General features: G+C 45.9%; 5 protein-coding genes, 1 long non-coding RNA gene and 1 pseudogene across 20 annotated transcripts in view; 4 read left to right on the top strand and 3 right to left on the bottom strand.

Moving 5' to 3' along the window:
* The first annotated feature begins 3189 nt into the window (after nt 1-3189).
* Nucleotides 3190-10551, top strand: ACOT6 (acyl-CoA thioesterase 6). 2 transcript variants are annotated; one of them, XM_005561723.4, is made up of 3 exons: nt 3190-3682; nt 7344-7546; nt 9897-10551. In XM_005561723.4, exons 1-3 carry the CDS (start codon nt 3226-3228, stop codon nt 10500-10502), a joined length of 1266 nt encoding a protein of 421 aa, XP_005561780.2. In that variant the 5' UTR covers nt 3190-3225; the 3' UTR covers nt 10503-10551. The 2 variants fall into 2 exon arrangements, with proteins under 2 accessions (XP_005561780.2, XP_073853850.1); XM_073997749.1 differs by lacking the exon at nt 7344-7546.
* A 17916-nt stretch (nt 10552-28467) lies between these two features.
* On the top strand, nt 28468-33259 carry LOC141407306 (uncharacterized). The gene is made up of 2 exons (XR_012415934.1): nt 28468-28581; nt 32085-33259. It is a non-coding gene; the product is annotated as an uncharacterized lncRNA (long non-coding RNA).
* Nucleotides 33260-38654: 5395 nt separating this feature from the next.
* On the top strand, nt 38655-89830 carry DNAL1 (dynein axonemal light chain 1). 4 transcript variants are annotated; one of them, XM_005561725.4, is made up of 8 exons: nt 38655-38711; nt 44624-44662; nt 48650-48759; nt 51850-51905; nt 61666-61721; nt 65799-65925; nt 67468-67608; nt 83760-89830. In XM_005561725.4, the coding sequence occupies exons 1-8, from the start codon at nt 38709-38711 to the stop codon at nt 83798-83800; spliced, it is 573 nt and encodes a 190-aa protein (XP_005561782.1). In that variant the 5' UTR covers nt 38655-38708; the 3' UTR covers nt 83801-89830. The 4 variants fall into 4 exon arrangements, with proteins under 4 accessions (XP_005561782.1, XP_073853856.1, XP_045252641.1 ...); XM_045396706.3 differs by lacking the exon at nt 38655-38711 and adding an exon at nt 39132-39204; XM_073997755.1 differs by lacking the exons at nt 48650-48759; nt 51850-51905 and having other exon boundaries at nt 83760-84336.
* Nucleotides 49390-49488, bottom strand: LOC123574774 (U6 spliceosomal RNA; annotated as a pseudogene).
* A 4509-nt stretch (nt 89831-94339) lies between the features above and the next one.
* Nucleotides 94340-96964, bottom strand: PNMA1 (PNMA family member 1). Its single transcript, XM_005561726.4, has one exon. It carries the CDS (start codon nt 96197-96199, stop codon nt 95138-95140), a length of 1062 nt encoding a protein of 353 aa, XP_005561783.1. The 5' UTR covers nt 96200-96964; the 3' UTR covers nt 94340-95137.
* A 723-nt stretch (nt 96965-97687) lies between these two features.
* MIDEAS (mitotic deacetylase associated SANT domain protein) overlaps nt 97688-142275 on the bottom strand; it is a 75086-nt gene continuing 30498 nt past the window's right edge. For 3 of the 11 annotated variants that reach the window (XM_065549046.1, XM_065549045.1, XM_065549044.1), the window contains exons 2-14: nt 126660-126769; nt 121568-123269; nt 119415-119714; nt 112118-112463; nt 109931-109997; nt 109302-109444; nt 109088-109191; nt 108515-108590; nt 107754-107842; nt 105188-105337; nt 103860-104072; nt 101890-102086; nt 97688-101598 (exon numbers count right to left, since the gene is read on the bottom strand). In XM_065549046.1, the coding sequence (XP_065405118.1) occupies nt 101430-101598; nt 101890-102086; nt 103860-104072; nt 105188-105337; nt 107754-107842; nt 108515-108590; nt 109088-109191; nt 109302-109444; nt 109931-109997; nt 112118-112463; nt 119415-119714; nt 121568-123022 (3309 nt within the window). In that variant the 5' untranslated portion in view covers nt 123023-123269; nt 126660-126769 and the 3' untranslated portion in view covers nt 97688-101429. The remainder of the gene's footprint in view (nt 101599-101889; nt 102087-103859; nt 104073-105187; nt 105338-107753; nt 107843-108514; nt 108591-109087; nt 109192-109301; nt 109445-109930; nt 109998-112117; nt 112464-119414; nt 119715-121567; nt 123270-126659; nt 126770-142275) is intronic. The other 8 variants (XM_005561729.4, XM_005561727.4, XM_065549043.1 and 5 more) reach the window with 3 other exon arrangements.
* LOC141407305 (uncharacterized) overlaps nt 139411-142275 on the top strand; it is a 4448-nt gene continuing 1583 nt past the window's right edge. Inside the window, exon 1 of the mRNA XM_073997754.1 lies at nt 139411-142275. This exon is cut by the window's right edge and continues 1583 nt beyond it. The gene's annotated coding sequence lies outside the window, so the exon portion shown is untranslated.

The following is a 142275-nucleotide window of genomic DNA, read 5'->3' on the forward strand; positions in this document are numbered from 1 at the left end:
GACACATTATTGGGCCAGTAGCCTAAAAGTTTGCGCCATGCTTATTAGGAACCTGTCAGGTCATGGCTGATTCTAGGTTTAGGTCCTCTATGACATTTTTGGTACCATACACAGGAGTCAGTGCTCATGAAGAAAATGATAGGAAAACTGTGCTTGATATTGCTGCTTCCAGTGCCACTGCCTTGGCAGCCCAGGGACATCCTTCAACTCCCTTCGGAAGGTTGTTTTATTATTTATTTTTATTTTTTATTATTTATTTATTTATTTTTGAGACGGAGTCACTCTGTTGCCCAGGCTGGAATACAGTGGTGCGGTCTCGGCTCACCACAACCTCTGCCTCCCGGGTTCAAGCGATTCTCCTGCCTCAGCCTCCTGAGTAGCTGGGACTACAGGCACGCATCACCACTCCAGGCTAATTTTTTTGTATTTTTAGTAGAGACGGGGTTTCACCATGTTGGCCAGACTGGTCTCGAACTCCTGACCTCGTGATCCACCCGCCTTAGCGTCCCAAAGTGCTGGAATTACAGGCATGAGCCACCGCACCCGGCTGTGTTGTTTTAAACAACAGAATTCCTCTAGCCTTTTTTTTTTTAGACTAACTGGGAGAAGTGTGTGCCACTGCCAACATCTCCTGGCATACCTGGATAAACACCTCAGGCATGGTGGAGACATAGGTAGAGGAGATCTGGAAGCAGGCCTACTGGTTGCAGTCAGAGTGGCTACCTAAAGAATCTTTCTTGGACCTCTTTAACAACTTCTTACCTGGATCACTAGGACTTGGGCGTAGGCCACAGCTCCAAACAAGCCTGATCATCCCGCTTATTATAGTAGTCTCCTGGGCCTAGTGCAATGTATTCTGGCCATGGCTTAATAATGTTGCACTGAGATTGTGTCAGTCAAGGTGTCGCTTTTTTTTTTTTTTTTTTTTTTTTTTTTTTTTTTTTTTTAGACAGAGTCTTGCTCTATCGCTCAGGCTGGAGAGCAGTGGCAAGATCTCGGCTCACTGTAATTGCCACCTCCTGGGTTCAAGCATTTCTCCTGCCTCGGCCTCCTGAATAGCTGGGATTACAGGTGCATGCCGGCACATTCAGCTAATGTTTGTATTTTTAGTAGAGACAGGGTTTCACCATGTTGGCCAGGCTGGTCTCAAACTCCTGACCCCCAGTCATCCGCCCCCCACGGCCTCCCAAAGTGCTGGGATTACAGGCATAAGCCACCATGCCCAACCAAGGTGCCATATTAATATGAGCAAACCTCTGCCTCCAGATCCTGGGGGTCTGGAGGGCATATGAAATGTACTAGGTTTGCTAAAGCAGGTATCTGGGTTGGGGATGGACTGCCGGGCAGTTCTCTGGTTGGCCTTGGACTGACTCAGTTCTCCCCTTTCTCACTAGTAGTTTTCAAGCATAGAATGTGCTGGGAATGTAACATCCTGAGATAGGGACGGACTGACTAGAATGGCCCTGGCTCTATTTCAGCCCCTCCCTACAAATAGGATGTCTTTCAATGCTTTAGCCCAGCAGTCACATGACCCCAGAGTACAAAACTCAGGGCAGCTGCAGTGCAAATGGGGCACACGCACATGAGACTCCATCACCTAGGCAGCATTCCTGAGTCTTGGGGGACTGCTTTCCAATGATTCTTAGGCTTCTGTCATTCTTTGCTGCCTATCTGTAAGTAAGAAATCCGGTTCATGTAAATTGTTGTATTAAATATATGAATGTGTTTTCTCACTGGACTCAGACAAGTTGGTAACCAGCATACAGTGAACTTGCTTCATATAGTCTAATACCTTTTTGCTCAGTGTATACATGTTTACTGAGCTGGCCATCACTATATGCTCTTCTTCCTTCTCCACCCTGCTATGTTCCCAGCTAGGCTGAGCTGTGTGGTTGGGTTTGGCCAAAGAGAGGCATTAGCAAGATAATGAAAAACAAGAGGAGAGTCAAGGGGTATTATAGTCTCCTCCTTCCTGCCACAAACCATAGGTTTCTTCTAGAAAAGCTACATCTCCTATCAGACTGCCCCCTTCCCTTGAACCTTCAGATTCAGGGTTCTACACCGAATCTTGTTTCATTGTTTTTGTTTCTGAATCTTGCCCATGCCTTTGTAGATAGTACCTTTATAAAACTCTCCTCAGTTACACAGGCTGAGAGTGCCACTTGCTTATTGCCAGAACTCTGTATGCACACAACCCAAAAGGGACTCTGCCAGTGATTAGATTTGTGAGATAAGAAACAAAACTTTCACTGGGTACTAACCCTACAGGTGTGTCAGTGTAGTGTTTTTACACATTAGCGCATTTAATGGTCACAATAAGCCTTTTCAGATAAGAAAACTGATATTTAGAGGGTTATGTTTCTTGCTAAAGATCACCAGGTATTAATACTAAGGATCAGGGTCAGACCGGAACTCGGCTAGGTCTGCCTCCCTAAACATCAGCTTTGCTCCAGGTACCATTAGCTCTGGAAAAAAGGCTTGGTAAGGGACTGAGGGGTAAAGGATGGATTACGAACATGTTTCTCCAAGGGGTCACCTGAGAACAATCACCTGGGATGCTTTTTCAAAATCTAGATTCTTAAACTGTATCTCTCTCAGTCCTTTAGTTCTCAGTGGTTTTTGTGCCTCTATTTCGACACTCACCACATTGGATTGCAGGAATAAGGAATAGCCACTAACTCGCTCTCTTTTTTTTTTTTTTTTTTTTTTTCCCCAGACGGAGTTTTGCCCTGGTTGCCCAGGCTGGAGTACAATGGTGCGATCTTGGCTCAGTGCAACCTTTGCCTCCTGGGTTCAAGCAATTCTCCTGCCTCAGCCTCCCAAGTAGCCGGGATTACAGGCATGCGCCACCACACCTGGCTATTCTGTATTTTTAGTAGAGATGGGGTTTCATTGTGTTGGTCAGGCTGGTCTCGAACTCCTAACCTCCAGTGTGATCCGCCCACCTGGGCCTCCCAAAATTCTAGGATTACAGGCATGAGCCACCGCGCCCGGCCGGATTGGTCATTAACTCTTATTTCAACAGATACTCCTTCATTTGGGACACTGGTGTATTTGCACAAATTCTAGCGCTCCACGCAGCGGCCTGGAGCCTGTCCCCAAGTCCAACCACTGGGAGTAGTGTTAAGGGTTCCGCCCTCGACTCCTTTCAAGCACTGGGCAAAGCCGCCAGGCCCGCCCACTGACGCCGGGGAGCTGAGTCGTCCCTCTTCTACCCAGGTCAGGATGGCAGCGACGCTGATCCTGGAGCCCGCGGGCCGCTGCTGCTGGGACGAGCCCGTGCTCATCACCGTGCGCGGCCTGGCCCCGGAGCAGCGGGTGACGCTGCGCGCGTCCCTGCACGACGAGAAGGGCGCGCTCTTCCGGGCCCACGCGCGCTACCGCGCCGACGCCCGCGGCGAGCTGGACCTGGAGCGCGCGCCCGCGCTGGGCGGCAGCTTCGCGGGGCTCGAGCCCATGGGGCTGCTCTGGGCGTTGGAGCCCGAGAAAGCCTTGGTGCGGCTGGTGAAGCGCGACGTGCGGACGCCCTTCGCCGTGGAGCTGGAAGTGCTGGACGGCCACGGCCCTGAGCCCGGGCGGCTGCTGTGCAGGGCGCAGAACAAGCGCGACTTTCACCAGCCGGGGGTGCGGCGCGAGCCGGTGCGCGCGGGCCGGGTGCGCGCCGCGCTCTTCCGGCCGCCGGGTGAGTAGTCTGCCCAAAACTTGGTCGAGCTCTGCGACCCCCACCTGCCCTTTTCCTGTCCTGGGAATCACGTGATTGTGGAACATCCCTGAACTTTTTCCTTCGCTCCAGAGTCTGTCATGGATTCTGAGTCTCTGGGCTCCCACTGTTGCCCAGGCTGGAGTGCCGTGGCTGGATCGTAGCTCACACTGCAGCCTCGAACTCCTGGGCTCAAGTCTTCTCGCCTCAGCCTCCTGAGTAGCTGCTCCAGTCTTTCTTTTTTAAGTTTCACGTCCCTCCCTGGAGGCACTGCCACTTTCGCTCTGTGCTGAATAGTGCATTCAACTTATTATATATTTATTGAGAGCCACTATGTGCCAGCCGTGTGGTTTTGTTTGAATACGATATGGGCAAAACCTTAAGCTGATGTGCAAGAATGATTTTTGCCTCAGTTCACATCAAACTTCCAAAGAAGCTAAAATCCACAATAGTGGCAATACCCTTTAATTGTTTAAAAACACACACAAAACTGCCTGACAGTCCTCTCCCTTCTATCATAAACATTGTTGTACTTGGTTCTCAACCTGCAGTGATTTTGCCGCCTTCCCTGGGGGAAATTTGGCAATATCTGGAGACATTTGTGGTTGTCATTCCTGAAGGGAGAGGTGCTATTGGCATCTAGCAGGCAGAGGCCAGGGATGCTGCTAAACATTCCACAATGCACGGGACAACCGCCAGAACAAAGAATTGTCTTGCTCAAAGTGTCTGTACTACTGAGGTTGAGGAACCCTAGTCTAAGTAAACACAAGATATTTGCTAGGTAAAGGTAACCCAGAAAGAAGGCTCCTGATTAATCCCTTCTAACTAAATTCCTGATTTAAACCTCTACCATATAAAAATGCTGAGCCGGGCACAGTGGCTCAGGCCTGTAATCCCAGCACTTTGGGAGGCTGAGGTGGGCAGATCACTTGAGCCCAGGAGTTCAAGACCAGCCTGGGTAACATGGTGAAATTCTGTCTCTACAAAAAAAAAAAAAAAAAAATTGAGGCAGGCATGATGGTGCACGCCTGTAGTCTCAGCTGCTTGGGAGGCTGAGGTGGGAGGATTGTTTGATATCAGGAAGTAGAGGTTGCAGTGAGCCGAGATCACGCCACTGCATTCCAGCCTGGACACCAGAGTGAAACCCTGCCTCAAACAGCAACAACAACAAAAAATTCTAGAGTTGCAACAGCACACAGAATCCTTAAACTGAATTCTGTGATGATTCTCCAAAAACAAGAAAACTTGCTTTATTTTTACGGCTCTTCAGCAATTCTTAGCCTTAACTCGTGGCTGCCCACTACACTGTGAATTCCTGGGGCTGGAATTGGGTCTTACAGGTTTCTAAATATTCATGTTCCTAGAGGCTTTTGCAAGGTTATAGTAAGAGTTCAATAAATCATAGTGTCTGGGCCAGGCACAGTGGCTTACACCTGTAATCCTAGCACTTTGGGAGGCTGAGGTGGGTGGATCACTTGAGGCCAGGAGTTCAAGACCAGCCTGGCCAACATGGCAAAACCCCACCTCTACTAATAATATAATACAAAAAAAATTAGCCAGGCATAGTGGCTCACACATGTAGTCCCAGCTACTAGGGAGGCTGAGGTGAGAGAATTGCTTGAACCTGAGAGGCCGAGGTTGCAGTGAGCCAAGATCACGCCACTAGACTTCAGCCTAGGCAACAGAGCGAGGCCCTGTCTCAAAAAAAACAAAAAAAAAAAAAAAAAAAGAAAAACAACACATACTAAGAATCAACTAAAACCTTTCATTAAAAACAAACAAGGCGGCCAGGCGTAGTGGCTAATGCCTCTAATCCCAGCACTTTGGGAGGCTGAGGTGGGTGGATCATGAGGTCAGGAGTTCAAGACCAGCCTGGAGAAGATGGTGAAACCTCGTCTCTACTAAAAATACAAAAAATTAGCCGGGCATGGTGGCGGGCGCCTGTAATCCCAGCTACTTGGGAGGCTGAGGCAGGAGAATTACTTGAACTCAGGAGGCAGAGGTTGCAGTGAGCCGAGATCATACCACATCACTCCAGCCTGGGCAACGGAGAGAGACTCTGTCTGATAGAAAACAAAAAACAAACGAAACAAAAAGAAACAAACAAGGCTGGGCACAGTGGCTCACGCCTGTAATCCCAACACTTCGGGAGGCTGAGGTAGGCGGATCACCTGAGGTCGGGAGTTTGAGACCAGCCTGACCAACACGGTGAAACCCCATCTCTACTAAAAATACAAAATTTGCCTGGTGTGGTGGCACATACCTGTAATCCCAACTACTTGGGAGGCTGAGGCAGGAGAATCGCTTGAACCTGGGGGGAGACAGAGGTTGCAGTGAGGTGAGATCGCACCATTGCACTGCAGCCTGGGCAGCAAGAGTGAAACCCTGTCTCAAGAAAAACAAAAACAAAAAAACAAACAAGCAAAAAAAAAACAGGCTGAGTGTAGTGGCTCACACTTAAAATCCCAGAACTTGAAGAGGCCAAGGTGGGAGCATTGCGATGGGAGGATTGCTTGAGGCCAGGAGTTCGAGACTAGCCCAGGCAGCATAGTGAGACCCTGTTTCTACAAAAAATTAAAAATGGGGCCTAGCTATTTGGGAGGGTAGCTACTTGAGGCTGGAGGGTCACTCGAGCCCAGGGATTCAAGGTTACAGTGATCTACAGGCTACAGTGCAGTGGTGTGATCATAGCTCACCACAAACTAGAACTCTTAGGCTCAGATGATCCTCCCGCCTCTGCCTCCTGAGTAGCTAAGACTATAGGCATGTGCCATCATGTCCAACTAGTTTTTTAAAATTTTTTGTAGAGACAGGGGTCTTGTTATGTTGCCCAGGCTGGTCTTGAATTCCCAGCCTCAAGTGATCCTCTTATCTTGACCTCCCAGAGCACTGAGATTATAGGCATGAACCACCACGCCTGGCCTCATTATGTTATTTCTAACTTGGTTTATCTTTGTTTGTGAAAATAATTTCTATTATTATCATTATTATTATTATTGAGACAGAGTCTTGCTCTGTCGCCCAGGCTGGAGTGCAGTGGTGTGATAATAATTTATATCATTAAAAATTTTTAGGCCAGTTGCGGTGGCTCATGCCTGTAATCCCAGCACTTTGGGAGGCCAAGGTGGGCAGATCACCTGAGGTCAGGAGTTCAAGACCAACCTGGCCAACATGGCAAAACCCATCTCTACTGAAAATACAAAAAAATTAGCTGGGTGTCTGGTGCATGCCTGTAATTCCAGCTACTTGGGAGGCTGAGGCAGGAGAATTGCTTGAACCCAGGAGGCAGAGGTTGCAGTGAGCCAAGATTGCGCCACTGCACTTCAGCCTGGGCGACAGAGTGAGACTGTCAAAAAAAAAATTAATTTCAATACCTTTTGGTGTACAAGTGGTTTGGGGTTACATGGACGAACTGTACAGTGATGAACACTGAGATTTTAGTGCACCTGTCACCTGAGTAGTGTACATTGTACCCAATATGCAGTTTTTTATCCCTCTATATTATTATTATTGTTTGAGAAAATAAGACATTTTGTTCTTTTTCTGCCAATCTGTCTACCCCCAATCTCCTTGGCTTCAAAAACTTGTTTGCTTGCTGTCTTTTGAGACTCTAAAGCTCCTTGTGATTTGTGATGTTCTCCAGGCAAGGGGCCCTTTCCTGGGGTCATTGATCTGTTTGGGAGTGGCGGTGGCCTTTGTGAATACAGGGCCAGCCTCCTGGCCGGACACGGTTTTGCTGTGCTTGCCCTGGCTTATTTCCGATTTGAAGACCTCCCTGCAGATCTGAATGATGTACGTCTGGAGTACTTTGAAGAAGCCGTGGACTTGATGCTGCAGCATCCAGAGGTGCGTTCTGGTGGCCACCTGAGTGTAGAAGAGAGGGGGCAGAGCTGACGCAGGGCGGAATCCCAACACTGGGAACTAGAAACATGCCAGGAGACACCAAGTCTCCTTCAAAAACTACTAGGATGGAAGCTGGGCATGGTGATGTGCACCTGTAGTCCCAGCTACCTGGGAGGCTGAGGCTGAGGGATTGCTTGACTCCAGGAGTTCAAGACCAGCCTGGGCAACATTTAGTGAGACCCCTGTCTCAAAAGAAGTTTTTATACTAGGATTATTATTTCCATTTTCTCCCATCTCTCTCTAATCCCTTAAGACTTGACTATTTAGTTGTCTTTGTAATTGTGTACCAAAATTCAAAGAGCACAGGACTAAAAAGAGTTCTGGCTCTGTGTCTACCACAGAGTGGCCTTATGATTCTGAATAAAGCAGTTACTCTCTCTGGAGTTCAATTTTCCTCCTTAATAAGATTAACATAAATGTATATAGAGAAAATGACCATAAAGAGATATTTTTTGAGACAACTGGAGACATTTGAATAAGAATGGTATATTTGATTATATGAAATAATCGTTATTAATTTTGTTGGGTATGATAATGGTATTATGGTTTTGTACAGAAAGTCCTTATCTGATAACAGAAATAATCAATTAATTAAAACATTTTGGGCCGGGTGCGGTGGCTCACGCCTGTAATCCCAGCACTTTGGGAGGCAGAGGCGAGCAGATCACTTGAGGTCAGGAGATCGAGACCAGCCTGGCCAACATGATGAAACCCCATCTCTACTAAAAATACAAAAATTAGCCTGGCATGGTGGCGGGCACCTGTAGTCCCAGCTACTTGGGAGGCTGAGGCAGGAGAATCGCTTGAACCCAGGAAGCGGAGCTTGCAGCGAGCCGAGATCACGCCACTGCACTCCAGCCTGGGCGACAGAGCAAGACTCTGTCTCAAAAAAAAAAAAAAACATTTTGGCCAGGTGTGGTGGCTCACGTCTGTAATCCCAGCACTTTGGGAGGCTAAGGCAGGCAGATCACTGAGGTCAGGAGTTTGAGACCAACCTGGCCAACATGGTGAAACCCCATCTCTACTAAAAATACAAAAATTAGTTGGGCATGGTGGTGCACACCTGTAATCCCAGCTACTCGGGAGGCTGAGGCAGGATAATTGCTTGAACCCAGGAGGCAGAGGTTGCAGTGAGTCGAGATTACACCATTGTACTCCAGACTGGGCAACAAGAGTTAAACCCCATCTCAAAAAAAAAAACAAAACAAAAACCACAGCAACAAAAAATTTTGGTATAACTAAAAATTGAATGATATATACTCTTTGTTATCATCCAAGTTTAAAGAGACCGAGACATTCTAATGTTAAGATATAAGATGTTCTTCAGGGTTCTTTCCCCTATAACCCCCAATGCTCTTGGGATCTGGCACCCCAGAATTCTCTGCCAAACAGCTCTGATCCTGCTTCCAGGCCCTAAGCCTCTTTTCTGGGTTCATCAGTGTGTATATACCTAGGCCTTAAACATGCAGGCTGGGGTGTCCACACACATGTGTGAGAGGCCCCTTAAGGTCCATGAAGGAGCCAGTGATGGAAGAGAAGGAGTGTGGTGCAGGGCCCAGGGGCAGGCCTCTCCTGTGTGTCACATTCCAGTACAGAACTCCAGTGGATTCCAGGATTTTAAATTTGAGCCTGACCTTATGAATTGTTATGGTGGTATATTTATCAAGGCAGAAGAAAATAATATACTGTATTTAACAGTTTGTTCATTTGATTTATAATTTTGAAATATTTAGGTATCGGGTGTCTGGGCCTCTGTGTATACTCCTGACCCAGTCCTCATAAATATTAGGGGATGATCCATTACTAGGAAATCAGTTGATTTGCTTATTAGAAGACATATTTGAACTTTGCAGATTGTTGGATAAGGAAGGAAAGCAAATAATAGTTAAGAAAGCTACTGTCAGGGCATGGTGGCTCATGCCTATAATCCCAGCACTTTGGGAGGCCCAGGCGGGTGGATCACTTGAGGTCAGAAGTTTGAGACCAGCCTGATCAACATGGTGAAACCCTGTCTCTACTAAAAATACAAAAATTAGCCAGGCGTGATGGCGGGCACCTGTAATCCCAGCTACTCGGGAGGCTAAGGCAGGAGAATCGCTTGAACCCGGGAGGCGGAAGTTGCAGTGAGCCAAGATTGCACCACTGCACTCCAGCCTGGGGGACAGAGCGAGACTCCATCTCAAAAAAGAAAAAAAAAAAAAAAGAAAGAAAGCTACTTGGAGAATGTAAAATCACTGTCTGTGTCCTCCATTTGTGAACTCTAAGCTTGTTTCCTTCTCTTTTTCCTCAACAGGTGAAAGGTCCTAGTATTGGGCTTCTTGGATTTTCCAAAGGAGGTGACCTGTGTCTCTCAATGGCTTCTTTCTTGAAGGGCATCACAGCCACTGTTCTTATCAATGCCTGTGTAGCCAACACAATAACTCCTCTACATTACAAGGATATGATTATTCCTAAACTTGTCGATGATCTAGGAAAAGTAAAAATCACTAAGTCAGGATTTCTCACTTTTATGGACACTTGGAGCAATCCCCTGGAGGAACGCAATCACCAAAGTCTTATTCCATTGGAAAAGGCCCAGGGGCCCTTCCTGTTTATTGTTGGCATGGATGATCAAAACTGGAAGAGTGAATTCTACGCTCAGATAGCCTCTGAAAGGCTACAAGCTCACGGGAAAGAAAGACCCCAGATAATCTGTTACCCAGAAACAGGTCACTGTATTGACCCACCTTATTTTCCTCCTTCTAGAGCCTCTGTGCATGCCGTTTTGGGTGAGGCAGTATTCTATGGAGGTGAGCCAAAGGCTCACTCAAAGGCACAGGTAGATGCCTGGCAGCAAATTCAAACTTTCTTCCATAAACATCTCAATGGTAAAAAATGTGTCAAGCACAGCAAAATATAACATTGTAGCCACAGACCAGATACCATTAATAAAAATCCTGTTCATACAACTAGTGTTGGGCGGGCTTCCTTCCTTCCTTCCTTCCTTCCTTCCTTCCTTCCTTCCTTCCTTCAAGTCTCACTGTGTCACATAGGCTGGAGTACAGTGGCGTCATCTCGGCTCACTGTAACCTCCACCTCCCAGGTCCAAGCTATTCTCTGACCTCAGCCTCCCGAGTAGCTGGGATTACAGGCGCATGCCACGGCACCCAGCTAATTTTTGCATTTTTAGTAGAGACAAGGTTTCGCCATGTTGGCCAGGCTGGTTTTGAACTCCTGGCTTCAGGTGATCTGCCCACCTCAGCCTCCCAAAGTGCTGGGGTTACAGGTGTAAGCCACCACACCCAGCCTGTGTTGGGTTTCCCAGAGCCCGTAGCAACCTTTTTTGTGACGAAGCAACCATCTCAGCTTCTTTGTCTGGTTCTCCCTGATTCTCAACCTTTGCAACCTGCCTTCCTTCACCGCTGGGTCCACATAGGCTTAACCTTGATCTTATTTGTAGGACCGGTCTTCACCTTAAGCAAGAGAAATGTAAGAAGTGCTTTCCCAATTCCCAGTTGCTGGCCCAGCTTTGGCCTCGTGTCCCCTTTCTGAGGACTGACCTTTGGTATTGCTCTGGAGTCTCATATCCCCTTTGGCCCTAACTGACCATGTCTGAGTCTTGGGAACCTGCCCACACGAGTGCCTTAAGGAATGGACTCTGCCTCATTCTCTCTCTCTTTTTTTTTTTTTTTTAAGATGGAGTCTCGCTTTTGTTGCCCAGGCTGGAGTGCAATGGTATGAGCTTGGCTCACTGCAACCTCTGCCTCCCAGGTTCAAGCGATTCTCCTGCCTCAGCCTCCCAAGTAGTTGGGACTACAGGCTCACGCCACCATGCCCAGCTAATTTTTGTATTTTCAGTAGAGATGGGATTTCACCATGTTGGCCAGGCTAGTCTCGAACTCCTGATGTCAGGTGATCCACCTACCTCAGCCTCCCAAAGTGCTGGGATTACGGGTCTGAACCACAACGCCCGGCTCTACCTCATTCTTGCCCATACACATGGCTGAATGTTTACTCAAGACTTCTCCCTGGGCTAGGCGTGGTGGCTCATGCCTGTAGTCCCAGCACTTTGGGAGGCCAAGGCATGTGGATCACCTGAGGTCAGGATTTCAAGACCAGCCTGGCCAACATGATGAAATGATGAAACCTAGTGTCTACTGAAAATACAAAAAATTAGCCGGGCAAGGTGGCGGGCGTCTGTAATCCCAGCTACTTGGGAGGCTGAGGCAGGAGAATCGCTTGAACTCAGGAGGTGGAGGTTGCAGTGAGCCGAGATCGCGCCACTGCACTCCAGCCTGGGCAACAAGAGCAAAACTCTGTCTCAAAAAACAAAAAACCCTTGTCTCTGAACCCTAATCTGAAGACCAGGAGCATTATACCTGTGGATATACTTCCTTTATGTTTGCCAGGGGATTCCCAGTCACTATATGGGCATTGCTTGCCTGGAGGAATGCCTTGCTGCCAAGATTTTCAGGACAATACTTTGCAGGCAATGGCCTTCATCTTTGATGTCATGTTATACCTACCAAATCGGACTTCATCCCACAACCATCTAGTCCAATTACCCTCCTCCTGAGAAGGACTGGGACCTGTCTGCCTCAACCCACTGCAATATACTGGGAACTATCTAGAGTCATAACAGACCAGAGCAGAGAGTCTTCTTTGAGCATAAGAAAGTTTTCCTGTGATTTCACGGCACATCCCATGATTTTCTGAGTACGTACAAAATCCTTCACCAATTTGAGTCTATCCAAGCAAATGCCCATTAGATCTTATCGATGAAAAGAAAAGTTCCTTAGAGGTAACTTAATTTTGATCAGTTGTTAAACTCTGTGTTGAGTATAGTCATTCACCATGTAGTATAATTTTCCTTTCCTTTTCCTTCCCTTTTCTTTTCTTTTCTTTTCTTTTCTTTTCTTTTCTTTTCTTTTCTTTCTTCAGTCTCACTCTGTCATCCAGGCTGGAGTATAGTGGCATGATCACGGCTCACTGCAGCCTCAACCTCCTGGGCTCAAATGATCCTCTCACCTCAACTTCCCAAGTGGCTGGGACTACATGCAAGCACCACCACACCTTTTTTTATTTTTTGTAGAGATGAGGTCTCCTTATGTTGCCCAGGCTGGTCTCCAACTCCTGGGCTCAAGCGAACTGCCCCCCTAGGCCTCCCAAAGTGCTGGGATTACAGGCATGAGCCACTGCCCCTGGACTGTGTAGTCTTAATTTTCTATGATGTGAATTCTGGGAGCCTGTGCTTTAACTCACTCCCAGGTGGATCTGCTACTGTAGAGATGCTCTTGGGGTGTGAGATCACAGGAGGAAGATAGGAGGAAAGTGGCAGGGAGGATAAGAAAGCAAAGGCCAAAAAGGTAGTCCCAGAAGTCATGCAGGAGGATGACTCTACATCTATATGTATTAAAGCACTAGGGCAGGACAGCCCTAGACCTCAATTTCTTCCTTACAGATAAAGCAGCCTAGAAATGGCATACACTGACTAAAGATATTTGCTTGCTTTTCCCTGAGAGGTGACTGTATGTGGCCACCTGTCTCCAAGATTTTTTTTTTTTTTTGAGATGGAGTTTCGCTGTTGTTGCCCAGCCTGGAGTGCAGTGGTGCAATCTCAGCTCACCGCAACTTCTGCCTCCCGGGTTCAAGTGATTCTCCTGCCTCAGCCTCCCTAGTAGCTGGGATTACAGGCATGCACCACCATACCTGTCTAATTTTGTATTTTTAGTAGAGACAGGGTTTCTCCATGTTGGTCAGGCTGGTCTCGAACTCCTGACCTCAGGTGATCTGCCCGCCTTGGCTGGGATTACAGCCATGAGCCACCGCGCCTGGTTTGAGATTTTTATTTCAAAAGAATCTCAGGTTGTTATCAAGCCATTCAAAATGGAGTAAAGCAATATGAAGTAGAAGGGAGAAAGAGAAAAGTTATCCATAAAGTTAAGCTGGAAATGAGGCTTAACAATAACAGTGCTTATTATGGAATCCTACGCCCTTGCCTGGATTGACAACTCATTCAGTCATGTATTTTATAGTGGGTTTTTTGTTTGTTTGTTTGTTTTTTGCTTTTTTTGAGACAGAGTTTCACTCTTGTTGCCCAGGCTGGAGTGCAGTGGTGCAACTTCGGCTCACTGCAACCTCTGCCTCCCAGGTTCAAGCAATTCTCCTGCCTCAGCCTCCCTGTAGCTGGGATTATAGGCATGCATCACCATGCCTGGCTAATTTTGTATTTTTTCAGTAGATACTGAGTTTCACCATGTTGGTCAGGCTGATCTCGAACTCCTGACCTCAGGTGATCCGCTCGCCTCAGCCTCCCAAAGTGCTGGGATTACAGGCATGAGCCACCATGCCCAGCCTTATAGTGGTTTATGCAAAGAAGGAAACCTAATTAGTTATGCAAAATTTACAACTTTCATAAAATAAAAGCCAAACTTAGAAATCAGTTTCTTCCAAAGATAGTTGTACTAAGAAACATTAAGTGATATAAAGGGTGGTGCTATAGTTTAGATGTTGTCCTCTCCAAATCCTATGTTGGAATTTGATCCACAGGTGGGCATGGTGGCTCATGCCTGTAATCCCAACACTTTGAGAGGCCCAGGTAGGAGGATTGCTCAAGGCCAGGAGTTTGAGACCAGCTTGAGCAAAGTAGCAAGACCCTGTTTCTACTAAAAATGTTTTTAAAATTAACCAGGCATGGTAGCAAACACTTGTAGTCCCAGCTACTTGGGAGGCTGAGGCAGGAGGATTGGTTGAGCCCAGGAATTCTAGCTATGATGATGCCACTGCATTCCAGCCTAGGTGACAGAGCAAGATCCTATCTCTAAACAATAAAGAGAAATTTGAATCCCAGTGTTGGAGGTGGGGCCTAATGGGTGGTGTTTGGGTCATGAGGGCCAACCCCGCAGGAATGTCTTGGTGCAGTCCTCTCTGTGAGTTCCCACAAGAGTTCCCCTGAGAGCTGATTGTGAAAAAGAGCCTGGCACTTCCTTCCCCTCTTTCCTGCTTCTCTCTCGCCATGTGATCTGCACACACTAGGGCTCTGTCCCTTCTGTGGTGAGTGGAAGCAGTCTCAGGCCCTTACCAGAAGCAGATGCGGGCACTGCGCTTCTTGTACAGCCTGCAGAACCGTGAGCCAAATAAACCTCTTTGTGACCAGGGCCAGTGGCTCGTGCCTGTAATCCCAACATTTTGGGAGGTTGAGGCGGGACGATTGCTTGGGACCAGGAGTTTAAGACCAGCCCAGACAACATAGTGAAACCCCATTTCTACAATTTTTTTTTTTTGATACTGCATCTTGCTCTGTTGCCCAGGCTGGAGTGCAGTGGCGCAATCTTGGCTCACTGCAACCTCTGTCTCCCAGATTCAAGCGATTCTCCTGCCTCAGCCTCCCGAGGAGCTGGGACTACAGGCGCCCGTCACCACGCCTGGCTAATTTTTGTATTTTTAGTAGAGATGGGGGTTTCACCATGTTGCCCAGGCTGGTCTCAAACTCCTGACTTCAGGTGATCCACCTGCCTCGGCCTCCCAAATTGCTGGGATTACAGGCGTGAGCCAACACGCCCTGCCCCCCCAAATTTTTTTTAACAAAAATTAGCCAGGTGCAGTGGTACCCACTTGTAGTCCCATGTACTCAGGATGCTGAGGTGGGAGAACAACTTTAGTGTAGGAGGACAAGGCTACAGTGAACCATGATCACACCACTGCACTCCATCCAGCCTAGGTGACAAGAGCAAGACTGCTCCCCGCCACCCCAACAAAAAACCTCTTTTTAAACTAACTCTTCTTTATAGCAACACAAATGCACTAAGACAGGTAATATCTTCGAGGATGCTTCTACAGTAGACGTAAATCCCAGCCGAATCCGGGCTCACACAGTTTAGAAAGGAGTGCAGCCTGGGGTTTCTGTCTATATGCCTCATCTATGAAATGGGCATAATAATAGTAGCTACTTCACGGGGCTGTTGTGATTAAATTAGACAATCCATGTAAGGTACTTAACATACTTTACTTTTCAAATACAGGTAGACTTTGTTTTATTGGGCTTTGCTTTATTACATTTTCCACAAGTTAAAGGTCTGTGACAACCCTGTGTCAAGAAAGTCTATCAGCACCATTTTCAACAACTTGTGCTCACTTTGTGTCTCTTTGTCACATTTGGTAATTCTCACAATACTTCGGTCTTTTCATTATTGTTTACTTATTTATTTATATTTGAGATGGAGTCTTGGTCTGTTGCCAGGCTGGAGTGCAGTGGTGTGATCTCGGCTCACTGCAACCTCCGTCTCCTGGATGCAACGATTCTCCTACCTTAGCATCCCAAGTAGCTGGGACTTACAGGCGCCCACCACCACACCCAGCTAATTTTTGTATTTTTAGTAGAGGTGGGGTTTCAACATGTTGGCCAGGATGGTCTCAATCTCTTGACCTTGTGATCTGCCCGCCTTGGCCTCTCAAAGTGCTGGGATTACAGGTGTGAGCCACTGCGCCAGGCCTATTTTATTTATTTTATTTTTTAGATGGACTCTTGTCACCCAGGCAGGAGTGCAGTGGCACGATCTCGGCTCACTGCAACCTCCGTCTCCTGGGTTCAAGGCTGAGGCTGCCTCAGCTTCCTGAGTAGCTGGGATTACAGGTTCATGCCACCATGCTCAGCTAATTTTTGTATTTTTAGTAGAGACAGAGTTTCACCATGTTGGCCAGTCTGGTCTCGAACTCCTGACCTCAGGTGATCTGCCAGCCTTGGCCTCCCAAAGTGCTGGGATTACAGGCATGAGCGACCATGTCCAGCCTTTTTCATTATTATTATATCTGTTACGGTGATCTTTGATGTTACTCCTGTAATTGTTTTGGGGCTCCAAAAACTGCACCCACATAAGATGGTGAACTTAATAAATGTTGTGTGTGTTCTGACTGTTCCACCAACTGGACTTTCCCATCTGTTTCCCTCTCCTCAGGCTTCCCTATTCCCTGAGACAAAACAATATTGGAATTAGGCCAATTAATAACCCTACAATGGCCTCTAAGTGTTCAACTGAAAGGAAGAGTCTCAGGTCTCTCACCTCAAATCAAAAGCTAGAAATGATGAAGCGTATGGAAAGCCAAGATAGGCTGAAAGCCAGGCCTCTTCCCCTAAGCAGTTAGCCAAGTTGTGAGTGCAAAGGAAAAGTTCTTGAAGGCAATTGAAAGTCCTACTTAAGTGAACACAGTAAAACATCCTTATGGCTGATTTGGAGACAGTTTTAGTGGTCTGGATAGAAGATCAAAGTAGCCACAACATTCCCCTCAGCTAAACAGCAGGGGTGTCCAATCTTTTGTCTTTCCTGGGCCACATTGGAAGAAGAATTGTCTCAGGTCACACATAATATACAACAACGCTAATAATAGCTGATGAGCTTTAAAAAACATCGCACAAAAATCTCATAATGTTTTAAGAAAGTTTACAAATTTGTGTTGGGCCACATTCAAAGCCATCCTGGGCTGCATGCAGCCCACAGGCTGTAGGTTGGGCAAGCTTAAGCTAAAGCCCAATCCAGAGCAAGGCCTTAACTCTCTCTTCAATTCTATGAAGGCTGGGAGAAGCTAGGAAGCTGCAGAAGAAAAGTTTGAAGCTAGCATATGTTGGCTTATGAAATTTAAGGAAAGAAGCCATCTCCATAACATTAAAGTGCAAGTTGGCCAGCTGTGATGGTGCATGCCTGCAGTCACAGCGGCTCTGGAGGCTGAGGAAGAAGGATCACTTGAGCCCAGAGGTTCAAAACCAGCCTGGGCAACGTAGTAAGACCCTGTCTTTAAAAAAAAGTTCAAGGTGAAGCAGCAAACGCTGATGTAGAAGCTGCAGCAAGTTATCCAGAAGATCTAGCTGAGATAACTGATGAAGGTGGCTACACTAAACCACTAAACAACAAATAGCCTTTTTTTTTTTTTTTGAGATGGAGTTTTGCTATTGTTGCGCAGGCTGGAGTGCAATGGTGCGATCTTGGTTCACAGCAACCTCTGCCTCCCAGATTCAAGTGATTCTCCTGCCTCAGCCTCCTGAGTAGCTGGGATTACAGACATGCGCCACCACACCTCGTTAATTTTTATATTTTTAGTAGAGACAGGGTTTAGCCATGTTGGTCAGGCTAGTCTTGAACTCCTGACCTCAGGTGATCCACCCGCCTCGGCCTCCCAAAGTGCTGGGATTACAAGTGTGAACCACCGCGCCTGGCCAAAACAGACTTTCATAGTTAGTGAGAAGTCTATCCCTGGTGCAATTCTCTCACTCAACACAACAATCAACACAGAATACTTCTGTGACCAAATGTAGGAGGTGTCTCCCCACACACCACGCAAGCAAACAGTTCTGCAGTAGACACCAGCTGGGTGTCCTCCAATTCAATTCTGACACAGTCTACCTGGAAATAACATCAGATCCCATAGGTTGAGGGGTAGGTCCCACAAGACCAGTCTCTTCCCACCGGTCTTAAGTCTAGGTTTTTGGAACTTCTGACCAACTGGCTTCACACTGGGGTTCCAATGACCCCCTCGTTGGGTTTGATTTGCTGGAGTGACTCACAGAACTTGGGAAACACTTCCACTTACTGGTTTACGATAAAGGATATTACAAGTGATACCTATAAAGAGATGTATGGGGAGAAGGGACACAGAGCTTCCATGTCTCCTCCCTGGGCATGTCACTCTCCAGGAACCTCCATGTGTTCAGCTATCCAGAAGATCTCTGAACCCATTTCTGGATTTTTATGGAAGCCTCATCATCTAGGCATGATTGATTATATCATTGGCCATTGGTGATCAGCTTAACTGTAACACTTTCCCTCCTCTCCAAGGTTTGGGAGGATTACAATGGGGCTGAAAGTCCCAACAATTTTTTTTCTTTTTTTTTTTGAGACGGAATCTTACTCTCCATTGCCTAGGCTGGAGGGCAGTGTTGTGATCTCAGCTCACTGCAACCTCCGTCTCCTGGGTTCAAGCGATTCTCCTGCCTCAGCCTCCCGAGTAGCTGGGATTACAGGTGGGTGCCACCAAGCCTGGTTAATTTCTGTATTTTTAGTAGAGACGGAGTCTCGCTATGTTAGCCAGGCTGGTCTCGAACTCCTGACCTCAAGTGATCTGCCCACCTTGGCCTCCCAAAGTGCTGGGATTATAGGCGTGAGCCACTGTGTCTGACCTTCAACTCTTTAATCCTGCCTTGGTGTTTCTGGTGACCAGCCCTCATCCTGAAGCTACCTAGGGGCTACCAGCCATCAATCAACTCATTAACACAGGAAAGATAATACGTTGGAGATTCTAAAGCTTTTAGGAGTCGTATGTCACAAAACAAGATTACGACCAAATATATATTTCGCAATATCACATAGTCTTTTTTAAAATTTAAACAAAATTGATAGAGATGGGATCTTGCTAGGTTGGCCAGGTTGGTCTTGAACTCAGCCTCAAGCAATCCTCCTATCTCAGCCTCCCAAAATACTAGGGTTACAGGCATGAGCCAGTGTGCCCAGCCCATAGTCTTATTTTTAAAAATAGCCACAGCCACTGGGTGTGGTGGCTCACACCTGTAATCCCAGCACTTTGGGAGGCCAAGGCAGGCGGATCACCTGAGGTCAGGAGTTCGAGACCAGCCTGACCAACATGGAGAAACCCTGTCTCTACTAAAAATACAAAATTAGCCAGGCATGGTGGCACATGCCTGTAATCCCACCTACTTGGGAGGCTGGGGCAGGAGAATCACTTGAACCCAGGAGGTGGAGGTTCAGTGAGCTGAGATCGGGCCATGGCACTCCCGTATGGGCAACAAGAGTGAAACTCTATCTCAAAAAAAAAAAAAATTCTACAGTGGTGGCTCATGCCTGTAATCCCAGCACTTTGGGAAGCCGAGGCTGGTGGATCACCTGAGGTCAGGAGTTTGAGACCAGCCTGGCCAACATGGTGAAACCCCGTCTCTACTAAAAATACAAAAATGTTACCCGGGCATGGTGGTGGGCGCCTGTAATCCCAGCTACTTGGGAGGCTGAGGCAGGAGAATTCCTTGTACCCGGGAAGCGGAGAGTGCAGTGAGCCGAGATCACGCCACTGCACTCCAGCCTGAGCAACAAGAGCGAGACTGTTTCCAAAAAAAAAAGAAAAAAAAATTGCCACAGCCACACCAGCCTTCTGCAACCACCACACCACCCTAGTGAGTCTGTGGCCTTCAACATGGAGGCAAAACTATCAGCAAAAAGATTACGACCCACTGAAGTCTCAGAGAATCATCAGCATTATTTAGCAGAGGTGTGTTTTTTCATTAAGGTACGTACTTTTTTTAGACATAATGCTATTGCAACTTAATAGACTACAGTATATTATAAACCTTTATATGCACTAGGAAACCAAAAATTCATGTGACTCACTTTATTGTGATATGTGCTTTATTGTAGTGGTCTGGAAGCAAATCTGCAATATCTCCCAGGTATGCCTGTATTAACAATTATTATTTCAGATGAGAAAATGGAGATCCAAGAGAATTAAGAAACATGCCTGCTTAGTGGGAGAGCTAAGTCAGTCCAAGGCCAAAGCCCATGCCTTCACTGACCATTTGGCTCTAGTGCCTTCCAACCTGAGGAGAGACTGGAAGAGTGCAGAGCTGCATGAAAGGGACTACAAGAAAGTTAATGGTATGTCAGGGTCACATGATGGAGGTTTCATAACCCAAGGTGGAAAGTTTAGATTTAAAGTGATAAGAAATAAGTAATCTGGGGCCAAGCACGGCGGCTCACACCTGTAATATCAGCACTTTGGGAGGCCGAGGTGGGGGGATCACAAGGTCAGGAGATCGAGACCAGCCTGGCTAACACAGTGAAACCCTGTCTCTACTAAAAATACAAAAAATTGGCCGGGCACGGTGGCTCACGCCTATAATCCCAGCTCTCAGGGAGGCAGAGGCGGGAGGATAGCTTGAGCCCAGGAGTTCAAGACCTGCCTGGGTAATATAGCGAGACCCCGTTCTCCACAAAGAGGAAAAAAAAAAAAAAGACAAAAATACAAAAAATTAGCCAGGTGTGGTTGCAGGCACCTGTAGTCCCAGCTACTGGGGAGGCTTAGGCAGGAGAATGGTGTGAATCCAGGAGGCGGAGGTTGCAGCGAGCCGAGATGGCGCCACTGCACTCCAGCCTGGGCAATAGAGCGAGATTCGGTCTCAAAAAAAAAAAAAAAGGAATAAGTAATCTGGCCAGGCACGGTCGCTCATGCCTGTAATCCCAGTCCTTTGGGAGGCTAAGGCCGGTGGATCACGTGAGGTCAGGAGTTTGACACCAGGCTGAGCAACATGGTGAAACCCCATCTCTACTAAAAGAATACAAAAAAAAAAAAAAAAAAATTAGCTGCGTATGGTGTCGCACGCCTGTAATGCCAGTTACTCAAGAGGCTGAGACAGGAGAATCACTTGAACCTGGGAGGCAGAGGTTGCAGTGAGCCGAGATCATGCCACTGAACTCCAGCCTGGGTGACAGAGCAAGACTCCATTTCAAAAAAAGAAATAAATAATCTTTGTTAACATGCAATACTGAATTTTTTTTATTGTACTTTAAGTTCTAGGGTACATGTGCACAATGTGCAGGTTTGTTACATATGTATACGTGTGCCATGTTGGTGTGCTGCACCCATTAACTCGACATTTATGTTAGGTATATCTCCTAATGCTATCCCTCCCCTCTCCCACCACCCCACAACAGGCCCCGGTGTGTGATGTTCCCCTTCCTGTGTCCAAGTGTTCTCATTGTTCAATTCCCACCTATGAGTGAGAACATGCGGTGTTTGGTTTTCTGTTCTTGCAATAGTTTGCTGAGAATGATGGTTTCCAGCTTCATCCATGTCCCTACAAAGGACACGAACTTATCCTTTTTTATGGCTGCATAGTATTCCATGGTGTATATGTGCCACATTTTCTTAATCCAGTCTATCATTGATAGACATTTGGGTTGGTTCCAAGTCTTTGCTATTGTGAATAGTGCTGCAATAAACATATGTGTGCATGTGTCTTTATAGCAGCATGATTTGTAATCCTTTGGGTATATAACCAGTAATGGAATGGCTGAGTCAAATGGTATTTCTAGTTCTAGCTCCTTGAGGAATTGCCACACTGTCTTCCACAATGGTTGAACTAGTTTACAGTCCCACCAACAGTGTAAAAGTGTTCATATTTCTCCGCATCCTCTCCAGCACCTGTTGTTTCCTGACTTTTAATGATCGCCATTCTAACGGTTGTGAAATGGTATCTCATTGTGGTTTTGATTTGCATTTCTCTGATGGCCAGTGATGATGAGCACTTTTTCACGTGTCTGTTGGCTGCATAAATATCTTCTTTTTAGAAGTGTCTGTTCATACCCTTTGCCCACTTTTTTTTTTTTTTTTTTTTTTGAGACGGAGTCTCGCTCTGTCACCCAGGCTGGAGTGCAGTGGCCGGACCTCAGCTCACTGCAAGCTCCGCCTCCCGGGTTCACGCCATTCTCCTGCCTCAGCCTCCCGAGTAGCTGGGACTACAAGCGCCCGCCACCTCTCCCGGCTAGTTTTTTGTATTTTTTAGTAGAGACGGGGTTTCACCGTGTTAGCCAGGATGGTCTCGATCTCCTGACCTCGTGATCCGCCCGTCTCGGCCTCCCAAAGTGCTGGGATTACAGGCTTGAGCCACCGCGCCCGGCCTTGCCCACTTTTTGATGTGGTTGTTTGTTATTTTTCTTGTAAATTTGTTTTGAGTTCTTTGTAGATTCTGGATATTAGCCTTTTGTCAGATGAGTAGATTGCAAAAATTTTCTCCCATTCTGTAGGTTGCCTGTTCACTCTGATAGTAGTTTCTTTTGCTGTGCAGAAGCTCTTTAGTTTAATTAGATCCCTTTGTCAATTTTGGCTTTTTTTGCCATTGCTTTTGGTGTTTTAGACATGAAGTCCTTGCCCATGCCTATGTCCTGAATGGTATTGCCTAGGTTTTCTTCTAGTGTTTTTATGGTTTTAGGTCTAACATTTAAGTCTTTAATCCATCTTGAATTAATTTTTGTATAAGGTGTAAGAAAGGGATCCAGTTTCAGCTTTCTGCATATGGTTAGCCAGTTTTCCCAGCACCATTTATTAAATAGGGAATCCTTTCCCCATTTCTTGTTTTTGTCAGGTTTGTCAAAGATCAGATGGTTGTAGATGTATGGTATTATTTCTGAGGGCTCTGTTCTGTTCCTTTGGTCTATATCTCTGTTTTGGTACCAGTACCATGCTGTTTTGGTTACTGTAGCCTTGTAGTATAGTTTGAAGTCAGGTAGCATGACGCCTCCAGCTTTGCTCTTTTGGGTTAGGATTGCCTTGGCAATGCGGGCTCTTTTTTGGTTCCATATGAACTTTAAAGTAGTTTTTTCCAATTCTGTGAAGAAAGTCATTGGTAGCTTGATGGGGATGGCATTGAATCTATAAATTACCTTGGGAAGTATGGCCATTTTCACAATACTGATTCTTCCTATCCATGGGCATGGAATGTTCTTCCATTTGTTTGTGTCCTCTTTTATTTCATTGAGCAGTGGTTTGTAGTTCTACTTGAAGAGGTCCTTCACATGGCTTGTAAGTCGGATTCCTAGGTATTTTATTCTCTTTGAAGCAATTGTGAATGGGAGTCCACTCATGATTTGGCTTTCTGTTTGTCTGTTATTTGTGTATAAGAATGCTTGTGATTTTTGCACATTGATTTTGTATCCTGAGACTTTGCTGAAGTTGCTTATCAGCTTAAGGAGATTTTGGGCTGAGACAATGGGGTTTTCTAAATATACAATCATGTCATCTGCAAACAGGGACAATTTGACTTCCTGTTTTCCTAATTGAATACCCTTTATTTCTTTCTCCTGCCTGATTGCCCTGGCCAGAACTTCCAACACTATGTTGAATAGGAGTGGTGAATAGGCATCCCTGTCTTGTGCCAGTTTTCAAAGGGAATGCTTCCAGTTTTTGCCCATTCAGTATGCTGTTGGCTGTGGGTTTGTCATAAATAGCTCTTATTATTTTGAAATACGTCCCATTAATACCTAATTTATTGAGAGATTTTAGCATGAAGGGCTGTTGAATTTTGTCGAAGGCCTTTTCTGCATTTATTGAGATAATCATGTGGTTTTTGTCTTTGGTTCTGTTGATATGCTGGATTACATTTATTGATTTGCGTATGTTGAACCAGCCTTGCATCCCAGGGATGAAGCCCACTTGGTCATGGTGGATACACTTTTTGATGTGCTGCTGGATTCGGTTTGCCAGTATTTTATTGAGGATTTTTGCATCAATGTTCATCAGGGATATTGGTCTAAAATTCTCTTTTCTTGCTGTGTCTCTGCCAGGCTTTGATATCAGGATGATGCTGGCCTCATAAAATGAGTTAGGGAGGACTCCCTCTTTTTCTACTGCTTGTAATAGTTTCAGAAGGAATGGTACCAGCTCCTCCTTGTACCTCTGGTAGAATTCGGCTGTGAATCCGTCTGGTCCTGGACTTTTTTTGGTTGGTAGGCTATTAATTGTTGCCTCAATTTCAGAGCCTGTTATTGGTCTATTCAGGGATTCAACTTGTTCCTGGTTTAGTCTTGGGAGGGTATATGTGTCCAGGAATTTATCCATTTCTTCTAGATTTTCTAGTTTATTTGCGTAGATGTGTTTATTGTATTCTCTGACGGTCGTTTGTATTTCTGTGGGATAGGTGGTGATATCCCCTTTATCATTTTTTATTATGCAATATTGAATTGTTTAAAGGGCTATCAATAATGGAGTCTCACTCTCCATTGCCCAGGCTGGAGTGCAGTGGCTTGATCTTGGCTCATTGCAACCTCTGCCTCCCGGGTTCAAGTGATTGTCCTGCCTCAGCCTCCCGAGTAGCTGGGATTACAGGCACGTACTACCACGCCTGGGTAATTTTTGTATTTTCAGTACAGACGGGGTTTCACCGTGTTGGCCAGACTGGTCTTGAACTCCTGACCTCAGGTGATCCGCCTGCCTCGGCCTCCCAAAGTGCTGGGATAGGCATGAGCCACTGTACCCGGCCAATAATTTTTTCTTGAAGCTTAGTGGCTCAAAGTAGTTGAAGCCTAAATGGAATTCATTTGGAGACAGTTATTAAAATGAGAACAAATAGCAAATTAGAAAATGTTACTAAATTCAACCCATTATTTTGTTTGTATACCTAATACCCTTGAATGTTCTATCATGATAAAAAAGGCTGACGGACAATTGTGAAAGCAAATGTAAGATTTTTCTAACCACTGATCGTTTAAAAAACATTTGTACAAACCGGTTACGTATTTCAGGCTATTGAAAACACAAAGACTTCTTAATTATTTCAAATTATCATGAGTATTTTATATTCATTTAAAGCTATTTTATATTCACTTAAAGTGGCCTTGGAACCCTGGGACAATAAAAGCTTGTGGAAGGCAGTGTATTTTTTCCATGTTAACATACAGATACGCACAAAATCTACCATTTATGGCCAGTATAATGATGGATTTGGAGGCAGACGTCAAAATTACTTGAGTTGTTTTTCTAATGTTGGGAGGTCAGTGATACAGTGGTGCGATCTCAGCTCACTGCAATCTCTGCCTTCTGGATTCGAATGATTCTCCTGCCTCTGCTTTCCAAGTAGCTGGGATTACAGGCGCCCATCACTAATCTTTGTACTTTTAGTAGAGAAGGGGTTTCACCGCATTGGCTAGACTGGTCTCGAACTCCTGACCTCAGGTGATCTGCCTGCCTCATCCTGCCAAAGTGCTGGGATTACAGACGTGAGCAACTGTGCCCAGCCAAGACTTGGCTTTCTGAAGGGTCATTACAAAAATCAACTTTCAAAAGGCAGATTAATTGGAGAAAAGGCATACAATTTATTTATCGTGTATTACGGGAGCCTTCAGAATGAAGATCCATCCAGATGTAGTGGCTCATGCCTGTAATCTCAGCTCTTTGGACTCAGCACTTTGGGAGGCTGAGGCTGGAGGATTGCTTGAGGCCAGGAGCTCAAGATCAGCCTGGGCAACATATTGAGACCCCGTCTCTATAGAAGAAAAAATTAGCCAGGCATGGTGGCACATTTCTGTAGTCCCAGCTATTGGGGGAGTGGGAGAGTGCTGAGGTGGGAAGATAGCTTGAACCCAGGAGATGGAGGCTACAGTGAGCCATGATTGCAACACTGCACTCCAGCCTGGGTAACAGAAGGCCAGACACAGTGGCTCATGCCTGTAATCCCAGCACTTTGGGAGGCCGAGGCTGGCAGATCACCTAAGGTCAGGAGTTCAAGACCAGCTTAGCCAACATGGCTAAACCCTGTCTCTACAAAATACAAAATACAAAATACAAAAATTAGCTGGGCATGGTGGCATATGCCTGTAATCCCAGCTACTCAGGATACTGAGGCAGGAGAATCACTTGAATCCAGGAGGTGGAGGTTGCAGTGAGCCGAGATTGCACCACTACACTCCAGCCTGGGTGATAGAATAAAACTCTGTCAAAAAAAAAAAAAAAAAAAAGAAGAAGAAGAAGAAGACGCAAAGCACAAAGACACAGGGGAAATTGTCCATTTTTATGCTTAGGCTCAACAAAGTATGGGCAGCCATGTAGAAATATGATTGGACTGGCCGGGCACGGTGGCTCACGCCTGTAATTCCAGCACTTTGGGAGGCTGAGGCGGGCGGATCATGAGGTCAGGAGATCAAGACCATCCTGGCTAACATGGTGAAACCCTGTCTCTACTAAAAATATAAAAAATTAGCCAGGCGCCGTGGCCGGCGCCTGTAGTCCCAGCTACTCAGGAGGCTGAGGCAGGAGAATGGCGTGAACTCAGGAGGCGGAGCGTGCAGTGAGCCGAGATGGCGCTACTGCACTCCAGCCTGGGCGACAGAGCGAGACTCTGTCTCAAAAAAAAAAAAAAAAGAAAAGAAAAGAAAAAGAAATGTAATATACTTGTTAAGTTTTTTTTCTGCATACAAAAAATATACATTATTAATACTTGTGCCAGGCCACAGGACAATAGAACTTATTTCCTCAGGGTATATATCTGTAGTTCAGCTTTCTCTCTCTCTTTTTTTTTTTCGAGACAGGGTCTCATTCTGTCCCCCAAACTGGAGTGCAGTGGCACAATCTCGGCTCACTGCAGCCTCCGCCTCCCGGTTTCATGCAATTCTCTCGCCTCAGCCTCTCAAGTAGCTGGGATTACAGGTGCCTGCCACCACGCCTGGCTAATTTTTGTATTTTTAGTAGAGACTGGGTTTACCATGTTGGCCAGGCTGGTCTCGAACTGCTGACCTCACGTGATCCACCCACTTCGGCCTCCCGAAGTGCTGGGATTACAGGCCTGAGCCACTGCGGGCTGCCCTGTAGTTCCGTTTTCTGAATGAAAAAGCAAAATACATGCTCCCTCCTGCGCTCATCCCCTATGTCCCGCTGGGCTCGTTTTAGGTCTTTGCTGGCATTCAAGTTTGGGAAGTGTCTCTCCACCAGTTTCTATTATCAATCTCTACTATTTTATAGTTCAATTCAGTATCTCATCGGAAACGTTTAAACTTTAACCTTGACAGGCTTTCTTAATCCAGGACAAAGGTTACTTAAAAGGGAGGAAAGGAATTTGTTCGGAGCCTAGCACACTTGGCCTCCTTCAATCAAGTTTAGAGAATAGTGACCCCTGGTGGCCAGTGAGGGAATTCAGAGGAGGCCAGAGGCCGGCACTTTCTGTTAAAAATGTTTTTTATTCGCCACACGTCCAGGGTAAACTCGCGAGGGGATCCTGCCTCTTCCAGACGGTTCCACACGGGACCTCTAGGAGCTCAAAGGACCCTGGGCCCTCCGGAGTCGCCTCTTCTTGCAGCCCGTTGCTAAGTGGCGCCGCAGGGAACAGCCCAGGTCCCATCACGTGGCCCTGCAGGGTTTTGCCCCACGGGGCCACGCCCTGCCAGGCCGGGCCCCACTCCTCCCTTCTCCTCAGCGCGGAACCTCGGCCGCCAGCGCCCGGCCGCCTAGACGTTGGCGGAGGTCAAAGCCGCAACGGTCCCGGCACGATGTGGAGGGCGGCCCGGGCAGCGCTCCGAGCCTCTGGGGTCCCCCTCCAGACCTGGAGGCCGATATTCACATCGTCCCTTTTCTCCCAAAAGGCCGCGACCCTGACAGTCACGCCCAAGACTGGGATGGCCGACAAGCGCCCGGATGTGAAAGCAGAAGGCTTGGGCTCCGGGGAGCGGGTGACCCTGAGGGTGTCGGGCGTCCGCCACCGAGGCTGCCTCTTCCACTCCCTCGTCCACTACGAGGTGGACAGCGGCGAGGGGCTGGCCCTGGCCAGGGACCTGGCTCCGGGCGGCGACTTCACGGGCGTGGGGCCCATGGGGCTTCTGTGGAGCCTCATGCCGGCCGCTTCGAAGGATCCCTGCCTCAGTCGAATGCCGAGGGCAGCCTTGAAAAACCCCCTCAAAGTGGAGGTGACCGTCCACCTAACGCCGCTGCAGTAGGCGGCGCCGCTGGATCCAGCGCTTGCCTCGGCCCAGGTGCAGCGCTGGTTCTCCACCCCCCAGCTGCGCCGCGCGCCTGCGGGGGGTCTTCCTGCTGCCATCAGGTTCGGGGCCCTTTTCCGCGGAGTGCCTGGCAGCACAGTGAGGGAATCGACTGGCTGGTATAGGAAAGCTGGCTTGCTTTGCTAGCTGGTTTGTCATCTGAAAACAAAGCGAGCTCCTTAATCCCTTATTTTGTCTCCTAGACATCAAGTGGAACATTAAATGGTGGCTAGGATCTAAATTTCATCTGCTCATGCACCTTTCTTCTGCCAGCTGCTCACCCGCCAGAGTCCTAGTGCTGCATACGCTATTCCTTAGGAGCATACACCCTGCGTGTTTGCTATATTAAGCATAAGATTGCTGCAAAATTTCTAGCATTAAATGCTTTTGTTTGCTTACAGCAGTCTCAACCTCCTGAGCCCAAGCGATCCTCTCACCTCAGCCTTCAGAGTAGAGTATCTGGGACAGCAGGCATGTGCCACCCAGGTAAATTATTTATTTATTTATTTATTTTTGAGACGGAATTTCACTCTGTCGCCCAGGCTGGAGCGCAGTGGCGTGATCTCGGCTTACTGCAAGCTCTGCCTTACGGCTTCACGCCATTCTCCTGCCTCAGCCTCCCGAGTAGCTGGGACTACAGGCGCCCGCCACCACACCCAGCTAATTTTTTGTATTTTTAGTAGAGACGGGGTTTCCCTACGTTGCCCAGGCTGGTCTTGAACTCATGGGCTCCAGCGATCCTCCCACCTTAGCCTCCCCAAGTGTTGGGGAGCCACCACACCCAGCCATCTTTCTTTTTAAAATTCTTATTTTTTTAGAGACTAGGTCTTGCTCTGTCACACAGGCTGGAGTGCAATGGCACCATGGTAGCTTATTACAGCCTCGAACTTCTGGGCTCAAGTGATCCTTCCACCTCATCTTCTCAAAATGCTGGGATTACAGGCATACATGGCCTCATTTTAACCTTTTAGTTTTTTTAGAGATGAGGTCTTGCTATGCTGCCCAGACTGGTCTTGAATTCCTGGCTTGAAGCAGTCCTCCCACCTCAGCTTCTCAAAGTACTGGGATTACAGACACACACAACTGAGCCTGGCTTTTTAAAAATTATTATTATTATTTTAGACAGGGTCTCAGTCTGTCACCCTGGCTAGAGTGCAGTGGCGCTGTCATGGCTCACTGCAACCTCCCCTCCGGGGCTGAAGTGATTCTCCCACCTCAGCCTCCCAAGTAGCTGGGACTACAGGATCTCACCACCCAGCCCAACCACTTTTACTTTAATTGGAATAACAAAGGAATATATCTGAAAAATACCAGGAAACAACTGGCCGATAAATTCTTCTCTTGGAATAGTGAAGGAATAACACATCCCCAATACGAATATTGAAAGAGAAATAATAGACCAACATTAGGAGGATATTAGATTGATAGTTTAGTATCTCTTCACACATGTAGTTCACTTTATAGTACACCTTCATTAGGCCTTTAAAATAGTTTAATCCCTGTTGAATTATGGATTTTGGTGACTCTGACTGTATCTTAAATTTATTGAGAAATCAAAAGGCCCTTTAAATTTGGATGTCTGGGTTTCTTTTTGTTTTTTGATTCTTTGTTTTTTGGTTTTTTTTTTTTTTTTTTTTTTTTGAGACGGAGTCTGGCTCTGTTGCCCAGGCTGGAGTGCAGTGGCTGGATCTCAGCTCACTGCAAGCCCCGCCTCCCGGGTTCACGCCATTCTCCTGCCTCAGCCTCCCGAGTAGCTGGGAGTACAGGCGCCCGCCACCTCGCCCGGCTAATTTTTTTTGTATTTTAGTAGAGATGGGGTTTCACCGTGTTAGCCAGGATGGTCTCGATTTCCTGACCTCGTGATCCGCCCGTCTCGGCCTCCCAAAGTGCTGGGATTACAGGCTTGAGCCACCGCGCCCGGCCGATTCTTTGTTTTTTGAGACGTAGTCTCACTCTGTCGCTAAGGCTAGAGTGCAGCGGCCCGATCTCAGCTCACTGCAACCTCCGCCTCCCAGGTTCAAGTGGTTTTCCCACCTCAGCCTCCTGACTAGCTGGGATCACAGGCATGCACCACGACAACCAGCTAGTTTTTTGTATTTTTAGTAGAGATGGGTTTTTGGGGTTTCACCACAATGACCAGGCTGGTCTCCAACACCCGACCTCAAATGATCGGCTCACCTCAGCCTCCCAAAGTGCTGGGATTACAGGCATGAACCACTGCACCTGGCTTTAAAAATCTCATTCTAAAAACCAGACATCCAGCTGGGCGCGGTGGCTCACGCCTGTAATCTCAGCACTTTGAGAGGCTGAGGCGGGCAGATCACCTGAGGTCAGGAGTTTGAGACCAGCCTGGCCAACATGTAGTGAAACCCCATCTCTACTAAAAAATACAAAAATTAGCTGGGCGTGGTGGCACACGCCTGTAGTCTCAGCTGCTTGGGAAGCTGAGGCAGGAGAATTGCTTGAACCTGGCAGGCGAAGGTTGTAGTGAGCTGAGATTATGCCACTGCACCTAAGCCTGGGCAACAGAGCAAGACTCCGCCTCTCAAACAAACAAACGAACAAACAATAGCAGACATCTGGCCAGCACAGTGGCTTACCCCTGTAATCCCAGCACTTTGGGAGGCTGAGGTGGGTGGATCACCTGAGGTCAGGAGTTCGAGACCAGCCTGGCCAACATGGCAGAAACCTTGTCTCTACAAAAATTAGCAGGGTGCGGTAGGGTACAAGAATTGCTTGAGCCCAGGAGGTGTGGAGGTTGCAATGAGTCCAGACCATGCATGCCACTGCACTCCAGCCTGGCCTATGGGAGTGAAACCCTGTCTCAAAAAAGAAAAAAAAAAAAAAAAAAGAAGGAGATTTTTATTCTTACATAACTCAAAGCCTGCATAACTATTTGCTTAGACTTATCAGGACTTGTACTTCAAACCAAAATACCTTCCACATATTTGATGCGATTTTTCTTTCTTTCTTTTCTCTTTTTCATTTACCATGGTTAACTCACAGGAAAAAAAAATATTTTTACATTTATAGCTTCAAAATAGCTCAAATAAATGTCTATTTCAACCACAATAATAAATCCATTTCCACCAAAGCAGATGTTTTCTTTTCAAAGTGAGTAGGTAGTTTTTTTTTTAAATAAGATAAATTATATGATCAAATTTTTATTTAGAAAATGTTGGCTAGGTACTATAGTCCATTAAATGTTCTGTCATCTAGCCCAAGATTCATTCCCTTTCCTGGGTTATAGGTGATGGTCCTTTTCCTGGTCTCATTGATATATTTGGTGATGGAGGATTAAGTGAATCTTGAGCAAGTCTCCTGGCTTGTTGAGGTTTTGCTACTCTGCTTTGCCATTTTTTGGCTATGAAGATCTACCTCCAGTCGTGAAAGACTTAAATTTAGATTACTTTGAAGAGGCAGTTAAATTTGTGCAAAGTCACCCAAAGGTGAGTGGTATGAGAGAAATGAATGAATTACTCCAGAAGAGAGTGAATAATGCAAGTGTTACTAATGGGTTGGAAAATATATGTAACAAATACCTGTTGAATTAATAAATAAATACTAGAGTTGTCTGATAACTTCATAAAAGACTTTCTGGCCAGGCACGGTGGCTCACACCTGTAATCCCAGCACTTTGGGCGGCCAAGGCAGGCGGATCATCTGAGGTCGGGAGTTCAAGACCAGCCTGACCAACATGGAGAAACCCCATCTCCACTAAAAATACAAAATTAGCCGACTTGGTGGTACATGCCTGTAATCCCAGCTATTTGGGAGGCTGAGGCAGGAGAATCGCTTGAACCTGGGAGGCAGAGGTTGCGGTGAGCCCAGATTGCGCCATTGCACTCCAGCCTGGGCAACGAGCGAAACTCCGTCTCAAAAAAAGAAAGACTCTCCTTTATTGAGGACTTTGGTGATCCCATTAACAATTATGCTTCATTTTTCCTTTGTCTCTTTCCGTGTTTGCCTTCTTTTTCTTCAATCTGCAGGTCAAAGGTCCAAACATTGGAGTGATTGGCTCAGGCAAAGGGGCAGAGTTGGCATTTTCCATGGCTAGCTTTCTCCCAAATATAGCTGTGGTCATGACCATCAATGGCTGCATCTCAAACACAGCTACGCCCTACCTGTGGTAGCTTGATCCTGCCAGGACTGCCTTTTAACCTAGACAGAATCTTTGCCACTGATTCAGGAGTATACGGTTAAAGAAGCACTGGAAGACCCCTTGGACAAGCCTACCAAAAAAGCTGTATCCCTCTTGAAAAAGCCAATGCTGGCTGGGCGCAGTGGCTCACGTCTGTAATCCCAGTACTTTGGGAGGCCGAGGTGGGTGGATTACCTGAGGTCAGGAGTTCGAGACCAGCCTGGCCAACATGGTGAAACCCTTTCTCTACTAAAAATACAAAAATTAGCCAGACATGGTGGCACATGCCTGTAATCCCAGCTACTCGGGAGGCTGAGGCAGGAGAATTGCTTGAGCCCAGGAGGCGGAGGTTGCAGTGAGATGAGATCGTGCCACTGCACTCCAGCCTGGCCTACAGTGCGAAACTCTGTCTCAAACAAACAAACAAGAAAGAAAGAAAGAGCCAATGCCCATTTCCTTTTTATTGTTGGAGAGGATGACAGGCGTTGGAAGAGCTCTGTTTATACTGACATAGCCGTGAAGTGTCTCAAAACATGGGAAGACAAATTTTACTCTTTTAAGCTAGTCCAGTGCTGGCCACAAAATAGATTCCTCCTTATAGTCCTTTTTTCTCTGTAGCTCTGGATCCCGTATTAAGGGTACCTAATTTGGGAGGGGGGCAGCTCAAAGCTCATGCTATTGCTCAGATTGAGTCTTGGAAGATCTTGGAGTTTTTGCACTTAGGGTAAAGGCTAACTAGACAATTAAATGTATTATTTATTTATTTAAGTGGCAGGGGTCTTGCTCTGTTGCCCAGGCTGGTCTTGAACTCCTGGCCTCAAGCAATCCTCCCCCCTCACCCTTCCAAAGTGCTAGGATTACAGGCATGTGCAGCCTTGCTGGGCTAGACACTTAAATTTAGTTATGCTTCAGAGCAAATCCAGAGACAGACTGAATATTTTTATCAAAAAATGACTGAGATCTGAACTTCTCATGGTCATCTGCAAGCTTTTAAAAGAAATAAAAATGCTAAATTCAAGTTCATCATAGACTGCAGTTTTGGAACTATCCATATTTCTCCATGTTTGGTTTGTTTGAGCTTTAACTCAAGGTAATTGCTAACTGAAAGCCAGCTTTCAAGCTGCTACTTACCCATCTTTCCCACCTACTCTTCCTGCCACCTTCTGTACCTCCAAAGATCTAAAAAGCCAGTGTATGACTATTAGTTTGCTATATCTGTCCCCGAAGTTTTAGATTTTTTTTCCCTCCCTCCCTCCCTCCCTCCCTCCCTTCCTCCCTTCCTCCCCTCCTTCTTTCCTTCCTTCCTTGATAGAGTCTCCCTCTGTCACCCAGGCTGGAGTGCAGTGGCTTGATCTTGGCTCACTGAAACCTCCACCTCCCGAGTTCAAGTGGTGCCTCCCACCACGCCCGGCTAATTTTTGTATTTTAGTAGAGATGGGTTTTCACCATGTTGGCCAGGCTGACTCAAATGATCTCAAGTGATCCTGACCTCAAGTGATCCACCCACCTCGGCCTCCCAAAGTGCTGGGATTACAGGTATGAGCCATCGCGCCCAGCCGTTTTAGGTATGTTTTGACCAGGGGTGAATACATACACAGAGGCCCCTGGTTTTGTGATGAGGAACCATTTGGTTATGACAATTTTCTCATAATAGTCAGAGACTAGAGTGAATTCTACAGGATGACTCAGAGGCTAGTTGGTGGTAGACTGAAGTCACAGAATATTTTCTGCTGTTAATCAGATTTTGATATGTGTCTAGCTGCACCCTGTTCCAGGATCTTTACAGAAAGCTGGGAACTCTAAGATATTTATCTTTAGAATGGCAACTAATTACTGAGAAACACTTGCTTTGATTCTCCAAAATTCCCTTATCTTGGTATAGTTTTAAAAACTTTCCTTCATGCTTTTGTTTAAAATTATATTTTAAAACAGGCAGGTTCCAGGTTCTAGTTGCAAATTGATAATTACACATGTAGACAATGTAATTATCTGAGGGAAAGACAGAGTTTATCCCTTCCACCTTCTCCACCAAAAACTTAATTACAGTTTGTGGATGAGCTTTAACTTGTTAGAATTATCTTAGATGAAGTTCTGAGTTTTTATTCTAAACACTTAAAATGTATGGAATTGAAACATGTTAAAAGTTCTGGTCCTCATTATAATTTAGTTTTAGTTTTGCAGTTGCCATTTGTTTTTACGTATTTGAAGGGAAAGGTACCAATATCAATTATTAGACTTTGATTTTGGTTGATCAGTAATCTTGTGCTTATGACCGGTTTGCAGCTGGGCACGGTGGCTCACACAGGTAATCCCAGCACTTTGGGAGGTTGAGGCGGGCAGATCACTTGAGCTCAGCAGTTCAAAACCAGCCTGGGGATGATGGCAAACCTTGTCTCTACCAAAAATACAAAAAATTAGCCAGGCGTGGTGGCACACTTCTATGGTTCCAGCTACTTGAGGGGCTGAGGTGGCAGGATCGCTCGAACCTGGGAGGCCAAGGTTGCAGTGAACCGTGATTGGTCTACTGTATTCCAGCCTGGGTAATAGAGTGAGACTCTTATCTAAAAAAAAAAAAAAAAAAAAAAAAAACCAGTTGCGAGGGATCTTCTTGGCAGAGGTTGAAGAGTTGTTGCCCTAATTTATAGTATTATTAAATAGTTTCCCCCAAAATTAACATTATTTTTAAAATCGAATACAAGTTTCAATTATTAACATCAAGAAAAAATACAGGCTTTGGTGAGGTGGTTTAGGCCTGTAATCCCAGCACTTTGGGAGGCCAAGGTGGGAGGACTGCTTGAGCTCAGGAGTTCAAAACCAGCCTGGACAACATAGCAAGACCCCTGTCTCTACAAAAAAAAATTTAAAATTTAGCTGGGGGTGGTAACACATGCCTATAGTCCTAGCTATTTGGGAGGCTGAGGCAGGAGGATCATCTGAGCCTGAGGGATTGAGGCTACAGTGAGCTGTGATTACAGCACTACACTGCAGCCTATCTACCCTGGGCAACCAAGTGAGACACTGTCTCCAGAAAATGAAAAAAAGGTGTGTGTGTGTGTGTGTGTGTGTGTGTGTATAAACTCATACACACCACTTCTTGAATTCAGGGTTTTTTGTGTAAGATTTTTGTTTCTTCTTTTTTGAGTCTGAGTCTCGCTTTTGTCACCCAGGCTGGAGTGCAGTGGCGTGATCTTGGCTCACTGCGACCTCCATCTCTCGGGTTCAAGCAATTCTCTTGCCTCAGCCTCCTGAGTGCTGGAACTATGGCATGCACTACTATGCCCAGCTAATTTTTGTATTTTTAGTAGAGATGGGGTTTCACCATGTTGGCCGGGCTGGTCTCAAATTCCTGACCTCCAGTGATCCACCTGCCTTGGTCTCCCAAAGTGCTGGGATTATAGGCAGGAGCCACCACACCTGGCCCTTGTGTAAGATTTTAAAAAGAGGTTTATTGTTGCCCAGGCTGCAATGCAGTGCATGAGCCATCATGCCTGGTCAAGGTTTATTTTATTTTATTTTTATTATTTATTTATTTATTTATTTTTTTGAGACAGAGTCTCGCTCTGTTGCCCGGGCTGGAATGCAGTGGCATGATCATAGCTCACTGCAACCTTGACCTCCCAGGCTCAAGTGATTCTTCCACTTCAGCCTCCTGAGTAGCTGGTACTACAGGCTCACGCCACCATGCGCAGCTAATTTTTCTTTCTTTTTTTTTTTTTCGTTAAATATGGGGTCTCGCTATGTTACTCCGCCTGGTCTTGAACTCCCACTCTCAAGCCATCCTCCTGCCTTGGCCTCCCAAAGTGCTGGGATTACAGGTATGAGCCACTGCACCCAGTCAGCCAATTCTAATTTGAATTGATAAACCTCTCTAGTATATAAACAACCTTAAGAATTAGTGCCTATCCTAGGGTTTAAGTTCTTTTTTTAAATTTTAAGATATGTAACTTTTAGCTATTTTGCTTAATCTCTAACTCATTTCTTAAATGTGACAATTTTTTCTTCTCTTTTGTTTGGCCCACATTTTTGTTTAAAAATTAAGGATTTCTTTGTTTTGTTTTGAGACAGGTTCTCGTTCTGTCGCATGTTCTGTCGTTCAGTGGCACAACCTTGGCTCATGGCAACCTCTGCCTTCCGGGTTCAGGCAATTCTCCTGCCTCAGCCTCTCGAGTAGCTGGGATTACAGGCACGCGCCACCATACCTGGCTAATTTTGTATTTTTAGTAGAGACAGGGTTTCTCCATGTTGGTCAGGCTGGTCTGGAACTCCCAGCCTCAGGTGATCTGCCTGCCTCGGCTTCCCAAAGTGCTGGGATTACAGGCATGTGCCACCGCGCCTGGCCTTCAATACTATTTTTAAACTTTCTTTCAACTTATTTTATCCAGGCCTGAAATAAGAGCAAGCAGACCCACACGTTCTCTGGTGAACAGGTTTTGGAATCTATTTTGTCATTTTGTAGGATATGAAAGAACAAAAGAAGGGTCCAAGTTATATAATTATTTTATTTTCTGTGTGAATGTTTTTAACCTTTGAGAATCTGGAACTCAAAATGTTCTTTATGTGAAGTGTACCAATATTTTGAAACCTATCCAATAGTCCCATAGACAGTTTTTTGTTTTTTTTTAAATAAACATAGAAATTGACCCTTCCGGTTTTAAAGCTTAAAATTTAGGTACCCCCCAGACCTCTCAGAAAGTATCAAAGAACGTAAACTCACCAGATCACTACATATGAATTTTGGTGTACCACCACTCAGTCCACAGCAAACATTAAACCCTCATAATATCCTTTTAGATAAAGGTTTATCTGTGTCTGTGTACTATGTATAGCTTTTCCAATATTTTTTGTTTTTTTTTTGTTTTAGAGACAGGGTCTGACTCTGTTGCCCAGGGTAGAGTGTAATGGCACAATTATAACTCATTTCAGCCTCAAACTCCTCAAATGATCCTCTTGCTTCAGCCGCCCCAGCAGCTGAGGCTATCAGTGTGTACCACAACGCCTGGCTAATTTTTATTTTTTATAGAGCCAGGGTCTTGTTATGTTGCCTAGGCTGGTCTCGAACTCCTGGGTTCAAGGGATCTTTTTACTTTGGCCTCCCAAATTTCTGGGATTACAGGCATGAACAAACTGCACCAGGCCACTATGTATAATTTTAAAAGAAAATCGTACCAACTATTTTGTTTGGTAACTTCTATTTTTACTTAAAATATGACTATCTTTGGATGTGAATAGATGCCTTTCAGCAAGTCATTGGTACTTTTTTAGTGGAAGAACATTATTGCATTGGATGTTCAATACTACTAACCAATTTTCTCTCTTTCTTTCTTTCTTTTTTTTTTTTTTTTTGTTTGTTTTGAGACGGCGTGTCACTCTTGTTGCCCAGACTGGAGTGCAGTGGCGCGATCTCGGCTCACTGCAACGTCTGCCCCTCGGGTTCAAGCAATTTTCGTGGCTCAGGCTCCGGAATTGCTGGGACTACAGGCGCGTGCCACCACACCCGGCTAATTTTTGTATTTTTAGTAGAGACGGGGTTTCACCATGTTGGCCAGGCTGGTCTCAAGTGATCAAGTGATCCTCCCGCCTCAGCCTCCTAAAGTGCTGGGATTACAGGCGTGAGCCACCAGTCCCAGTCACCAATTCTCTTTTGTTGATAATTGAGTTTTTCTTTTTTCTTTTTTTTTGCTATTAAAGCTTTGAACATACATCTCTGTGCTCAGGATAAAGTCCTAGATGTGGAACTGCTGGACCACAAAGGGTGCAAAAGTTTTTGAACAGCCAACAGCCTTCCAGAAAGGCTGTATCAATTATAAACAGCAGCGTATTTGTGTGTTCCTACTTCTCCATACCCCTATCAACTCTATGAATTATTATTATTGTTAATTTTTAGCTCATTTGGTAGGTGGGGGAAAAAAGACACCTTGGTGATTAAAACCCACAATTTGTGATATTTAAAATGTGGAACAGAGCTTTTAGCTGCCTCTGGCTCCCTGGAGGATCCGGGGTAAAGAAATATAAAATCGGTGGAGTTTGGCTCTGGTATTCTCGGTGGGACGGAGGGATAAATTACGGCAAGCCGTTTATTTTCCCTCCTCCGGAAAAGGGTGGGAAAGGCCATCGGTAGGGGAAAGGAATTAAAAACATTATTTTATGAAAAGGGCAGTTGTTAGGGGGACGTTTTAAGGTCTTTAACTTTAGGCGGGCGAGTCACTACAGATCAGCTGAAACTGCTTTCGGTCCTGACCACTCTGTGCGCGGTTAAGCCCTAGAGCAGCAAAAGGGCAGCCAGCAACAGCCGGACGGGAGGACCCCGGCGGCCGCCACGCAGTCCCACAATGCCCCGCTCGCACCACCCTGAGGGCGGAGAGAAAGGACCGCTGCCGGGCATGGGGCTTCGGCGGAGAGCGCCGAGAAGTGCGCACGCGCACTGACCCCGCGGGCCCTAGCAACCAGAGCAGTGACAGTAGCAACCGCCGGAATGGTGAGTACCTTTCGGGCCGCGTAGCCAAAGCTGAGAGAAGATTGGGAGTGGAAAAGGGTGACTGTGGAGTGTCGAGGGTCTGGGGGTCCTTGAACAGCGGAAGGGAGCCGGTAGCTGACGCTAGCTCTGTGGAGTCAGGGGCCCCGGGCGAAAGAGAAGCCCTGGCCGGGGGTGGTCTGGGGTGAGGGCGGCCTGGGGTGAGGGCGGCCTGGGGTGGATGGGAGGTTGGGTTAAGGTGGAGGGACTCTGACAGGAGAAAAGGGAGGGCGAAGAGCAGGAAATTCTCCAAAAAGAGCGTATTGGAGTGGGAAGGGTGATGGGAAGGAGAGTGTGAAGATATCTCTTTACATATCAGTAATTTTAATGACCCCCCCGTCGAGATGCAGGGAGGGACTGGTTACCAGAGGGTTCTGTATAACAGGGATTGCAGCAGTATTCGTAACCTGTGATGTACCCAGGTTGCCTTCTGAATGACTACGAGTGCAATTATTAGGTAACGCTGTAAAACACACTCTGGTGGATGTATTAGAGCACTGATTCTCAAATTTCAGTATGCATAAGTATGGGCTTGTTGGAATGCAGATTATGAATTTTTAATATGATTGGGGGTTTCAGGAATGTGCATTTCGACAACACACCTCAAGTGATTATAAAATTGGGGGGCATCCCACCACACTGAGAAATGCTGTTACCTTAGGTTTGAAATCTACCAGCTGTCTATCCAATCAGAGCTCTTTATGAAGTAATGGTTTTACCTAGAGATGCTCCTCAACTCTTACTTGAAGTGTTCACTCTCTTGCTTACATACTTGGTAGTTCTAACTAGTCATTTCAAAAGGATTACAGACAGAGCTATTGAGCAAAGTATGTGATGTCCTACTGGATAGAGATGTTTATGAAGAAGCAGCATAATTACTTGTCTTCTTTTTGTGATTCCAGTGCTATATTAGTGGGCAGAAATTGAGCCCAAGAGATGAAAATGATGAGGAAGTCATGCCTGCCCTCAACAGATTAAATACCACTCTTTAAAAAGTAGTTTCCCCCTCTGCTTTCCTTACTTTGTTCCCCAAGCAGTTAGCTGAAAGCCACTGCCAAGGAAAGTTGAAAGTTCTGGAACCTGGGTTTATATTCAGGTGAAGAAAGCCTCAGACCTAAATATTTATGAAAGTATGAGCCATAGTGATTGTTGAAAATCTTCAAATAGAGAATCAGAACGAGTACAGTTATAAGTCACTTAATGATGACAGGGATACATTCTAAGAAACATATCATTGGCAGTTTTGCCTTGCAAACTTCATAGAATATGCCTACAAAAACCAGATGGTGTAGGCTATTGCTCCTAGGCTACAAACTTTTATAGCATCTTACTGTACTGAATACTGTAGGCCATTGAAACAATGTATTTGTGTATTTAAACATAGAAAAGCCTCCAGAGTGCAGTGGCTCACGCTTGTAATCCCAGAACTTTGGGAGGCTGAGGCTGGCAGATCACCTGAGGTCAGGAGTTCAAGACCCACCGGGCCAACATGGTGAAACTCCGCCTCTTCTAAAAATACAAAAATTAGCTGGGTGTCGTGGTACGCCTATAATCCCAGCTACTCAGGAGGCTGAGGCATGAGAATCACTTGAACATGGGAGGTGGAGGTTGCAGTGAGCTGAGATTGCACCACTGCACTCCAGCCTGGGCAACAGAGCAAGACCCTGTCTCAAACAAACAAACAAACAAACATAGAAAAGTTACAGTAAAAATACAGTATTACAGTCTTATGTGACCACTGTCTTATATGTTGGCAGCTTTCCCTCTTTTTCTGGTTTCTGAAACAACTTGTTACAGGGAATACCCTTGAAAGCTTAGTAGAACTCACTTGCAGAAGTGTCTAGGCTTGCAGTATTAGGGGAGGAGGATAAGGGTAAATCTATCATTTTAATATTTTAAATAGTGTTGATCTATTCAAATTTTCTTGATTCTTATGACAGTTTTGACACTTTTATGTTTTTTATAGAAATGCATACCTTGTCTAGGTTTTAAACCTTATTGCCATATGTTTGCTTATGATATTTATTTTTTATTTTGGAGATGGAGTCTTGCTCTGTCGCTCAGGCTGGAGTGCAATGGCACAGTCTCGGCTCACTGCAACCTCCACCTCCTGGGTTTAAACACTTCTTCTGCCTCAGCCACCCAAGTAGCTGGGACTACAGGTGCACACCACCATGCCCAGCTAATTTTTGTATTTTTTGTAGAGATGGGGTTTCCCAATGTTGGCCAGCCTGGTCTCAAACTCCTGACCTCAAGTGATCTACCTGCCTCAGCCTCCCAAAGTGCTGGGATTACAAGCATGAGCCACTGTGCCCAGCAATGATATTTTATTTTTAAAGTCTCTGTGGTGTCTGTAGTTATTTCTCTGTATTCTGCCTCTTTTTCTGTGTGTGTGTATGTGTGTGGTTTTTGTTTGTTTCATTTTTGAGACAAGATCTCGCTTTGTCACCCAGGCTGGAGTGCAGTGGCACCATTTAGGCTCATGCAGCCCTGACCTCCCAGGCTCAAGTGATCCTCCTGGCTTAGCCCCTGCCCAGTTCCCCAGCCCCCCAGTAGCTGGAACTGCCAGTGCCTGCCACTATGCCTGACTAATATTGGGTTTTTTTGTAGAGACAGGGTCTTGCTATGTTGTCCAGGTTATATATATTTTTTGAGACAGGGTCTTGCTCTGTTGCCCAGGATAGAGTATAGTGGTGTGATCTCGGCTCACTGAAGCCTCCCTCCCTGGGTCAAGTGATCTTCCCACCTCAGCCCCCTGAGTAGCTGGCACCACAGTCATACGCCACCTTGCCCAGTGCCACCACGCCCTAATTTTTGTTTATTTTTTGTAGAGACAAAGTCTCACTGCCTTGCCCAGGCTGGTCTCGAACTCCTGGGCTCAAGCAGTCCTCCCACTTTAGCCTCCCAAAGCGCTGGGATTACAGACATGAACCACCATGCCTGGCTCATTCTATATTTTCAGTTTATATTGCTCTCTTTTTTGCTCAATCAGGCTTGCCAGGGATTTAAGAACCAACTTTTAGTTTTGTTAGTTATTTTATCCCCACATTCTGTTTTCCATTGACTTTTTCCTTTGTATTTCCTTCTACCTTCTTTGGGTTTGTAATGATGTACTTTTCCAAATGTGTGAACACCTAGCTCATTTGTTTTCTATCTCTTATTTTCTGACAAGTGTATTTGAATCTGTAAGTTTCCTTCTTAGTGTTATATTCCCCAGATTTTGGCTTTTTTTCTTTTATTATTTTATCATTTTCTTTTTAACCCAAGGGTTACTTATTACTATGTCTTTACTTTCTAGACATAATGGTATATATTTGTGAACAAAAATTCTCTCAAAAGGAAAAGGGAGGGAAGAAACCTTATTTCAATGAACAGTTTACATATGGCTACATGCAGCCTTAGGTTTAGAAGGAAGGTGTGTTCCAGAGAATAAAAGGAGGGCTTGAGTTTTATAGCCAAAGTTCCCACCTTCTCAATCAGGTCTGTTTATGCAAATGAAGGATTCAAACTCATTCAGGTCTGGCTCGTTGATACAGCTGGGCCTTGATTGGTTGAGGCAAGTGAACTGATTGGTTGATTCAGGTGAGTTCTGATTGGTTAGTTCATATGAACTCTGGAAGTCCCAAAGTTGAACAGAGGTGTGTTTTTGGGGGGGACTCAGAATATGCATATGACCTCTAGTAAGCAAATGGCTGCTTGACTCTAATTAATTTGATTTAATCTAATTTAATTTTTTCAGAGACAGGCTTGCCCTGTTGCCCAGGCTGGAGTGTGGTGGTGCCATCATACCTCACTGTAACCTTGAACTCTTGGGTTCAATTGATCATCCCACCTCAGCCTCCCAAGTAGCTAGGACTATAGGCATGCACCACCGTGCCAGACTAATTTTTTTTGTTTGTTTGTTTTGTAGAGGTGGAGTCTCTGTATGTTGCCCAGGTTGGTATTGAACTCCTGGCCTCAGGTGATCCTCCCACCTTGGCCTCCCAAAGTGCTGGGATTATAGGTGTGAGACACTGTGCCTAGCTTAGGCCCTGTTTTAAATTTAGGCCCAGTTAACTACTCAGGATTTGTCTTGAAGAATTGATTCTTTCAGGTTCACATTTGTTCACATAGTTTAAAAACTTTTCTTTTGTTATTCTTTGGGGTTCTTTTTTAAAAAAAGAGCACCAGGCTGGGTGCGGTGGCTCAAGCCTGTAATCCCAGCACTTTGGGAGGCCGAGACGGGCGGATCACGAGGTCAGGAGATCGAGACCATCCTGGCTAACACGGTGAAACCCCGTCTCTACTAAAAAAAATACAAAAAACTAGCCGGGCGAGGTGGCGGGCGCCTGTAGTCCCAGCTACTCGGGAGGCTGAGGCAGGAGAATGGCGTGAACCCAGGAGGCGGAGCTTGCAGTGAGCTGAGATCTGGCCACTGCACTCCAGCCTGGGCGACAGAGCGAGACTCCGTCTCAAAAAAAAAAAAAAAAAGAGCACCAGCAATAAATCATTAAGGATATCTTCCGTTGGGTACCTTTAGAGTTTTAAATATATTAAATTGAATCTAAGCTGCTATTAATTATAAGGTGCAACATTATTTTGTTTTACTAAGAAAAAAATGGTTTGAACTGAACTATGACAAATATTTTATTATTTAAAATTTTTATTTTGGGCCGGGCGCGGTGGCTCAAGCCTGTAATCCCAGCACTTTGGGAGGCCGAGACGGGCGGATCACGAGGTCAGGAGATCGAGACCATCCTGGCTAACACGGTGAAACCCCGTCTCTACTAAAAAATACAAAAAAAAAACTAGCCGGGCGAGGTGGCGGGTGCCTGTAGTCCCAGCTACTTGGGAGGCTGAGGCAGGAGAATGGCGTAAACCCGGGAGGCGGAGCTTGCAGTGAGCTGAGATCCGGCCACTGCACTCCAGCCTGGACCACAAAGCGAGACTCCGTCTCAAAAAAAAAAAAAAAAAAAAAAAAAAAAAAAAAAAAAAAAAAAAAAAAAATTTTTATTTTGTACTTATTGATAGAGTTCTTTTAAATGTATGTAGACATACAGATTTTTATCCTATCCTTTATCCTCATCCTTTGCAAACATAAAAAGGAATATATGATAAGAAATAAAGTGGTTAATATTTTTCTAAAATTTCACCACTGCCACCTGCCCACAGCAATTGTAAATTGTTCCTGAGTATAAGATATATCCAAATTTCAATATTAAAATGTAAGAAAGATGTAGATCCTTAGAATCAGTAAAATAAGATGTATTTTAATATCAAGTATTGAAAGCTACATATTTTTTGTAAACCAAGTGGGAGTGAAGTGTATGGGTGTTACATAATGATTTCCTTATTTTTTTCTCAGAGATATTTAAATTATTCTGATTTCAGGAAATTAAAACATCTTCTTTGCATATAAAATCTCCAAGAAAGAAATCCTTTTAATGGTAGAAGCCAAGGCTAATAGTTATTGCTTGAAAAGTGTATCAACAAATTACACCAATAAAGACAACTTGGGGCCGGGCGCAGTGTCTCACGCTTGTAATCCCAGCACTTTGGGAGGCCGAGGCAGGGGAGGGCAGGGAGGAGGGCGGATCATGAGGTCAGGAGCTCGAGACCAGCCTGGCCAACATGGTGAAACCCCATCTCTACTAAAAATACAAAAAATTAGTCAAGCATGGTGGCACGCACCTGTAGTCCCAGCTACTTGGGAGGCTGAGGCAGGAGAATTGCTTGAACCCAGGAGGCAGAGGTTGCAGTGAGCGGAGATCACACCATGGCACTCCAGCCTGGGCGACAGAGCAAGATTCTGTTTCAAAATACATACATACATACGTACATACATACATACATACATACATACAACTTCTTTTCTTTTCTTTTCTTTTTTTTAAAAGGCAAAAGCAACAACAATCAAAGAAGCCTTAGCGAGATGGGTGAGTACATGAGTTTTTCCTTCTTTTAGAAACTGTACAAGAAAAAATGTTAGTTATTCAAATCCAGCTGTTTAATACAAAGGATCCTTTTGATATTGGAACTATTCAGCTATCTTGACTATGGTGGTGGATGCATGAACCTACACAGATGATAAAATTGTGTAAAACTTAATATACACATACAGCCGGGCGTGGTGGCTCACGCTTGTAATTCCAGCACTTTGGGAGGCTGAGGTGAGCGGATCACGAGGTCAGGAGATCGAGACCATCCTGGCTAACACGGTGAAACCCCGTCTCTACTAAAAAATAAAAAATAAAAAAAATTAGCCGAGCGCGGTGGCGGGCGCCTGTAGTCCCAGCTACTCCGGAGGCTGAGGCAGGAGAATGGCGTGAACCCGGGAGGCGGAGCTTGCAGTGAGCCGAGATCGTGCCACCGCACTCCAGCCTGGGCGACAGAGCGAGACTCTGTCTCAAAACAAAAGAAAAAAAAAAAAAAAAGCTTAATACACACATACAAACACACAGTCATACATGCACATGAGCACAAGCAAACTTGGGAAAATCAGAATAAAATCAGTGGATTGTATCAATAGCAATACTATAGTTACATTATGCTATAGTCATAAAATGCTACCCTTGGGGGAACTGGACAAACTTCAAATATTATAATAAAAATTTCAATTAAAAAAATCTGACCACTGGAAGATTTAAATATGGAAAAGCCGATTTTACCTATTGCTATAAAATTGCTGGAATTTCTGTGTTAATACATTTTCTTTTTCAACTGTATCATCACTAAGCTACATATCATTTTCATATGCTGGAGTCATATGGGTTGTGAATTATCTAGGCTTTAGAAGGTGGTTTTAGCCTCGTGGAGGTTAGTACAGAGACAATCAATGTGGACAATGTAAATCATGCATAGACAACTGAAAAACAAACACTGAATAAAAATACTCAAGTAGCAATAGTAGAAAGGAAACTACATTGTAAAAAACATACATTATATATAAATTATATTTTCAGTATTATATAACATTCTATATGGTTTGAACAGTTAGAATTCAGCATTGTAGACATAATTTCCATAGAGTACAGAGATGGCTCCTGAATTTCTGTGCCCATAAACTTGTCTATGTTATCAGTAGTTTTTTTGCTTCGATTCTCGGCCTTTTGACTAAGATCTAGTGTAGTTTTTTTGCATAATAATGTACCTTTTGCTTTTGTAACTAGGCTTTGAATAAAAAGGCTTTCAGAAGCGTTGGTGTCTGGGGAAAATAGACAAAAGTCGATAAAATAATGAAATACTTGAATTCTTGTTTTAGTGCTTATAAATTTCTCATTTACTTTAAATGTATTTTTATAATTTATTTCTGTTTAGTTAAATATTTAATGAAAAATCTTAAGAAAAAAAAGAATATGGAGTAGACTTAGTACCAGATTTCATTTTCCTTGAATTGGATTTTGACACTTTATTTTACTTACAATAACTAGTGTTTTTTTTTTTGTTTTGTTTTGGCTGGTAGAGTCTATTTCTAGATTACATTGTGGCCATACATTTTTTACTTTTTTTTTTTTTTTGAGACAGTGTCTCGCTCTGTCACCCAGGCTGGAGTGCAGTGTCACAATCATAGCTCACTGCAGCCTCAGTGTCCTAGGCTCAAACACCTGAGTAGCTGGGACTACAGGTGTGCATTACCACCCCTGACTAATTTGTTGTTGTTGCTGTTGTTGTAGAGACAGAGTCTCATTATGTTGCCCAGGCTGGTCTTGAACTCCTGAGCTCAAGTGATCCTCTTGCCTCAGCCTCCCATGGTGCTGGGATTACAGGCGTGAGCCACTGTGCCTGGCCCATGCATTTTTTATTTTAAGATTATTCAAAGACATCAATCTCACTTTTTCATTGATTCCCGCAACATTTATTGAGGATCTACTAGGTGTCAATTTCTCCTCCTCTAACCTACAAATATATGACATAAAAATAAACACTGAGTGGATGCGTATTAGATCTTACAACTGATTGTATATTTTCTATCATTATTATTAAATATATTTTATTTTAATTTAATGTTGTTAAAGTAAAGATGGGGTCTCACTATATTGCCCAGGCTGGTCTCAAACTCCTGAGCTCAAGTGATCCTCCACGCTCAACCTCCCAAAGTGCTAGGATTATAGGCATGAGCCATTGTGCCCAGCCTGTTTTCTATTATTGACATGTGGTGATTTAAGTTTTTGAAAGGAGTTTTGTGTGTCTTACACTGCAGTGGGTTATAAAAAACATAGGAAAGCAAAGGAAATGGCTCCTGAGCTTCTAGTTTTGTTTGGTTAGTTAGTTTGTTTTTCTGGGGACAGGGTCTCTGTCCCCCCAGGCTGCAGTGCAGTGAGCTCAAGTGATCCTCCCACCTCAGCCTCCACCTCCCGATACTATAAAGTATTGGCACATCACCAAGATGTGGTGTGTGCCACCACATCTGGCTGATTTTTAAATTATTTGTAGAAATGAGGTCTTGCTACGTTGTTCAGGCTGGTTTCCAACTCTTGGGCTCAAGCAATCCTCCTTCTTTGGCCTCCCAAATTGCTGGTGTTACAGGCATGAGCCACTGTGCCTGTTTGTCATTTTACTATTGTGTTGAGTTCACTTGTCAGATGAATAGTTCGCAAATATTTTCTCCCATTCAACAGGTTTTCTCTTCACTCTGTTGATTGTTTCCTCTGCTGTGCAGAAGCTTTTTATTTTTATTTTTATGTTTTGAGATGGAGTCTTGCTCTGTTGCCCAGGATGGAGTGCAGTGGCATCATCTCAGCTCACTGCAACCTCTGCCTCCCAGGTTCAAGCAATTCTCCTGCCTCAGCCTCCCAAGTAGCTGGGATTACAGGCGCACACCACCACGCCTGGCTACTTTTTTGTGTTTTTAGTAGAGATGGTGTTTCACCATGTCGGCCAGGCTGGTCTTAAACTCCTGACCTCAGGTGATCCACCCATCTTGGCCTCTCGAAGTGCTGGGATTACAGGCGTGCACCACCACGCCTGCCCAGAAGCTTTTTAGTTTTAGTTCCATTGTTTATTTTTGTTTTTGTTGCCTGTGCTTTTGAGGACTTAGCCATAAAATCTTCTCCTAGACCAATGTCCTGAAGTGTTTTCCCTGTATTTTCTTCTAGTGGCTTTATAGTTTTGAGTCTTACTTTTAAGTCTTTAATTCATCATGGTGATTTTTGCATATGGTGCGAGAAAGGGGTCCAGTTTCATTCATCTGCATTTGGATATCCAGTTTTTCCAGCACCATTTATTGAAGAGGGTATCCTTTTCCCAATGTATGTTCTTGGTGCCTTTGTCAAAAATCAGTTGGCTGTAAATACATGGACTTATTTCTGGATTCTCCATTCCATTCTATTGGTCTATGTATCTGCCTTTATACCAATACCGTGCTGTTTGGGTTGTGTTCACCTTATAATATATTTTGAAATCAGGTAGTCTGATAACATCCAATTTTGTTCTTTTTGCTCAGGATTGTTTGGGCTATTTGTGTTCTTTTTTGGTTCCATATAAATTTTAGGACTTTTTTCTATTTCTGTGAAAAATGACATTGGTATTTTGATAGGAATTACATTGAATCTGTAGCTTGCATTGGGAAGTATGGTCATTTTAATTATATTAATTCTTCTGATCCATGAATATGGGATATCTTTGCATTTGTTTGTGTCCTTTTCAAATTTTAAATACCACAAAAATAAAGTTTTTTTAAATTTTCTTCTCATTTTCATTTGGTAGGGACCTAATAGTTATCTGATTCAGCCACATGTAAATCTGATTATCAGGGTCAGTAGGTAAATGTTTTCAATGAGCTAATGGTAAAGAATTATTAAACAGTTTGCTAAATTCTAGCAATTGTTTTGAAATAAACATGGAAAAGCCTTGGGAAATTCTGGCCTCTTTTGGTTCCACATTACAATCATGGGTTATTTCTTCCAAATGTATTTTTCTCATAGGAAGAGAAAACTGGCCAGAGGCCATCTGAAGCCAAAGAGATAAAACTTTATGCCCAGATTCCCCCTATAGAGAAGATGGATGCATCCTTGTCCATGCTTGCTAATTGCGAGTAAGTTCTCTTTTCATCCTTCTAGTATTGCTGTTAGGTTTCCCTTTCTTTTCTTAAACACACAAAGTAAGAAAATATGTTTGTTTTCTGTGGTCTTCATTTTTTTTTTGTTTGCTTAGTGTAATTCTCCCTTTGGCAAGGCCAAACATGAAAAATGACTGGTTTATGGGATTATTAATAGAAACTATTGAACAGTACAGTACAATTTTTTTTTTTTTTTTTTTTTTTTTTTTTGAGATGGAGTCTGGCTCTATCGCCCAGGCTGGAGTGCAATGGCATGATATCGGCTCTCTGCAACCTATGACTCCTACCTATGACTCCTGGATTTAAGCAATTCTCCTGCCTCAGCCTCCCAGGTAGCTGAGACTACAGGCACGTGCCACCATGCCCAGCAAATTTTTTGTATTTTTAGTAGAGACAGGGTTTCACCATGTTAGCCAGGATGATCTTGATCTCCTGACCTCGTGATCTGCCCACCTTGGCCTCCCAAAGTGCTGAGATTACCGGCGTGAGCCACCGCGCCTGGCCAAACAGTACAATATTTTTAGTACAGTTTTTATAATGTGTTTGAAAATATACATCTCCTAGTCTTTTGGGAGAAGCTAAATAACACAATAAACTATATATTTTTTAAATACGGAATGCGTCATGAATGTGTATGTCATCCTTGTGCAGGGGCCATGCTAATCTATCATTCCAGTTTAGTACATGTGCTGCTGAAGCGAGCACCATAATAAACTATGACTCTTGTAAAATCTACTACTTTCTCTTGTAAAATTATCCACAAAGTCAAAAATGTATTTTCTTACTACATGCCTAAGAGATACCCCTTTAAAAAAAGTTTAAAGTTAATAAAAACACGTTGTAAAACATCTGGAAAATATAAGCAGCACAAAGAAAAGGAATTAACATCAACCAAAATCCAGCACTGTGTGAGAACCAGTGCTAGCATTTTTGTAGAGCCTTCTAACTTTAAAAAAAAAAAAAAAAATTCTAATTGGGATCAAATTATCCTTTATTTTTTTGAGACATTCTTTGTCACCCAGGCTGCAGTGCAGTGATGTGATCTTGGCTCATTGGAACCTCTGCCTTCTGGGTTCAAGCAATTCTCCTGCCTCAGCCTCCCAAGTAGCTGGGACTACAGGCGCTCGCCACCACACCTGGCTAATTTTTTTTTATATTTTTAGTAGAGATGGGGTTTCACCATGTTGGCCGAGTTGGTCTCGAACTCCTGACCTCAAGTGATCCACCCACCTCAGCCTTCCAAAGTGCTGGGACTACAGGCATGAGCCACTGCGCCTGGACTACTTATTTTGTAATCCTATATCCTGTGACTTTAAATATCAAATCTATAGTAATTTCTGTTAATTTATTTTCTCAATATATGTATTTTAGCAGCATTCTGTGGCTAATTTGAGGCAATTATACCATGTTGCCTTGTAACCATGTTTTTAGGCTACAAGTGTCTCTCATCAGGGCTATAGTATACCACAGAATCACTGGGTTTTTTTCTGATTTCTTCACCCTGTGTTTGTCTAAGTGTGATCCCTTGATCATCTGCACTTTATGCAGGAGATCAGCCCTATCCCAAATTTATAGAAATAGAATATTTACTGATGAAACCTAGGAATCTGCATTTACAGTAAGCAACTTGGGTAATTCTAGGACGCATGTTTGTGAACCCATGCATTAGACTAATATCCATCTGTGGGATCAAAGGGGAGAGCAAACATATTTAGCTTTTGTACACAGCTTGTTCTTTGTGATGAGAACACAGTGTGTCACGTAAAAATCCACCACCACATGCTTTTTTGGCATCAGGCATGATTTCAAAGTGATCAAATATCTTCTTATCATAAAGCCATCTCAAAGGCAAACAAATTTGAGAAGGTTTTGTACCTCATGCTAAAGCACCTTGTGTATCACCTCGAGTCAACCTGTTCATATTTTGCTGACAATTTCTTTGTGCTGGCTGCCTTAACAAGAATTAAAGAATTATTTCCCAACCGTATTCCTAGATTTAAAGGCACTCCATTAATCACTGGGAGTTCTCAGGAGTGGGGGGTGACTAGAAAATATACAGATTTGGCCAGTCGTTTACATGACTTGCACACTCATAATCCCAGCTACTTGGGTGGCTGAGGCATGAAAATCACTTGAACCCAGGAGGCAGAGGTTGCAGTGAACTGAGATCATGCCACTGCACTCCAGCCTGGGCCACAGAGCGAGACTCTGTCTCAAAAAAAAAAAAAAAAAAAAAAAAAAAAAAAAAAAGTATTGTTCTGCTAGATGGTTTTTAAATTATGTATCATAGACATCTTCCCAAGTTGGTGTCTATAGCCCAATCTTCTTTGTTTTAGTGGCAGCTTAATATTTCACTATCTGTTCCTCAGTTAACAGGTGCTTATAGATTTTTTCAATTTGTCTGCTATTCCAGTAATACGTATAATCTAGTTCATTATCTTTTGGCATTTATATTAATATTTCAGTAGGATGTATTTCTATAAGTGAAAAACTGAGTCAAGAAATGTATGCATTAAAAAACTTGATAATACCAGGGCCAGGCGCGGTGACTCACACCTCTAATCCCAGCACTTTTGGGAGGCCGAAGCAAGTGGATCATGTGAGGTCAGGAGTTCAAGACCATCTTGGCCAACATGGTGAAACCCTATCTCCACTAAAAATACAAAAATTAGCCAGGCATGGTAGCAGGCACCTGTAATCCCAGCTACTTGGGTGGCTGAGGCAGGAGAATTGCTTGAACCAGGGAGGTGGAAGTTGCAGTGAGCTGAAATGGTGCTACTGCACTCCAGCTTAGGTGATAGAGTGAGACTGTGTCTTAAGAAGAAAAAAAAATTGTTAATACCAAATTGCCCTCAAGAAGATTTTTTCAAATTTTCAATAAGTGTTTATTAACTTATGTAATCAGAGAAAAACAGTGATTTTAAAATGAAGTAATAAATACTATGATTGAGTGGGGAAGTATTACTTAAATACTATCTTTCATGGGCACTATTGTTAAGGAATAATTTCTGATTTACCATTTAAGTTTTTCACATTAATTTAAATTTTTTCTTTGTTCTTTTAAAGGAAGCTTTCACTGTCTACAAACTGCATTGAAAAAATTGCCAACCTGAATGGCTTAAGTAAGTGATTCACAGTAACAGATAGTTCATGGATTTCCTAGTTATTTTAATAAACATTCCAGAGACAATATGTAATTCCAGAAGCTGGCACCTGTTTTAGCTATACTTGTTGTCAGATAGTAGAATACATAAACTATGTCTTAAGTTTGATTATCCAAAGAAAAGTAGAGATAGCATGAGCTCTGAACATTTTAAAGACATTTAAAAGCTTTTATAGAGTTAGAATTGAGATGTCTTAAATATAATATCAGATTTTTAATTACATATTTCTTTGTTCAGATTTGTCTTTTCTGTATTTCCAACTTGTTATATTTAATTTTTAATTCATCATCCCTGTTTTTCCCGTGCTCCTTATCCTTGTTAATGACATTGCCTCCCTCCCAGTTGCCAAGGCCTCTGACCCTGTGTTAGTTTCCTGTGGCTGCTGTAATTTGATGGCTTAAAATGATGGATATGTATTCTCTTATGGTTCTAGAGACCAGAAGTCTGAAATCAGTTTCATCTGGTGAAAATCAAGCCATGCTCCCTCTGGAGGCTGGAGGAGAATCTTTTTCTAGCCTCTTCCAGCTTCTGGTGGCTGCTGCATTCCTTGGCTTGTGACTCATCACTCCAGTCTCTGCCTGTAGTCACACTGGCTTCTCCTTCTATGTCACATCTCTGTCTGCCTCCCTCTTATGAGGATACATGTGATTGCATTAGGGCACACCCTGATCTTGAGGATAATCTCCCCATCTCTCAAGATCCTTAATCATATCTGCAAAGTACTTTTTTTTTTGCCATATAAGGTAACATTCACAGGTTCCAGGGATTAGAATGTAGGTATCTTTGGGGAGCCGTTGTTTAGCCTACCACAGTCTCTCTTGAAGCCCTATATGCAAGTTCATCACTAAATCCTGTTAACTCTACTCTTTGAAGGAGCACTCAAATAAAGTATTGCTTTTCCATTTCCAGGAGTTACAACTTTAATTTAGACCCTCATCATCTTCCCCTTAGGTCATGTTCTTCAAACATTTTGACTACTTTCCATTGTAAGAATTACATCTGAATTTATTATACATTCATATGAATATGCATATCAAATATGTACATACACATATAAACATGAATAAAGTTTGCAAGATAGCATTTACCCTTATATAGCATAGGTCCCAGTAATTTTTTTTCTTTTTTTTTTGAGATGGCGTCTCACTCTGTTGCCCAGGCTGGATTTCAGTGGTGCAATCTCAGCTCACTACAACCTCCGCCTCCTGGGTTCAAGCAGTTCTCCTGCCTCAGTCTCCCGAGTAGCTGGGATTACAGGTGCCCACTGCCACACCTGGCTAATTTTTGTATTTTTAGTAGAGACAGGGTTTCACCATGTTGGCCAGGCTGGTCTCGAACTTCTGACCTAAAGTTATCCACCCGCCTCAGCCTCCCAAAGTGCTGGGATTATAGTCATGAGCCACCACGCCTGGCCACTTCCATTATGTGTTTTTAAAATTTTCTTTCTTTTTTTTTTTTTTTTGAGACAGAGTCTCGCTCTGTCGCCCAGGCTGGAGTGCCGTGGCGCGATCTCAGCTCACTGCAAGCTCTGCCTCCTGGGTTCACACCATTCTCTTGCCTCAACCTCCCGAGTAGCTAGGACCGCAAGCACCCGCCACCATGCCTGGCTAATATTTTTTGTAATTTTAGTTTCGTGTTAGCCAGGATGGTCTCAATCTCCTGACTGACCTCGTGATCCGCCCGCCTCGGCCTCCCAAAGTGCTGGGATTACAGACGTGAGCCACCACGCCTGGCTTTTTTTTTTTTTTTTTTTTTAATGTTGATCACAACACACTAAATTGATTTCATAACCTATTAATTTAGGCTCACGACCCATAATTTGAAAAACACTATAACTTTTGTGATAGTGAAACAGGTCAGGGTCACTGGTCTTATTATCTAAGGTGTTATCCTAGTTCGTTGTCTCATGACTGAGAAAATTAAGGAATGTGGATGCAAAGGGTGAGGTTGCAGTGAAAGTTTAATGAGTGAAAAAAGAAAGCTCTCTGCAGTGGAGAGGGAACCCCAAGTGAGTTGCTGTTTTTACAGTTGAATTCAAAAACTTTTATAAGAAACTCCTCTCACCTCTGTAGCTGTTTGAGTAACTTCTCTTATCTGAAAAGCTGTCTGCACAACTCCCCCTTATCTATGTAGTTGTGGGTATATCTCCAGGCAAGCATCAAAGCACTGCTTCTCTTCTTTGTGTAATTATGGGTTTATTTTAGGTAAGTCCCTTTCCTCCCTGTACAAGTTCCCAGGGAGCCTACTGTGTACATATCTGAAAAGGGGAAGAAACTTTCCTGGGAGCCCGCCATTTATACAAAGAGCAATTTGTGCTGGACCCTACATACTTATCCGTGCAGGTGCTGCCTGAGTTTTCCCCAGGCTGTTGTATTTTTGCCTGTAGCTATGATTTTTCAGGCAGGCTGCTTTTCCAAGGACTGGCCTTCACTGTTTACTTAACTGATTTCTCCTTTTCTTCTCCCTCAATAGCCTCCTAATTGATCTCCTTTTCTCCTGTATTTCTGCCCTTCAGGTGACCTTCCTCACTGATAAGAGAGTTTTCTTTCTAAAAATATTATTTGAATATCATTATATCAGAGACCTTTTAATGATGCCTCTTTGCCTAGTAAAGACCAAATGCTTTGATGTTGCATTCAAAGTCATCTAAAAGCTTTTACTATCCAATTCACACCCAAATATACTATTTTAAAAATGACTTTGTAACATTTATTATTGCAATACTTTTCACTGAGAACAGCTTCTTCCTGTAACAGGAAAATCCTGTAAGAATTTAAGATTAAGAATGCAGCCAGATACTGTGGCTCATGCCTATAATCCCAGCACTTTGGGAGGCTGAGGCAGGTGGATCACTTAAGTTCAGGATTTTGAGACCAGTCTGGGCAATATAGCGAGACCCCCGTTTCTACTAAAAATGTTAAAAATTATCTGGGCATGGTGGTGTTTGCCTGTAGTCCCAGCTACTTGGGAGGAGGATTACTTGAGCTCAGGAGAGTGAGTCTGCAGCGAGCTATGATGGTGCTACTGCACTCCAGCCTGTGCAACAGAGCAAGACCTTGTCTCAGAAAAAAAAAAAAAAATTACGAATGCTATGTGTGAATGTCACCCCTCCTTAAAGACTTCCCTCATCTCCATCGTCAAAATTAATTACTCCTTTGGGAATATTCATAACAGTCTACTTGGATTATAATAATAATTACCTATCTCATAATTATTGTGAAGACTGAGTTAGTATATATAGAGTACTTAGAATTATGGCTGGTGCATATAAAATGCGCAACAAATATTAATCATTATTATAGTTAATTGGGAATATGTTCTGCTCTTTAGATAGTGAATTCCTTGAGGAAAAGCATCATCTTGTTAATCTTTTAATCTTCTATTCCAGTACCCCTCGTACCTTACTCAAAGTCGGCATTCAGTACTTACACACTGCTGGAAAGTTGGCCTTCAGTATTTACATAGTGTTAACTAGTAGAGTTGTGTTGTGAGATGCCTGTCTATTCTAATTTTTTGCTGACTCACTCATTAAACAATTTATTACATTTTATTCAGCTTTTTTGTCTGTAATTGAAGTAACTTACTTAAATGTGACTAAGCAAGTTGATAACATATTATTTATCATGACAGATTACATGCTTTTCTTTATATAAAAACATGACTGTGGACTGGGCATGGTGGCTCACACCTGTAATACCAGCACTTTGGGAGGCCGAGGTGGGTGGATCACCTGAGGTCAGGAGTTTGAGATCAGCCTGGCCAATGTGGTAAAACCCTGTCTCTACTAAAAATATAAAAATTAGCCAGGCATGGTGGCGGGTGCCTGTAATCCTAGCTACTCGGGAGGCTGAGGCAGGAGAATCGCTTGAACCCTGGAGACGGAGGTTGCAGTGAGCTGAGATTGGGCCATTGCACTCCAGCCTGGGCAACAAGAGTGAAACTCTGTCCCCAAAAAACGAAAGAAGGCTTGGCGCAGTGGCTCACACCTGTAATCCCAGCACTTTGGGAGGCCGAGGCAGGTGGATCACGAGGTTGGGAGATCGAGACCAACCTGGCCAACATGGTGAAACCCCATCTCTACTAAAAGTACAAAATTAGCTGGGCATGATGGTGCGCACCTGTAGTCCCAGCTACCCAGGAGGCTGAGGCAGGAGAGTAGCTGGAACCCAGGAGGTGAAGGTTGCAGTGAGCCAAGATTGTGCTACTGTACTCCAGCCTGGGAGAGTGAGACTCATCTCAAAAAAAAAAAAAAAAAAAGAGACTATGATAATACTGAAAATGGATGACCTTCTATGTAGGGCTGGCACTGGGTTTTAAATAACTTTCTAAACTTTGGTCCGTTGGTAGAGACTCTTAGGAAAATTGTAATAATAAGAGTTCCAAAAACTTAGTGGAACGAATACCTTGATCAATTATTGATGTCTGCTGTAGACACAAAATCAGAGAGTATAGGTATTTGCTATATTTGGCTCATTTCATTTTAGTTCTGCTAGTAACAAATACAATTTATGCAGTCTGTGGCTAGCGAATACATTTTATCTGTGACTATGAAGCAAAAAGAAGCTAATTGATCCATATGAGGATTGAAGTTATGCTGTAGCTTGCCTCCTACCCATCTCCTTTCATGAACACTGTAGTCTTACCTATTATGCCATCATGAGATGATCTGAAATAAATAGGTATTCCTATTTAACAGGTGATTTATCAGGCAGAACAACCCTAATAGCAATTTTTATTTATTGTACCAGAATTGTGACTAGAAAATTGCTTGATATGACTGTGTTCAAACCATGACTAAAAAGCTGTATAATATGAATAATAATCTTAAAGATTAGAAAATAAATTTTGTTGCTATTTATCTTTGGTGAAAAAGTATACTCCTTCAGGTTACAGGTTACAAATAAGCATAAAACTTGAAAGCACAGTTTTGATTTTCATCAGGATCTTGTATGAAGAAAACTATAGTACTTTTCTTCTAGTGATACCCTACTTATGCAGCACATAAAATATGGAAAATATATATTGTGTTATGTTAGAACACTTAATCTATTAACTTTGGATATCAATTTATTTCCTTATACAGTAATACATATGGTCTTTTTAGCCATTCATTACCATTTTCATGTGCAGTTTTTCAAAAAGGAGTTAGAGATTATCTTAGAAAAAATTGCATGTATTTCTTATCTCCCATTGCTGAGGTCATTTCTCAGTCCTCATCTTAGTTGATGAATCAGCGTATTTTTGACACAGATGATTTCTCTTCCCTCTTTAAAGCATTTTCAGTATTTGGCTTTAGGATACTGTCCCCCTTGATTTCCTCCTGTCTTTTTGGCCACTTTTTCCCAGTTTCATATCCATAACCTTTAAATATTGGAAGGCCCCAGGACTCAGTTCTTGTATCTCTTCTCTTTTTTTTCTTCATTTACTCCCTAGATTATCTCATCCAGAGTCATGGCCTCACCATCAGTATGCTGATGGCTGCCACATTTAGATCTCTAGCCCAACTGTGTCCTCCGAATTGCAGATTCATATATTCCATTGGGTGATATTTCCACAGGATATCTGACAGACATCTCATACTTTTTAAAAATTGAATTTTTCATTTTTTAAAAAATTTAATTTTATGGCTGGGGATGGTGGTTCACACCTGTAATCCCAGCACTTTAGGATGCCCAGACAGGTGGATCACTTGAGGCCAGGAGTTCAAGACCAGCCTGGCCAACATGGTGAAACCTCATCTCTACTAAAAATCCAAAAAAGTTAGCTGGGCGTGGTGGCACACGCCTATAATCCCAGCTATTTGGGAGGCTGAGGTGGGAGGAGCTCTTGAATCAAGTGTGAATCAAAGTGCTGGGATTACAGGTATGAGCCCCAGTGACTGGCCAACATCTCACACTTAACATGTCCAAAACTGAGTCTAGATATCTTCCCCTAACCCCAGATAAACCAACTCCTGTGTGTTTCTTTTCTTTTTACAGGATCTTGCTCTGTCATCCAGGCTGGAGTGCAATGTGATGCCATCTCGGCTTACTGCAACCTCCACCTCTTGGGCTTAAGCCATCCTCCCACCTCAGCTTCCTGAGTAGCTGAGACTATAGGTGTGCACCACCAAGCCCGACTAATTTTTTTTGGGTATTTTTATAGAGTTGGGGTCTCCCCATGTTGCCCAGGCTGGTCTCGAATTACTGGGCTCAAGCGATCTGCCTGCCTCGGCCTCCCAAAATTCTGGGATTACAGGCGTGAGTGAGCCACTCTTGCACCAGATTTATCTCAGATAGCGACAAGTCCATTTCTCCAGTTGTTCAGGCCAAACCTCTTGGTAATTTCTTGACTCCTCTCTCTCACATCCTCTCTAAAGCCTATTATTTCCTTTAATTTCTTTCATATTATATGTATGGACTTACAACCAAGAATATTTCCTCTAATTTCATGTCCTATTACTCTTCATTCATTCTCTCAGCTTATGTGGTCCTGCCTCAAAGCTTTTGTACTTGAAGTTCTCTTGCCTGTAAATGTTCTTCCTCCAGATATCTGCATGGTGAACTCTCTTACTAACTTCCTTTGGATCTTTCCCTAACATCATCTCCTATCAAAAAATCAACTGTTCCCAACCTCCTGATATTTCATTGCTTTTACTTGGTTATTTCTTTTCTCCTTCACATTTGTCACTATCTAATATACTTACTTATTTTGTTTATCTGCCAAATGTTAGCTCCTTGATAGCAGGAATTTTGTCTGTATTATTTGCTGTAATATTGCAAGTGCTTATTGCTGTTCCTGGTGTATGGTAGATGATCAATAACTTATGTGTTGAGTGAATAAATTATTGAATAAGCATTTAATTCTTCATGAAATAGAAAAAAGAAAATGGTGTTTTTTCATATCAAGAAGCTTTAAAGAATAATTATGTGATTTTCTTAAATATTTAATTTTCATAAATTTATAGTAGTTATATAGGATATATTAGTTTGCTAGGTTGCCGTTACAAAGTCCCACAGATTGGGTGGCTTAAACAATAGAAATTTTCTCACAGTTCTGGAGGGTAAAAGTCCAAGATCAAGATGTTCAGCATAGTTGATTTCTTCTGAGGCCTCTCTCCTTGGCTTGTAGATGACTGTCTTCTCCCTCTGTCATTTTTTTTATTTTTATTTTTTTGAGACAGAGTCTTGTTCTGTCACCCAGGCTGGGATACAGCGGCATGATCTTGGCTCACTGCAACCTCCGCCTCCCAGGCTCAAGCAATTCTTCTGCCTCAGCCTTCCTAGTAGCTGGGATTACAGGCACACACCATGCCCAGCTAATTTTTTTATTTTTAGTAGAGATGGGGTTTCGCCATGTTGGCCAGGCTGGTCTCAAACTCCTGGCCTTAAGTGATCCACCCACCTCGGCTTCCCAAAGTGGTGGGATTACAGGCGTGAGCTTCTACACCTGGCCCCTCCCTCTCTCTTTACATGGTCTTTTTCTGTGTCTGTGTCCAAATTGCCTCTTGTTACAAGGATACCAATCATGCTGGACAAGGATACCAATCATGCTGGATTACGACCCATCCAAATGACCTCATTTTACCTTAATTACCCTTTTATTTTTTTTAAGTGTCTAAATGGCCCAATTAACTACCTCTTTCTTTTTTTCTTTTAGACAGGGTCTTACTCTGTTACCCAGGCTAGAGTACAGTGGTACAAACTCCTGTGCTGAAACCATCCTCCTGCCTCAGACTCCCTGAGTAGCTAGGCTAGGCTTACAGGCATGTGCTACCATGCCCCATGCCCAGTTAAATTTTTTTTTTTTTTTTTTTTTTTTTGAGAGAGAGTCTTGCTCTGTCACCAGGCTGGAGTGCAGTGGCACAATCTTGGCTCACTGCAAGCTCCACCTCCTCGGTTCAAGCGATTCTTCTGCCTCACCCTCCCAAGTAGCTGGGATTATAGGCATGCGCCACCATGCCCAGCTAATTTTTGTATTTTTAGTAGAGACGGGGTTTCACCATGTTGGCCAGGATGGTCTTGATCTTCTGATCTCGTGATCCACCCGCCTCAGCCTCCCAAAGTGCTGGGATTACAGGAGTGAGCCACCTCGCCCAGCCTAAATTTTTTATTTTGTATTTTTATTTCTGTAAAGGCAGAGTCTTTCTATGTTGCCCAGGCTGGTCTCGAACTCCTGGCCTCAAGTGATCCTCCCACTTCACCTTCTCAAAGTGCTGGGATAATTGGCATAAGCTACCATGACTGGCCCAATTACCTCTTTACAGGCTCTGTCTCCAAATGCAGTCATGTTCTGATGCTAGCGATTAGGATTTAAAGATAAGAATTACACAATTCAGCCCATAACATGGGGTCTTGCTTCAACAGTTAAATCATTTGGTGTGAATTAGACCACTCTTAAAATACCTTGCTCTAAAAGCTCATTGTTTCTTGTAAGACGATTTAAAATAATTTATAAAATAAATTAAAGTTTAAAGTCAAAGTTACATATGCCTGATTCACACAGACACACACACACACACACATTCACACACAGATCATTTATTGTGTACTTACCATGGATTACACATCTCACTGAATGTTTTAGGTAATTACCTCATTTCATCCTTAGATTCCTATAAGATAGAAATTATATTTCCCCATTTTATATATGGTAAAATAGATTCAAAGAGGTTTGGTTGCTTCCCTAGAGAGTTGGGATTGAAACTCAGTTAATTGGATTTGAGTTCTTACCATTCAATTATGGATGTTGTAGAATAATGTCATCCAACAGAACTGTCAGCACTGTCCCAATACAGTTGCTACTAGCCACATATAGTTATTAAGCACTTGAAATGTGGCTAGTGTGACTGAGAAACTGAATTTTAAATTGTAATTAATTTTAATTAAAGAGCCACATGTGGCTAGTGACCACCATATTAGACAAAGAAGTTACAGATGTTTAAGGTGTGAAAATTCAATATAGTGATAAGCAAAAGTAATCACAGTAGTTTCTTGGAACAGAAATGAGGTTTCCTGGGTGTTTAAAAAAGATTTTTTTTTATTTGGAAAAATAATATATGCATCTGGCTTTATTCAAATGGTTCAAAAGAGATTACAATGGGAAATGTCTACTTCTAACCATAGACTGTTATTTCCTCCCCAAAGACAACCACAGTTTCTACTTTCTTTTTTCTCCTCCAGAAATAGCCTATATGATATACAAATAGAAATAACCTTTAAAAAATAAAGATAGGCATTTTATTTTTTAACCAAATCACAGTCTAATTATTTAAAAACTTGAAAGCAAATGATTTTTTAAATACCAAATTTATTTTATTTCACTTCTAATCCTTCATGGAGTGAGGTGGACAATACATAAATATATGTTCTTATTTTCTAGTGTGAGTTCTCATAAGAGATTTGAAATATATATGTTCCCAAACTCAAAATATTCTCTACTGCTCTTCTATCCTGTAATATTTTTATTAGCCAGCAATTTAAGACCATGTGTTCCAGATAGCTAACCATTTTTAAATTTAATATTGACATGTTATGAAATTATACCTGTAGTGTTTACTTTAGATGATAGGTCAATGTTATTTTCTACTTGATTACCCATTTTTGTTAACACAACCTTTCTTACTCATTGTATAAGGATATCTATTATATAAAACTTATTAAAGCTTTATTATACTAGATTTACAACAATTGTGTACTATGATTCTAGTAAACAAAAAAATGTTTTCTTTTCACTACAGAAAACTTGAGGATATTATCTTTAGGAAGAAACAATATAAAGAACTTAAATGGACTGGTAGGTTGTTATTTATTATTATTTTATTTATTTAATTTGCACACATCCATGAATAATTTCTTGGATAAATTCCTTGAAATGGAATTGCTAGGTCAGAAGGTATCAGTTTCTTTTAAGGCTTTTGTGACATATTCTCAAGTTGCCCTTCAAAAAGTTTGTAACAACCTATACTCCCACCAGTAATGTGTGAGATTTCCCAATTTCCCATACCAGCCTTAGGCATTTAAAATTTTTTTGACATGTCTTATTTCTATATTTATTGGCCATTTGAATTTCCTTCCAAAGAAGGTAAGATGGAGTAATAACGTAAAACTAGGCAACTTCATGAAAGATTAAGTGTATTTTTCTTGTATTTGTTCCCGAAAAGACAATAATTTTTAATGTGTTTATTGTTAAATAATTCATAAACATACTGAAATTTTGTATGGCCCTGACTCCTTTCCCCTCCCAATAAATCTAGCTTGTGCTTTGTAAGAGGCAGTGGGGAGCTGAAATTGCAGTGGTTTTCAACAGTAACCTCCCAAGACCAAACAGGCTAACATGGCCATCCTCCTCAGTACAGAAACAGTGGTAACCCTGAATAGGAGTCATGTTCAGAGGTGCAATTTTGGAATTATCTCAAATTTATTAACCAAACTGTGAATTATATTTCCACCTCTGTGATTCTATTTACCCACGTAAAGTGTTACTGATGAGTTTTAAAAATGCTTGGAAATTCTTAAGGGTCAGGCTGGGCACGGTGGCTCACACCTGTGATCTCAGCATTTTGGGAGGCCGAGGTGGACGGATCACGAGGTCAAGAGATCGAGACTATCCTGGCTAACAAGGTGAAATCCCATCCCTACTAAAAAAAATACAAAAAAAAATTAGCCAGGCGTGGTGGTGGGCGCCTGTAGTCCCTGCTACTCGGGAGGCTGAGGCAGGAGAATGGCATGAACCTGGGAGGTGGAGCTTGCAGTGAGCTGAGATGGGGCCACTGCACTCCAGCCTGGGCAACAGAGCGAGACTCTGTCTCAAAAAAAAAAAAAAAGAAATTATTAAGGGTCAGATTCTGGGATTAAATAAAGGAAGTTTATAACCATTAGATGAATTATTTGCTTTCTAATTGGATATAGTGAGTAAAATTCTTAATGCTCTATAAAAATTTGATTTTTTTTTTTTTTTTTTTTTTTTTTTTGAGAGGGAGTCTTGCCCTGTCACCTAGGCTAGGGTGCAGTGGCGTAATGTCAGTTCACTGCAACATCCGCCTCCCAGATTCAAGTGATTCTCCCTCCTCAGCCTCCTGAATAGCTGGGATTACAGGCACGTGTCACTGTACCCAGCTAATTTTTGTCGTTTTAGTAGAGATGGGGTTTCACCATGTTGGTCAGGCTGGTCTCGAACTCCTGACCTCAAGTGATCTATCCGCCTTGGCCTCCCAAAGTGCTGGGATTACAAGCATGAGCCACCATGCCCAGCCCACAACTGTAGATTTTATAAAACACTGTACACAGGCTACACTTAATTTATAAATAATGTTTTAGCTGGGCACAGAGGCTCAGATCTGTAATGCCAGCACTTGAGGAGGCCGAGGCAGTGGGATCACTTAAGGCCAGTAGTTGGAGTCAAGCATGGACAACATAGTGAGACCCTTGTCTCTACAAAAAAAAAATTTGTTTCTTTAATTAGCCAAGCATGGTGGCACCTGCCTGTTCTAACTACTCAGGGAGCTGAGGCAGGAGGATCACTTGAGCCCAGGAGTTCAAGGCTGCAGTGAGCTGATTGTGCCACTGCACTGCAGCATGGGTAACAGATCAAGACCCTGTCTCTAAATTAAAAAATAAACAAAGAAACAAAAAAACAGAGATTTTTATGCCATTTCATAAAGCTCTCCCACTTCTGTAACCTCCAATATGATATTATTTACAGAGCAGACGTTTACTTTTTTGTTTTCAATACTTACAATGGGTTGACCTTAAAAAATCACAAATTTTAATAGCTGAGAGGTGCCTTAAAGAACTTGTCCAACTTCCTCATTTTTTCCAATGTTTTTTATGGTGGTGAAATATGCATAACATAAAGTTTACCATCTAAAGGATTTTTAAGGGTATAGTTCAGTGGTAGTAAGTAGACTTGTACAACCATCACCATCCATCTCCAGAACTCTCTTCGTCTTGTGAGTCTGAACCTCTATAAGCATATAATAGCTTCCCACTGCCTCTTCCCCCATCCCTGGCACCCACCATTCCACTTTCCATCTTTACAAATTTAACTACTCTAGGTATTTCATATAAGTAGTATCATACAGCATTTATCTTTTTATGACTGGCTTATTTAACTTAGCGTAATGTCCTCAAGTTTCATCCATGTCGTAGCATGTGTCAGAATTTCCTTTCTGCTTAATGTTTTTTTTTTGAGACTGAGTCTCACTGTATTGCCTAGGCTGGAGTGCAGTGGCGCAATTTCGGCTCATTCCAACCTCCGCCTCCCAGGTTCAAGCAATTCTTCTGCATCAGCCACCAAAGTAGCTGGGACTACAGGCATGTGCCACCACACCCGGCTAATTTTTTTATATTTTTAGTAGAGATGGGATTTCACTATGTTGGCCAGGCTGGTCTCAAACTCCTGATCTCAGGCGAGCCACCCGCCTCAGCCTCCCAAAGTGTTAGGATTACAGGTGTGAGCCATTGCACCCAGTCTGTTCCTGCTTAATGTTAAATGATATTCTATTATGGTATGTATGTACCATATTTTGTTTATCCGTTTGTGTATCAGTGGACACTTGGTTCACGTCCATCTTTTGGCTATTGTGAATTTACTACTGTGAACATGGGTGTACCAATATCTTGAGACCCCACTTTGATTTCTTCTGAATATGTGCCCAGAAGTGGAATGGCTGGATCCCCTGTTAAGTGATATCAGTTATCACATGATAATTGTTTTAATTTTTTAAGGAACTGCCAAATTGTTTTCTATAGCACCTGCACCATTTTACCTTCCTGCCAACCATGTACAGGGTTCCAATTTCTCCACATCCTCACTAATACTATTTTCTATGATATTGATAGTAGCCATCCTAATGGGTATGAGATGGTATCTCATTGCGCCAATCTCCTCATTTTACAGAGTAAGAAACTGAGGAGAGAAATGACTTGTTTACATGCAGAAGCTGACCAGCTTGCTAAATGACTGTTCAGTTATTGTCCAATTCTTGAAAGAGTCAGTTTATTTAATGACAGATTTCACTGAATTGATTCATTCAAACTTTGCCAGGTTTTCCTAATTGATATTCACTAGCCTACTTCACTAAAATCTTGTCTTTATTATCTACTTAACAAATACCTGTAGGAAATTGTATTATTGGCTGGGCACAGTGGCTCATGCCTGTAATCCCAGCACTTTGGGAGGCTGAGGCGGGCAGATCCCTTGAGTTTAGGAGTTCAAGACCAGCCTGGACAACATCTCTACAAAACCCATCTCTACCAAAAAGACAAAAATTAGCCAGATGTGGTAGTGTGCACCTGTAGTTCCAGCTACTAGGGAGGCTGAGGTGAGAGGATTGCTTCAGCCCAGGGGAGGTTGAGGCTGAAGTTAGCTGTGTCTGTGCCACTGTACCCCAGCCTGGGTGACAAAGCAAGACCCTGTCTCAAACAAAACAAAACAAAAAACAAATTTTTTATGTTTGAAAATTATCATAATAAATGTTGGAGAAGACCCTGAATTTTAGACCTAGCTCTATTATTTAATAGCAGTGTGTTCTTAGAAAAAGCCCTTAATCCCTCTATACCAGAAATCAAATAACCTGCCTTATCTTCTTTCAAGCAGATGTTGTAAGGACCAAATAATATACTCTGTGGGAATGTAATTTGAAAACCATAGCATTAATGAAAGTGATAAGGTGGTGCTGTTGTTTCCCCTCTTGGTGATTTCAGTATTTCAGTAGCTGTTCTTAAAAAAACTCCCACACAGCTACTAGCTCTTCTACAAGTAGACAGGCAGGGTCTAAGTTCGCTTGGAAAGCTATTATGCATATCTTTATAAAGGAGACGGAAAGAAAAGGTTAAACATAAACATAAATCAAATTTTGTTCTTTTTCAGGAGGCAGTAGGGGACACGTTAGAAGAACTGTGGATCTCCTACAATTTTATTGAGAAGTTGAAAGGGATCCATGTAATGAAGAAATTGAAGATTCTCTACATGTCTAATAACCTGGTAAAAGACTGGGGTAAGCTGAGAGTGGCCCTTTGCTAACCGTCTACCGCCTGTTTATAGAAAATAGTCCGAGAGGGAAAAGATGCAAAACGAGAACGTTTATTTCTAAGCACAGAGAGAAAGTGGGAACATTTATGTCTAAGCTCAGAGAGAAATAGTATAGGAGTTTCTAAATTTTAAATGCTTAACATTTATATTTAACTATTTACTTAGGATGAGTATAATCTGATAGGTCCTGGTCCTATTAATCATGAAAAAAATTTAAGCTATTATCCAAAGGCTGAAGTAATCAGTTTAACTATAATACTTCATAGGCAGAAGACTTGTTTGATATCTATGTTACTTTGCTTTTTTATTTATAATTCATTCAGTTATATGCGATGAACTATACCAGTCTCTTTGGATACATAGTTGAATAGGACATTATCTCTGCCCTCAAGGAGTTCACAGCTTAGTGGGAAAAATTAGTTTGTAAGTTAATAATTATAAAACTATGTGATAAGAGGCGAGGCGCAGTGGCTCTTGCTGGTAATCCCAACGCTTAGGGAGGCCGAGGCAGGCGGATCACCTGAGGTCAGGAGTTCGAGACTAGTCTGGCCAACATGGCAAAACCCAAAAATTTTTTTGTAAAAATACGAAAAGATAGCCAGGTGTGGTGGTACACCCTGTAGTCCCAGCTACTTGGGAGGCTGAGGCATGAGAGTTGCTTTAACCCAGGAGACAGAGGTTGCAGTGAGTGGAGATCATGCCTTTGCACTCCAGCCTGGGTGACAGAGGGAGACTCTTTCTCAAAAAAACAAACAAACAAACAAAAAAACACAAAAACTGTGTGATAAGTTCTGCAATAGAGATTTGAATGAGTTGTTTTAAGAATTCAAAGATGAGGGAATGGGTACAGACAAAGGCAAGTTAGCTTAACCTACACTGATGCAGCACAGCAAGAAGAAGACCTGTCACTGGAAAGTGATTTGTTCTTTTTGACTCTGAATCTCATTTCATTTTATTTCATCCTTATGCTAGCATTTAAAGTAAAGAAGTGTGTCTTCTTTTCCTTCCCATCCTGTAATGTCTTCTGAGAACGACTTTATATGGTATAACTTTCCCAGTTTCCTTCAAAATCTTAAACAACTAATTGTCATGAATAGTCACAAACTGAGGGTTAATGATATTGGAATTTAATCCCCAAAATTGTAACAGTAAAACTTGCTGGGTGTTTTGTTTTGTTTTGTTTTGAGATAGAGTCTTGCTCTGTCACCCAGTCTGGGGTGCATTGGTGCAGTCTCTGCTCACTGCAACCTCCACCTCTCAGGTTCAAGCAATTCTCCTGCCTCAGCCTCCTGAGTAGCTGGAACTACAGGTGCACACCACCACGCCTGGCTAATTTTTGTATTTTTAGTAGAGACAGAGTTTCACTGTGTTAGCCAGGATGGTCTCAATCTCCTGACCTCGTGATCCGCCCGCCTTGGCCTCCCAAAGTGCTGGGATTACAGGCGTGAGCCACTGTACCCAGCCAAAACTTGCTGTTTTAATATGGAAAATATTATTTTACTTGTAGCTGAGTTTGTGAAGCTGGCAGAACTGCCATGCCTGGAAGACCTGGTGTTCGTAGGCAATCCCTTGGAAGAGAAACATTCTGCTGAGAATAACTGGATTGAAGAAGCAACCAAGAGAGTGCCCAAACTGAAAAAGCTGGATGGTGAGTGATTCTGAGCTGGCTTGGACCTGTCTTCTAGGCATAAAAATGGAATTTGTGGCATGGAATCGTGAAGAGGAGAAAAACTAAAGAAAAAATATCTCTGATATTCCAGGTCATTTCTATCTATATAAAATTGAATGGTCTAGGTTTGAGCCAAGGTAAGATGAAAAACTGCTAGGATATTTAGACTGGTACAATATTCTCCCTAGACTGAAAGCTTACAAGAAAGCTAGGCCTGACCAGGCACAGTGGCTCACGCCTGTAATCCTAGCACTTTAGGAGGCTGAGGCGGGTGGATCATCCAAGGTCAGGAGTCTGAGACCAGCCTGGCCAACATGGTGAAACCCCATCTCTACTAAAAATACAAAAATTAGCCGGGCGTGGTGACGGGCACCTGTAATCCCAGCTACTTGGGAGGCTGAGGCAGGAGAATTGCTTGAACTCGGCGGGTGGAGGTTGCAGTGACCCGAGATTGTGCCATTGCACTTCATCCTGAGCAAAAAAGAGTGAAACTCCATCTCAAAAAAAAAGAAAAAGAAAAAAGAAAGAAAGAAAGCTAGGCCTAGGCCTTATAAATCTATGTGGGGCCAGTCACAGTGGCACGTTTCTGCAGTCCCAAGCTATTCAATGAGGCAGGAAGATTGCTTGAGGTCAGGAGTTTGAGATCAGCCTTCATAATATAGCGAGACAAACCCTGTATTTATTTTTTTTAATTGTATATTTATATTTTCCTGATATAAATTTCCTTCTGTTATGTTGGATTAAAGCTGGAATTATTCAGGGTTTGGTGCTGAGCCACCTCCTTTTCTCACTCTTCCCTCTATCACAAAGAGGTCACCCATGAAAGCAGTAAGAGAGAAGGATCCTGGCCAGGTGCAGTGGCTCACACCTGTAATCCCAGCACTGTGGGAGGCTAAGGTGGGCGGATCATCTGAGGCTGGGAGTTAGACCCGCCTGACCAACATGGAGAAACCCATCTCTACTAAAAATACAAAATTAACCGGGTGTGGTGGTGTGTGCCTGTAACCCCATCTACTAGGGAGGCTGAGGCAGGAGAATCGCTTGAATCCGGGAGGCGGAGGTTCTGGTGAGCCACGATTGTGCCACTACACTCCAGCCTGGGCAACAAGAGCGAAACTCCATCTCAAAAAAAAAAAAAAAAAAAAGAGGGAGACGGATCCTGACTTCCAGACAACATCAAGTTCCATGTCTATCTACTATCTACTTGTACTTTTATGTAAAAGAAAAATAAACTTCTAGTTCACTTAAGCAAGTTAAAAAAAGAAAGAAAGCTAGGCTTGTCCTCAAGTCAGAAAGGTGACACAAAGGTCACAAATTTTGGTCAGAATCAAAAATTATTCTGATTATACAGAATAATCAGAAATACATGGTAAGCAGTTGCTTTTTTACAATTGGATCAAAATTGTGGTGTTCTCTCTCACTGTCTCTCCCCTCATCCCCAGTCTTAGTTTCCCAATATCTAATATCAGTGTCACCATCAGTAGATAACCCTGATTAACTGAGTCAGGTCCCAGCTCCTCCACTTAATAGTTTGTGAAATTGTGCTAATTAATTAATCTCACCAAACCTTGTTTATTTGTAATCTAAAAAGTGGAGATCATAATAGTACCATTAGTAATCATTTAGAACATATATCAGAGTATTATTATGAGGATTAAATGAAATAATCTATGTGAAACACTGAACACATGGAGATAATCTATGCTAAACGTTGTGCTTAACATAAAGTAAGTATTCAAAATATATGTTATTAACTGGGTGTGGTGGCTGACACCTGTAATCCTAGCACTTTGGGAAGCCGAGGTGGGAGGATCACTTGAGGTCAGGAGTTCAAGACCAGCCTGGCCAACATGGTGAAACCCCGTCTCTACTAAAAATACAAAAATTAGCTGGACGTGGTGGCGGGCGCCTATAATCCCAGCTACTTGGGAGATTGAGGCAGGAGAATCACTTGAACCTGGGAGGCGGAGGTTGCAGTGAGCTGAGATTGTGCCACTGTACTCTAACCTGGGTGACAGAACAAGACTCTGTCTGGGAAAGAAAGAAAGAGAGAGAGGGAGGGAGGGAGGGGAGGGAGGGAGGAAAGGAAGGGAGGAAAGGAATGAAAGGAAGGAAAGAAAGAGAGAAAGAGAGAGGGAAAGAAAGAAAAAAGAAAAGAAAGAAAGAAAGGAAGGAAGGAAGGAAGGAAGGAAGGAAGGAAGGAAGGGAGGGAGGGAGGGAGGGAGGGAGGGAGGGAGGGAGGGAGAGGCCGGGCGCGGTGGCTCAAGCCTGTAATCCCAGCACTTTGGGAGGCCGAGGCGGGCGGATCACGAGGTCAGGAGATCGAGACCATCCTGGCTAACATGGTGAAACCCCGTCTCTACTAAAAAAATACAAAAAACTAGCCTGGAGAGGTGGCGGGCGCCTGTAGTCCCAGCTACTCGGGAGGCTGAGGCAGGAGAATAGCGGGAACCCGGGAGGCGGAGCTTGCAGTGAGCTGAGATCCGGCCACTGCACTCCAGCCCGGGCGAGAGAGCGAGACTCCGTCAAAAAAAAAAAAAAAAAAAAAAAGAAAGAAAGAAAAGAAAAGAAAAAAAGAAAAGAAAAGAAAGAGAGAGGCTGGGCACAGTGACTCGCACCTGTAATCCCATCACTTTGAGAGGCCGAGGCGGGCAGATCACCTAAGGTCGGCAGTTCGAGACCAGCCTGACCAAATGGAGAAACCCCATCTCTACTAAAAATATAAAATTAGCCAGGTGTGGTGGCACATGCCTGTAATCCCAGCTATTCAGGAGGCTGAGGCAGAAGAATTGCTTGAACCCGGGAGGCAGAGGTGGTGAGCTGAGATCACACCACTGCACTCCAGCCTGGACAACAAGGAATGGAATGGAATGGAATGGAAGGGAATGCAATGGAGAATGGAATGGAATGGAGAATGGAATGGAATGGAAAGGAGAATGGAATGGAATGGAGAATGGAATGGAATGGAGAATGGAATGGAATGGAATGGAGAATTGAATGGAATGGGGAATGCAATGGAATGGAATAGAGAATGGAATGGAATGGAATGGAATGGAGAATGGAGAACGGAGAATGGAGAATGGAGAATGGAATGGAATGGAGAATGGAATGGAGAATAGAATGTAATGCAATGGAGAATGGATTGCAATGGAGAATGGAATGGAATGGAATGGAATGGAGAGGAATGGAGAATGGAATGGAATGGAATGGAATGGAATGGAGAATGGAATGGAATGGAATGGAATTGAGAATGGAATGGAATGGAATGGAATGGAGAATGGAATGGAATGGAATGGAGAGGAATGGAGAATGGAATGGAGAGGAATGGAGAATGGAATGGAATGGAATGGAATGAAATGGAATGGAATGGAGAATGGAATGGAAGGGAATTGAGAATGGAATGGAATGGAATTGAGAATGGAATGGAATGGGGAATGGAATGGAGAATGGAATGGAAAGGAATGGAGAGGAATGGAGAATGGAATGGAGAATGGAATGGAGAATGGAATGGAATGGAATGGAGAATGGAATGGAGAATGGAATGGAATGGAGAGGAGTGGAAAATGGAATGGAGAATGGAATGGAATGGAATGGAATGGAGAATGGAACAGAATGGAATGCAATGGAGAATGGAATGAAATGGAATGGAGAATGGAGTGGAATGGAGAATGGAATGGAATGGAGAATGGAATGAAATGGAATGGAATGGAGATTGAAATGGAATGGAATGGAATGGAGAATGGAATGGATTGGAATGAAATGGAATGGAGAATGGAATGGAATGGAGAATGGAATGGACAGTGGAATGGAATGGAATGGAATGGAGAGTGGAATGGAATGGATTAGAATAGAATGGAATGGAGAATGGAGAATGGAATGGAATGGAGAATGGAATGGAATGGAGAATGGAATGGATTGGAATGGAATGGAATGGAGAGTGGAATGGAATGGAATGGAATGGAATGGAATGGAAAGTGGAATGGAATGGATTGGAATGGAATGGAATGGAGAATGGAGAATGGAATGGAATGGAATGGAGAATGGATTGGAATGGAATGGAATGGAGAATGGAATGAAATGGAATGGAATGGAATGGAATGGAATGGAGAATGGAATGGAATGGAGAATGGAATGGAATGGAATGGAATGGAGAATGGAATGGAATGGAATGGATTGGAATGGAATGGAGAATGGAATGGAATGGAATGGATTGGAATGGAATGGAGAATGGAATGGAATGGAATGGAGAATGGAATGGAATGGAATGGAATGGATTGGAATGGAATGGAGAATGGAATGGAATGGAGAATGGAATGGAATGGAATGGGGAATGGAATGGAGAATGGAATGGAATGGATTGGAATGGAATGGAATGCAGAATGGAAAATGGAATGGAATGGAGAATGGAATGGAATGGAGAATGGAATGCAATGGAATGGAATGGAGAATGGAATGGAATGGAATGGAATGGAATGGAGAATGGAATGGAATGGAAAATGGAATGGAATGGAATGGAATGGAGAATGGAATGGGGAATGGAATGCAGAATGGAATGGAATGGAATGGAATGCAGAATGGAATGTAGAGTGGAATGGAATGGAGAATGGAACGGAATGGAATGGAATGGAATGGAAAATGGAATGGAATGGAAAGGAGAATGGAATGGAATGGAATGGAAAATGGAATGGAATGGAATGGAATCGAATGGAGAATGGAATGGAATGGAGAATGGAATGGAGAATGGAATGGAATGGAGAATGGAATGGAGAATGGAATGGAATGGAAAATGGAATGGAATGGAATGGAGAATGGAATGGAATGGAATGGAGAATGGAATGGAATGGAGAATGGAATGGAATGGAAAATGGAATGGAATGGAGAATGGAATGAAATGGAATGGAATGGAGATTGAAATGGAATGGAATAGAATGGAGAATGGAATGGAATGGAATGGAATGGAGAATGAAATGGAGAATGGAATGGAATGGAGAATGGAATGGAATGGAATGGAATGGAGAGTGAAATGGAATGGAATGGAATGGAAAATGGAATGGAATGGAATGGAGAATGGAATGGAATGGAATGCAGAATGGAATGGAATGTAGAATGGAATGGAATGGAGAATGGAATGCAGAATGGAATGGAATGGAGAATGGAATGGAATGGAATGGAATGGAATGGAGAATGGAATGGAATAGAATGGAATGGAGAATGGAATGGAATGGAATGGAATGGAGAATGGAATGGAATGGAGAATGGAAATGAATGGAATGAAATGGAATGGAATGGAGAATGGAATGGAGAATGGAATGGAATGGAATGGAGAGTGGACTGGAATGGAATGGAATGGAGAATGGAATGGATTAGAGAATGGAATGGAATGGAGAGTGAAATGGAGAATGGAATGCAGAATGGAATGGAATGGAGAATGGAATGGAATGGAATGGAATGCAGAATGGAATGGAATGGAGAATGGAATGGAATGGAGAATGGAATGGAATAGAATGGAATGGAGAATGGAATGGAATGGAATGGAATGGAATGGAATGGAGAATGGAATGGAATGGAGAATGGAAATGAATGGAATGAAATGGAATGGAATGGAGAATGGAATGGAGAATGGAATGGAATGGAATGGAGAGTGGACTGGAATGGAATGGAATGGAGAATGGAATGGAAAGTGGAATGGAATAGATTGGAATGGAATGGAATGGAGAATGGAAGGGAATGGAGAATGGAATGGAATGGAGAATGGAATGGAATGGAATGGAATGGAATGGAGAGTGAAATGGAGAATGGAAGGCAGAATGGAATGGAATGGAGAATGGAATGGAATGGAATGGAGAATGGAATGGAATGGAGAATGGAATGGAATGGAGAATGGAATGGAATGGAGAATCAATGGAATGGAATGGAGAATGGAATAGAATGGAGAATGGAATGGAGAATGGAATGGAATGGAATGGAGAATGGAATGGAATGGAATGGAGAATGAAATGGAATGGAATGGAGAATGGAATGGAATGGAATGGAGGATGGACTGGAATGGAGAATGGAATGGAATGGAGGATGGAATGGAATGGAGAATGGAATGGAATGAAATGGAATGGAGAATGGAATGGAATGGAATGGAGAATGGAATGGAATGGAGGATGGAATGGAATGGAATGGAGAATGGAATGGAGAATGGAATGGAATGGAATGGAGGATGGAATGGAATGGAGGATGGAATGGAATGGAGGATGGAATGTAATGGAATGAAATGGAATGGAATGGAATGGAGAATGGAATGGAAAATGGAATGGAATGGAATGGAGAATGGAATGGAATGGAATGGAGGATGGACTGGAATGGAGAATGAAATGGAATGGAATGGAGGATGGAATGGAATGGAGAATGGAATGGAATGGAATGAAATGGAATGGAATGGAGAATAGAATGGAGAATGGAATGGAGAATGAAATGGAATGGAATGGAGAATGGAATGGAATGGAATGGAAGATGGAATGGAATGGAGAATGGAATGGAATGGAATCAAATGGAATGGAATGGAGAATGGAATGGAGAATGGAATGGAATGGAATGGCATGGAGAATGGAATGAAGAATGGAATGGAATGGAGAATGGAATGGAATGGAATGGAATGGAATGGAGAATGCAATGGAATGGAGAATGGAATGCAATGGAATGGAATGGAATGGAGAATGCAATGGAATGGAGAATGGAATGCAATGGAATGGAGGATGGAATGGAATGGAGAATGGAATGGAATGGAATGGAATGGAGGATGGAATGGAATGGAGAATGGAATGGAATGGAATGGATTTGAATGGAGAATAGAATGGAATGGAGAATGGAATGGAATGGGATGAATGGAGAGTGGAAAGGAGAATGCAATGGAATGGAGAATGGAATGGAATGGAGAATGGAATGGAATGGAATGGAGAATGGAATGAAATGGAATGGAATGGAGAATGGAGTGGAGAGTGGAATGCCATGGAATGGAGAATGGAATGGAATGGAATGGATTTGAATAGGGAATGGAATGGAATGGATTGGAATGGATTGGAATGATATGGAGAATGGAATGGAGTGGAATGCAATGGAATGGAGAATGGAGAATGGAATGGAGAATGGAATGGAGAATGGAATGGAACGGAGAATGGAATGGAATGGAGAATGGAATGGAGAATGAAATGAAATGGAGAATGGAATGGAGTGGAATGGAATGGAATGGAGAATGGAATGGAGAATGGAGAATGGAATGGAATGGAATGGAGAATGCAATGGAATGGAGAATGGAATGGAGAATGGAATGGAATGGAATGGAATGGAGAATGGAATAGAGAGTGGAATGGAATGGAATGGAATGGAGAATGGAATGGAATGGAGAGGAATGGACAATGGAATGGAGAATGCAGTGGAATGGAATGGAATGGAGAATGGAATGGAGAATGGAATGGAATGGAGAATGGAATGGAGAATGGAATGGAATGGATCGGAATGGAGAATGGAATGGAATGGAGAATGGAATGGAATGGAGAATGGAATGGAATGGAATGGAATGGAATGGAATGGAATGGAATGGAGAATGGAATGGAATGGAATGGAGAATGGAATGGAATGGAATGGAATGGAGAACGGAATGGAGAATGGAATGGAATGGAATGGAATGGAGAATGGAATGGAGAATGGAATGGAATGGAGAATGGAATGGAATGGAGAATGGAATGGAGAATGGAATGAAATGGAATGGAATGGAATGGAATGGAAAATGGAATGGAATGGAATGGATTGGAATGGAATGGAATGGAGAATGGAGAATGGAATGGAATGGAGAATGGAATGGAGAATGGAACGGAATGGAATGGAGAATGGAATAGAGAATGGAATGGAATGGAGAATGGAATGGAATGGAGAATGCAATGGAATAGAGAATGGAATGGAATGGAGAATGGAATGGAATGGAATGGATCGGAATGGAGAATGGAATGGAATGGAGAATGGAATGGAATGGAGAATGGAATGGAATGGAATGGAGAATGGAATGAAATGGAATGGAATTGAATGGAGAATGGAATTGAATGGAATGGAATGGAGAATGGAATGGAGAATGGAATGGAGAATGGAATGGAATGGATTGGAATGGAATGGAATGGAGAATGGAAAATGGAATGGAATGGAGAATGGAATGGAATGGAGAATGGAATGGAATGGAATGGAGAATGGAATGCAATGGAATGGAATGGAGAATGGAATGGAATGGAATGGAATGGAGAATGGAATGGATTGGAATGGAATGGAGAGTGAAATGGAATGGATTGGAATGGAATGGAATGGAGAATGGCGAATGGAATGGAATGGGATGGAATGGAGAATGGAATGGAATGGAATGGAATGGAAAATGGAATGGAATGGATTGGAATGGAATGCAGAACGGAATGGAATGCAATGGAGAATAGAATGGACAATGGAATGGAATGGTGAATGGAATGGAGAATGGAATGGAATGGAATGGAGAATGGAATGAAATGGAATGGAGAATGGAATGGAATGGAATGGAGAATGGAATTGAATGGAATGGAGAATGAAATGGAACGGAATGGAGAATGGAATGGAATGGAGAATGCAATGGAATGGAGAATGCAATGGAATGGAGAATGGAATGGGGAATGGAATGGAATGGAATGGATCGGAATGGAGAATGGAATGGAATGGAATGGAATGGAGAATGGAATGGAATGGAGAATGGAATGGAATGGAATGGAGAATGGAATGAAATGGAATGGAATGGAATGGAGAATGGAATGGAATGGAATGGAGAATGGAATGGAGAATGGAATGGAATGGATTGGAATGGAATGGAATGGAGAATGGAATGGAATGGAATGGAATGGAGAATGGAATGGAATGGATTGGAATGGAATGGAATGGAGAATGGAAAATGGAATGGAATGGAGAATGGAATGGAATGGAGAATGGAATGGAATGGAGAATGGAATGCAATGGAATGGAATGGAGAATGGAATGGAATGGAATGGAATGGAGAATGGAATGGATTGGAATGGAATGGAGAGTGAAATGGAATGGATTGGAATGGAATGGAATGGAGAATGGCGAATGGAATGGAATGGGATGGAATGGAGAATGGAATGGAATGGAATGGAATGGAAAATGGAATGGAATGGATTGGAATGGAATGCAGAACGGAATGGAATGGAATGGAGAAAAGAATGGACAATGGAATGGAATGGTGAATGGAATGGAATGGAATGGAATGGAGAATGGAATGAAATGGAATGGAGAATGGAATGGAATGGAATGGAGAATGGAATGGAGAATGGAATTGAATGGAATGGAGAATGAAATGGAATGGAATGGAGAATGGAATGGAATGGAATGGAAGATGGAATGGAATAGAGACTGGAATGGAATGGAATCAAATGGAATGGAATGGAGAATGGAATGGAGAATGGAATGGAATGGAATGGAATGGCATGGAGAATGGAATGAAGAATGGAACGGAATGGAGTGGATAATGGAATGGAATGGAATGGAGAATGGAATGGAATGGAGAATGGAATGCAATGGAATGGAGGATGGAATGGAATGGAGAATGGAATGGAATGGAATGGAGGATGGAATGGAATGGAGAATGGAATGGAATGGAATGGATTTGAATGGAGAATAGAATGGAATGGATTGGAATGGAATGGAGAATGGAATGGAATGGAGAATGGAATGGAATGGGATGAATGGAGAGTGGAAAGGAGAATGCAATGGAATGGAGAATGGAATGGAATGGAGAATGGAATGCAATGGAATGGAATGGAGAATGGAGTGGAGAGTGGAATGGCATGGAATGGAGAATGGAATGGAATGGAATGGAATGGATTTGAATGGGGAATGGAATGGAATGGATGGAATGGATTGAAATGGAATGGAGAATGGAAGGGAATGGAGAATGGAATGGAATAGAATGGAGAATGGAATGGAGAATGCAATGGAATGGAGAATGGAATGGAATGGAATGGAGAATGGAATGGAATGGAATGGAGAATGGAATGGAATGGAATGGAATGGAATGGAGAATGAAATGGAATGGAATGGAGAATGGAATGGAATGGAATGGAGAATGGAATGGAATGGAATGGAGGATGGAATGGAATGGAATGGAATGAAATGGAGAATGGAATGAAATGGAATGGAATGGAGAATGGAATGGAATGGAGAATGGAATGGGAATGGAATGCAATGGAGAATGGAATGGAATGGAATGGAGAATGGAGTGGAGAGTGGAATGGCATGGAATGGAGAATGGAATGGAGAATGGAATGGTATGGAGAATGGAATGGAATGGAGAATGGAATGGAGAATGGAATGAAATGGAGAATGGAATGGAGTGGAATGGAATGGAATGAAGAATGGAATGGAGAATGGAGAATGGAATGGAATGGAGAATGGAATGGAACGGAGAATGGAAAGGAATGGAGAAGGGAATGGAGAATGAAATGAAATGGAGAATGGAATGGAGTGGAATGGAATGGAATGGAGAATGGAATGGAGAATCGAGAATGGAATGGAATGGAATGGAGAATGCAATGGAATGGAGAATGGAATGGAGAATGGAATGGAATGGAATGGAATGGAGAATGGAATAGAGAATGGAATGGAATGGAGAATGGAATGGAATGGAATGGAGAATGGAATGGAATGGAATGGAGAATGGAATAGAGAATGGAATGGAATGGAGAATGGAATGGAATGGAATGGAGAATGGAATGGAATGGAATGGAGAGGAATGGAGAATGGAATGGAATGGAATGGATCGGAATGGAGAATGGAATGGAATGGAATGGAGAATGGAATGGAATGGAATGGAGAATGGAATGGAATGGAGAATGGAATGGAATGGAATGGAGAATGGAATGGAATGGAGAATGGAATGGAATGGAATGGAATGGAGAATGGAATGAAATGGAATGGAATGGAAAATGGAATGGAATGGAATGGAGAATGGAATGGAGAATGGAATGGAATGGATTGGAATGGAATGGAGAATGGAGAATGGAATGGAATGGAGAATGGAATGGAATGGAGAATGGAATGAAATGGAATGGAGAATGGAATGGAATGGAATGGAGAATGGACTGGAGAATGGAATGGAATGGAGAATGGAATGGAATGGAATGGAATGGAGAAAGGAATGAAATGGAATGGAGAATGGAATGGAATGGAATGGAGTATGGAATGGGGAATGGAATGGAATGGAATGGAGAATGGAATGGAATGGAGAATGGAATGAAATGGAATGGAATGGGGATTGAAATGGAATGGAATGGAATGGAGAATGGAATGGAATGGAATGGAGAATGGAATAGAGGATGGAATGGAATGGAATGGAGAATGGAATGGAATGGAGAATGGAATGGAATGGAGAATGGAATGAAATGGAATGGAATGGGGATTGAAATGGAATGGAATGGAATGGAGAATGGAATGGAATGGAATGGAATGGAGGATGGAATGGAATGGAATGGAGAATGGAATGGGGAATGCAATGGAATGGAATGGAGAATGGAATGGAATGGAATGGATTGGAATGGATTGGAATGGTTGGAGAATGGAATGGAATGGAGAATGGAATGGAATGGGATGGAATGGAGAGTGGAAAGGAGAATGCAATGCAATGGAGAATGGAATGGAATGGAATGGCATGGAGAATGGAATGGAATGGAATGGAATGGAGAATGGAATGAAATGGAATGAAATGGAATGGAATGGAGAATGGAGTGGAGAGTGGAATGGCATGGAATGGAGAATGGAATGGAATGGAATGGATTTGAATGGGGAATGGAATGGAATGGATTGGAATGGATTGGAGTGGAATGGAGAGTGGAATGGAATGGAGAATGGAATGGAATGGAGAATGCAATGGAATGGAGAATGGAATGGAATGGAATGGAGAATGGAATGGAACAGAATGGAGAATGGAATGCAATGGAATGAAATGGAGAATGGAATGGAATGGAGAATGGAATGGGAATGGAATGCAATGGAGAATGGAATGGAATGGATTGGAATGGAGAATGGAATGGAATGGAATGGAATGGAAAATGGAATGGAATGGAGAATGGAATGGAGGGTGGAATGGAATGGAGAATGCAGTGGAATGGAAAATGGAATGGAGGGTGGAATGGAATGGAATGGAATGGAGAGTGGAATGGAATGGATTGGAATGGAATGGAATGGAGAATGGAATGAAATGGAATGGAGAATGGAATGGAATGGAATGGAGAATGGAATGCAATGGAATGGAATGGAGAATGGAATGGATTGGAATAGAATGGAATGGAGAGTGGAATCGAATGGATTGGAATGCAATGGAATGGAGAATGGAGAATGGAATGCAATGGAGAATGGAATGGAATGGAGAATGGAATGGAGAATGGAATGGAATGGAATGGAGAATGGAATGAAATGGAATGGAATGGAATGGAACGGAATGGAGAATGGAATGGAATGGAATGGATTGGAATGGAATGGAGAATGGAATGGAATGGAATGGAATGGAGAATGGAATGGAGAATGGAATGGAATGGAGAATGTAATGGAATGGAATGGAGAGGAATGGAGAATGGAATGGAGAATGGAATGGAGTGGAATGGAGAATGGAATGGAGAATGGAATGGAATGGAATGGAGAGGAATGGAGAATGAAATGAAATGGAATGGAGAATGGAATGGAGAATGGAATGGAGAATGGAATGGAATGTAATCCACCAATGTAGAACTTGAATAGACAAAGCTACATTGTGGCTTTTTGGACCATGTACTGGCTGCAAACTTGCCTATTTTTGTTTCTCTTTGCTCATAAGCAAAACTTAGGGGTCTTTATTTATTTATTTATTTATTTTTGAGATGGAGTCTCAGTCTGTCACCCAGGCTGGAGTGCAGTGGCGTGATCTCAGCTTGCTGCAGCCTCTACCTCCCAGGTTCAAGCAATTCTCTGCCTCAGCCTCCTAAGGAGCTGGGATTATAGTCACCCGCCTCCACGCCCAGCTAATTTTTGTATTTTTAGTAGGGACGGGGTTTCACCATGTTGGCCAGGCTGGTCTTGAACTCCTTACCTCGTGATCCCCCCATCTCGGCCTCCCTAAGTGCTACAATTACAGGTGTGAGCCACCTTGCCCAGCCTAAAGCTGAGGGATGTTAAAAGTCTAAAATAAAAAAGACAGACAATACCAAATGCTAGTGAGGATGTGAAGCCAGTCTTATACCCTGTAGGATGGTAATGTAACTTGGTATAACCACTTTGGGAAATTGGCGTTATCTACAAAAGCTCTCCGCGTACATTCCTTGTGACCCAGCAGTTTCCCTCCTAACTACATACCCCAAAGAAAAGGGTGTGAATGTTTACCAAAAGACACACATGAGAATGTTCATAGTAGCGGTATTTTAATAGTTAAAAATTAGAAACTACTTAAATGTACAATATTCATGAACAATAGAATAGATAGATAAAATATGGCATAATCATACAGTGGAATATTAAACAGCAGTAAAAATGAATGAATTACAGTTTTATGCTACATGGATGAATCATACAAACATAATGTTGAATAAAAGAAGCCAGACACGGGGTATATACTATATCATTCCTGTGGTCCTATTTGGGAGGCTGAGGCAGGAAGATTGCTTGAGTCTGGGAGTAATGAGCTGTGATCACACCACTGCACTCCAGCCTGGGTAACAGAGCAAGACCTTGTCTTTAAAAAAACAAACAAAAAACAAGGAAAATAAGATATGGGTGTTAGATATTAGGATAGAATATATCTTTTGTGGTTGTAGTGACTGGCAGGGGGCCTGAGGCAGTTTTGGGAGTTCTGATAATCTTTTCTTTTTTAAACCTGGGTGCTGGTAACTAGCTTGTATTCACTTTATGAACCTTTATCAATCTGTACATTATAATGTGTACACTTTGTATGTTGTGCGTCAATATAAAGTTCACTTGTCCCACAAACAAATGCTCAGAGGTGTACAGAGAGGTCAAACTATGCTCACTGCCATAAAGAACATATCCCTCTTGGAAGGCATCACTGAGGAAGAGAGGCACTGGGGTTTGTTCTTAATAAAGGGTAGGGTTTAGATGGAGAGTTTAGATGCAGAGTTAGATGGAGGAGAGTTGAGGAGGAAATTACAAAATGAAGGAACTTTAACCTGGGCACTGTGGCGTGCACCTGTAGATCCAGCTACTCGGGAGGCTGAAGCATGAAGATCCTTTGAGCCCAGGAGTTCAAATCCAGCCTGAGCAACATAGCAAGCACTGTCTAAAAAAAATTTTTTTTAATTAAAAAAAAATAAATTAAAAAAAAGAAGAAGAAAGAAAGTCTTCAGAGAAGAGAAGAGGAAAGAAAAGGGAAAGAAAAATGAAGGCACTTTGTTAACCAGTAGGCCAGAGGTAAAAGTGTGCAAGATGAGTTTGGGAGACAATGAATTGATCTGGTTAGCTGGAGTGCAGGGTAAATGGCTAAAGAGTTAAAACTGAATAGTCAACTGGAGTCAGACTGGCTTCAAATGCTAAAACTCAGATGGGTGGCCCTTGGCCCAGTGAGAGCCAGAGATGTGCTTTGTTTCCTCTACAGTGATTCTTTTTTCTTTTTTTTTTTTTTTTTGAGATGGAGTCTCGCTCTGTCACCCAGGCTGTAGTGCAGTGGCCGGATCTCAGCTCACTGCAAGCTCCCCCTCCCGGGTTTACGCTATTCTCCTGCCTCAGCCTCCTGAGTAGCTGGGACTACAGGCGCCCGCCACCTCGCCTGGCTAGTGTTTTGTATTTTTTAGTAGAGACGGGGTTTCACCGTGTTAGCCAGGATGGTCTCGATCTCCTGACCTCATGATCCGCCCATCTCGGCCTCCCAAAGTGCTGGGATTACAGGCTTGAGCCACTGCGCCCGGCCATGATTCTTTTTTCAATGTAGCCCCAATGTTCAGCAATTGGGGGAGGTCATATAAAACGACAATTAGAGTAGTTCAGATTTTTAGCAGTACTGTGATTACACATTTTATTGTGGGATATGAGGAATATTTCTTTATGCTTAACATAGAAAGCTTTTTTTTTTTTTTTTGGAGATGGAGTCTTGCTCTGTCGCCCAGGCTGGAGTGCAATGGCATGATCTTGGCTCACTGCAACCTCCGCCTACTGGGTTCAAGCTATTTGAAAGCTTTTAACCTGTACAGAACTTACTTTATTTTTCTGCTTGGTACTTGTTGGCTTTTTTTTTTTTTTTTTTTTTTTTTTTTTGGAGACAGGGTCTTACTCTGCCTCCCAGGCTGGAGTGCAGTTGCATAATTACAGCTCACCACAGCCTGGATCTCTTAGGCTCAAGTGATCCTCCCACCTCAGCCTCCAAAGTAGTTGAAGACGACAGGCTCACACCACCATGCCTGGCTATTGTTTTAAATTTTTTGTAGAGATGGGGTCTTGCTATTTTGCCCAGGCTGGTCTCCAACTCCTAGGCTTAAGCGCTTCTCTCATCTGGCCTCCCAAAGTACTGGAATTAGAGGCAGTGAGCCACCATGCCTGGCCATAGGCATTTTTATTTGCGGTTTGGCAGTTATGGGGCTTAATATTCATAAGTATGCATACTAAACCATTTGAGAATTCTTCTGAGAAGCTTTTCAGAGAATTTGAAATTAAAGAGATTATTTTGTGAAATTATTTTTATTATGGCACACTTCATAGTATCTCAGAGTTTCTCAGGTTTTTCTTTTTTCTGAGATGAAGTTTTGCTCTTGTCACCCAGGCTGGAGTGCAATGGTGCAATCTTGGCTCACCACAACCTCTGCCTCCCGGGTTCAAGCGATTCTCCTGTCTCAGCCTCCCAAGTAACTGGAATTACAACCACCCGCCACCACACCCAGCTAATTTTTATATTTTTAGTAGAGACGGAGTTTCACCATGTTGGCCAGGATGGTCTCGAACTCCTGACCTCAGGTGACCCACCTGCCTTGGCCTCCCAAAGTGCTGGGATTACAAGCGTGAGACACGGTGCCCGGCCAGGAAAATATTTTCATCTAGAATTTTAGCAATTTTTTGAGAATAACTAGTAATAATTTTCTTTTTCATTTTAGGTACTCCAGTAATTAAAGGGGATGAGGAAGAAGATAACTAATGCCACGCTTTCCACTGTGTGTTAACTTATTTAAATGTCATAAGAAAAATAGATAAATTTTATATAATTGTCTATTTTAAAGATTCTGTATGGGACAAAAGTTTCTTAAGATAAAACAGATCACTCATTCTCATCTTTTTTCCCCCCCTTAACTTATTCAGTGTTTCTTCCCAAAACTGGTAACGCCAACCTTATATATCCTATTCCTCTTTTTAGAAATCACAAATTTTCAATTTTTGTCTTCAGTCTCAGTTATATACTACGTAGCCCCATCTACTAAAACAAAACCTTTGTAGACCAGTCATTTTTAATAACAAAGGAACAAATGTTTTTTTCAGTTCATTTTTTTTAGGTTAGACATTTTAAAAGATATACATTTGAAAATTTAGAACGTTTTTCCTGAAGGTCTGTCTCTGTACAATTCAGAAGCACAAATATATCATGCCTTTAGCTCAGAAGGTAGTATGGTGATGGGAAGGGTTCCTCTTAGAAATACAGCAGGTCTGGAACCAAGACTCCAAAGTTCCATTGGAAAAGATATGTGAAAAAAGGAAAAAGTGGGATCTCAGAGACCTTCTAGTCTATATTATACTTACTTGTTTTTCCAAAAATGTGTACATCGTCAACTGGAATTTAGGTTGTTTTATATGCATAGCCACTTGAGTCATTGTGTGCAGTCAGTCGTTCTGTGATCTAAGTCAGTGATTAAAATGACTGTCATGATCATGTCTTTGACTGATAATGTGGCCATGTTACTCATGTGGACCTGGCCTTAAGCCCACATTTTGGTTTTATAGTTCCTTATGTGTTTAAAGCATTAGTTATGTTTGAATTCCTAGCCTAAATGCTAGCCATTGATATATGTCAAAATTTACCCTAATGATTTGGTCTGGTGACCTTCAGTGTTGGGAAAAGTGACTATCATGGTTATAAGTAAGGGTATAATGAAACTTAGTATTTCAAAATCTATTTTTTGAGAAGTTCTAAGTTAAACAGCTCTTAAAATGTATTATGTACGTGGTTGTGGAAGGAAGAGAGATGTTTCATTATGAGATCCCAGGCAAATGGCAATATGTTTGAGGATTGTCTCCTACATAAAACAGTGTAGGCAATATAACCTCAAAATTGCAAAGCAATAGTTAGATGCGGAGGTTAGAATTTATCATGTAAACAAAAAATCTTTCAGGAAAATGTAAGACATTGTAGTCAGTAAGCTGATGAAGTCATAAGAGGCCATGGCTGAATCACTGTTAGATTGCAGAAAAGAAGTCAGGGGCCCTCTGCCAAATTGTGCCTAACGTCCCTCAGAGACTGTTGATTGTTCTTTCCCCATCTACTTGTGTGATTTTACTTGCATAAAATCACAGTGAAAGAGGGGAGAATCATCTTTAAAAAGTGATTGCATAAGTAGTCCTGGGTTTCAGAAGATTACAGCTATCATTTATATAGGAATTACTTGATTTTTCTAAGTCACTCTGATCAAAAGGGACCACTGCTTTGACAATCAACTCTAAATACAAACAAGAGAGGCCAGGCGCGGTGGCTCACGCCTGTCATCCCAGCACTTTGGAAGGCTGAGGCGGGCGGATCATCTGAGGTCAGGAGTTCAAGACCAGCCTGACCAACATGGCGAAACCCCATCTCTACTAAAAATACAAAATTAGCCGGGTGTGGTGGTGGGCGCCTGTAGTCCCAACTACTTGGGAGGCTGAGGCAGGAGAATCATTTGAACCAGGGAGGTTGCAGTGAGCCGAGATTGTGCCACTGCGTTCCAGCCTAGCAACAGAGCGAGACTCCATATCCAAACAAACAAACAAACAAACAAGAGGAAAACTTGGTCTAACACCCTTTTAGTTTTCTTTTCTTTTCAGTCTGATAGAAAGAAACCTTATTCTACTCTAGCTGGTACATGTATTCAAAGCCTTTGGACATTTCTTTTATGGACTGTAGGCAATGAGCCTTCATTCTCCTTGGTGATGTTTAAGTTCCATAAACTGAGAGGGAAGATGATCTTCTTAAAATTTGCACTTCCTCCAGTAGGCAAGCTTGAAGCCATGTTGATATGGATATGTTTTCTAAAAGTAACGCTGGAAGTGAATATAATAGGAAGTAAATTATTTCATATTGAATTTATTTGTAAAATGACTTAGAGTTTTGCTGTTTGTTTTTTCTGAATTCTGCAATGTAGAAACTGGTTTTCTTTTTACTTGTTTCTCAATGACTGTTAATTACAGGTAGTTCTCAGAGAAATGTAAGATACTTCTCTCTGTCCATTTCATGCAAAATTCATATTTAGTATCATTCAACAAATCTTTAAATGACTTCTATGCATCCCTGTTCATGGAACCCATGCCATTAGGAAATGGCAGTTGGGATGTATGAAGAAATGTAGGATATTTTCTCAAATCATTCCCTAAATTATCCTTTACTGCTGCAAATTTAGCTGATATAAATGCCTTTAGTTTATGCCTCTTGGATCATATATTTGACCTACGTGGAATAGATTCTCTCTGTGCTTCCAGTTTATTAAGCCATTTTAGTGGATCATTTAAATTTAAATTTTTTCTATTCTGATTTTTTTGTTTGTTTGTTTTTTAAACAGAGCCTCAATCCTGAGTAGCTGGGACCACAGTCACATGCCATCATGCCCAGCCTATTTTGTATTTTTAGTGGAGATGGGGTTTCACCATGTTGGCCAGGCTTGTCTTGAACTCTTAACTTCAGGTGACCTGCCCACATTGGTCTCCCAAAGTGCTGGGATTACAGGCATGAGCCACTGCGCCTGGCCAAATTTCTTCTATTCTTGTAAGTGATGGTAAAACTCTGGAATCAGTTCAGTATTTTAGTTTTTCACAGCAAATTTGATTTTAGTCTACCAAGGAGTTTAACTTTTCTATGTTCCCTAACTCTAAGATTAGGGCTGTATTACGCAGACAGGCCTTAAAAGGTTTCTGTGTTCTCTGTTAATAAGAATTTGTTTCTTTAAAGCAGAGGATCAACCTTGGAACTATTAACATTTTGGGATCGATAATTCATTGTTGTTGGGAGCTGTCCTGTGTACTTATGATGTTCAGCTGCATCCCTGGCCTCTACCCACTAGATTCCAGTATACCCTCCTCAGCCATGACAACAAAGATATCTCCAGACATTGCCATCTGTCTCTTGGGAGACAGATGTTCCCACCCAGTAGGAGGGTGGGAACAAATTCTCCCTTAGTTGTGCTTTTTATACCAATATCACCTGTGTCCAGGGTCCATTTATTTTCAGTCTGTAGCCATGTGCCACTTGAATTGTTATATGAGAGAAGGTGATGTATTCAATAATCATGGATGGAAAGAAATGGTCACTGGTATTTTCTTTTTTGTAATGCTCATTTTTGTTGTTGTTGTTGTTGAGACGGAGTCTCGCTCTGTCGGCTAGGCTGGAGTACAGTGGTACAATCTTGACTCACCGCAACCTCCGCCTCCCGGGTTCAAGCAATTCTTCTGCCTCAGCCTCCCAAGTAGCTGGGACTACAGGTGCCCGCCATCATACCTGGCTAATTTTTGTAATTTTAGTACAGATAGCATTTCACCATACTGGCCAGGCTGGTCTCAAACTCCTGACCTCGTGATCTGCCTGCCTCAGCCTCCCAAAATGCTGGGATTACAGACGTGAGCCACTGCAACCGGCTGTAATGCTCATTTTCATAATTTTCATGTAATATTAGAAACTCAGGGCTGGAGGGTTCAACTTCTCTTTTTTGAAGCAGGGTCTCAACTTTTATTTCTAAGCATTCTTGCTTATATTAGGACAGTGATTATTAACCTACCTCTCTGTTTCTATCAACAGAAGCCAACTTTATGATAGATTCTGCTTTGTCTCTAAAGTTTAACATTTTGAGTGTACTTTAGAAAATAGGTCATCATTCTTTAAGCATCATTCATTGTCTAGTAATGCACATAATTTTGCAGACCATGGCAGTCATTAAATACAGAAAAATACTGTGTAAAATTTGATAATCTTGTAGGAAAGTTAGCTGATATAGACATCAATTTTGGGTGTGATCAGAAGAATGTCTGCTTAAGATGACTGGTCAATAACTTGGTATGGTTACTGGATTCATTCCACATATAGTGGTATAAGGCACTTAAATGTGTTTCCTGATTGGGCACTGTGGCTCATGCCTGTAATCCCAGCACTTTGGGAGGCCCTGGTGGGCAGATCACTTGAGGTCAGGAGTTCGAGACCAGCCTGGCTAACATGGTGAAACCCCGTGTCTACCAAAACTATAAAAAGTTAGCCGGGTGTGGTAGTGCATGCCTGTAATCCCAGCTACTCGGGAGGCTGAGGCAGGAGAATTGCTTGAACCCAGGGGGCAGAAGCTTCAGTGAGCCGAGATCATGTGACTGTACTCCAGCCTGGGTGACAGAGTCTCCATCTCAAAAAGAAAAAAAAAATGTGATTCTTTTGTGGAAAGAGAAATTTGAACTTGAATAAGCACTTCTTTTGACACATTTTACCAGTGGTCAGAGCAGAATAAGGAAGAATAAGAAATGAATCTTGACTGTTGACTTATTCTGAGAATTGGTGATGTGTGAAGAGAGTTGGAATCTTCTACCTGGGTTTTTCTCAGGGCTAAATGGAAAAGCACAGGGCCCAGAAAGGTTGGAGTTAATCATTCACTTAAAAGCATTAGGAGGAAGTGTCAAAGCATCAGTCATGTATAGATTGTGTCTCTCTGACTACAGTCAGACCATCAATTCACTAACACCTTACATACTGTAAGTGTTAGTAAAGGAAGAAAACTGCTAAATTGCATGTTACCCTTTACTAGAAATTCATTCCTTTGGCACAGATTTTCTTTATTTGGGGATATTTAATGTGTCTGTAAATAATGAAATATAAAAGCAAGATTCAGCGTAGCAGAGTTGGTGCTGCTTCTGACAAGGTAACTTGACCATATTTCTTTATCTTTGCTCTAACATGTGTCATATTGTTTTCTTTTTGTAAACCATAAAATGGGTGAACTTCCAAAAATCAAGGGTTATGTTTTAAAATCATGGAACTTTTAGAAATACCATATCTGTATCTCTATTCCTGCATTTTGTAAATCTGTAAAGGAAGAAAACTGAAAGGAAGAACTAGACTGAGTGTCTTACCTTTCTCTGGCCTAAGATAAACTGAGAAAACTTTTTACTTGATACTTGGAGAAGTCATTAACTGGATTCTAGTTAATTTCCCATATTGGGCAGTTTAGAGGAGACCCAGCCAACCAAATTATGATCTAGCAAATTTAACATGGGGGAGAGTAACATGGGGGAGAGTAAACTATTTTTCAGTAGATTTGCACTTTAAACTTATGAACTGGATGTTGGTGGAAAGGACTTCCATAGAGCAGATAGGTAAATATCTAGCCTGCACTTGGATGTTAGAGAATCAAACCTCACCCTTGCTCGTTCTAAACCCACATGAGTAGTTACTGTCTTTTGACATAATCAGAGTCAGGATTTCCCTTTTTCCCTACTTGAGTCGTCTTCCACGTCTGTTACATCCAAGATCATCCCTCTGGGGGATGTATCAAGTAGTTCTCCTACTCAGAATAGAAGCTTTGCGAATTATCGTTCCCACCTCTAGATTTTAAATGAATGTAGAGTTGTCTAACATTATGTGGGTGGGAGGCTCTTTGCCTCTGTGATCAGTAGGGTACCTGCCTCGGAGGTGCTACTGCCTAGAGGGGATCACTCCCATCAAAAGACTGGTGAGTTGGAAGCTAAGAGCACGTGTGCATAGCCAACTCCTCTCCCAGGCTGGCAGTTATGATTACGGGCATCATTCCAGAATCTTTGGCTTCTAGAACCAACTCCATTCTGAAGAACATTTTAACATCTATGAATACTTTGGTAATCTTTTATACACAGGAGTTTTGTAGCATGACTTTATGACTAAACTTATTGTGAATTAAGTTATTTAGAAATGTTGAGTTTCTGAATGTTATTTTGTGAAATGTTTTAAAATAGTAATAAATTGTGTTATTTTGTAAAAAAAAAAGTATATTTTTGGTACATGATTATTAGTTGTAGCTAATATAGAGCAATTATATAAACTTCTAGTGATATTCAGTCCAAAGAAATTCAGCCTTTGGATAACATATACCATGCAGTTTGTGTGGGGGGTGTGTGTGTGTGTGCATGCACGTGAGAGAGAGCGAAAGACAGAGGTGTTTTGTTTTGTTTTTTTGTTTTTTTTGAGACAAAGTCTCACTCTGTCGCCCAGGCTGGAGTGCAGCAGTGGCACGGTCTCAGCTCACTGCAACCTCTGCCTCCCGTGTTCAAGTGAGTCTCCTGCCTCAGCCTCCCGAGTAGCTGGGACTACAGGCATGCATCACCATGCCTGGCTGATTTTTGTATTTGTAGCAGAGACGAAGTTTCACCATGCTGGCCAGGCTGGTCTCAAACTCCTGACCTTGTGATGTGCCCACTGCGGACTCCCAAAATGCTAGGATTACAGGCAAGAGCCACTGCACCCGGCCAGAGGCGTTCATTTCTTTAGCTAAATTTTTTTTTTTTAGTAGTTTTTTTTCTCCCAGGCTTGTAACTCTTCCTCAGTTCTTTGGGCACTATTTCAAATTATTAGGCTCCTAGAAAGAGTACTTCCAGGGACAGCAAGTTACTACTGCACTTGACCATTCCTAGTCCTCACCTGATTACCAGAAGGTATGCAAGGTAAAGGTTAGCTGATAGGCCCTGAGTTGAGAAAAAGGAATCACCAAGCAATATCAGTAACGTTACACATTTTGCCAGCACATTTTCTGGGCTATCAGCTAAAATGTAATTTTGGTCGCAAAATAGAGCTGTAGTGTAGTTTCTACTTCTTATTCCAGTTGTTTGATTATGAGGATACATTTCTTGCTGCTGTCCTCCACTAAACAGCAGACAAATTGTCAGGTGTGGTGGCTCATGCCTGTAATCCCAGTGCTTTGGGAGGCCAAGGCAGGAGTTTGAGACCAGCCTAGGAAACATCGTGAGACCCCATCTCTACCAAAAAAAAAAAAAAAAAAAAATTAGTTCTGCCACCAGTGCTCCTAGCTACTGGGGAGGCTGAGGCAGGATTGCTTGAGCCCAGAAGTTTGAGGTTACAGTGAGCTATGATCATGTCACTGCAAGATCCTGTCCCTAAAAAATGGAAAAAGAAAGACAAATTTCAATTTCTGAGCTTATAAAAAGAAAGCCTTAATTCAGATCATAAATATCCCATTGTTATTTTTAGTTCATTGTTTCCTAGAACAAAGGATGGACATTTAGGAGCCTGACACTGATTGATGTCATATATATGTAATGCATTGAATATATATGTATGCATGTAGATATATACAATTGTTTTATATAATTAAGAAGTCAGAATCCTAGGTGATAACTTCCCTCCTAAGAATGCAGCCAACTCTACATCTATGAAAAGAAGGTATATCCCTATGTTTAAGCTATAGAAGGATGTCCATAACATATTGGGCCAAAAAAAAAAAAAAAAAAAACACCAAACACACACCCAAAAAAACAAAACAAAAAAACCCCAAAGAATTTGGCCGGGCGCGGTGGCTCAAGCCTGTAATCCCAGCACTTTGGGAGGCCGAGACGGGCGGATCACGAGGTCAGGAGATCGAGACCATCCTGGCTAACACAATGAAACCCCGTCTCCACTAAAAATACAAAAAAAATTAGCCGGGCGTGGTGGCGGCGCCTGTAGTCCCAGCTACTCGGGAGGCTGAGGCAGGAGAATGGCGGGAACCCGGGAGGCGGAGCTTGCAGTGAGCCGAGATCGCGCCACTGCACTCCAGCCTGGGCGACAGAGCGAGACTCTGCCTCAAAAAAAAAAAAAAAAAAGAATCCTTATATACCTAATTTGTTTTTTTGTGCATCTGTGTGTGTGGTGTTTTGGTTTTTTTTTTTTTTTTCGAGACAGGGTCTTGTTCTGTCACCCCAGGCTGGAGTGCAGTGGCATGTTCATAGATCACTGCAACCTTGAACTCCTGGGCTCAAGCAATCCTCCTGCATCAGCCTCCTAAATGGCCTGGCTAATTTTTAAATTTACTTATTTTTGTAGAGACAAGATCTCACTATTTTGCTCAGGCTGGTCTTGAACTCCTGTCTTTAAGCCATCCTCCCACCTCAGCATCCCAGGTGTGAGCCACTGCACCTGGCCCATTTAAAAAAATCTAGCATGTGAGCCAGTTGCGGTGGCTCACGCCTGTAATCCCAGCACTTTTGGAGCACTTTCGAACCACGCGGTCAGGAGTTTGAGACCAGCCTGGCCTACATGGTGAAACCCTGTCTCTACTAAAAATACAAAAATTAGCCGGGTGTGGTGGCACACACCTGTAATCCCAGCTACTTGGGAGGCTGAGGCAGGAGGATCACTTGAGCCCAAGAGAGAGGTTGCAGTAAGCCAAGATTACGCCACTGCACTCCAGCCTGGGTGACACAGCAAGACTCCGTCTCAAAAAAAAAAAAAAAATGTAGTATGTGTGTATATGTGTGGAGTGGGAGTGTGTACATATATGTGGTGGCTCGTTGGTGTTTGGTGGTGGGAGTGTGTGTGGGTGTGAGGAGAAGTGGGAATGTATGTTGAGGTTGGGAGAGTGGCATAGTGTACATGGAACGGGAGGAGGGTGTATGTTATCCGGAGAGTACTGAGGGGGAGATGACAGTGAATGTGTCCAGAGTGTGAGAGGTCGGCTGAGTGCATGCCTGATGCTGGTGGGAATGGAGGGGAAAGTTATGTGAATGGTGGGTAGTGGGTGAAGACATGCCGAGTGTTTGTGGTAAGTGAAGCTGAGCGTATCTGTTGGGAACCAAGGCAAGTATGTGGAGATGTGTTTGTGACAGGAGGAAAGGGATGTACAGACGTGAAGCGAATATGTGCACCGAAAAATCTGGAAGAACATACATTACCCCTTATAAACTTGTCGAATGGCTCAGCTATAATTTTAAAACCTTATTAGGGAAAAGCTCACTGAACACAATATTCATGTAGTAACTTTAGATTCACTGAGGACCTCAAAAGATGGATATCTTCAATCACTGAATCTTTGCCTCAAAAAAAACATGTTTTATAGCTGTATTTCCCTTTTTATATCTTCCTGTTATAAATGGCTGCTGTAAAATAAGCCGTCATTTTACACAGGTGTGATGAATTATAGTTATTTCTTCAGTGAAATAAAATGTTTAGCTGAAAAGTGATCTTAAGAGAAAAACATTGCCAGATAACCTCCTGAACCCCATTTCAAGATTTTCTAAAAAAAATTTTTTGAGAAACAGGGTCTCACTTTATCACCAGGTTGGAGTGCGGTGGGGCGATCATGGCGCACTGCAGCCTCAACCTCCTGAGCTCAAGCAATCTCCCACCTCAGCTGCCTGAGCTGCTGGGACCACAGGCCTGTGCCACCATGCCTGGCTAATTTTTAAAAATGTATGTGGAGATTGGGTCTGTGTTGCCCAGGCTGGTCTCAAAATCTTGGCTTCAGGCAATCCTCCCTAAGTGCTGGGATTACAAGTGTGAGCCACCATATCTGGTCTCTAAATTTTTTTTTTTTTTTTTTTGAGACGGAGTCTCGCTCTGTCGCCCAGGCTGGAGTGCAGTGGCGCGATCTCGGCTCACTGCAAGCTCCGCCTCCCGGGTTCACGCCATTCTCCTGCCTCAGCCTCCCGAGTAGCTGGGACTACAGGCGCCCACAACCGCGCCCGGCTAATTTTTTGTATTTTTAGTAGAGACGGGGTTTCACCGTGGTCTCGATATCCTGACCTTGTGATCCGCCCGCCTCGGCCTCCCAAAGTGCTGGGATTACAGGCGTGAGCCACCGCGCCCGGCCTAGATTTTTTTTTTTTTTTTGAGACAAGAGTCTCACTCTGTTGCCCAGGCTGCAGTGCAGTGGCGCAATCTCGGCTCACTGCAACCTCTGCCTCCCAGAGTGATTCTCCTGCCTCAGCTTCCCAAGTAGCCGGAATTAAAGGCACCCACCACCACACCCGGCTAATTTTTGTATTTTTAGTAGAAAAAACTAGATGGCTCATGCCTGTAATCCCAGCACTTTGGGAAGCCGAGGCAGGTGGATCACTTGAGGTCAGGCGTTCCAGACCAACCTGACCAACGTGGTGAAACCCATCTCTACTAAAAAAAATACAAAATTAGCTAGGTGTGGTGGCACATGCCTGTAATCCCAGCTACTCAGGAGGCTGAGGCAGGAGAATCACTTGAATCCGGGAGGCAGACGTTGCAGTGAGCTGAGATCGCTCCATTGCACTCCAGCCTGGGCAACAGAGCAAGACCCTCTCTGCCCTTAATAAAAATAAAAAATTTAAAAAATTAAAAAATAAACCAAAAAAATGTTAAGATGACAGCAAGAGGGGAAGGAAAAAAAAGGACTTGCCATTTAAATTCACATAGTATCATACAAAGCTTAAGAGTAAAATAAATGGTTTAATGACAAAGTCTTCATAAGAAAAAAGGACAGAGTTTACTTAGGCTAAAAATGTTTATACATGCCAGAAAAATGAGAAGACAACAGAATTTTTAAAATATTTTAATTTGTATATATAACTTCAAATTTAGAACACTCAGTATGAACAAGAACTATTCTCTGACAAAGATCTGAAATGGGGAAGTGAATTACTGTACAGGTGCATATCAACCTCTCCATGCAATTTACATCTGTATCTTATGCAATGAGAAACTGGTTTACACAGCTCCGTAATTGCAGTATTTTTTTAACACCCCATTTTGCAGTCTCAGAATACTTTTCAATTAAACTGATCGACATGTTTAAAGATGAGAAATATGATGTTTGCATTGTAAAGTTGAGTAATAGCTAATAAATGCACATTTCCTTCCATCAATATAAATCTGGAACTATTTATGGTAAAGAAAAATCTATCTGCGCTATCAGTAATCTAATAGTTCATACTTTTACTGAACACTTCCTGTGAGCCAGGCCCCGTAGTAAACATCTGCACATGCAATTTCACATTCAGTGTGGAATAGGAAGTGTCAGAGGTTCGTGTGTTTTTCACAACTGATTATGATGTCCATGATGACAGCGTGCACTAAGCGCTGTGTCCAACCAACCCTTTACCTGGCACTTTAGCCAGCAAGACCCACTTGCATTGTAGCAGCTCACGGTGCTCGCTTGCACAATTTTAGAATGTTACATGAATACTCAGGCCTGACTAACCTTCCCCTCCAAAAAAACAACAAAACGGAACAGGGCTAAGCCTTTACTACTCAGAGACACATCTGTAAGACCCCCACAGGGACAAGAAAACTAGCTGTGATCTAGGTCTGCACTAAAGCTGTCTTTTCTGGCACTCAGAAGTGCCCTTCCAGGCCTAACTGCAGAAGGGTGGCCTCAGCCTCCTCCTCCTCCTCCTTGGCTTCCTCCTCACGGATCTGCACCAGCAACTGAAAGAGGTTTGGGGCCGGCCCTTCCCCAGCCCCGGTAAGCCACAGCTGCCTTCGGATGGCCCCGCTGTGGTTGGCCCCAGCAATGACCTGCTCTAGGCGGGCCTGGTTCACGTTATCTTTATCAATGGCCCCCTTCTCTACCACCTTCTGTAGCAGAGGCTCCAGACGAATGACATAAGCAGACAATTTTTCTCCCGGGTTCTGATAAGTGTTCAGAAATTTGATCTGGGCATCCCTAGAGCTCTCAACGCTCCCAAACACCTGCTCAAGCGCCTTCAGGCATTCGGCAGTGGTTATCGCGGGGTTGTTGGACTTGAGGATGCGAATGACATCAGCGGCAGGGCCTCTAAGGCTCTCCATCAACCGCCGCCTCTTTTCTACATCGGACACCTGCCACTCCTCTAGGACCTCATTAGTGTGCTCCAGCCAGGGATCAAAGGTTTCCTCTCCAGGCCCTGGGATGTCCCTCCCCGAGAAAAGTGTCAGCCTCTTGTACCATATGGACTCAACAAGAGGCTGAATAACATTATCCAAAATATAGTTTAGCATCTCTGCTGGCATCTCTGGGCCCGGGGTCGGAGTAGGGTTCTGAAACCCAAGGACACGCGCAACATCTTGCACGGTCCACCCCTCTCTAGCTAGGAAGAGGTGCAATCTTTCTAAAAATTCAGCATCAGAAGTTGGGGGCTTAAACAACACTTTCCAGACCCCTCCTTTGCCCGGCATCTCCCTGGGGATCGCGGCGTAATCGACAGCGCCAGTGAGCTCTAATAAGGCTGCTTTCGCATTTTCTTCCCTCCAGAACATTCTCCCAAGCATTCGGTAGGGGACCTGGGGCATCGCTGCCTGGAGGGTCTCTTCGATTTCAGCCTCATCACAGTTCACTGGGATGCCCCAGACCAACAGAGCTCTCTGGGAGTTCACATCCATCCCCCGGCACCAGTCTTCCAACAGTGTCATCGCCATTTTCTCAACTATCAAGACGCCAATTCTACCAACAGACTGTGGCTCACCGTACTCCTGGCCTTAGAACAATACCAGACACTCCCACCAAATAGGCCCAAGGGAGGTAGGCTTCATGCATTCACGACTAACAAAGACACAGAGTCCTGATCTCGCCCTTCTCTGCCCCCCCAGTCAGTCCGTAGGTACACTTGGAGCTGAGCTCGGGGACGCTGAGGAAGTCACGCGGCCGTCGCCATCTTGCGTCTGGGTCCGGGTCCGGTCGGGTCTGCCGCTTGCAGCCGGGCTGTCGCGTCGTCGTGCAGCGGGCAAGGAGCGAGGGCGGGCGGCGAAGGCAGGCGCGCTGGGTCGAAAGCAGCCGGGGTGTGGTCGCGGGGCGTGCCCGCCGGGCGCTCGCTGCGGCTCCTGGAGAGGATCGGGCGTTCGCGGTCGCAGCCCGGTCTTCCCGCGGGCGAGGAGCGGCCGTTTGGGAGACTAGCCAGAGGGAGAGACTGTGCCGAAGTCGCGGCGGCTGCGGGCCAGCGGAGAGCGGCTTCTTGGAGGGCGTGGGGACTCCTCTTGGCGGGCGCGGGGACTCCTCTGGGCGGGCGGCGAGGACGGCCGAGGACCAGAAACGAAGGCAGCAGAGGAGCAGGAAAGCCGGAGAAGCGAGGCTGGAAACAGCACAGGCAAGGGTGGGCAGCGGCGGCCGCGGCGGCCTGCAGCGGCTCAGGCGCTGCGCGGCTGCCCCAGCGTCGAGTCCTACCCGCAACCCGCTGCGACGTTACTGCTGCAGTGGAGGATGGGGCCAGCCCGCGAGCGGCGTCAGCCCCGCCCCGTCCCGCCCCCGCGGCGGAGCCGCTCGGGCGTCGCCATGGCAACGGCGCCCCAGCTGGCGCGAATCACGCCTGCTCCGGCGGCCCGCGGGGGTCGAGCGGTTGCCATGGTGCCAGCGAGGGGCTTGGGCATTTGTTTCTCTGATGGCGCATTTCCTTTTTCATAATTTTCCATTTTAACAGCAAACAAATACTGCTAAGCACCGTGTTTTAAAAATAATAACCCAATCCTGGAGTGCATTTAAGATGATACTATTGGAAGTCATGGCATCCCTCATGGTGGACTTGTCTACTCGGGTTGCCCAGCCAGTCCACCCTGCACGTGAAAATACTCTCCTCAGAACCCTGGCTTCCCGTTACCCCTGACCACACTGTGCACCCTGCATATTTTATCCCAATGAAGCCGGAGTGCGCCATTTTTTGTGTGAGATACTGAGTTTAGACTTTTTCTTGTCTAAACTTTTGTAAACATCTGTTTGTCTGTGTCTACTGAGTCATCTTTTAGCCAGGCAAACATTAGTGTTATTTTCCTTTTCCTGGCTGGCATCGACAATAGGCTGCTAAAAGAGAATCCTTATGGCTCAAAAATGTCGAGTAATCTCCCTGCAAGCAAGACAAGGCCCACTTACATCAACCCCAGATGGTGAAAATCCCGAGAGAACATAGCATTCAACTCTGAATTTTTAAAACCTTATTTAATAAAAGGTTTAAAGATACAGAAGAACATTCAAAAGTAAATAAGTTACATAGGTACATTACAATCACATCAGCAAGATTCTTTAGTGTATTAATTTTTTCTTATAAAAAGCACACAAAAAATAAAATCTTCAGTCTCTATCACAACTGTACAGCAAAAGAGGTAATATTTATATGTATGTACACTATTTTAATATGTAACAGTCTTTTTCAAAAAGGGTGCCACAGGCAGCAAACACACAAAAGGCAGTGTCTGATCATTTTTGTTTCAAAATAAAAGGAATATACTTATTTATATGCTATTAAAATATTTGTACAATAATTACAGACTGTCAAGGCTGTTCCTGTGCTCTGTCCCCTCCAACAAGGCCTTCAACTTAGAGACAAATGAGGAAAAAGTGAAACAGCTGCAAATTGTTAGAGGCAAATATTAACATAGCAAAATGTGGGGAGGACACAATTGTTTTATAAAAATATCCCTACTTCCTGTAAACCTATGGAGTTAGGCTTGCCAGTCTGATAATAAATACCGTCCCAGAAAAGCGAGCCCCAGTGAAAACAACTAAACAGCTGAGGCTTGAGCATGTGTTGTATTCCTCCTTCATCTTAACATCTGGCACATGAGAAGAAAGAGGTTAGGTCACTGAGGCAGTTAAATATAGGCGATCCCTTTAGACATAAGCAGCAAAAGACCTTGGTGCCAGGAGTGGAAGGGGGCGCGGCAGAAGGGGTGGTATGTACCTTAGCTGTGAGGGGGGCTGCTGAAGGCATGGAGGACAGTAATGATGGCTCTGCCTCCTTGGATGGGTGGAGACCTCAGAAATGGTCTGCAGCACAGGCACTAGGTCAGTTTCCCGCCCTTAGCTGAATGCAGATGGATGCTGGGAGATGGATATGGTGAGATGGTGTGGGGAGGATGTTAAGAAAGCTGGAGGTGTTTATCACTTCTCAGAGCTCTGAATATAGGGAAAAAAACAACAAGAGACAAGCCCAGGGAGAAAGCACCATTAAGGATATACCTATGCCAGCTTCTATAGCTGCACCTACTTTATTGGCAAGTCACTTGCCACAATTACATCTACCCTCTAAACTTTTTAATTTTCACACTGTATCCAAGACATGAATGCATCCTGGAGCATGGACCTTCCTAAAATATGGTGTCTGGCAGGATTAATGCAGAGAGGTACCATCTTGATTTTCCCCAGTTACATTCACCGGGTCTGGTCTCTGTAAGCTTAGAAGAGTAGAATCACTTTCTTGTTTAAACATTTACGGCCGGGCGCGGTGGTTCACGCCTGTAATGCCAGCACTTTGGGAGGCCGAGGCGAGTGGATCACCTAAGGTCAGGAGTTCAAGACCAGCCTGTCCAACATGGCAAAACCCCGTCTCTACTAAAAAAAAAAACATACAAAAATATTAGCTGGGTGTGGTGGTGTGTGCCTGTAATCCCAGCTACTCAGGAGGCTGAAGCAGGAGAATCCTTTAACCCGAGAGGCAGAGGTTGCAGTGAGCCGAGATCGCACCACTGCACTCCAGCCTGGGCGACAGAATGGGACTCTGTCGCAAAAAAAAAAAAAATTTTTTTTCCAAGTACAAGATGTTACCACTGAACAAAAGGGTCTCCTGAATGATGGAGGTTTCTGTTACCCTATGTCCATAAAGGGGACTGAAACCAAATATGGTTTGAATAGAAAAAACCTTGGGAAACGTAAGTAGCACTTTGGGGCTAAGCTGCGAAGGCACTCGTATTATACAAGTAATTTCGAAGAGAGCCTAAATTTGCTACCCCCCTGCTTCTACAGGGTATACCAGATTTTTGCTGTCTTGGGATACTGAGCTCATGGAAACCTGTGGAGGAAACTAACCGGGAAGTTGGGGATGTAGGTAGTCATCCAAGAGTCTGGAGGGAGAAGAAATTTGTTACTTCCACAGCCGGGGTCCTGTAGAACCACATTAATGTATAAATGGATGCTGAAAAATACCTCACAGTGCACAGTTTCAAAACAAAACTCCCTCTCCACTCCCAGTTACTGACCTGACGCTTCTTGGCTATCTCGTAAGGAGTAGCAGTATGAATACTTTCTGGCTCCTTCCTAATACATTGACCTGTCATACGCGCATTCACTTAGAATTTCTTTTGCACAACTCAGTTGAGTAAGATCAGAAAAACAGCTGAGCCCCGCTCTAGCCCCGCTATGGGACTGGACGTGAAGGGGCCTCCAGAACCTCCTGGCCCTTTCACTTCACCCATGCCAAATATGGCTTCTTCAAACCACAATCCAGGCCCCATAAACCAAATTAGAATCCTGGCCTGTTGCCAATTCCCTTAGGCAAAGCACAGCCAGAGAAGGGGCAGCAAGAACTGCCTTTGATCTCCCTTGCTCTGTGTGGCTTTGGTGACACCCTCCACCTTCCCACCCTCTTCCAGTGTTGCTATCATTCCTACCGGCAAGAGCTTCCAGAGCAACCAGGTGAGGGACCTTAGGGCCTCGGGAATTCGGGGGGGATGGGGGATGTCAAGATGCCTCGTTTTGGGATAAATGCACTTGGGCCTCTGAAAAGCAGGAGGCCCCTGGTCCCTGAGAGGATGTTAAAAATTAAATACTAAGAATAAATAAATAGCTCCCAAATGACACGAGTCAAGGAATGAAGGCTCCTGTCCAATCGAGTTAGGAGACCTCTCCCTCCTAGGGAAGGATCCAGAAATCTCCAGCGTGCAGGCCTGGGGGCTGGGTTGTGGATATCGACACTGGGTGGGGTGCGGTGGGGTTAGGTGTAGCTGCTGAGGTCAGGGCAGAGGCAAGGACGCTGGCTCCCAGGACGGGCAGGCTGAGCCTCTCTGGGACCTGCTCAAGGCGGAGCGCCCTTGGCAGCCTCCAGGACCCAAAGGTATTTGGCAAAAAAGGTGGGAAGCAGAAACAGCTAGGCTTGTCAAAAGCTCTCTCCGGCCTAACTCTGCAGCTTCCAGCCTCTGCACAGCTCCCTTCCCTGCAGCAAGATGAGTGCTTTGGACAAGAACGTTAGCCCCTTCCCCAACGCCGAGAAAACTTTGTAGGCCCAGCAGCGCCGCCAGCAAGCAGCAAAGGGAGAGTACCTGTCGCGGCCTCCCTCCCAAAGAGGAGGTGGCCACTCAGGGCACGGTCATGGGAGCAGCTCAGGCAGGACTGGAGACTGCAGGGACAGCACAGGTGTCAGGCTGCGCCCCTTCTCAGAGAAGCCAGCAGACTCCCTCCGAGAGTCCCTTTTTCTGGGGCTTGGGGCAGGGCCGTTGCAGCCTTCGAGGTCCTCTGGGGAGGAGGAATGCTGCTCCAAAGTGGGTGAGCTTGTGCTTGGCCGGCCACGGTGGCTTCCTGGAGGCCGAGGGGAGGAGGGGGAGGCAAAGAGGAGGGAAGAGACTGCGGGGCAGCAGAGCAGCAGAAGTCGGAGTGTGAGAGGCAGTGGAGCCCCTCCTGAGGGGAACGGGACTCTCCCGGTTCAGGAAAGCACGAGGACAACTTCCGACAGACCAAATGCAAAGAGAACTGGATCCTGGAGCCCTTAACGCTGCTCCCGGGGCCTTCATAAGTAAAAGAGCCGTTTATTTCATTGTCTCATTTGTTTCGCAGGGAAAAATCCCTGCGATCCTCTCCTCACTCCCTCTTGAGATGCCAGGGTGTCTGCGGGCGCTGGCGGCGGTGCGGGAAGGGCCAGGGTCCAGGACTGGGCCAGCCTGGCTCCCGCGCTCAGCCCTTGTCGCCTGCGCCCGCGCCGCTCTCCTCCCGCAGAGCCTGCTGGTGGGCGGCGGCGGCAGCGGCGGCCTCCTTCTCCTTTAGCCTCAGCGCTGCAGCCTTCTTCTCCTGCTCTGCGTGGCTCTTCATGTGCGCACTGCGGCTCTTCACCTTGTAAAACACCCTGCGGCCGGGCAGGGGTTGATCAGGACAGCCCTGGCCCACCCCGGGGCTCCCAGCGCGGGTGCGCGAGCGACCCCAGCCTTCACCTTCACCCCCGACGCGGCACAGCCGGGGCTGGCCAGCTCGTATCATTTTCCGAAAGCTGCCCCATGACGTCACAGCCCTAGAAACCCGCTGAGCCAATCAGAAACGAGGCGGACACCGCCTGTACCTCTTCCCCCTCCCCCCCGGCCCCGCCCCCGCCGCGCACCAGCCCCCTGGCTTCCAGCGGGGACAGGGCTGGCCACCTTACCTGCCACATTTTTTACAGGGGAAAGTGTTCTCCTGATTCTGGGTCTTACTGAAGGTCTCTGTTTTTTTCTTCTTCTCTGAAAAAGGTAGTGCCCTTCGTGACTTCCCTGTCCCTTCCCTTGGCTTCTCTGAGGCCTGACAACCGGCAGACCCAGGGGCGTTGGACTCGTGGCTCCGGAGGATGAGGATGTCATTGGCCTGAAGAAAATCAAACAAGGAGAGTTGAGTGATCCAAGCGAGCGCAGATCTGGAATTCTAGAATCACAGGGAACCAGGGGCCTCAAAGGTCATATATACTCCTGCCAGTCACCTGGCATGCACTTGGGTCCTTCCAGGGATAGGACGACCATTGCCTCCTCCAACTCTGCGTCTCTGGTCAGCTCTATCGTTTACAAAGTTGCTGCTAGGGTAATTCTGTGGGGCAGCCCGAGCTGCTAGAGGCCTTGATGCGCCTGACAGGCGATCTTGGTGTCTGGGTTAATGAAGACCTGTTGATGTTTTCTGTCATTTAGTCCGCTCATGCCCTGTTCTATAAATGAGATTCAGGCCCCTGTGATGGGTCAGGTGCTGGGGACAAAGAGGTTGACACAGGCATGCCTGCCCTCAGAGCTGAGGGTCTGGTGGAAGGGACAGATGCATAGGTAGCTAGTTCAGGACAGCGCAGTGCAGGGAAACCAAACGGCAAGAGCAGGGGTCAGAGTGCAGAGCAGAGGGAGCAGAGGGGGCCTTGGCTGGGGAAGCCCCGCGTGGCCATCAGAAGTGGAACCCTCATGGGAAAGTGTTCACAAAAGTCAGCAGAACTCTGTAGGGCGTTACACAGAGCACAGCTCTCGGTGCAGGTGGTCGAGGCTCAGAAGTGGGCACACAGCCATGGGTTTACAGTTTATGGGAGTTCTGTAAGCATAAGTGTACTACACACATTCCTTTTTTTTTTTTTTCTTTTTGAGACGGAGTCTCACTCTGTCACCCAGGCTGGAATGCAGTGGCGCAATCTTGGCTCACTGCAACCTCCACCTCCTGGGTTCAAGCGATTCTCCTGCCTCAGCCTCTGGAGTAGCTGGGATTACAGGCGCACACCACCATGCCCAGCTAATCTTTGTATTTTTAATAGAGACGAGGTTTCACCATGTTGGCCGGGCTGGTCTCGACTCCTGACCTCAGGTGATCCACCCACCTCAGCCTCCCAAAGTGCTGGGATTACAGGTGTGAGCCACTGCGCCAGGCCTACTACACACATTTCTAAAAAAAACGACTCTCAAACAGCAGCAGCTCTCCAATAAACCCCTTCCCCTCCCTACTGCTTTCTGGGAGAACTCTCCCTGGTAAGGAGCAACTATGGCCGGTAGTCTTGCTTCTTGGCCTGTGATATATGGTGGACAGAGCACTGCACTAGGAGTCCAAGGACCTGGGGCAAGTCACTTAGCATCTCTGAACTGCTTTCCCCCCATCTGCAGAGTAGAGGTTAACTCTGCAGTGTGAGGAATTAATGAGATAATGGAAATGAAAGCACTTTGCAGAGATCGTGCCTGAGGGCCTATGATTGTCATTCCCATGGTCTCAGCTCAGTCTCATTCTTGTCAGGGGCTCCGGCTCTCTTAGGGGAGCCCTGTCCAAGCTACAACCCACCAATGCTCCCTCAGTGACCCACAAACCTACTGGGTTTTCACAAAACCTTTTTCCCTCTGAATCTCAGATACAGAAGCAGTAGAGTATAAAAATTAATCGCAGACTCTGGATTCAGGCTGCCTACTAGCTGTGTTATCTTGGGCCTCAATTTCCCCATCTATAAAATGGGAATAACAGTAATACTACATACGGTTGTGAGAATTAAATGAGTTAACAGCACAAAGTACACTTCCTGCTATTATGATTATAATGAGGATCACAGTCCTGCTCTACCCTCCCTCCCATGTCCCCAGGCCCAGCTCCACCCTGCTTGCCCTGGGCTCAGCCCATGGCGGTCACACTCACCGACTCATTGGCCTGTAGTGTCTGCGTGGCTTTGACTGCCGCTGCCCGCCTGCTGCGCTCTCGCCCCTCTTCCTGCTCCTCCTTCTCCTGGATCTCTGGCACCTCCTCCTCCCCCTCCTTCCTGGGCTCCTTCATCTCCCTCTTGGGCTCCAGCCTCTCTCCACTTGGGGACTCTCTTCTGGGAAGAGGCACCCTTGGGAACTTTTGGGAAGTCTATGGGGAACAAGAACAAGGGCAGTGAGCCTACAGCTCTGTCTCACTGCTGTAGCACAGATTCTGACCCGGCCGAGGGGTCATGGCACAGTAGCCATGGAAACAGAAGAGAGTCTCAAGCCCTGGGAGCACTTGAGAGAGAGCGAAGGGCAGGGAGGGTATATACCAGTCGCTCCCCATTGCCACCCATCCTCCTGGACACATGACCAGGAGGCATCCTTGGCAATGATGTGGTGAGCCAGGCAGGAGCCTTGAGTTCCAATTCCAAACTATCTTTGTAATGCTTTCTGTAGCTCTACTACCTTCCTACCTGCAAAATGGGCAGCAAACCACTCCCTGTCTTACAGTAGCATGTCACCAAACATGGACTTGCAATCCCAAAAATGATGCTAGGTGGATACATGGACACGGAATTAAGTAACATTCCCTTTTCAATTCTCTTTCAATCCTGATTATGCCAAGGACTCAGTCTCTGGTTGCTGCTAATGTGTCTTTTATACTTCTCTAGACTTAATAATCTCTTTAACAGAGCAAGGTCCGGCCTCAGTCTCAGCCTTGGCAGGTAACACAGTATCTAGCTAGAATTTAGTAACACTGGTTTTCACATATATTTTTACCAGTACCTTCTATTTATAGCACACAACCTTGGTTTTCTATTTATCACTGTGATATAAAGCTTCCCTTCTGAGTAAAAAATGAGTTGATTTAAAGGAAAATATTAAGTAATGGCACAAGTAGTATGTGAATATGACAACAATTCTAATGGTGACACAAGGTAGGATGCAGATATAGCAGAAATCAAAAAGGTGATACAAGAATGACTGAGGTTTGAAAAACAGTGTTAGAGGTCTGCTATGCGGAGATAAGAAGACGATGCTGGTGTGAATCCTGTGAGAAAATTACCCTGTGTATCAACACAATGTATTATTACTATGACACCAGCAGTATAGAGAGGAGAACCCAGCGGTCCAGGGCTCCTTGTGACTGTCAGGGACACTGTCTTCCTCAGCCTGCCCTCTGCAGGCTCCTGGAGAGCATGAGCTCAGGCTCCCAGCTCAGGCCTGGCCCCAGACCCAGCCCAGGCTCTATGCATCTGAGGCTGGAAAAGGAGTCACCTTAATATCCACTTCAACCTCTTCCTGGGCCGACTTCTCATCGCTGGCATCCACATCCCCAAAGGTTAGAGTCCCATTGCGGCCGATTTTCACCTGCTTCTTGTAGGTGTAGTAGAACTCCACGCACTGGGCCACGGTCTTGGTCTGGATCTGGTTTGAAGTCAAAACTGAGGTCAGAACCCTCTGGTTTGGCTCATCAGCCTGGGGAGAATCCAGCCTTTCTCGTCCCTGCATCTTTCCCTTAACTTCAAGCCAAAATGAAACCCAGCCAACCTAGGAAATACAAGCATTTTTCCAATGCCTGCTCTGCAACAAACCACTGATCAATCAATGCTTCAGCACTATTTAAAATAAGTAAATAAATAAAACAAGCTAAAAAGGACAATATCAGAACCACCCGGGAGAAGGCAATGTGGATTGCGTATCAGAGGATATTACTGTATTTTTTTTTTCTTTTTTTTGGAGACAGTCTCTCGCTCTGTCACCCAGGCTGGAGTGCAGTGACGCGATCTCGGCTCACTGCAACCTCCGCCTCCCAGGTTCAAATGATTCTCATGCCTCAGCTTCCTGAGTAGCTGGGATTACAGGTGTGTGCCACCACACCTGGCTAGGGTTTTTTTTGTATTTTTAGTAGACATGGGGTTTCACCATGTTGGCCAGCCTGGTCTCAAACTCCTGGCCTCAAGTGATCCTCTGCCTCCCAAAGTGCTGGAATTACAGGCGTAAGCCATCTCGCCTGGCCTGAATTATTTTATCAGGTTAAATTTCTTGGGCGTGCTAATGGTACTGTGGTTTTGTAGAATATCTTGGTTTTTAGGAGATACATGCTGAAAGCTTTTAGTCATGTGACAGGATGAATGTAACTTTTAATGATTAGCTGAATCAGAGAACGAGAGAGCTGTATATGTGTATGTCTATGTTTAGACATAGAGAAAGAGAAAGCAAATGTAGCCAATGTTAACGATTGCTAAATCGAAGTCGGGGTAGACAGGTGTTCTTTCTACTGTTCTTTCCATTTTCCTATAAGTTTGAAATTTTTCAAACTGAAAAGTTGAAGGAAAAGGTCTGGGCACCATCTGTATCCAAAGCCAGCCCTGACCTGGCAACAGAGACGCTTTTCATTAATCCAGGCAAAATGTCATTTCTCTCCAGGGAGCAGTGGCTGACAAGTGAGCATATAGAAATGACACAGTGTGCCCTGTCGGGGGAGGAACTCAAGGGAAACTCACAAGAAAGCCCTGGGAAACCTGAGGAGGAAGTGAAAGGCCTAAGTCTTCCTCCTGACTCTGCTACCACATAGCTATCTGAGCTTAGGCAAGTCACTCACTTTTCTAATTTCAGTTTTTTCATATGTAAATAGCCAATGGGGTTAAGTAAGGCTAGATCTCCAGTGGCCTGCCTCTCAAGCTCTGAAATTCTAGCTCTCCCATTGCATAAATCTATTTGCACAAATCTATTTGGACACTGGGTTTAGTTTTTGGGCGACTTTCCCACACGAAGAGGCTGTTTTCTCTGACACCACCCCACAGGCTCCCACATTGCTCAGCCACCGCTGGGCTGGGAGCTCCTGTCCCAGAGAGGCCAGGGGTCAGTGTGGGCCCTTTGTGTCTGAGGAGGAAACAGACATCTTTCATCTCACAGAAATGGCCAAGTCACACATGTATTAATTAGGCCGTTTACACATTTACTGTCAATTCTCTCTGACCCTTTGTTTGACTGACTAAAGGTCTGCTCATTTCATTAGGCATTGGGGCGCCTCAGTGAATTTCACGGGCGTGTACTTCCCGTCAGTATTGCCCAATCAGGGAACAGAGTGTTACTAAAACATAGCAAAGGACTCCTCACAACAGGGCCCTTGCAGGGGAATTCATCATCAGCACTTTGTCTAGTCCCCAGGGCTGTTCCCAATACAATCTACAATCCCAGGAGGAAAGGGCATGCTTTTTTTTAAAAACTCTTCCCTTGGCAGTCTACACAATCCTCTCTCCCCACGGCCCAGATTTTGTGAGACAGAGCTGGAAAGATGCAACTCCTTGGATTAGCAAAGCATCTGCTTTTCCAGAAGAATATGGAGGGAGGACAAGATAAATCTAGGGAATGTGGGCTTGAACAGCTGAGTTACTGGAAGGCAACTCTTAGTCAAAGGAGGGCAGAGGCCCCCAGGTCAGTTATGCAGGCACTTGCTGGCTCTCAGTTCCCCTCACCCCAGGGGGCCCTCCCCCTGCACCTTCCCCTGGGGAATGGCTCACCTCTACTTGCCGCCCTCCTCCCCATCTTCCTCCTGCCTATTTTAAGTCTGATGCCCACTTAGGCCTCCTTCTGGATTGAGACCCCAGAGTTTGGCCACATCACCCTGAAGTGAGGAAAGGGTGCTTAGAATCAATAGAGAAAAGAGGCCTAATCTTTCTCTTTCTTGTATTGTTTAGGAAATTCTCTCTGAGGCTACTCAGTAGCATTGACCTGACTGCTTTTTAAGAGGGCTTGGTCACTGGCAGAGGGAGCCCTGAAGTCACACAGGCAGCTAGCTCCTGGCCCTCTTCTACCCCTGAAACAGAGCCCAGCTCACCAGCTTCTGCACCAGGAAGAAATCCTTCTTGTAGATGGCAATGCCTTTGTTGAACAGCTTCCTCTCGGCCATCTTCCACTGGTCAGAGCCTATGGAGCAAAGAGGCAGCGAGGGAGTGAGGTGGGCGGGGCCCTGGCCACCGTGGGGCCATTCTGACCAGCAAAAAAGTCTAAGGCCCATGGTCTCTGCAGGCATCAGAGCCGGCTCCTCATCCCACTTCCACCACACACTAGCCATGTTGCTCACAGCCTCACTCCCTTGCTTGTGAAATGGAAACTAGTATCGCCTAGCTCACCAGCTGTGGTAAGGACTTAGTAAGATAATGCATGTGAAACCCTTGGTGCTCTGCCTGGTGCAGATGAAATGTAGCACTAACATGGATGGAAAACATTGGCTGCTAGAATTATGTGACTCGGTCCATGTCCTTCTTAGAGTGCCCAGAACAGGACATACACTCCTGGGGCTAAGTTCCAGGTACCTGATGCCAATTTGGATGGCTCTCCTTGGGTTCCTGTCCCTGTGACCTGGGCTTTTTTGCCTGGATGGGCTCCCACCTGCCCACTCCCTTCTCCCCTCCCATCCAGGGCACAGGAAACCCCTGGAGAGCTACCCCAGCTTTGGTGGCAGTTCCCTCACTCTGACTCTTGGGTTATCTACCCTCCTCCTCCTGCCCCGACCCAGGGCTGTGACTCAGCACTGAGCAGGGCCCCATGGATGCTGGGGACCTCTCAGGGCACCATGCCCGCCACAGCCAGGCCCACCTGTGTAGTGATAAGTTGCCAGCGGATGGTTGTGGGGCCGCAGCGGCTTCTTCAGTAGCAGCTTATTCAGCGTTTCCTGGAGGGGAAGTGAGGGAAGGGTCAGGGCGCTGGCAGGGGTATCAGTGGTGGACAGAGCATTCTAGGCCCTGATAAAATCCTGAGTAGGGTGGGTACTTACTCTTGCCCCCCCTTAACTGCTGAGAGATAAGGGGTTTGGTGGGGTGGTGAGATCACAGGGGGTGAGACTGCCCAGAAAACAGGCCTCAGGTCCTCTTAAGAGAGACCATGGCCCCAAGGGAGGCAGCACTGCTGGAGAAGGCTCTCAGCAACCATCCAGTCTGAGTCCACTGACCCAAAATCAGGGATGGGAATGGACGGGAGAACGCTGCACAGCAAAACCTGGGGGCCGAAACTAGGGCTCCCTCGGGTCAAGCCTCTACAGCCCCTTCCTTAGTCAGACCCTCCTACTGGCCTCAAAAGTGCATGCCAGCAGGCCTAGCTCCTGAGCAGCAGACATGGATCCAAGCCAGCCCCCACTGAGGGGTCCTCCCTCTGCTGGGGGCGCCTTCTCACCAGGATGTCTCCTCTGGACTCGTGCAAACAGTGCAGGGCTAACTCCTGGTTGGTGCCAGCACCAGGGAAAATGCTGGAGCAGGCAGCTGTCAGCAGGTCTTCCACTGGATCCACAGGAGCATGAGGGGGGAGGGGAGGAAACCACGTTCAGCTCGGGGCTGGGCAGGCTGAGGCCTGTGCCTGCCCTCACTGGCTGCCCCAGGCCCCTCCTCACCTTGCCTCTGCTTCTCCCGGCTGCTCTCTAGGTTCTCCCATGGCTGCCACACCAAGTCGGCCTTGTGGGGATCTGCAGCTGCCAGGGCACGGTCCCTGATCAAGGGGATTTCCGCCTGGAACCGGGAGCCCACGTTGATCCGTCTAGAGGAATGAAAAGGGCAGGAGGTGAGGCCTCACCTTGCGGGGACAGAGAACTTGATGATCCCTCAGGGTGGGAAGAAGATGAGGGGGAGCCGGCAGAGCAAGGCCTCAGCTAGGTGGAGGGAGTCTGGCTTCTAGGGGATTGGGAGGACAGTCTGACCTGGCACCACTAGAAAGGCAAGGTCCAGAGGCAGGAGAAGGGAGAAGCAGCTCCAGGTTTACAGATGGGAAAGAGCCTCTGGACCCCCCTTCCAACTCTCCTAGAGATAAGTTCAAGCTGAGCCGGTCCTTGTCCTTCCCTGCAACTTCCACACAGAGGCAGGGCGGGGACAGCAAAGTCCAGGGCCAAATACAGAAGCTCAGGGAGGCCCTCTCAGCCCTATGCAGTCCCCACGGAACCCTCCTGTTGCTCCCAGGGCCCACCTGCACACACTGCACCAGTGTGGCCACCCACACACCCTCGGCCAGGGGCAGGGCTGCACTTACGGCTCGATGCTCACTGGGGTCGCCTCCCCCATCACAGAGAGGACAGGCGGGGTGACTTCAGCACTGTCTACGGGACAAAGAGCAGGTTGATAAATAGTACCTCCTTTTAGCAAAGCACCCCCAATCCTAGTGGCTGCCCTGTATGTGCAAGAGTCACAGTGGTGACACACAGAGCTCACACAGGGAACACAGGCACCTGAGTCCTGGCTCTGCAGCCTGCCACCTACAAAAACGCAGGCTCTTCACTAAATATTTGGGTGCCTCAGTTTTCACACCTACCAAAAGGGACGATTACTACCTGTCTCCTAGAGTTAATGTGAGAACTGGATAAAATAACACACTGAGCCTGGCACTCGATAAAGATTATTATTACTGCTTCTACAACTAAAGCCATATCCCTGCCCCAGAAGCTCCAACACTAGAGAATCAGCTCCAATGTAAAGCTGTGGTTTTCTAGTAAAGAGACTGAAACTTTGAGCACACTAGGGAGGTGGTGAAGGGCATCGCTGTTATACAGTTATTGTCTCACTTTCTCACTTCCTCTTTGGATTTTCCGCCTCAGTTTCTCCCAAGCTAGTTTTTTTTCTTTCTTTCTTTCTTTTTGAGACAAAGTCTCACTCTGTCTCTGCCCAGGCTGGAGTGCAGTGGTGTGATCTCGGCTCAAGGAGTTGAACCTCTAAGTTCAAGCGATTCTCCTCCCTCAGCCTCCCAAGTAGCTGGGATTACAGGTGTGAGTCACTGTGCCCAGCCCCAAGCTGGTCTTCTTAAGGCCCCACATGATCAAAACACTCCTTTGCTCAAAAACAAAAAAGAAAAAAAAAAATCTTTGCTTTTTACTGACTCCCTGCTGCAATGTGAGATAAAACCTGCAACCCTCCCCTCAGAGTTCAAGGTAGTTCCGCTTCCATCTGTACCTCTCACCACCCATGTGCCTGGACCTGCATCCTAGCTGACTGCTTATCTCTCGGCCCCTCACTCTCCCTGCATGGTCCCATCTACAGGCCTTTGCATCAGTCATTTCCTCTCCCTGGTGTGTCCTCCCTGCCCCTGCCCTCCTCCATCTCTGGGGCTCAGCTCTGGCCCCACCCCACTTGAATGCAGTCCTCACCAGCCCAGGCTAGCTGCTAGGGACTTCACTCACTGGCTACAGATCCCACACTGCCAGGAACCTCTGTTTTTCCAACTCCCAGGCTTTCATGTCAACTCCCTAATGACCTTGCATTCTCTATAGAACAGACCACGGTGTCCTGTACATTCTTGGAGCCCTCACAGGACCCAGTTCAAGGCCTTACGCCCAAGTGTTCGGTAACTACTCGTGGGCAGACTGACCTCTCGCTGGCTGCCAGTCTGATCTCCACAATGACTTCCTCTTCCTACACAGCCTAGCCAGGGAGAAGCCTCCCCAGGAAGCAGGACAGAAGGCTGGCCAGCCTAGGGCAAACATTTTGCACCCACAGACACCAGGGGGCACCAGAGAGCTACACCATGGGTGAGGTCACAGTCAAAGGTTAATTGGCCAAAAGCATCTATGAGCTAGCTACTTCCACTTAATCCTCTCTACCACCCTAAGGGATTGGATTACCCCATTCTGCAGAGGAAATGGATCTCCTTGTGGAGTGGGCAACACTTTTCGGCAGGACACCACCCCAAGCCAGCCCAATATTTCCAGAGTGTCTGTTTTTGGCCAAAATGACTGTTTGAGAGCCCCAGAGACCAGATCTGCTGCAAAGGACTATGAGCAAACAGGATGGCCTGGCATGATGTTCCAGCTTTATGTGTGCTAATGCACCTGAGCCTAGGAAGTGGTCATTAGGTTGAACCAAAGGAAACTACTATTTGTGAACCCAAAAATAGTTGAATATTGGCAATTTCATCATCAACCAAGTACTACTAATATCCCCATCTTAATACTGAAAAAACTGAGGCCCAGGGAGTTGAAGTGACTTGCAAAAGTGGATGTAACAGTAAATGATGAAATTGAGATTTGAATCCAAGCAGCTGGGCGGGCCCTCCGCCCCTCCTTGTTGAATGAGGACAACCTCCTTCTCAATCTCAGAGAAGACAGAGCAGAGCTCCTTCTCCCAGAGTGTTCCAGCCCAATCCCGCAGCAGCCCCATAGGCTGAGATGCCTCCCTGCCCACTGCCCCAGCCCCGCTCCTGCCAGGGCCGCGGAGGGAGGTCACTCACTAGTCCGGAGCAGCGTGCGATGGGCACTCTTAGGTGTGATGGGAGGAGGGGCGGGGATGGTGTTGGTTGATATGATGGCATTGAAGTAGAGGCCAGAGCCTTCCCGCACAGGGCTGAGGATGGGGGGCGGCGTGTAGGGAGGCAGCTCAAAGCTCCGCTCAGAGGGGTGGTCAGCTAGGCGCACAGGAGAGCGCAGGTGGCTCTGGTATGGGGTGATGTTGGAGTAGACGGGAGGGGCGATGAAAGTGCCCGCCTTGGTGGGAATGATGAGGGGCTCGGGCCTGGGCCGCTGCTTTGGTTTCCTCACGGAAGGCTCCCCCTCCAACTTGACATTTATGTCTTCCGCCTGGAGAAGGAAAGAAAACAAAGATGGCTCAGCCTTGTGTCCCAGGGAAAGTGAAGTCTTAACCACAGCTTGCCGGTCTCACCTTTGGAACTTAGGCTGCCCACCACACCCACCAAGGCAAGCCTGAAAAAAAGGAGCACGTCCAAAAGCCCTTATTGTCTCCTCTAGGCCAGAGGTCAGCAAACTTTTTCTGTAAGGGGCCAGAGAGTAAATATTTTAGGCTTTGTGGGCCACATGTGATCTCTGTTACATATTCGTCTTCTTTCCCTTTTTCTTTTTAAAACTAATCGTATAAAATTGTAACACCATTCTTAGCTCTGGATTTGGCCCCCAGACCACCGTTCCCCACCTCTGCTGTAAAGTGTGTGACAGGGCAGAAGAGTACAGTAGTTCAGGGCCCAGGCTCTGCAGCTGGACTGCTTGGGTTGGGACCTACCACCTTTATTGCCACTTAAAATTACTCAATCTTTCTGTGCATCTTCATTTTTAACATGGTGCCTACCTAGTAAGTGCCTACTTACTGGGGTAACTATGAGGACTACATGAATTAATACATGGAAATCACTGAGAACGCTACTTGGTACCTAGTAAATATTGGCTATCACTACTTAAACTCCAGGCTCTGCGTTAGATGAAAGTTCCTACTGCGTGCTAAGACCTGAGCTGGGCATGGGACTACAAAATGGAATGGACAAGGCCGGGCGTGGTAATCTCAGCACTTTGGGAGGTCGAGGTGGAGGGATCACTTGAGGTTGGGAGTTCGAGACCAGCCTGGCCAACATGGCAAAACCCTGTCTCTACTAAAACACAAAAATTAGCTGGGCATGGTGGCAGGTGCCTGTAATTTCAGCTACTCAGGAGGCTGAGGCACGAGAATCACTTGAACCCGGGAGGTGGAGGTTGTAGTGAGCCAAGATCGTGCCACTGCACTCTAGCCTGGGTAACAGAACTAGACTCTCTCTCAAAAAACAAAAAGGAAAAAGAAAAAAAAAAAAATGGAATGGACAGTCCTTGTCCTTGCAGAACTTTTGTTCTCATAGTATTAATCCCACTAGGAAAGTCTAGCCCATGCACACTGGCAAAAGTTAGCCCGCCTACTTCTCCTTGCTAGGTGTGCCTCATGGGCCTCTATCTAGAATAGGGAGCAGGACTATAAGACAACAGAGGCCTTCCCTTGCTCGATTCCTATAATCTCAAAGGCAGAGAATGGAGCCCTACAAGGTGAGCAGCATCCAGTTTATCCCTCTGCATACTCAGTATAACAGGTAAGGCTGGCCATGTTGACCAAGTGGGCCTTAGAATAATGAGCTGTCTCCCTGCCAAGGTTCTGGCTCCCATAAACACCTTCCAGCAGAGGGCCCTGACTCCCCTTTGAGGCTGTGGCCATGTCCTTCACTCATCTGCGCCCTCTTTTCCCTTCTAGAAATTGGGATGAAATGAAATCGTTCATTTTTCTTCCCTTAGGGAAACAATATGATTGCACAGAAAAAAAAAAAAAAAAAATGCAGGAGCCAAAGGCCCCCCCCCCCAAACTTTCTTGACAAGAAATCTAACCAAAAAATCAGCTGGCTGTAATCATTTGTAATTTTATAATAAGAGATTTAAACTATTCTGAATATTTGACAAAAACAGTCATGTTCATTTCTTAGGTGTGGTAATGCTACTGAGATAATGTTGAAGAAGAAAGAGTCCTTATGTATTTCAGACACAAACTGAAGTATATATGGATGGAATGATACGATGTTCAGGATGTGCTTCAAAATAACCTAGCGGCATGGAGAAGCAGAGGTACAGGTGAAACAAGATTGGCTATGTTTTGATAACTGTGAAATCTGGGTGATGGCTAAACGCTGGCATTCATTATAGCCCTCTCTACTTTTATGCATGAAAGAAAGTATCTGTAGTACAAAGAATAAAAACTAATGAATGAAATAAACAAGTAACAAAACCTCCCCCCAAAGCCTGGTGTAGTAGAAGTACTCACAGGCAGGGATTCAGGAGATCCCAATTCTAGGGCTAGCTCTACTATTACTTGGCTGTATGACCTTAGGTCAGTCTCTTGTCTTTTCTGGACCTCGCTCCTCATTTATAAAATAGGGGCATTGAGCTGTGGAGCTGCTGAGGCTCCTTCCTGCTCACTCTCAGAACAAGCTGCCCAGACCTCCAGCCTCTACCACAAACTTTTCCTCAACCAGGGAACAGGAACCCAGAGAGCAGAGACTGTGGTGCTCCCCTGCCTATGACAGAGGCATGCAGGCCAACTCTCCAGCTGAGAATAACCAGAAAATCTGGACTCGATATGCAAAACACATTTCTGAAGATATCAGAGGGCAAATAAGCAAAGAATTAAAGAGCCAAGATCCAGGGGGAAAAAAAGAATGCTAAAGAGGTGAGCCCAGTATTTGAAGCTGCGTTTTCCCTAGAGGTGAATGCTATTACTAGAAAAGGCAACGGAGAGGCTGAGAAACTGAGCAGAGCTTTTAAGAAATTTAAGGAACTGACACAATAAAAACTGAGGTTTGGCCAGGTGCAGTGGCTCACGCCTGTAATCCCAGCACTTTGGGAGGCCAAGGTGGGTGGATCACCCAAGGTTAGTTCAAGACCAGCCTGGCCAATATGGCAAAACCCCGTCTCTACTAAAGATACAAAAATTAGCTGGGCGTGGTGGCGGGCGCCTATAATCCCAGTAACTTAGGAGGCTGAAGCAGAATTGCTTGAACCTGGAAGACGGAAGTTGCAGTGAGTGGAGAACGCGCCACTGCACTCCAGCCAGGGCGACAGAGTGAGACTCCCTCTCAAAAAAAAAAAACACAAACTTTTGGGTGTGGTGGCTTATGCCTATAATCCCAGCACTTTGGAAGGCCAAGGTGGGTGGATCACCTGAGGTCAGGAGTTCGAGACCAGCCTGGCCAACATAGTGAAATCCCGCCTCTATTAAAAATACAAAAAATTAGCTGGGTGTGGTGGTGGGCACTTGTAATCCCAGCTACTCGGGAGGCTGAGGCAGGAGAATCACTTGAACCCAGGAGGCAGAGGTTGCAGTGAGCCGAGATTGAGCCATTGCACTCCAGCCTGGGCCACAAGGGCGAAACTCCATCTCAAAAGAAAAAAAACACAAAGCTGAAGTTTAGGGCTCGCCAAGGAAGGAGAGCTTGGCAAACCCCCAGGTTTGGACTGGGACTCCAAAAAGGGCTGATACTCACTTTCATTCAGAATAAAGGTGAATCAGAAATAGGATAGTCCCTATATGGAATAAATCCTAGCTTGAAATAATCTCATTTCAACCTCTGATTAAAGTAATTCAGGGCCAGATGTGGTGGTTTACACCTATAATCCCAGCACTTTGGGAGGCCAAGGCAGGGGGATCACCTGAGGTCACGAGTTTGAGACCAGCCGGGCCAACATGGTGAAACCCCATCTCTACTAAAAATACAAAAAAAGGAGCCTGGCATGGTGGCCTGCACCTGTAGTCCCAGCTACTCAGGAGGCTGAGGCAGAAGAATCGCTTGAATCCGGGAGGTGGAGGCTGCAGTGAGCTGAGATCATGCCACTACACTCCAGCCTGCACAACTCCATCTCAAACCCCCGCCCCCGCCCAAAAAACCCAGAAACAAAAACAAGAACTTTGCATTGTCCAGGAAGAGCTAAAAGTACTAACATATTTCAAAAAGCCAAGGATGCATGTTTGTTTTTGTTTTTGTTTGAGACGAAGTCTCACTCTGTTGCCCAAGCTGGAGTGTAGTGGTGCGATCTCGGCTCACTACAACCTCCACCTCCCAGGTTCAAGCGATTCTCTTGCCTCAGCTTCCTCAGTAGCTGGGATTACAGGCACACACCATCATGCCCGGCCAGTTTTTGTATTTTTAGTAGAGACAGGGTTTCACTATGTTGGCCAGGCTGGTCTTGAACTCCACCCGCCTTGGCTTCCCAAAGTGCTGGGATTACAGGCGTCAGCCAGGATACATGTTTTGTTTTGTTTTGTGTGAGACAGAGTCTCGCTCTGTTGCCCAGGCTGGAGTGCAGTGGTGCGATCTTGGCTCACTGCAACCTCTGCTTCCCGGGTTCAAGCCATTCTCCTGCTTCAGCCTCTCTAGTAGCTGGGATTACAGGCACCCACCACCTCGCCCAGCTGATTTTTGTATTTTTAGTAGAGATGGGGTTTCACCATGTTGGCCAGGATGGTCTCCATCTCTTGGCCTCCCAAAGTGCTGGGATTACAGGCATGAGCCACCACCCCCGGCCCAGGATACATGTTTTAATATCTAGCAGCCCTTCTTGACCAAAGATCTAAGTCCTAATGTCATAAGGCACTCACTATACATAATAAGTTAAATTCTCTCCTATGCATTTAACAGGGTTTGGGTTTTTTGTTTTTGCTTTTTGTTTTGTTTTGAAAAGGGGTCTCACTTTGTCACCCAGGCTGGAGTGCAGTGGCACAATCATAGCTCCCTGAAGTCTTGACCTCTTGGGCTCAAGCGATCTTCCCACCTCAGCTTCCTAAGAAACTGGGACTACAGGTGTGCACTTCCACACCCAGCTAATTTTTTCTGTTGTTTTTTTGTTTTTTGTTTTTGTAGAGATTGGGTGTCTCCTTGTGTTGCCCGGGCTGGTCTCGAACTTCTGGGCTCAAGCGATCCTCCTGCCTTGGCCTCCTAAAATGTTGGGACTGCAGGCATAAGCCACTGCACCTGGCCTCCTATGCATTTTAAAATGGTACTAGCTATGTCCCATCCTTCAGAAAATTGAGGAAATAGTTGCTCAAATCCCTTTCTGTAGGGCTTAGTTCTCTTGAAGAAATATGGGTAAGAAGAATGCTGGGGTAATCACGAAAAGAACAACATGCAAGGATATAACTAATAAATCAATAAAATGGGGAAGTGGGATAACAACTCAAATCAATCCAAAGGAGAATATGGGAAAGGCAAGATGGGAAACAGCTAACAGTAGATGGCAACTTTTAACCCAAGTATTTAAGTAATTACATTAAATGCAAACTGTATCAGTGGAATCTTAAAAAGTTGAATTCAAAGAAGCATAAAGTAGAATGGTGTTTACCAAGGGTTAGGGGATGGGGCGAGGACTGGGGAGATACTGGTCAAACAATACATAATTTCACTTAGGAAAAAAGAATAAGTTCAGGAAACCTATTGTATAACATGATGACTATCATTAGTAACAGTGTATTATACACTTCAAAATTGCTGAGAGATTTTCAATGTTCTCACCACAAAAATTTGAAGTAATGGGTACGTTAATTAACTTGATTATATCAAAACATCATGTTGTATGCCATAAATATGTATTCTTTTTATGTTAATTTTATTTTATTCTATTTTTGTACAAACAGGGTTTTGCCATGTTGGTCAGGCTGGTCTTGAACTGCTGGCCTCAAGTGATCCACCAGCCTTGGCTTCCCAAAGTTCTGGGATTACAGGTGTGAGCCACTGTGCCCAGACTTTATGTTAATTTTTAAATAAATAAATAGAAAGATATAAACCATATCAATGCTCTAAAAGACTGGATAATAACAAATCCCAATGTATGCCACTTGAAAGATACACCTTAAGTAGAAGGATAGAGAAAAGATAACAGTAAATGATGGGAAAAGATGCACCCTGCAGATTCTAACCAAAAGCAAGCAAGATATCAGACAAAACTGACTTTAAGAGGCAAAAGGGGCAGATGATGAGAAATTACTTAATGGGTACAATGTGCATTATTTGGGGAATAGATATGGATACCCTGATAGCCCTGACTTCACCACTATACCATCTATGTGTGTTACAAAATCACACTTGTATCTCATAACTTTACTAATGTAAAATAAGAATTGGCCGGGTGCGGTGGCCCACGCCTGTCATCCTAATACTTTGGGAGGCCAAGGCGGGCAGATCACTTGAGGTCAGGAGTTTAAGACTAACCTGGCCAACATGATGAAACCCCGTCTCTACTAAAAATACGAAAATTAGCCAGGCTTCGTGATGCATGCCTGTAATCCCAGCTACTAAGGAGGCTGAGGCAGGAGAATTGCTTGAACCCAGGAGGTTGCAGTGAGCCGAGATCTCGCCATTGCACTCCAGCCTGGGGGACAAGCAAAACTCTGTCTCAAAAAAATAAAATAAAATATAAAATAAGAATAAAAGGCAAAAAGAATATTTAAGATAAAAAGAAACTTCATAAAGTATCTAATCTAGTTCTAAATGAGCACCTAATAACATTGCATCAAAACGTATAAAACAAATGATGACAGAACCTAAAGAAAAAGTAGACAAAACCTCAATCTCAGAAGGAGATGTCAGCCGGGCGCAGTGGCTCATGCCTGTAATCCCAGCACTTTGGGAGGCCGAGGCTGGCAGATCATGAGGTCAGATCGAGACCATCCTGGCTAACAAGATGAAACCCCGTCTCTACTAAAAATACAAAAAACTAGCTGGGCGAGGTGGCGAGCGCCTGTAGTCCCAGCTACTCGGGAGGCTGAGGCAGGAGAATGGTGTGAACCCAGGAGGCAGAGGTTGCAGTGAGTGGAGATGGTGCCACTGCACTCCCACCCGGGTGACAGAGGGAGACTCTGTCTCAAAAAAAAAAAAAAAAAAAAAGAAGGAGATGTCAAGATCTCAGTAGTGACAGTATAAGCAAACATCTCTAATTCCCAGTACCCAGTACAGGCCAAATCAAAATTTGCTATCTAGAAAAACAGATGTATACATCCTAGAATTTCCCAGGCAGTTTCAATTTCAAGTATAAAACCGTCTCATCCCCCATGAGGATGGGGGACATCCCCAAATGCCCCTTCCAGACATCTATCCAGAAGTTTGGTTCGGAAAATAAAAACAGTATCTCCACAGGTTCCCTGATACCTTCCTACATTGCCATGTTCTCCTTTCCCCATAGGGTCCTGGGCCCCAGGAGCACTCAGGTGCTGGAGATGTTTAGAAGGGGCGCCTCTCATACCTGAGCTGGAGCATCTGTCCCAGGGATTCGGGTGGACCGCCTGCGGGTGACGATGACTGATGGCTTGTGCTCAGCAGGGTTCTGTTCAGGACCCTTCCCGTCCTCATCAACACCTCCAGCCTGGGCTGCCTCAGTTGGGTCCACAGTCCGCACAGGCACAGACACTGGGATGATGAGGGGTACCATCCCACTGTCTTCTCGTGCTCGCTTGGTGGCTAAGGAAGGCTCAGAAAACTCCACCCCACCCTTGGTAGTTGAGGCCAATACACTTTTCCGCTTCTCTTCAGAGCCACTGCCATCCTGGATAAGATGGGAACAGAGTGCAATTTAAAAGATAAATCATAGCCAGGCGTAATGGCTCACACCTATAATTCCTGCACTTTGGGAGGACAAGATGAAAGGATCAATTGAGGCCACAAGTTCAAGACCAGCCTGGGTAACATAGTGACACCTTGTCTCTACAGAAAATAAAACAAAATTAGCTGGGCATGGTGGCAAACTCCTGTGGTCCCAGCTACTCGGGAGGCGGAGGTGGGAGGATTGCCTGAGCCCAGGAAGTTGAGGCTGCAGTGAGCCGAGATCACACCACTGCACTCCAGCCTGGGTGACAGAGTGAGACCCTGTCTCAGTAATAAATAAACAAATAAAAGATAAATTCTGATTTGATCTAGGACCTTATTCCCATTTAGTTACGGGACTCAAACACCCGCAGTGCCTCCCAGTGGTCTCACAAGTTGGCCTTTCCCTGACCACCTTTTCTCCTATCACTTTTTTTTTTGGAGACAGGAGGTCTCACTCTGTCACCCAGGTTGTAGTACAGTGGCACGATCTTGGCTCACTGCAACCTCTGCCTCCCGGGTTCAAACGATTCTCCCGCCTCAGCCTCCCCAGTAGCTGGGATTACAGATGTACAGCAACACGACCGGCTAATTTTTGTGTTTTTTGGTAGAGATGGAGTTTTGCTGTGTTGGCCAGGTTGGTCTCGAACTCCTGACCTCAAGTGATCCACCCATCTTGGTCTCCCGAAGTGCTGGGATTACAGGCGTGAGCCACTGCACCCGGCTTCCTACCACACTTCTAAATACTCTCCAATCTTTGACCAGACCCACAGGTACCCCTGGGCCAAGGACAAGGCAACAGTCAATACCAAGGCCTGGAACCTAGCAGGCTTTCAGGAAGTTTTATGGTGAGAAGCACTTTTTTTTTTGAGATGGAGTCTTGCTCCGTCACCCGGGCTGGAGTGCAGTGGCATGATCTCAGCTCACTGCAACCTCCGCCTCCCAGGTTCAAGCGATTCTCCCGCCTCAGCCTCCCCAAGTAGCTGGGATTACAGGTGCCCCCCACCATGCCTGGCTAATTTTTGTATTTTTAGTAGAGATAGGGTTTCACCATGTTGGTCAGGCTGGTCTCGAACTCCTAACCTCGTGATCTGCCTGCCTCAGTCCCCCCAAAGTGCTAGGATTACAGGTGTGAGCCACTGCGCCCAGCCAGAAGCACTTTCTATAGAAAAGAGCAATGTGAGGCTGGGCGCAGTGGGTCATGCCTATAATCACAGCACTTTGGGAGGCTGAGGTGTGTGGATCACCTGAAGTCAGGAGTTTGAGACCAGCCTGGCCAACATGGCGAAACTCCGTCTCTACTAAATAACAAAAATATGCTGGGTGTGGTGGTGGGCACCTGCAATCCCAACTACTGGGGAGGCTGAGGCAGGAGAATCGCTTGAACCCAGGAGGTGGAGGTTGCAGTGAGCTGAGATCGCACCACTGCACTCTAGCCTGGGTGACGGAGTAAGACTCTGTCTCAATAAATAAATAAATAACAAATACTCTCCATAACCTGCTTTCTTCCAGGCCCTTCCGCCCTGGCCTGGACCAAGGGCCCCCAGATGGCCATCTCTTGCCACAGGTGGCTTACGGATGGGTTTTGTTTGGCCTGCACAGTGGGTGGCACACGAAATAGTATCTAATTATTCAAAAAACATTTCTGCAAAAGAAAGTAAGCAAGAACTCTGTTACAAGGTGAAAGGTGGTCTTTGTACTATTTCGCCACAACCAGCTGGCTACGGCAAAGATTGGCTGTCTCTAGGCAAGCAGCCTCTCACCTATTAGCCTGATGCCCTCTGCCAGGTCTGGCTCCACCGTATGCCCCCTCACCTTTGCATTCTGCAGCGAGGCCAGCTCCACCGCCTTCTGGGCCAGGGTCAGCAAATTGGCCTCCTGCGATGCCCGGCGCCTCCGTCGCGTGCTCTGGATTACCCCGCCCCGTAGCACCTGCCCACAGTCCCCTGTGCTCACTGCCCTCATGCCCTCCTCGCTGCCCATGGCAAGAGCCTCTCGCTCCCGGCCATTGGGTGCTAGTCTCTCTCCATCAGGCAGTAGCTGTGACTCCCTCAGCTCCAGCGGGAATCCCAGAGCTTCAGGATGGGGCTGCCCCAGGGAGCCAGGTGGCGGCTGCTGCAGGGGCCAGTGATGTAGGAACAGGTTGCCAGTGAGCTCCTGCCCAGGTTGGGTGCCAGCCCCATCCAGGGTGGTGGGAGGCAGGATACCCTCCTTAGAGAGGCGGCGGGAGCGGCGGGGGAAGGGGATCTGGACCTGAGGTAGCGCCGGCTGTGGGGCTGACTCCTGCAGGAGGGCCTTGCGCAGTTCTGGGTTCATATCTGGGTTGGGGGGGAAGGGGTAGGGTGCCATGCTGTGGTGAGCCAGGTGTGACTGTCCCAGTGGCCCAGCCGGCTGCAGGCCAAAGTCCTGGGGTTGCTGCGAGGGTGGCTGTTGCATGGGGTAGAAGTTCTCAAAGAGCGGCATCTGGGGTAGGGCTGCCTGCTGCTGCTGCTGCTGCTGCTGTTGCGGTTGCTGCTGCTGCTGCTTCTGCGGAGGGAAGGCAGCCACCGCGTTTGGGGGCGGTGGGCCCTGCCGGAAGACCTGCCGGTTCACCTGGTGGCCGAATGCCAGCTGGAAGGGTTGCAGGGGCAGTGACTGGTTTGGGGGTTTCTTGGCTGCATGGAAAGAATTCAGGGGTGCCTGGGGCCGCCCTACCTCCAGCTGCACCTTCTGTGGCATCACTGGCCGCACATTTCCATAGCGGTCCAGCTGTGGGCCCCCCGCTTTCTCCCGCTTCAGTGCCTCAGGGTGGTTATAGTAAGTCGCGACTCCCACTCCAGGATGCGGGTTCCCCTTGGGTGCACTGTAGAGGGACAGACTGTGGCAGTTCCATGTTGAATGGGGTGGAGGCTGGCCTGGCTGCTGCTGCCAGCTGCTGTCACTGACACCCCCACCTCCTCCACGCTCCGGGCCCCGCCCTGGAGCCATCACAGAGTTGGGCCACTTTACTGAGGCTACCTGCTGGGACAACATGGCTGCTGAGGTCCGCTCAGGCCCATACACCACAGAGTTCAGCAGGGCCAGACTGCTGGGAGGGGGCAGTTCCACAGGCTGAGAGGTGGAGACTGCCCCTCCTGGACCCTCGTGCCCTACGTACTGCTCCTCCTTCACTCTGATGGACTGCTGGGGGGGCTGCAGGGGAGGGGGCTGCTCCTTGGGAGCTGGTTCCTGGCCCCCGAAGAGGCAACGCTTCCGCTTGTTCTGAGCCTTGGGCTGGGCCTGGAGGTTCATGATGTGGCCAACTGAGCCCTGGCGGTGAGATCCCGTTCAACAGTCACCCATCCCCTGGGGAAACGTCCTGCTGGAAGCTGGACTCTAGTCCAGGAGCCAGGGAGGGCAGAGCAGGGGCAGAGGAAGACGCTGGACGATGAGATCGGGCACTGGGAGAAAGAACTGCTGGCTCTTCCTTTCTCTTCCAGAGAGGCTCTGGGGCTCAGCTACTCTTCCCAGTTCATGATGCTCCACAGGGTCCTGGCACCTGCAGAGGGAAGAGCAGTGACAGTGTCAGCCACAGCGTCCCAGGATGCCCCAAACATCAGCACAAGTGTAAGAAAAGGGGCCTCCAAGGGCCATCGGTCTCACCACCTCATATCACAGGAACAGGCCCCAAGTCACAGAGCAGCATTGGTGAGGCAGGAGCCAAGACCTTCTGGGGAGCTGCCAGGAGGGCAGGAGAATCAGCTGCATCTCCCAGGGCACCGTGACTCTCTTGTCCCACCACCTCACCCTCCTGGTTCAGCTCCAGGACTGCCTGCATCTGGCTGTGTTATTTGTGCACTGCATAGGCACATTCTAAGGGACAAGTGGAGCTGACATCCAGCCCAAGCCCCTCCAGCCCAGCTGAGAAAGGAGCAGCAAAAGCCACACTGGCTCCCCTCTCCTCTTACCCAGGCCCCAGCCCCCTGGGCAGCCAGGCCTAGTCCTCCTGGCACACATCCGTCTATGCAGGAGCCTCCCACCAGACCCAGAAGGATCTTTGTCCAGCCAGTGCCTCCTCCGACACTCCAAGCACAGCTCAGGCTCAGGAAGTGGAGAGGACAGGGTCATTCCCGACATGGCCACTCCTCCTGTGCAGCCCCAGGGTCAGGAGCCCCAACAGGCCCTTGTAGAGTCAGGGGCCCAGGGTCAGGGTCACCAAGGCCTGCAGGTAAGGCCCCAGACGGGTGTGTGCAGTCCTAGCCCCACCCCTGGGAAGAGCTGCTGGGTGGGGTTCTCGCTGCCAGTCTTTCCCAAACCAGCACAGAACCTGTTTTGCAACCCTAGCAGGGTGGAGGCAGGATCCAGGCCAAGAGCTGGTCAGCCGCTGACCCCACCCCTGCCTGACCCCTGCCCCTTCCACCGCCAAAGAGCCCCGGCAAATAGTGTAAACTCAGATCGTAGAGGGTGTGTATTGCTAGAACTCAGTTCCAGAAGGTTTCTCCATGATAATGTCATGACTAAAGTACACAGTTTTTCTGTTTTTGTTTCGTAACTTGATTTTTTAAAACAGTCGCTACAGAACAGAATCTAGACCCGTATTTTACAACTTACATAGCTGCTTCACGTATTTTTAAAGACTTTTTATTCCCTCAGAGTGCTGCTTGGGTTTTGTTTTTTTCCTGGGAAGTTGGTGGGGGTGGGAGCTAAATGGCCCACCTCTTTCCCTAGTAAGATTCTGGTCCCTGAGAAGAAGGGAAGACAGCTCGGGTGGCTCTGAAGAGGAAATCTCAGGCCCTAGATGCTACAGGTCATTGTTAGCAACCCCAGCAGCTCCCAGGAAACCAGCCAGGAGCAGCGGAGGGCAGGGCTGGGCGGGCACAGAGTCCTGACTACACCTAGTTCACAGTTCGGCCCGCCCCCAGCACCGGGAATGCCCCTCCCAGGCTATCGCTCCTCTGCAGGCTTCCGCAGCTCCCCAGCCCCTGCGCTCCTGGAGCCTGCCTGCCTCCTGTCCGCCTGCATGACTCACTGAGGGCCCCCTCCCTATCTTTCACTTTCACCCAGCACCCAGAAGGGGAGTAACTTCCTCCTCCATTTCCTTCCTCAGTCCTTGGGCCTTGAAGAGAGTAAAAGAGACCCTCCTCGTGTGCAGCCTTTGTCTTTTCATATATGAAGCTAGAGGGAGGGAGAGGCACAGAGGCTAGGATGGCATCCAAGTCACCCTGACCCCCAGTAAGAGGGGAGTGGGGGGATTTGGACAAGAAGTGGAGAGCTGGGGGCTGGAGAAACAACCTTTCTCCAGCTTTTAAACCCGCATTCTCTGACAGTCAACCTAAGTCAGAGCAGGAACCTAAAAGCTAACCCCCTACACTAAAAATCACCCTGGGCACCACCACGAAGCTGCAGGATAGGACTGTCTGGCTCCGCCTCTCCGAGGGAACATCAAGCCCACAGAACTAGAAGTGCGTGTCTGCAGAAGCAAGACAGAGGAAGGAAGAATGTGCGCCAGCCTGGCAGGCCCACGTGCCTCCAGGGGGCTGTGAGCCCCTCCAGTGGGCGCTCACACACACTCACGCCTCCCTTCATCACAGCCCTGTCGCCTTGTGAGCCACAGCACTGGCTTGAGGCCTGGAGCAAGGGAAGCTCCACGTGGCAGGTGGGCCTGGATGCACGTGCCAGTGTGAACCTGATGGAGGGCTGCGCCCCCTCCATGGGGATGGCTGCTCAGCACCTCTCACAGAAGGAGATGAGGCGGGGTCTGCGGCTCCAGGACAAGCCTGCTTCTGCCCAGGGTAGGGGCCAGAGGCCAGACGCAGGTCTGACAGCGACTTACTCACAGCTGTATGGTCAGCCCTGGAGGAGCTGGGCTTAGCTGGGAAGCCTCCCACTCCCACCCTGCACATCAAGGAGGGCCATCATTCAAGACACCACAGCAGCCTCTGAAGCTGAAATGGACTTGCTTTGAAGAAATCAAGGGGCCTGGTTTGGGGAAGGCTGAATCACCCCAGAAGCTTCTTGCTGCAGAGGCCTCTCTGTCACCCTCACTGAAGAGCTAAGGGTGCCAGGGGCATGGACACTCAGGCCTGGAACCCTCAGAGAAGAAAGGTCATTGGCTGGGAGTGGGGAGAAGAGTGGAAGATACTGGCAGCCTGGGAGGAAGGGTGAAGGGGCACACCTAGGCAGCAGGGCACTAAGTAGTGATAGGAGTAATGATGATGGTGATGGTGCACCCGTGCCAGGCAGATCCTACATGCTTTGTATCCTTTAAATTCCCACCATGACCTTATAAGGCAGGTGTTGCGATTTTAACCTCTATTTACAGGTTAGCTAGATGAGGCTCAGAGGGGCCAAGTAAGTTGCCCACAGTCACACATTCATTATGTTGCAGAGCCAAGACTGGAACTCCCCAAGACATGACACTAAGACCCCAGACCCCTCTTCATACACCTCCCTTCCACAGCACACTCCACACCACCTCCAGGCAAGGATTTTCTAGACACAGATATCCCTTCTCACTGGCACTGGGAAGCCCCGTACCCCTGCCTGAACCTTTGGCAGGTACTCTCTCCCATTCTCCCCAAATATGGCTGAGACCCTTGACCCTCCAGGAAGGGAGGGCAGGGAAGGGTCTCACCACAGAGGGTCAGCAGATGTGTGAGGTCTACCTGCAGGGAGGCCTGAAACACTTCCTCCTGCACTGGCCACTCTAGTCCCCGATCTGGGGACTCTCCGGCTCCTGCAACCCCAATCCGGGCTCAGTTGCTGCTGGTGGTGCCTCCAGCTCTCAGACCCCATGGGCTCCTCCCAGCCTGCAACTCGGGGTCAGGACTGCACCACTTCCTCTCATTTCTTCTACCCCACCCCCACTGCCCTGTCCCTCAGGTGGAAATCAAACTGCCCTTCCTCACAGTGAGGAAGAGGAAGGAAGACACCTCCAAAGGCTGCTGACCTGTAGGCCTAGTCCCTGAGGTTGCAGGGAAGAGGATGTAACGAGGAACTCCTGCCAGCAGCTCAGCCCTGGGACGAGCTGCAGGGCCTCTGACAACGGATGCAGGAACACTGCAAAAGGAAACCCACAGTCACCACAGGGCCCCAAACACTGCAGTCCGCCCTGTCAGTCTGTTTGACTGTCACGCTCTATTCACTTTTCCCTTCCTCCAGGCTCCTCTTTGCAGCAACCAATCCTTGACCAGACCCACAGGTACCCCTGGGCCAAAGACAAGGCAACAGTCAAGACCAAAGCCTGGGACCTAGCAGGCTTTCAGGAAGTTCTATGGTGAAAAGCACTTGCTCTCTATAGAAGAAAGCAGTGTGCACCAAGAAAAACAAAACACAAAAAACCGTGCTGACCCCACATATATGTTTTGCAGACACATGAGGGGAAGGTGCTGGAAAGGCCTTTGGGTATTCAGTGCTGATGGTGACACCAGCTCTCCCGGGATGTCAGCTCAAATACACACTGCTCCCCAAGGGACATCGGCAGCCCAGCCGCACACCCAGCACTAGCTGACCGACCCCAGGAGAAGCCAGTGAGCTATCACCACAGGGCAAGGGGCCAGACTGTAGCCACTGCAGGACCAGGGCCACTCACCTGTCTGCTTGGGGCAATCAGCGTGTCCATTTGAGAAACAAGACTGTTGTGAGTCGAGGTCACACAGGCCAGGGAGGAGATGCCAAGTTGATCTCAGGAGCTGCAGGGGCTCAGCTCTGACCTGGGGGTGACCCGAGGGTCCCTGTCCTTGTAGGCTAATGCTCCAAGCTCCCACTTTTAGAGCCTGGGTAGGCCCCACAAGCTCAGCACTAGGAAGAGGGGAGTCAAAGGTCATGTGTCTGTCACCCAAGGGCAAGACAGGCCCAAACTGAGTCTCCAGGCGAGTCAGTTCTCTGAGCTGTCTTAGGACAAAGTCTAAACTCCCTGCCCTGTCCACAAGTCCCTGCAGACCTTGGCTCCTGCCACCTCTCTCGACAGTCTGTGCTTGAGCCAGGGCCTCCAACGTGCTCTTCTTGCTTTGCTTCCAGGTCTTTGGCCAGGCTGTACCCCTTCCTGGGGACAACTTCTCATGCTTTTCATCAGGCCAGGTCCTATTCACCCTTCAGGCTGCAGACACTGTTTCCACCGGGAAACCTTCCTTGACCCCAGAGCTGAGACAGGAGCTGAACTACAAGCCCCTATAACACACTGTGTATGGCACACTAAATCCCAGGTGCCTGCTTCGTCATCCCCAGCAGATAGCAGGCTCCACGGGACAGGGTTGGCAGACCGTTGTACCTTGGCACTTGGTTTGTATCTGCCTGTCAGGATGCTCATTCAAGACTGCGCCCAAGGTGAGTCAGAGCCACGCCTGGGCAGAGGTGACACAGCCCGCATTCCTGCCCTGGGCTCCTGCCTGCTCCTGACTTCTGGGCTCTCTGATGCACACCAGAGCTCCTCAAGATGCTGGGATGAAGTGAAAAGACCCGGCCCGGGATCCCACTCTACCCCTGGCCCAGGCCCTCTCCACCTATGTGGAACACAAGCCCTTCTCCCTGGTGGCCCACAAGCCACCTACCCTTGACTGTCACCTGCTGCCCCATACCACATGCTGGCCAGCTGGAAAAGTGCCAGCTCCACTGTTGCCCTCCACCCCATTTTTCTAGGCTTCCACCCCACCTAGACAGTAGCCAGGGACACAAGCCTGTGGTCTGTTTACCTCATGCCCTGACATGGCTGGACCTCAAGACACTAAGGTCTGGCCAGGATGCCAAGGAGCCATAACAAGACCCTGCCACCCCCACCAGAGGAGCACAGCACGGCCCAGCTGGCCCCTTCATTCGGGCTCACATCCTGAAAAGCTCTCTGACATTCTGGGGTCTCCAGCTATAGCCAGACTGGGTACGTGGCCTGGAACTGCCATCTTGGGCCACCTAGAGTTGCCCAGGCCCTAGACAAACCTTCCCTCTGGACCCCATCTGCAACGCCACATGTATCCCCACCAACTGGGCCTTCACACACAGGCCAGTGCACCCCATTTCTGCAAGCCACTGGACACATAAGCCCTATTCTCAAGGGGTTTGCAAACAAGGAGGCTCTGATACAACAGACGTGGATCTGACTCCCGCAAGCGTCATTTTCCCTGGGAGCATGGGAGAGCAGGTAAGAGGCCCTAAGGTCGGCCCATTCCCAATCCAGACAGTCCCTGGACCATCACTTCTCTGGACTGAACTTCAGCTCTCAAAAGCAGAACCCAGGCCAACAGGCCAGAGAGTCATGAGTCCCAGGGGTCTCAGCCATCAAGCTGCTCAGGATCAGAAGCTTGGCCAGGGTTCAAGCTGCCTGAAGTTTGAGCTTACACAGTAAAAATGCCAGCACTGAGATGCTTTTAAAGGGATGTGTAAGAGAAGAATCCTTTCAGGGCTTATGAGGCACTCTCAGGGTTCCGTCCAGGCTTCTACCTTGATTGCCTCTCTCCCGCAAAGCTCGACAAATGCCCACAGGGTGTCCATGGAAAGCTGGGATCTCCAAGTTTGTTTTGCCAGGATGGGGGAGGTGGGGGGCTGCTAATGCAGAGAGAAAACAGTCATGAACAGAGGCGAAAAGGATTAAGCCTTCAGGCTCAGCTTTTGCCTGCACTGAAGGAACTGCCTGCCTTCCTCCTAGGCAAAGGCTACGAAGAATCACAGGCAGTCCTGGAAAACCCCTTCCAGTAGGACCCAGGGATCCCAGCAGGAGTAGGGTAGAAGCAGGCAGATGTATGCTTCCTCCGCAGGAGACTCAGCAGATGTTCCTGAGGCCCTCTAGCGAGGGTGTCCTGGGACCACTGGGGTCCTTGGTCTGTCTCCTCAAAACCGTCTCTATGCCCTATGCAGCTCCCATCACTGGAGGCTGCTGCAGCTCCTCCTTCCCCTTCTGGAAGGGCCTGGCTCCCCAGCAGGGCTAGAGCAGGGCTCTCTGAAGTCTGTGCCTGAGTACCCCATGCCAGAGTATGCCCTGGGCCAAGATACAGATGAGGCCACTCACAGGGGCCTCCCCCACCACACACCCTCCCTGCTGCAGCTCTGCAGGTGGGCCTGCTGCCCCTTCGTCCACTCCACAAGCATTTGCTGAACACTTGCTGCAAGCCAGACTCTGGGAGACACAGGAGACACAGAGCTTCCAGGCTGCTGGGGAGACAGATGCACAGAAACACACGCTAATTATAATGCAAGGCAGCCGGTGCAGGGACTAGGGGTAAGCAACCCCTGGGGACAGGCAATCCCTGGGGGAGCTCCCTGACTCTGAGCCTCCCCTAGAGCTGTTCCTTCTGCCTGGAAGCCCTGCTTCCACTCTCACAATCTGCTTTTCCTCAAGGCCTACCTCCTCCAGCTGGCCCTCCAGCATGTATTGTTGTTACTCATTAGGAATCTTCATGCTCTTAGACTACTATCCAATAACGCTTCTTCAATTCCCTTCTGTTCCTGCACAGAGCCTGGGAGCAGCAGGGCCTGGAGACAACATGAACCAAGACGGAGGGCAGTGGACTGCTGGTCAGGTAACCAACCAGATGTCTGGTCCAGGAGCCGCCACTCACTGGTTCCTGCCTTTGAGGAGCTTAAGAGCCTGGGGTGGGAAGAGACCTGCATCCAGGGACCAAAGAAACACCTTTGCAAAAAGCAAGTGCCACGCGGAACAGCAGCCACAAGGACTAGCTGTATGCCGAATGCGGCAGAGTACCGCTTACCTACATAACCACTTATTCCCAACTGAGAAACGAGGAAAGGCTGGCTCTGAAAGTAACTTGTCCCAGTTCACAGAACTCATGACTGAGGAGTCAAGATTCAAATCTAAGCCTCCTGACCCCAAACCAGGTCTCTCTGTCACTGTGTCAATACCCGTCTGTGTAGATGTCAAGGAGTGGTTCTTAAACCTCAGTGTGTGCAATAAAACCCGCCCTGAGAGACTAGTTCATGGGTCTGGTGCGGTAGGGGTCAAGGGTGGGAAGAGCATGATGGGGAATCTAGGATGCTTCACAAGCAGCCAGGTGGTGCCCAGGCACTGCAGCAGAGGAATGGCTAAAGAGTCACAGCCTGGCATGGTGAAATTTCCCAGGATCCACCACTCCCCATTCCCCAAAGGCACTACCCGCCAGAGTGCTGTGGCCTGCCCAGGAGACATGAGGGGTCGCACAGAGCCCTGAGGGGACTTTGCTCTCAGCCAGTCCTAGGATTAACTGTGGCTCTTACCACATGTGGGACCCAATTGAGTGCCCATGTTTACTGAGCACTTACTATTTGCCAGGCACTGTGCTAAGTCCATTGCAGGCAGCATTTTATTTAACCCTTACTGTTCTGTGTCTCGTTATTTATAGGCCAGGAATGGTATACTCAAAAATATCTATTTAACACAAAAGAAGACAGTAGTGGAAGAACAAAAGAATAACAAAGACATAAGACATACAAAAATCAAATCACAAAATGGCAGCATAAATCCTGCCTTATTCATAATTACTTTAAATGTGAATGGATTAAATATCTAATTAAAAGGCAGAGGCTGGCAGAATGGACTTTAAAAAAAATATGCAATTATATGGCAGAACGGACTTTTTAAAAAAAGATGCAATTTCTTTAAAAAAAAGAAACCCTTTACATGCAGAGATACAAATAGGTTGAAAGTAATTAGCAGGGCAGGGCATGGTGGCACATGCCTGCAGTCCCAGCTACTCAAGATGCTGAGGTAGGAGAAATCGCTTGAACCCAGGAAGTGGAGGTTGCAGTGAGCCCAGATTGCACCACTGTACTCCAGCCTGGGCAACACAGTGAGACTCTGTACCAAAAAAGAAAAAGTAAGGGATGGAAAAAGAGATACCATTGTAAACAGTAACCAAAAGACAGCTGGAATGGCTGTACTAATATCAGACAAAATACGTGGTGGCAGGCGCCTGTAATTGCAGCTACTCAGGAGGCTGAGGCAGGAGAATTATTTGAACCTGGGAGGAGGAGGTTGCAGTGAGCCAAGATCGCGCCACTGCACTCCAGCCTGAGCAACAGAGCTAGACTCCATCTCAAAAAAAACAAAAAAGAAAAAAGAAAACTATTATTATAGACAAAGAATATTTTATAATGAACAAAAGTGTCCAAACCTCAGGAGGCTATACCAGTTATAGGCATGCATGTACCTAACAACAGAGCCCCAAAATACATGAAGCAAAAACTGTCGGAATTGAAAGGAAAAATAAACAACTCAAATAATAGTAGGAAACTTCAATACTCTACTTTTTTTTCATTTTATTTTATATATACACATGAGAGAGAGAAAACACTCTACTTTCAACAACGAACAGTACAACTAAATAGAAGATAGACAAGGAAACAGAAGATTTAGACGCTATAAACCAATTAGACCTAGAAGACCTATATAGAACACTCCACCTAACAACAGCAAAATACACAGGAATACACACTCTTCTCAAAAGCACACAGATACTGCAGTCGTAGGTGAACTGTTGTCTTTGTTTCTTTTTTAAAAAGAACAGGCCCAGTGCAGTGGCTCACGCCTGTAATCCCAAAATTTTGGAAGGCTAAGGCGGAAGGATCACTTGAGCCCAGGAGCTCGAGACTAGCCTGGGCAACAAAAGGAGACCGTGTCTTTACAAAAAATAAAAAAATAAAAAAAGAATTAGTTGGGTGTGGTGGCCACTATAGGCTATAGTCCCAGCTACTCAGGAAGCTGAGGCAGAAGGATTGCTTGGGCCCAGGAGGTTGAGGCTGCAGTAAGCCGTGTTCATGCCTCTGCAATCCAGCGTGGGTGAAAGACCAAGATCCAGTCTCAGAATTTTTTTTTTTTTTTTTTTTTGAGACGGAGTCTCGCTCTGCCGCCCGGGCTGGAGTGCAGTGGCCGGATCTCAGCTCACTGCAAGCTCCGCCTCCTGGGTTCACGCCATTCTCCTGCCTCAGCCTCCCGAGTAGCTGGGACTACAGGCGCCCGCCACCTCGCCCGGCTAGTTTTTTGTATTTTTTAGTAGAGACGGGGTTTCACCGTGTTAACCAGGATGGTCTCGATCTCCTGACCTCGTGATCCGCCCGTCTCAGCCTCCCAAAGTGCTGGGATTACAGGCTTGAGCCACCGCGCCCGGCCAGAAAAAAATAAAAAAAAAAAACAACACACACACACGGAACATTCTCTACAAAAGATCATTATTAGGCCATAAGACAAGTCTCAACAAATTTAAAGGGACTGAAATCACTCAAAGTATGTTCCCCAATCAAAATGGGCTGAAACTGGAAATCAATAACCGAAGGAAATTTGGGAAACTTACAGGAAACGAAGGTTAAAAGTAACTCGCCAAGTTCTCTCAGCTCAGAAAGGCCCCTCCCTCCTCAGCCCATGTTCTCCACACCTTCTGTATCACAGCCCTAGGCAGCTGCAGAGCTCAGACTTTTGCAAAGGCCTGGGTAGCCCCTCTCCCAGACACACACTGAACCTGACCCCAAGCTTGATCCCGACAGCAAAACAACTAGGGGATGGAGAGGCCTTTGGGACTGCAACAGCTTGTCAGGCAGTCCTGTTTTCCCTGGGAAAAATGGCCACAGGCAAATATTTCCACTTCCATGACCAATCTACAAAATATCCAAAAGACAGATCCTTCCCAAAAGAAGGGAGCTAACGAGTACTTCCCTGGGCTGGGTCCTTCACATATTCGAATCCATGCTTATAAACCTCCTATGGAGGAGTCTTATGTCCCCATTCTCCAGAGGGAAGTTGAGGCTCTGCTGTTACAGAGCCAGAAGCAAGATTCAAAACTTTATCTTGTGTCTTCAAAGTCCTTGCTCTTTCCACCACCCTCCCAGAAAAATCTGAAATCTACACCTGTGGGCCTCAGAAGGAATGCTACACTTGAGAACTTCACAAAGCCAGCTCCTTCCCAGAGCTGCTGCTCTTCCCTGGGGGCATTTCCAAGCACAGCATGGTCTATTAACACTCTTCTTAAGAAATAATCCTAGCCCCAGTCAGCCAGAAACAGGTTCCCCTCCAGACTGGGGCGGGGCGGGGGGCTTGTATCTGTAAAAGCCCCTGGAAGCCAAGAGAGCCCAAAGGGTTTTGAGGTGTGGGGGACTGCAGAGGTTAGCTGGAGGCTGCAGGCTCAGCACCGTCTCACTCTGGAATAAAAGCCTCCATGCCACATGGAGAAAGGTGGCTTGGGCCTCTCTTCAGAGCCAACTGGCAAAGCAGGGCCCAGCTGGGAAAGCTGAACAGATTCCAAATATCAAGGGATGTCAATGTTTACCTACTCCAATTCCTCGGTCCACAGAGCAGTCCAGAGAATGAAATAAACTTGCCCGAGGACACACAGCCAGGAGCAAAATCAAGGACTCCAATAACAATGCTTCATGCCTCCATTTAGGCAGGTCCCACCACTTGGCAAGACACTGGGCAAAGCATGGAGCCAAGGTTTATCCCAACATCACACAAACAAGGCTTCATCAATAACTCCAACATTTCCACTGGGGGTGCTACTATATGCCAGGCATGGTGCTAAGCACACTACATGCAGCATCCTGTGGAATCCTCTCACAGAAAGGTAGATATTAGCATTATTATTTTTGTAGAGATGGAGTCTCACTTTGTTGCCCAGGCTGGTCTTGAACTCCTGGCCTCAAGGGATCCTCTCAACTCAACCACTCGAAGTGCTGAGATTACAGACGTGAGCCACCACACCAGGCCATCAAGGTAGGCATTATTACTCCTCCTTTCTAAACAAGAAATCTGAAAAGACCTGAGGTCAAATCACTTGCCTAAAGTCACAGCAGTATAGAGGCAAGGCCAGGACTGCCACCTAGGCCTGCCTGTTCTGCAAACTTCCTCCCGCCAGAGTTTCAGACTTGGGCATCACACCAGGCTGCCTGGGATAGAACAGCAGCAGCCTCTGGGTTGCTCACGTCTGCTCCCTGGAGAGCGGCTTCAGCTGGACTGAAAACCACCATGATGTTCTGAGATGTGGCTGGTCAGGTAAGGTGGGTGGGAGAGGCCGGGCAGGTGAGTGGCTTTGAAGATGAAGAGGTTATAGGTGATTACCTCCAGTGGGCCAACCTGTGGAGGGCTCGGCATCTTTGCCTAAAAGGAAGCCACACCCCTTCCACACCCTCCAACCCCACAACTGAGGTTAGCCAACAGCTCTTTAAAAATAAAGCCAGGCTGGGTGCAGTGGCTCACATTTGTAATCCCAACACTTTGGGAGGCCGAGGTGGGCAGACCACCTGAGGTCAGGAATTTGAGACCAGCATGACCAACATGGAGAAACTCTGTCTCTACCAAAAATACAAAATTACCCGGGCATGGTGGCGCAGGCCTCTAATCCTAGCTACTCGGGAGGCTGAGGCAGGAGAATCATTTGAACCCGGCGCATGCCTGTAATCCCAGCTACTCGGGAGGCTGAGGCAGGAGAATTACTTGAACGCAGGAGGTGGAGGTTGCGGTGAGCCGAGATCGTGCCACTGCACTCCAGCCTGGGCAACAAGAGCAAAACTCCATCTCAAAAAATAAATAAATAAATAATGCCTTCGGCCAGGCATGGTAGCACACGCCTGTAATCCCAGCACTTTGGGATGCCAAGGTGGAGGGATCGTTTGAGGTCAGGAGTTCCAGACCAGCCTGGCCAACATGGTGAAACCCCATCTCTACTAAAAATACAAAAATTAGCTAGGCATGGTGGCGGGCGCCTGTAATCCCAGCTACTCGGGAGGCTGAGATAGGAGAATTGCTTGAACCCAAGAGGCAGAGGTTACAGTGAGCCAAGATGGTACCACTGCACTCCAGCCTGGGCAACAAGAGCAAAACTGTACCTCAAAAAATAAAGTATTGACTCTCCCCTGCTTGTCAGATAACCCAAGTCCCCATGGAGTCCAAGCTCCAGTCCCTTCTCCTGCTACCCTGAGGTCTGGGTCAAATCAGCTCTCTGCTTGGGTTCCCCATTCAGGACACTGAGCATCAGCCCCCAGCCACAGCCTCCCACATCTCCGCATGGTGCTCTCAGAGTGTTGCTTCTCCCAATAACTTAACTTCCTAAATAAAATCTGTTCATCGCACATCCCGAGTAGAGGAGACAGAGGTGCCCACTCACTCCAAAGATCATTTGTCCAAGGCTCATAAAACCAAGTCCTCAAAGGTAAAATGACCTGCCTAAGGACACATGGCTGACGACCTGGGTAAAGCTACAGTGAGGGCCTCCCAGGTGGATGTTCTCACACTTAGCATCCCTCAGACCTGGCATTGCCAGGTCCTTGACATTCGTCTGGGGGAGGTAAAGCAAGGAGTATAGTATGTGTGTCAAACCTACCAAGTCTTCATCAACCCATGATTCCTCGTCGGTCAGGGTTGGAAAGGGCCAAGACCCACCTGGTGCCTGGGGGTTAGATGGGTCAGTGTGTGGCAGAGTGGTATGAGAGTAAAGAACGGGGGAAATATGGCTCCCCAGTACATGCCAAGTGACCAGGAAGCATAAAAATTTGCCACCAGCAGAGGGGGGAGTCTCAGTGTGGCTGCCTGGGGCCTCCTAGAAGGGCTGCAAAGTGGGCACAGAGAGACACCCATTTGACTCCACAGCCATCACATCAGCCTCACGTCCTTCCTCAGGTCCTGGTCAAGATGCAAGACTTTTGCCAAAGGCTCACGCATTCTTTGCATTTCTCCAGTCTCTGAGCAGCTGCTGCAGGGCCTTTTCTCCTATGTTGATTTATTCTTTATTGTTCCTGAAATACACCCAGAGGCTTTTGGCACAGCATGCGGGCACAGCAGAGCATCCAGCCCAAGCCCCAAGTACACACCAACCAGGCTCTCTGGGACCTGGGCCAAGCCAGCTGGAATGATGGGCCCCAGGTCAGACCCAGCAGCCAAGAAGGGAGACCAAAGATCCCACCTAGCCCCAGTCTTTGATCCCCAGAACTGTTCTTAGTACCTCAGAGGCTGGGATACCTTTAGCAGGGAGGAGACACTTGGGAGGTCCCCAGGAAACCCACAACTAAGCTGAAACAAAGCCTTTCCCCTCCTCCTGTGCATGTGCCTGGCCAGGCAGTCCCCAGGTCCACAGCTGAGTCCTCCACAGAAGGGCCTCAGGGCTCAAGGCTGGGCTCCTGGCTGCCCTGTGAAGCACCTGGAGAGGGAGGCAGCAGGGAGGTCTTCTCCACCCTTCCCAGCCCAAAATATCTCCCGTATCAGCCAGTCTAATGGTGCCCGAATTCCTACTATCAGCACTTCATACCAAGAATCAAAGCATTGTTCCCTGTGCACAGGAAAATAGCTGGAGGAAGTGTGGGAGCTGCAAGGTAAAAGAAGTCAGGGGCAATGTGTGCTGGCTTCCCCAATCACCAGCCTCTGCAAGCCTGGGGATCCCTACTGGTGAATGGGCACAACAGTTTCATCTTCGTTATTGTGGGACACAACGAGGTAATACACAGATGAAGTGCCACCTGGCACAGGGTATGCACTCAATAAATGTGATTCCTGTCTCCCTTGCTGGGTAGGGGTGGTTCAGACATCGTTATCAGTCTTTAACACCTTGGAGGAAATGAATGGTCCGACTCTTCCAGTTCCACAGCTGGCTGAGAGCAGGGCTGGCCAGGCAGGGGCAGGACAGGGAGACTCAAAGTCCTAGCAACAGTGTGGGGCTCTGCAGGCACGCACAGCTTCTGGCCTATAGACCCAGGAGAGAGAGGTCTGGCGAGAAAGTCCAGAGGGCACCCAGCAGAGGCCTCCTTTAAACTCAGCTATGCCAGCAGGGCCTGCCTACAGGGATACAGGGGGATGAGGGTACTTCCCAGATAACACCGGCAGAGCTTCCAGGCCCACAAGGAGGAGCCGCCACCCTCCTTTGCTCACTCTAATGAAAGCAATAAAGGGGAAGGTGCAATGGCCAGAGGGAGGCTGAGGAAGGGCTGCAGGAAGTAGAAGGGACTCCAGTGTGGCAGAGACACAGGGCCTGCAAAAAGCAAGCAAGCCTGCTCAGACGCCACCACAGTAAATGTCCCACAAGTGGAAGTGCCTGCCTGGTTATTTTTGGCGCCTCTTCTGCCCAAAGCCAGCAAGGAAGGGCAGCTGCTAGCAACATGGAAGGGCTGTTTACACTCAAGTGTGCAGGCACTGCAACAGGGACAGAAAGCACAACTAGCAGCCACCATGCAGACAGGCCCCTGCTCCCGTTTTTCCCCTCCCGACTGTCCCCTGTTGCGTGCTGCACAGCTGACAGAGTGTGGGTACTTCTGCTTTTACTCAGATCCAGCCTCCCAACCACAGGACTCACTCACGTACACGCAAACAAATAAATAACTATGGAGCCAGCTGAGGACTGAGCCACACCCAGGAGTCAAGACAGTATTCCTTTGGATTCTTCCTGCACTCAAGCTGCCCTCCCAGCTTCCAAACTGGGAGGAGCAGTGACCAGGCACGGGACACAGGAGCAGTCCCTTTCCACCCTCCCAAAGTGAAAGTGGAGACAGTCTTCGGAACCTCAAGCATCTCACCACCTCTCAAGGCTTCCCCATTTGAAAATGCAGGATTTGGACTAGATATCCCAAATGGTTTCCCAGCTTTGGAATGACTCCCTGGAGGCCAGGACTATGACCCGAGGCCAGCTGCGGCCTCAGACAGAGGAAGGCCAGGTCGGGAGGAGGATCTGCGCCACAGCTCACGTGAAGTCTCGGGGTTGCAAGTTATCACTTAAGCCTGTTTCTGAGCTATGGGGGCTTTACCTACTAAAGAAATGGCAAGTTCTGGCAACAGTAAACTGGATAGGGGCCTCTGCCCAACTACTGGGAAAAGCGGGGGACCAAAATATCTCACCATTTTCCTTCTTGTCTGGATTCCAATTCCCCAGAGAAGCTGGGCAGCTTTAGAGAGAAGCCCCTTCTGGCTGGCTACAAGCCTACTGTAGCTCACTCTCTCCATCCAAGCTTAACTGGGATAAACCTTGCCCTGGGCTCCTCTCCCCACTCTCCTTCCTTCCCAGGACTCCTAGAGGAAGAAGCACTGCCTGGAAAAAATGCTCTCACCATGAGAGCTCCCTGCGGCTGGGAGAAAGGCAGAGGGAACAGGGAGCACCTTCCCTGGCTGGCCACAGCACGAGGCTGTGTTCCAGGAAGAGCAAGAGCGGCTGCCAGGGAAGCCTCAGCCCCAAGCCCCGGCTCTTCCCCACCAGCTCTTCCCCACCAGCCGAGAATGACAGCCAGCAACTGCAGCCCTCAGGGAGACCCCCAGCCCCACCCCAGCACAACTCCAGCTCTCCTCTGACAGTGGTAACTTTCTTCTTATATAATTCTTGGTGTTTCCTTCACCGTTGCACCTAATTTTAATGGGTAAAACAGCCAAATCAGTCTTTGGAGGAAAAACTCCCACCCTTGGCTCTAGCCAAACCTCCCCTGAGGTCACACTGCAAGGCTTCAGGTGAAGCAAACAGGGGACTTTTCTTCCTTGGCTGAGAAAGCAGCCTTCCTCCTGCCCACCCATGTGAGCAGCTCAGCCTGGGGCCTGGGCGGGTAGGTTCCGGAGAGCATAATCTGATCTCTGGGAAGCTGGGCCCTCAGCCCTCGGCTGCAGGGACACAGTCCCTCTCAAAGGCACACAGACACCGGGTCTGGGCCACATGTCTAGGGTGAAGTGGATCAAGCAGTTGTTCCCAGGGCACAATGAACTTCATTTATACAAGCTTCAGTGGCCTGGTAGATTGCTTTCCTACTATAAGCAGGATACCTTTCATTTTCTCTTCCTTGATAGGAGCCAAAGGCAAACACACCGGACCCAGTGGGAACTGGTGAAATGAGAGTTGCCATCTGTTGAATACCTAGTATGTGTCAGTCACTTTGCATGCATAATCCTGTCTAACCTTCACAGCCTATGAAGTACTATTATCATCCACATTTTACAGGTGAGGAAACTGAGGCCCAAGAAGTTAAGCAATGCTCAAAGCCACACTGCAAGAGGAGATGCTGGGGTATGAACTCAGGTCTGCCCAGGCCTCATTCCCATGTACCCACCAGACTTCCTTCAGTCACTGCCCAAGTGACTGTCCACACACCATCCAGGAGCAGCGTTCTGAGTGTAGAAGCCAAAGTCCGTGTGGACGAATTTTGCTTGAGGGCTCCAGAATCTGAACTGATGCTCCGACTATTGTTGCTCCCAAGTGTGTGACTGTGAGAGACCATGTCAGAGAGTGTGTGTGTGTGCTGAGGTGGAGAGAGGGTGATCTGGATTCCAAATTGCAGTTTCCAACATTAAAGTTATGCTGTAATGCTTCTGATTCATAAAATGAGCTCATAGTCTCACAGTATCCTGAATGTTGCTTCGAATGCAAATGCAGGTCCCTTAGTAAGAACCGGGGATTTCAGCATACTCCACCCTAGCCCCGGCCCAGCATGCAATTTTTCAGTCCCAGAATCAAGAGTTCTCATGTGCAGAAAGAAGCAATTCCTCCAACAAATTGCAGCCACTGGCTCTGCTTCCTGCCACCTGCAGTGAGTCAGGGAAGAATGGAGCCCCAGGCTGCTTCTGTACTGATGCATGCGTGCCTGCACACACACAGGAAGGGTACCAACCTGGGCTGGCCAAAGGAACTGCCCAGGCCAGCAGATCCCTAGGGAGATGGCTCCACAACTCTTTCACCCTGAGGTCCCCTTAGGGTCAGGATGACCGACACATACACTCCACAAGGCCAGCTACAGGGCAGTGCCAGGAAACTGGGTTCACCAGCACCAGAATCACCCACGGTACAGTGACATTTTTGAAACCAGTGATGCAATGTGAGGGGGTTCCTGCAGCAGGGACTCACTGGGCCCAACACATGCCAAGTACACCTTTTTTTTTATGGAGATCTTTCACTAATTTGTTCAACTAACATGCACTAAAGCCAGGCGAGGTAGCTCAAGACTGTAATCCCAGCACTTTGGGAGGCCAAAGCTGGTGGATTTCTTGAGCCCAAGAGTTCAAGACCAGCCTGGTCAACATGGCAAAACCCTGTATCTACAAAAACACAATAATTAGCCAGGTGTGGTGATGTACACCTGTAGTCCCAGCTACTTGGGCGGCTGAGGTGGGAGGATTGCTTGATCCCAGGAGGCTGAGACTGCAGTGACCTGAGATCGCACTACTGCACTCCAGCCTGGGCAACAGAGAAAGACCCTGTCTCTAACAACCAAAAAAACCAAAAACCAAAAAACAAAACAAAAAAACACTAAACACTAGATGCCAAGCATTGTGGGAACCGTTCCGAGCTCACACTAGAAGCAGAGGCTACCAAATACTGAAATGTGCTTTAAGCACTTTATGTATACTAATTCACAGAATCCTCACAGTAACTCTATGAGGGAGATACTGTATAGGGACTCTAGCTCGGAGTCTTTGTTTTTGACCACCACACTCCAGTATGTACACAAATAACTACATAAGGTGGAAATGAGTGTTCAGAAGATGGCTACAGCCTTCAGAAGTGGCATTTGAAACAGGACTAGAAGGATGAGCTGGAAACCCCCAGTCACTTTGTGGCCGTCCCCACCCCAGCATGAGCAAGGTTTTCTTCTGAGAGACCCAACTGCAAGAGAGGGGCTATCAAGGCCAAAGATTCCTGGACTGGGCCCATTCCCCTTCCCCTCTTCTGTCAGAGGTCTTGACACCCCTGGGCAGCCTTTCTCTGGGGACTCTAGCCACAGGAGGTCCTCAGCTGAATCCATAACTGCATGTGGTCTTTTCTTTTGTTCCACTTATTGAGAACAGCAGCCCACAGGGTCAAACACTGGGGCTATTTTAAAATCCTACATGTAAAAATTAAATTCTCATCCCTATGGGCACTCCAGGGCGCTCTTTCCTGGGGTGGAGTGAGGAGCTGACAGAGCCACGGGAGTGGGCGTTCTGCTGGCACTTGGAGAAGCCACATTGGCAATGGGTAGGCTGTTTCAGAGCAAGCTGGCAAGCTGTATGACCTGGGGGGATCCTCCAGGTTCTTCACCCCCTTGTCCCCCCGGGAGGTACACAGACCAGAGTAACCAGCCAGAGGCCAATCCAATTAGAGTGGAGACTGGACCAGGGCCATGCAACGAAATGGTGTATCACAGTAATTGAATGTTTACGCTCCTATTATTCACTGTCCAGAGCAGTTGGAGAAGGAGGAGCTACGAATTCTCAACCCAACCGGGGAAGGCTTCGCCTTTTCCCTGGCTCCTGAATTTCAGCCACTTCACACCCGAGGAAAGGGTGCATTTCTCTGATCCAAAAGGGGTGTGTGCCACACCTTCCATGGGAGGCTCCGGAGCAAGACAGGTGGTTTCTCCCCTCAGCCGAGGCCCCCTAGGGAGGACTGGCTTCTCAGTCCACCTTCAACAGGCCTTCAGTCTCAACCCTGAAGCTACAGGAACAAGAAGATCCCACACCACCAGGCCAGGATCCCCCTGCCAGGGCAAGCCAGACATCCCCTCCCCCAGCCGCAGCTGCCAAAAAGGATCCCCCGCATACGCGTGCCACCAGGGCCTCCGTGGCCAGCCTCTCTTCCCCGATCCCACCGCCCCCTGGGCGAGGCTCCACAGGCTGGCACACAGGTCCCACGTGGGATGGTGGAAACAGGAAGCAGGCACCG

Source organism: Macaca fascicularis, chromosome 7, assembly GCF_037993035.2.
Source record: "Macaca fascicularis isolate 582-1 chromosome 7, T2T-MFA8v1.1".
NCBI classification, from domain to species: Eukaryota; Metazoa; Chordata; class Mammalia; order Primates; family Cercopithecidae; genus Macaca; species Macaca fascicularis.

What these genes read in the sequence shown, in the direction of transcription:
- ACOT6 (XM_005561723.4), top strand. Translation starts at nt 3,226, where the DNA reads ATGGCAGCGACGCTGATCCTGGAGCCCGCGGGCCGCTGCTGCTGGGAC. An exon ending in CGCGCTCTTCCGGCCGCCGG is followed by an intron (nt 3,683 to 7,343) that starts GTGAGTAGTCTG and finishes GATGTTCTCCAG; the next exon opens with GCAAGGGGCCCTTTCCTGGG. An exon ending in TGATGCTGCAGCATCCAGAG is followed by an intron (nt 7,547 to 9,896) that starts GTGCGTTCTGGT and finishes TTTCCTCAACAG; the next exon opens with GTGAAAGGTCCTAGTATTGG.
- DNAL1 (XM_005561725.4), top strand. An exon ending in TGCCAACCTGAATGGCTTAA is followed by an intron (nt 51,906 to 61,665) that starts GTAAGTGATTCA and finishes TTTTCACTACAG; the next exon opens with AAAACTTGAGGATATTATCT. An exon ending in CAAACTGAAAAAGCTGGATG is followed by an intron (nt 67,609 to 83,759) that starts GTGAGTGATTCT and finishes TTTTCATTTTAG; the next exon opens with GTACTCCAGTAATTAAAGGG.
- PNMA1 (XM_005561726.4), bottom strand. Translation starts at nt 96,199, where the DNA reads ATGGCGATGACACTGTTGGAAGACTGGTGCCGGGGGATGGATGTGAAC.